Consider the following 121,896-nt stretch of genomic DNA (forward strand, 5'->3'; position numbering starts at 1 on the left):
GTAATTTTCCGGGATTTCTTCTGCAATCCAGATGCCTGCCTCTCAACCATAAAATCACTGAGACGGAAGGCTCCTAAAGAACCTCCAATTCATCCCTTCCCACACATTTCACGACATGGTAACTGATCCTGTTAACAATAAGCAGAAATTCCCTGATGCTGATTTGGTCTTGATTTAATATCCTGTTTTCTTTTGACATGATTTGAATTTTAGCAGTAGAGAGCTGGCATAGTGTAGAGCAGGCATGGGCAAACTTTTGGCCCTCCAGGTGTTTTGGACTTCAACTCCCACAATTCCTAACAGCTTCAGGCCCTTTCCTTTTCTCTCTCAGTTGCTTAAGCTGTCATGATGACATCCTACGTATTGGAAGGATTTGATGGGCACTGACCATGAGTTTTGAAGTAATCGTTCACCTGCATCCAGAGAGCACTGTGGACTCCAAACAATGATGGATATGGACCAAACCTGGCACAAATACTCAATATGTCCAAATTTGAACACTGGTGGAGTTTGGCGAAAATAGACCTTGACATTTGGGAATTGTAGTTGCTGGGATTTATAGTTCACCTACAATCAAAGAGACCCTTGAACTCTACCGACAAAAGAATTGGGCCAAACTTCCCACACAGAACCCCCATGTCCAACAGAAAATGCTGGCGGGATTTGGGTTCCTAAGACCATCAGAAATATGTGTTTTCTGGTGGTCCTTGGTGACCCCTCTGAAACCCCCTTCGTGACCCCCCCCCAGGGTCCCAACCCCTAGGTTAAGAAATGCTGCTTTAGGGTTTCCATATGTCAGAAATGATTTGTAAGCAGACAACAGCAGTTGCAGTTGAGCACAAATCCCGCCACAGAGTTTGGGTTATTGAGCGGCTGAATAAAGCAATATACAGAAACCCAAGAGACACAATTTCCAGGCACTGTTATACCTCTCTGATTCAGTTGCCATGGTTCCATCCTTTTCAATTCTGGGATTTACAGTTTCGGATGAAGAGTTTCTAATGCCCCCCAACTACAAACCCCATGATTCTGTAGGATGTTACCATGACAGTTAAAAATTGGGATCATAATGCTATACTTCGGTGGTGTGAAAGGGTCCCCGTTTCACAGTCATTTCAATACTATTCCAGATATAAGTGTAGTTAAGTTTACATTTGTGGTTCCTTTGGAAAGCTTTCTTTGCAGTTTTTGACTGAATCATTTCTTTTATGGCCGGAATCATTGGGTTGCTGTGAGTTTTCCAGACTGTATGGCCATGTTCCAGAAGCATTCTCTCCTGACGTTCTGCCCGCATCTATGGCATCTAAATTCAGGACAGTAAATAAAGAACAACACCCTGAAAACAGGGACATTAATTCCAGACATGAAACCATAAGGGCCAGCTAACACCTCCCAACAAAGGATTTCCCCCAGCAGGGATCAGCCAGGCTTTTGAAGCTGCAAGGCTTTTCAATGCTAATCAAGGTGATTAATTGAAACATTCAGTTGCCTCAGACAAGTTCTATCTCCCACCTGGACCTTCCACAGATGTATAAACATCACTTGCCTAGTTTCCAACAGACCTCACAACTTCTGAGGATGCCTGCCATAGATGTGAGGGAAACGTCAGGAGAGAATGCTTCAAGAACATGGCCATACAGGCCGGAAAACTCATAGCAACCCAGTGAATCATTTCTGTCAACCTCTGAATTCTCAGGGACATTCTCAGTAGATGAAATATGTGCCTAGTTCATAGGTTGGTTCTTAGCAGGATAAGTGGGGAAACAAAACCCCTTCCTATTAGTCTGAGGAAAGCAAAGGAAATGAATGGCTGGGAAGAGTGTGATGGTGCAACGACACTTAGTGGCCGCATCGGATTCCTGCAGTAAAGTTTACTGTGTGTGATCATTTCTGCTTCTTTTTCTGCTTTTATATCAGTACTGCAGACTACTGCTATCAGAACATAGAGAGTCTCAATGGGTGTAGCTAAAGGAAACCATTTTCACCACAATAGAAATCTTTTTCAGCCTCCCTCCTGAAATTGGGCTTCTGTCTCCAAATTTCTAGCACTGCAGAGAGGAAGAGAATATCAGTCTTATATAGAAATCCTGTCTGCATTCAGTTACCCTCCTTTCTTTGGATGCCTAAACTGTATTTCTAAATGCATTTCTCAACTGGAGTTTTAACTTATTTGTAATGCTAGAAATGCAGTTACTAAGTCCCTTTTTGTTTTTCCGTGTCAGGAGCAACCGGAGTTGCTTCTGGAGTGAGAGAATTGGCCATCTGCAAGGACGTTGCCCAGGGGACGCCCGGATGTTTTGATGTTTTACCATCCTTGTGGGAGGCTTCTCTCATGTCCCCGCATGGAGCTGGAGCTGATAGAGGGAGCTCATCCGTGCTCTCCCTGGGTGGGATTTGAACCTGGCAGCCTTCAGGTCAGCAACCCAACCTTCAAGTCACAAGGCTTTTATCCCCTAGGCTACCGGAGGCCACTAAGTCCCTTTACATGGCCCTATATCCCAGGACCTGATCCCAGATTATCTGATTATCCCAAATTATCTGGCACTGGAGACTCATATAATCCAGTTCAAAGCAGATAACCTGGGATTAGATCCTGGGATATATAGGGCAGTGTAGATCCAGCCTGAAGAAAAATTTCAGTGGGGGCATTAATGTTTGAGAGGGGCAATGTCTTCATTTTGCCTCCCCCTAAAACCCCTGGAAATGTGTTACAGTACATCTATCTTCAATTGATAACCATTGACCGATTTATTATAAGCAAATGTCACCCCCAAAGTGCCCATTCTGACGGATGCGTCTACATCAATAGTTCTCAACCTGTGGGTCCCCAGATGTTTTGGCCTTCAACTCCCAGAATCCTAACAGCTGGTAAACTGGCTGGGATTTCTGGGAGTTGTAGGCCAAAACACTTGGGGACCCACAGGTTGAGAACCACATTGTAAAATTAGTGCAGTTTGACACCACTTTTGACTGCCATGGTTCAATACTATGGAATCCTGAAATATCTAGTTTGGCAAGGCATAGCATTCTTTGGCAGAGAAGACAAAAGGCCTTGTAAAACTACAACTCCCAGAATTCTATAGCAGTAAGCTATGGTGGCCCCGGTTGCGCAGCGGGTTAAACTGCTGAGCTGCTTGCTGAACTTGTTGACCGAAAGATCAGCAGTTCGAATCTGGAGAGCGCGGGTGAGCTCCTGCTATTAGCTCCAGCTTCTGCCAACCTAGCAGCTCAAAAGCATGCAAATGTGAGTAGATCAATAGGTACCGCTTCGGTGGGAAGGTAACAGGCTCCATGCAGTCATGCCAGCTGCATGACCTTGGAGGTGTCTATGGACAATGCCGGCTCTTCAGCTTAGAAATTGAGATGAGCACCAACCCCCAGAGTCGGACACGACTAGAATTAATGTCAGGGGAAAACCTTTACTATTACTAAGCCATGGCAATTAACGTGGTATCAAACTGAATTAATTCTACCATGCAGGTGCACCATGGGTTTTAAAGGTTTGGCATAATTTCCCAGCTTGAGGTAGTAAGAAGAAAAGTATGTCCCTTCTGAAACACAACTCATGTATTTAAAGGTTTTGATGTAGTACAGCCTCTGTGAAGCAATAAATAGAAATCCTAAATCACAATTAAAGTTGAAGCAAACTGGCTGCCTTATGCATAAAACTAGATGCAATCTATGCCCGTTTCAAAAGGTTTACGGCTAGAGAGATTCAGCTAATGACATTATAGCAGAACCAAGAAAGGGAGAAATATTTTTATAGGAAAGATGAAGTACAGGGATTAATACAGCCTCTCCAAGCACCATGGGGAATCAAATAATTGTGAAAGTGAACAAAGGAGTTGAGGGTTATGGTCAACTTCAGGGAGAGCCATAAGATCTGAATCTTGAAAACAGGTTTTACAACCTGAAGTTGTAAACCATGCCTTTGGAGCTGTGGCAAATCAAATAGCACCGGGTTGCTGTGAATTTTCTGGGTTGTATGGCCATGTTCCAAAAGCATTATCTCCTGACGTTTTGCCCGCATCTATGGCATCTAAAATCAGGACAGTAAATAAAGAACAACACCCTGAAAACAGGGAAATTAATTCCAGACATGAAACCATAAGGGCCAGCTAACACCTCCCAACAAAGGATTTCCCTCGGCAGGAATCAGCCAGGCTTTGAAGCTGCAAGGCTTTTCAATGCTAATCAAGGTGATTAGCATTCAGTTGCCTCAGACAAGAGTTCTATCTCCCACCCTGGACCTTCCACAGATGTATAAACCTCACTTGCCTAGTTTCCAACAGACCTCACAACTTCTGAGGATGCCTGCCATAGATGTGAGGGAAACGTCAGGAGAGAATGCTTCAAGAACATGGCCATACGGGCCGGAAAACTCACAGCAACCTAGTGAATCATTTCTATTAACTTCTGTATTCTCAGGGACGTTCTCAGTAGATGAAATATGTGCCTAGTTCATAGGTTGGTTCTTAGCAGAATAAGTGGGGAAAGAAAACCCCTTCCTGACGTTTCACCCACATCTATGATAGGCATCCTCAGAGATTGTGACGTATGTTGGAAACTAGGCAAGTGGGGTTTATATATCTGTAGAATCTCTTTGATGAACTATAAATCTGACCCAGATCCATCATTGTTTGGAATCCACAGTGCTCTCTGGATATAGGTGAACTGCAACTCCAAAACTCAAGGTCAATGCCTACGAAACCCTTCCAGTATTTTCTGTTGGTCATGGGTGTTCTGTGTGCCAAGTTTGGTTCATTTCCATCATTGGTGAAGCTCAGAATGCACTTTGATTGTAGGTTAACTATAAATCCCAGCAACTACAACTCCCAAATGACAAAATCAACCCTCCCCCCCAACCCCACCAGTATTCAAATTTGGGCATATCAGGAATTTGTGCCAAATTTTGTCCAGTGAATGAAAATACATCTTGCAATATCAGATATTTACATTATGATTCAGAACAGTAACAAAATGGAATTGTTGTGAGTCTTCCGGGCTATATGGTCAGGTTGTAGAAGCATTTTCTCCTGACGTTTCGCCCACATCTATGGCAGGCATCCCCAGAGGTTGACAGGTCTACCTCATCCTCTGAGGATGCCTGCCATAGATGTGGGGGAAACATGAGGAGAAAATGCTTCTACAACATGGCCATACAGCCCGGAAGACTCACAACAACCCAGTGATTCTGGCCATTAAAGCCTTTGACAACACATAGCAACAAAATTACAGTTATGAAGTAGCAACGAAAATAATTTTATGGTTGGGGGTCACCACAACACGAGGAACTGTATTAAGCCGTCATGGCATTAGGAAGTTTGAGAACCACCGATCTAGACACTATACTCCTATTGATGCAGCCTAGAATCACATTGCCAGTTCTAGGATACTCACCTAAGAAAATATTATGGAATTCAATGTTGTTTTTGCCTTTCAATTGTTTCCAGCCTAACGCAAACTTATCATGGGACAAGATCTGTTCTGAAAAGGGTTGCCTTTGCTTTCCTCTGAGGAGCATGACCTGCCTAAGATCATCCAGTGCATTTCAATGACCGAGCAATGATTCAAACTCAGAGTACAATGCTCATTGTTCAAACCACTACACCATGCTAGGGTCACAGTTGCAGTAGTTATAAAACACTTCTAGACAAGAGCATAACCCTGCATTATCAATGGCCGTAGAAATTATCCTTTGCTATTTCTAACCCTCTGTATTTGTCCATGCCTCCTTATACATATGGTTTTCAGGCCCCCTCTACACTGCCATATAAAATCCAGATGATCTGCTTTGAACTCTTTTACCCTACAATGTTGCCATTGTGTAAGGCCGCTCTGCGTCCCCTTCAGGGTTGAGAAGGGTGGGGTACAAATGTGGTAAAAAAATAAAAAAATAAACTGGATTATATGGCAGTGTAATCCAGTTAAAAGCAGATAATGTGGATTATCTGATTCAATCATCTTTGGTTATTTTATTTATTTACCATATTTATATCCCGCCCTTCTCACTCAGAAGGGGACTCAGAGCAGCTTACAGAACACATATACAGCAAACATTCAATGCTGATTATACAATTAACATGACAGACAACACAAATGAGGTAACTTCAGTTTTTCCCATGTTATTTCCAGCATCTTGGAAGCTGTGCTCAACTTCGGACATGGGGGGGGGGGGCTGCTATCACGCCACCTTCCATGCCAAGAAGCTTCCTCTCAATCAGTGTCCTTAAGGGCGCCTTATTACCTCCCCACTAAAAGCAGTACCTATTTATCTACTCATGTTTCTGATTTTGACCTGCAAGGTAGGTGGGTGAGCTGGGGCTAACAGCGGGTGCTCACCCCAACCCAGGCTTGAACTGCTGACCTTTCGATCAGCAGGCTCTTTCTGCAGCACAATGGTTTAGCCTGCTGTGCTATACCTGGCCCCATATAATCTGAATTATATGGCAGTGTAGAAGGAGCATCAATTAATCTGCTCCCTTGGGGATTGGTAGATGTCAGATGCATGTTTATGTTTGCTTGAGAGTTACTATTAAAAATAGGCCTAACTTATACTAAACCCCATACTATACCATGCGATATACTCTGTATTGACTTGTGAATTATATTGAAAAGTAGTACTTAAAAGCAAAGTATGCCAAATAAAAGCAAAAGTAACTTTATGTAACAGTTTTACTGTGTTATAAAAGCACAGTAAAATTGTTACATAAAGTTACTTTTGCTTTTATTTCTGAATGGCATATTACTTCTTTGATTTTTTTCCCTACCAGTTGCTTGAGTTCCAGTTAACTTAGAGCCCTTCCACACAGCCATATAATCCAGAATATCAAGGCCGAATAGCCCACAATATCTGCTTTGAAGTGAAATATCTGAGTCAACACTGCCATATAATCCAGTTCAAAGTAGATCATCTGGAATTTATATGGCGGTGCAGAAGGGGCCTAAAAGTCTATTGCATATTTCTTTTTCTTACTCAACCTCGCACACACAAAGCATTGAGTAAAGAAAGACAAGCTAGCTACCAAATTATTATTGGTCAGTATCACTTCTGGATAAATATTTCATAAGATAAGATTACAAAACAAAGGGAGTGGGGAAAGAGCTTAGCCAATGCATGGGCAGAAGATCAAGTTGAGAAGGTACAGTTAAGACTCCTTGCTATAGCATATTAAAGATTAAATAATTTACGATAGCAGGAGCTTTTGTGGACTGTGACCTAAGTGCGTTATTTGAAAAACAAAGGAAACCAAAATCAGTAGCAGGGTGCATGTCAAATGCCTCTGCTAGGAATGTCCTTAGGCAATACGCAGAAAGGAGCAAGAAAATCTATATGGGAATGGCTGTAGGGCAACATTGCATTAACACCTGAGGGCAAAAGCCACAGAAACCATTTGCACCAATTTAGAAGGAGTTGTAAATATTTCAAACTAAGTTACTTCAAAGCTTCAGCATTTCAAAGGCTATGATTTTTAATCACAGAAAGATATATGTTACAAAGATAAACATAGCCATCGACACCCTCGCCTTTATTTATTTTACACCCTGTGGTCAGCCTTTGTTTTCACTGAATTTATACAGCTACCAGTGTAAAAGTATAGCAGAGAAGAGCAAGAGGTTGCACATCATATAAAGTAGAAAGTAGGGATGTAAATCCTCAACTGTATTCTTGAGTGTGAAATTGAAACGCAGCATATTATTTGAGAACACAGAAATGCTGGACCGCTCTAACAACCACCGTGTCAGACTACACAGATAAGCCATTGAAATCCACAAGCATGTGGACAATTTCAACAGAAAGGAGGAAACCATGAAAATGAACAAAATCTGGCTACCAGTATTTTAAAAAACATTCTAAAATCAGGAAAGTAAATAAAGAACAACACTCAGAAAACAGAGGAATTCCAGACATGAAACAATCAGGGCCAGCTAATACCTACTAACAAAGGATTCTCACAGGCAGGAAGCAGGCTATTCAATGCTAATCAAGGTGGCCAATTGCAACATTCACACTTGCCTCAAGCAGACAAGAGTTTCCAACAGACCTCACAACCTCTGAGGATGCCTGCCATAGATGTGGGTGAAACGTCAGGAGATAATGCTTCTGGAACATGACCATACCGCCTGGAAAACTCACAGCAACCCTCTTACAGTTGCTGGAGAAAAAGAGTATTTTTCTGCAGTGTTCTCCCCATATTTGAATGACTTAAAGGAATTATTCGGAGAGGGGAAGTAGGTAAATTTTGTGTCAAAATAACTCCAATTGGAAAATCATTTTCTTCACAGAAAACAGATTTTCTGCACAGACATAAATATGTTTTTTCCCCCGTGCATAATAGTTTTTTCACAACCCATGCTTAAATAACACATAAAAATGCAAAAAAAAAAAAACCCCTCTTGCTGATCTATTACGCTTCCTGGCAAGATACTGTCAGAAATTATGTATTTCAAGAAATAATTCTGAATATTATTTCCATTCCTACTACAAAGGCTGTAAAAAACATTGTGTAGGAGATATTTATGTGCCATGAAGTTACATTTTTTTAAGACAAATATCGGCACATATACATCAGGCACAAATGAATAGTACATGCCATTCAAGTAAATGGGTGGTCTTTGTGGTCTGAGAATGGAGGCCCCTTCCATGCTGCCGCTATATCCCAGGATCTGATCCCAGATTATGTTCCTATCCCAGATTATCTAGCAGTGGAGACTCATATAATCCAGTCTGAAGCAGTAATCTGGGATGAAATCCTGGAATATAGGGCAGTGTAGAAGGGGCCTAAGACAGGGAGAGTCTATCCAGCCCAGAACTATAGATGGTTAGAGTTAAAAGAGACCTCAAGTCTATCTAGTTCAAATTCCTGAAAGACGGTCATCCATCCTTTGTTTACCACCACCAAAGACAATCCATTCCATTGATGAACATTTCTCTCCGTAAAGAAGCTCTTCCTAATGTTTAGGTGGAATCTCTTTTCTTATGATTTGAATCCAGCCAAGCACAATCCTCCAAATCCTTTTCTGCCGTTCTCTAGACCTTCAAGGTCTCCAGCCCACACAAATAAATTGAGGGATGAAAATTCCCTAAATGGAAATTTTCCATGCTGAATGCCTCTAGTAGGCTTGTGAGCAGATTCATTTTAGCTGTTTTCTTTTGGCTAATCCAGCTTGTTCGACTTGGTCAGATGGCCATAACAACAAGGGCACAGCCATCCCATCTTTTGCGTCCATTACAGGACCACGTGGCAGCCGATCATGGCTCCTTCTCCTCCTCTATTTGGCATCACGTGGGAAACCCAGGCTCCCTTGAAGGGGGAAAATGAAAGGATCCCAGAAAGAGTGCTTCCTTAACCTCATTGCTGAAACTCAGGCTCCCTTGAAGGGAAGAAAGGAAAGGGTCCCAGGAATGGAAAGGGGAGCCTTATAAGTTCCTCATTGCCACCAGTGGGCCGGATCTAGCCATATTTTTTGTCTGCAGACCAAAAACGGCTATCTGGCTACCTGCCCGTTTTCAGGAAGCGCGCAGAAACAAATACGGGAGTCTACCGGAATCCAGCCAGCAGAAATGGATTGAGCCAAAATGCGCAAGCCTAGTCTCTAGAAATGGCCCCTCACTTCCTTAAACCCCTCAATAACAACAACAATACCTGAAAATATCACTCCCAAACACTGGACACAATGCCGAATTACTTCTGAATAAGAAAATAAGATAATTTTCTTCAGATTGATAGACCTACGGTATCAGGAAGAAGGGTAAATTTTCCCATTTGTGGTTGTCCACTCTTGTTCTAAGTGCATGCTGGATTTTAAAAAGTTTTTCAAACCTATCACATTGTCATCTGCCATCCTGGGAATTTTACTGAAAACTGGCCCAAGATTAGCATATACCCAAACACATTCTATACACCACGCACACAGCTGTGTAGCAAAGATAAATCTGAGCCATCCTAAAAATCCACCCTTTCAGTATATTTGCAATAATATCCTACCGTTTCAGAGATATTTATCACAGAACCGGTTTGGCTGGTGCAAAGCTGAGAAATACAATATTGACTCTTGCACTCATTTGTTTTATAGTTGGCCTTTGTTTAGTTTCTTTGTTTAGTGCATCTATACTGTTGAATTAATGCAGTTTGACATCATTTTAACTACCATGTCTCAATGCTGTAGAATCAGGGGAGTTGTACTTTTACGAGGTGTTTAGCCTTCTCTGTCAAAGAGCACTGGTGCCTCCCAAATTACAAATCCAATAGCATTGAGAAATGGTTGTTAAAGTGGTGTCAAACTACATTCATTCTACAATGCAGGTGCGCCCTAAACTAGGAATACTTAAAATGATAATCCAAATCTATTTTTTCCAAGCACTGATTCCCAATTCCATCAAAAATTGGAACGATTCTGCATGCAGCAGTTCAAGATTCAATGATTTTTCTCACAAGCATTTAGATTAAAGAGTGTTTCCCAAACCGATTATTATATTGAGGAAATGCAGGTAAATGGGGTGATTAGCAAGATTTAGAAAATGACACAGCTTCCTTTAATGAGATTAACTACAGAGCATACCCCTGGAAGCTATACTAATTCTGACACTAGGTAAGGAAAATATATAAATCACAGCAGGTGTTGGTTATATAATCGGTACTGTGAAATATTCCTCTTTCAGCCAAGGCAGGTGCAGTTGAAGGAAGAGTGACAACCAATATTAAAGGTGGGAATCTATTCATTTGTCTCAATTTTTTTACCCTCTTTCTTAGAAGCCCCCGGTGGTGCAATGGGTTAAACTCTTGTGCTGACAGGACTGCTGACCGAAGGATTGATGGTTCAAATCCAGGGAGTGGGGTGAACTCCTGTCTGTCAGCTCCAGCTTCCCATGCGGTGACATGAGAGAAGCCTCCCACAGGATGAAAACAGCTGGGAGTCTCCTAGGCAACGTCCATGCAGACAGACAATTCTCTCACACCAGAAGCAATTTGCAGTTTCTCAGGTCGCTCCTGACCCCTGTTTCTTACACAGAAATTTCCAGCTTTCACTACTTTCCAGCTTAAGTAGTCTGAAAGCCTCCTCTTTTCTGAGAAGTACAGTTCTCAAGCTTAAAACCTTGGCTCCGACTTAGAATTCAGCATTTTATTGCAGACAAAAACTGTCTGCTACAAAACTTCCCTGCCACAGCCAAAACCACAGAAGGCATACATGTATTGACCTAATAACTATATACTCACAAATGCTAGTGAAGAAGGAGGGTCCCCATGCAGAAGCAAAAAGTACTTTGTGCATAATTGAGAGGCCTCCGTTTGTTCCCTGCATCATTTTGCATTCATACAGTGGACCCTTGGTGTCTGCAGGGTCTCCTTATGGACACCCACAAGTGCTCAAGATTCATTCTATACAATAGCATAGTACAATGATGCCCCTTATATAAAATGGCAAAATCAAAGTATGCTTTTGGATTTTTTATAAGTATTTTCCAGCTGTAGAGGGTTGAATCCATGGATACAGAAACTGTGGGTATGGAGAGCCAACTGTATACCCCAAAAAAATTGGAGGTGCCCTCCGGAGTAACAAATAAAGATAATCCACATGCAAGAAAAGTCCAAATGAAGGGGAAAAGAGAATCATATGTGAACGAAACTGCTTTCCGCTCATACATTTGCATTCAACCAGTCATGTATAAAACTGAGTTTCTGGTAAAGGCATTTCATGGCTTACTTCTTAAAGGCCTCCAGGCTGCCATTCCATTAGGGTTCCTTATCTAAATTGTCAACTAGCATTCACCAGGAGGCAGGAATATACATATGGAAGTTGGAAAATGAAGGCAGTGTAGAAGGGGCCTGGGGCAGAATTCCTTTTGGTAGTGGCAGTACCCTCACAACTCTAGGCTCCATATTCATTCATTTTTTAAACCTTTCTATGTTAGTTAGTTAGTTAGTTTGCTGTTGTTCTAAAAAAGGAGTCCGGCTATATTTTAGGAAATAATCCTGGATCATCTTTCCGGGGTTTGTGTGTGTGTGTGTGTGTGTGTGTGTGTCAGGAGCGACTTGAGAAAATGCAAGTCACTTCTGGTGTGAGGGAATTGGCCATCTGCAAGGACGTTGCCCAGGGGATGCCCAGATGTTTTGATGTTTTTACCTTCCTTGTGGGAGGTTTCTCTCATGTCCCCGCATGGAGCTGGAGCTGATAGAGGGAGCTCATCTGCGCTCTCCCCAGGATGTTTTGATATTTTTACCATCCTTTTGGGAGGCTTCTCTCATGTTCCCACATGGAACTGGAGCTGATAGAGGGAGCTCATCCGCGGTCTCCCCGGGTTGGATTTGAACCGGCAACCTTCAGGTCAGCAACCCAACTTTCAAGTCATCAGCACAAGGGTTTAACCCACTGCGCCGCTGTGGGCTCCTATTTTTTATCTCTTAAAAAGGCTTCTCCAAGGGGAAGAGAACATGTTACCTCCAGGATTTCAATTCCCATCAGCCTCAGTCACCATAGCCAGTAATATCTGTGACAGGAGTTCAGGTCTGGAGAGCTGTAGATGCCTTATTTCTGTTGTAGACAATCATTTTACAATGGGAGTTAGTTCCTGTGTCTTATCTAGCTATCATCTGATCCTATTGTCCCCGAAAAAGTATAGATTCAGCATAATCCACAAATGAATTAAACCATTTAATGAATCCAAATTAATGTTATCAATTTAATCAGTTCAACCCACTAGTGTGGAGGATGAACAAAGGACGGGTGAGGCAAAATGTTAGAACAATAATAAATGAGATAAGAAATGAGATAAGTTTCCCAACAATTTTATTTCATTGTATGTTTGAAGGAGAAAATACTGCTAAAACCTGGCCATACAGCCTGGGAATCACACAACACGCTGATTTTACTTCAGATGGAATATAATCACTCACAAAAGCAATAGTCTGAACTGTTTTCACCAGACTGGTTGGTGCAGAAAAGGCGTCACCTAACAAATATTTTCTGTGGAAAGAAATACGGAATTTCACGGTTCTTTCTCATATGAAACTGGAAAGGGCAAAAAAAAGTGACATCATTCAAATTGATGTAGGGAAAATGAAGTCACACTATTTGGACCAAAATATTTCCTTTCCCCCCTTTGACTTGCCTCCAGATGTTTTGCTACATGTTTTGCTAAGTGTGAGAGATAGCCTAAATCCTAGAGGATTCACACAGCCGTGGAGGTGTAATCTGTAGAAATCAGAGGCTGCTCTTAAAATACTGGGAATCTTGGTTGCTATTTCTTACAAAATTAAGTTTTGCGATGCCGAAATGTACACTTGTTCTTAGCTTCTTCCTTGAACCTTGCTTCAGCATTTCTGAATCCTGTTCTCGGTGGTTCCGCCCTAGAATTGTTAGCATTGAATTCTAGCCTATAGAGGGAGCTTTTGTGAAGGGAATTAACATAGGGTTGTGACTATGGATAAACCAACACACTATTACCTAATAGCAATACCTAAGATAGTTCAGTTGATATATTCATGCTTCTATATATGGAAGCATGTTTTTCAATATCTGGAATTGCACTAAAATCTACTAGATGGAAGGTAAAACCATGTGTCATTGATTATGAAATAAAGATGTCTATATCAATAACTCTTAGATACAGCTTATAACCACTTTTTGCATAGTCACAGTTTTCATAGAATTGGAAGAGACCCCAAAGGGTCATCTAGTCCACCCCATCACTACAAGAACTCACCACCAAAGCACCCCTGGCATTCAAACTGAATTCCTATTATTAATTTTTGGTGGGACGGGGAGAGAAAACAGTATATAAATGAAGTGACTGGTTGAACGTGATCTACAAGTATCTCACTGCTTCTTAAACTGTGGATACCGACACCGAATGGGGTCCCCTTAGCTCAGTGTGGGGGTCTTGAAAAATTTGGCATCAGTAAAGGATTTCTGAATGTTACCCATTTACACAAACCTATTAGCAACAACGTGCAGTGTTTACAGTGGACTTTGTAGAAAATGCTTCAGCCATACTACACAAAAGGGAAAATCAGCCTGATTAGTAAGACTTGCAAATGTGGAATTATAATCAGTATATATTTGATTTTTATACCAATTTTATATACCTATATACCTGGGGTCATGTAACTTTTTCTCAGGCAGAAATGGGTTGTGAGTGGAAAAAGTTTAAGATGCCCTAATCTGTATAAATATAGATTGATATACTAATAGATGCTGAGCCAAACCAGAGCCAGGCAGTTGATGATTAGTATATTATTGGAGATCTCTCATCCAGAGAGTAGTCATATGTTGAAGTGGACTTGATAACAAAATACAACAAACAACAAGGTTTGTGTATGATGTTGTTGGTATTATTTAAGTGTTTATGGTTGTCAGGCCAATTAACTGTAAAAACACCACATTTAGTTTGAACTTGAAAGCTAAGGAAGGTCAACTCTGGTAAGTACTTGGACGGGAGACTGTCAACAAATATCATGTGCTATAGGCTATATTTCAGAAGAAGGGACCTCTGAATATTCCTTGTCTAAGAAAACCCAATGAAATTCATCGGGTTGCCATAAGTCAACAGGTGACTTGAAGAACATATGCATATGTGAATGCCTGTTGTTGTTACATTGTGTGCTAAATAAATTTCAAATAAAGGCTTCATAATTAAGTTTTTAAAAGTATGGAATTCTATGGTGAACATTTTGCTGAAGATGATCTTGCCATCATAAGGTGAGAAGGGGTGAGAGTTGTAGTCCACCGATAACTGGACAATTCCAAGCAGAGAAAACAAGGACATTCGTAGACATCCAGACTCCCAGAAACCACTAGTTCCTCCTTCTGAGACATTGTTGTGTTGTGTGTTGATAGCTACCGCACTCCCCAGCTCTGTGTAGATGCTGAAGTAAGACTGAAGTAAGATCCCCAGGGCTTGGAGCAAAGCCCATAACAAATAAGCTGGCTCCTAACCCAAGGTACTGCAGTGGATTGTCTTTGGCTCTCTCCTGCACAGGATGGCAAGTCCCGTATCTGTTGTCAAAAAACTGACATCCCCCAAAAAGATAGAGTCAATACACATTCCAAAATCATATATGAATGTTATTATATTTTTTTACTCTTTATGAAATTTTGCAATATTGAAACAATAGCATTCCCCCTGCCCGCAATAAACTTCATTTCCGGTAGTTCGGTCAAGAAATTACACATTCCAAAGGGGATTGGTTAAACTTTCACCAATATATCAACTGAGGGAAACTGAAGAAGAAATGCGTGCCCACTAATCCCAGACAAAAAGTCCATCCATAAAAACAAAAAGGACTTTCACCCTGTGCCTTAGAATTATATATCTGTTTTATTCAAAATCATCACATGGTTATAACCCTTTGGGAGCCTCCACATATTAAAAATAACTAAGGTGTGCTGGAGCGGGGGATCACATCTGAACTAATGCAGTCCCGTGCTTGTTTTTTGGAAAAACCTAAATAATATATCATGCTTCTGTGGGTCCCTACGGGGCTTTTCTGGCTCCCCACCTACTATGAGGCAAGTCTATCGGGAGGAGACAATACCAACCAGAAAAGTTAATTCCATCAGATAAAGTTTACAATCTTCCAAAGGAGTCTGAAGATGAGCTGCTGCCAGAAATCAATAATGTATAGATTACATCTATATGCTTTAAATTGAACTGTTCATATCTACATAACAACCCATGGTGTTTTCTGAGGCTCAGCTTTTATGCAAACAGGACTTAATCTCATCATGGACTGTCTTACATATTGCTTCAACACATTTTTCCTATTTGCCCCCTCTTCCAGGGTGGACCTTCCATGTCACTCTGGTTTCAAACTGGCAAATGACAGCGGTTCATTTTTCTTGCCATGGAGGAGACTCCATCCATCTTTGACGTCATGAGGATTACCCAGCCAACAAAGACCCAGATCCTGGCTGGATCAGCTTTTTGACCAATCAGAGGACTTTGAATGGCTGTCAACAAGAATAACTGTCTTGTATTATAATGCATGCCTTATGTCTGATCCTTTTGAGTGCAGACTCTGTATCAGACATCCTTTCAGGCCTGAAAGCAATAAGCATCTGTTTCTGTTGCCTTCAAACCTTTGTGTTGATCTGGTCTTCAAAGTAGCAGGGCATACCAGGCCATATCTCAGCCACATACCCAGTGAGTGGATAATGTAAGGTACATTTTAATGAACTTGGGGGGGGGGGCATTCCCATATACCGTATTCCCATATACTGTGTTTTCTGGGCATATAAGACAACCCCCAACTTTTCCAGTTAAAATATAGTTTGGGACGTACTCACCATATAAGACTATCCCTCTTCCAACACACACCAAATAAAAATTTAAAAAACAGCAGATTTGATTTCAATATGGTAATTTTAATTCAAATGCTTATGACATGCAGGTACTTAGGAAAACTGTCTCCCTGCCTGCCCAGCCCTCCCTGTTTCCAAGACTATCAGAGCGGTAGCACAAACACACCTCTTTCACCCATCTGGCCTGCCCTTGTATCCTATTACCGTACCTCCTGCTCTGCCTCTCAGATCTCGCACATGTGTGCCTGCGCCGCTTCACTGCAGTTCTCAGGAACGAGATCTGAAAGGCAGAGAAGGAAGTACAGTAAGAGGATACAAGGGCGGGCCAGAGGGGTGAAAGAGGTGTGTTTTTCTGGGCACAGCGCCGCTCTATCTCTTTTTTCCATACCCTGGGCGTACCTGACGCCTGCAGCTTACTCTGCCCTTCACTTACTCCTTTCCAGTAAGACACCCCCTCACCTCATCATAGGGACCACGTTAAGTCACTTCTTTCCACGAATCCTGGTGAGTGGATTTTCTTCTACCATACTTGTACAGCGTCACCCTTGCTGCTTTCACTGCATATGGTGGTGATGCAGCCACAGTCTTTTTTTTTTTGTTTTTTGTTTTTTGTAAAATAATCTTTATTGAAATTTTCCATTATCATGTTAAAATACGGGTAAGAAGATATATAAAGAGAAAAAAACAAAAAAAAGAAAGAGAGAAGGAAAAAGAGAAGAAAAGAAGAGAGAGAAAAAAAAGAGGACATACAAAACAAACAAAAGGGTAGTAAAATTTGACTTCCAAGCATCATCATGGAGGTTTTCTTTCCTTTTCTTCTTCATTCTTTTTTTTTTCCTCTTTTCTCTGAAGCTCTTTTTTTCTTCTTTCTTCCGTTCCCGATGGGGGTTCCCTCTCATTTTCTACTTCTTTTATTTCCACTATTAATTTTTATTATTATTATTATTATTATTATTATTATTTTAATTTTATTTTAATGGACCTGTCTTTCTTATATCTCTATTATTATTCTATTATTATTATTATTATTATTATTATTATTATTATTATTATTTAATTCTTTCTTTATATTATTCTTTTTTCCTTTTTCTATTATTATTATTGTTATTATTATTATTTAAATTTTCTTCTAAATATTTTGTTACACTGACCCAGTCTGTTTCCTTTATCGGGTTTCCCTTAATTTTTGATAATAGAAAGGTAAGCCTGTCCATATTTTTTATGTCCTGTATTTTTCCCAACCAATCTTCTTTAGGGATTTCAGTTTTTTTCCACACCCTCGCATAACATATCCTTGCTGCTGTCGTTAATAGAAACAAGAGTTTATCTTTGTTTGCTTCTAGTTTTAATTCATGAATCCCTAATAACCATAATTCCGGTTTCATTGGTAATTTTATCTCTAACAACTTTTCTGTGTCTCCAGTCGTTTTTGAGCTCCCCCCACCATATGCTGCGACTGCAGATTCTCCAGTCCGGCTCGGAAGTTTCAGCACCCGCCCTATAAGGCGACATCTGGAGTATAAGACCACCCTCAACTTTTGAGAATATTTTCCTGGGTTTAAAAGTAGTCTTATATGCAGGAAAATACAGTAATTATCAATCTGTGGTCAAGATATCTGAAAAACCATGTCCACCCATACAATCTATAAGACGTTTAAGATCCTTAGAACAGGCTCTGTTGTGTGTTCCAAAACTACGTTAGGTTGGTGGATACATATAACAGGGCTTTTTATATAGAAGCACTTCAACTATGAAACTTTCAACCCAAGGAAGTTAGAATGACCCCATCTCTTTCAAGCAGGCAAAACAGTTCTCTTCTGTGTTTGAAAGTACTGCTCTCGCTGTTTCAAAACTGGATTTTAGGATTGTTTTAAACAGCATTTAGGGATTTTAGAGAGTATTTTAATGTGTTTTTAAACTAATTTGTCCTTGTATTGTTTTAATGGGTTTCATTTGACCATCACTTTGGAAGCCCTTGCAGGTTGGGATGTGATACAGAAATACTTTACTAGTAATTAAAAATCAATAAATATCCTGTAGGAATATCCTCAGCCAAGCAATCGATGGACACAGATCTTCTTTCTAGGCACTGACTGGCCAAAAGTGATTGCCATTCTCTATCTAAAAGATACAACTGAATCAATGCAACTTAGATAAATGTAGACTTACCAAGCTTCTGTCAATTTAATGGACCCGCAAAGGCTGGTAGGGAAGATTGTGTAAAATTGCAGGCTTTCCACAAATCAGATCACATGGGGGGAGTTTTTAAGCTCAATAGGTTACTCAGCTGCTTGTAAAAAAAATAGCTGGGCTGCACTTTGTCATTATTGATTTTACCATCTAGAAGCAAAAAGCAATAAAAAGAGGATATTTTTGCTATCCTTCAGAAAACTTGTAAAAACTTCTTTTTGCCTTTGTACAAATTGGACCCTTGGGCGCAGCCCTTTTGCTGCTTACATCTGCCAAGTGCATCTGAGGTGTCAAAGCAATAGCTGCTTTCTGATATTTTTCCAACACATGTGCACAGAAAAATATTTAAAAGCCATTGTGTTCACAACCTGGGGTCCTATTTGGATTACCTCCCTAGATCATTGCAGGTGTAATTTTCAGCCAGGCTCTGATATCTTTAGAACTGTGACTCCCACAGGTTGAAGTTACTTACAGACAGTTCATGCTGCACATTATTCTGGGGCATCATAAGAAAAGCACTTTTCAGGACATTCACAAACACCTTTCTGGCTTTACTGTGGACTGCTATCAATTGCATGATTGCTGTTGCTCCAGGGCATAAAACTGGGCTGATGGAAAGATGGAATTGCCACATGCCAATGAAACTGAAGAAAATGAAAATTCCAAATGAGATCTTTAAAAAAGAGCCAGGTGCTCAAAACTGTGTATCTAGCAGAGAACCTACAAAGAACAAACCAAAAAAAGCTAATTTGCTCTAGGTCAGCTTTTCTAAACAATTTTACCTTTGAGGAACCTTTGAAATAATTTTTAGGTCTCAGAAAACCCCTGCATGAAAATGAATGCTGTTGCTGCTCAGAGGCGGTTCAACCACCAGGCCAACTAGGCAGTTGCCTGTGGCGCCATCTTGTTGGGGGCACCATCGAGGCAACTCCTGTCTCCTGTGGCCTGCCTCCGCCGCCGCGCCTCCCTCCGCAAGGAAGGAGCCGACCTTGCCACTTTGGGGAGCAGAGAAGCAGCGCCAGGAAGGCGTTTGGGACTTTGCAGAGCAGAGAAGCCGCCGCATGCCTTCCTGGCAAGGCCTTCCTGGCATTCGGCGGTTTGGGGAGCAGAGAAGCTGTGGCGGTTTGAGGAGCAGAGAAGCAGAGAAGCTGTGCTTCTCTGCTTCCTAAACCACTGAACGCCTTCCTGGCAAGACCTTCCTGGTGAGGCCTCACCAGGAAGGCCTCACCAGGAAGGTGTTCAGGGCTCCCAGTGCCCGCGCTGGGCCTCCCGGTGCCCGCGCTGGGCCTGCCTTTGGGGCCTTCAGAGATTGTGAGGTAAGTGGGGCTTATATATCTGTAAAAGGTCCTATTTGCTTCAAATAGCTGAAAATGTTTGAGAACCCCTGTTTAGAGGTGACAATACAGAGTTTCAGAAGTCTTCCCAGATCCGCTTGCAGATGTCAAAGGGTAAACCTGGTGTTGTAGCCCAGCAACAGTCACAGCAGGCTGATGGACTCACTGATGATTTTGAGTCAGATGAGATTGTGGGTTTTCCTGGGACTCATTCTGATGCAGGCCCTGGGATTCAGTCTCATGCAGAAGACCCTTCTCATTCGGAGCCAGAAAGTGAAACTGCTTTAGACACAGGGCCTGAGAATATAATTGCCTCTGATCCTCCAGGCCTTCAAGGCCATTCACAGGAGTTGGAATCATCCTCTCCAGATAAGGGGTCTAGCAAAGACGAGTTGATGAGAAATTCTCATGGGAACACAACTGGTGACATTGACCTAAGCCAGGAGGCTCACCTGCAAATTCAAGCAGATAGCCAGCTTCATAGGTCAACACGTCTCTCAATATGCCTCCATGGGAAGCGAAAGTTCCAGAGGAGTTGTAATGCTTTCATGTCTATATATTAGGAGCTGCAGGCTCTTTGCTCTTCAATTCAGGCAACTTGACTTTTACAATCAGAAAAGAGCCAAGTTCTTTTCTTGGTTTTGGGATTCAAGTATTCTGGGAGTTTTTCTATGTTCATGCTGTGTATCCTTGTTCAAGTTTGGACTTAAGTTGCTTTTGGATTTTGGACTATTCTTGAACTGTCTTGCCTTTGGATTTGCAAGAAACATTTTATTGCTGGCGTTTTGGATGTTACACCTTCTTTCCTTATTCCTGCTTTTTGCTGTATATATATTTTGTGTGCTTTTTACAATAATCTTTACTCTTGACTCCTGTGTGATGCTCTGGTCATAGGTGGCTTCAGGTCTGGGGTGCGACACTTGGCACCTTTGGCAAACAAGACAGACCATATTAAATTGGTAGGCAAAGTTTTGTCACTTAGGTTCAAATAGTCCAAGTCCCATCTTGGTAATGTAGGACCCATCTACATTACCATATAATACAGATGAACTACATTGAATTGCATTATACTAGTCTACATTTACTATTTAATGCAGTTTGAAACTGCATTCTATGGCAGTGTAGATGGGGTCCTAGTCACGATGACCCTGCCTAAACCAAGGACAGAGGGGTTGAATTCAGACCCTGAAAGAAGCTGAAAGAGCCATGCAATCTCTCCTCAGAAAGAAAATGATAAATTATTAAAGTGTTTGAATGCAATCTGTCTGCTCTTGAATTTTCATGGCACACCAATTTCTCTGGAAAGTGAGTGGAAAAAAGTCTAAATTCTTGCTTTCTACCATGAAATGCTCAGTATTTTTTTTCCAAGCAGAGGACGCAGAAACGCATCTCCCTCTCCACCCCTCAAGTAAAAATGAAGCTGCTTTTTCAAGTTATGAGACATTGCATAATTTTAAGCTTTTCGCATTGCCTTGGCCCCATCTATCATCATACTTGCAAGAGCTCGTCCTAGGAGCTGGGATTACATCACCACGTCGCATGCTGCCAGCTTGGGTGGAACTCTCTGACCTGTCCTGTATAATCCCCTACAGCCCGCAAATGCAACGCAGCACTTCTCTCCCATCCCAGAGGCAGACCGCATACCTCTGAGCCCTCGCTCATGCAAAAGAGTAATAACCCATCTTGGTTTAACAACATTGCCTTCCATAAAGAGGCATGAAGGCTGACTCAGTGCTTTGGGCTTGGCTGCAGCTATTAGTGAGTCCCTGCAGATGTTTATTGCTTCACGCAGCATAAATCAATACAAAGAACCCTTTGGAGGAGACACTCCTATACACACAAAGCAAGATTTCAAAACAGCACCTTTTTTGTAAGTTGGAAAACTACTAGTGTTTTGACTTGAGTAAAATCTGGCTTTCTCAGCACTATGTACAGAATGGCTCTGTGGCTTAATACTTCTGTAGAAATGAATATATGATCTATTGCAGAACTGGATTTGGTGGAGCTGAACAAGAAAGGAAAGAGCCACAAATCTGTGGTTGTCAGGGTCCTCTGTAGGTCCTGCTATGCTCTCTTTGTCCTGCTATGCATGTCCACATATAGCTACTGCGCATATCCACCATACATTACACTGTAAGGTAAAAGTAGTAAAGGTTTCCCCTGACATTAAGTCTAGTCATGCCCAACTCTGGGGGTTGGTGCTCATCTCCATTTATAAGCCAAAGAGCCGGCGTTGTCCATAGACACCTCCTAGGTCATGTGGCCAGCATGACTACATGGAGTGCCATTACCTTCCCGCAGGAGCAGTACCTATTGATCCACTCACATTTGCATGTTTTCGAACTGCTAGATTGGCAGAAGCTGGGCCTAACAGCAGGTGCTCACCCCGCTCCCCTGATTCAAACCGCTGATCTTTCAGTCAGCAAGTTCAGCAGCGCAGTGGTTTAACCCCCTGCACCACCAGGTTACAGTATATATCTGCTCTTCAGTTACATGCTTATATTACACCATATTGTGATTGTATATTAGATGCTACTTGACATAATGCTCCTTGACATAATGCTCATATATGTAATAGAGATGATTGGTAATATCCGAAGGTGCTTGATAGAAAATAATTGCTTGGCTCATACGACCTGAACATCATTAGTTAGGAATGCGGGCCTATCTTGTTTAGACTGAGTTATGGGCCTTATTAGGAAAACAACGTAACTCAAAGGTTTTTCACATCTGAAAGCCAGAGAGAATGGAAACAAGAAGATGTTTTGATTATCTGGCCAACAAAGGAAAGGATCGCAAAAGATATATTGAATACGGTATTTTGACTAATGAAAGACTAATGTGCAAAATGTTTGAATTATATGTACTATAAATGTATTAAGCTAGCAATGCATGGCAGTTCTGACAATAACCGGGATACTTGTTTCTGTTTTTCATAAAGCTTTACAGTCTCAAAGTGAGCTTATTTCCTTAAATGGGGAGAGCCCTATATTACAAGTGGTAGATGTTAGGCATGTCCACTACCTCCAAATATGGAATTCAGATAGGAAAGACGTGGACAATGGACCACTAATCCAATGGTTATATATTACCTCTGACTTTACAAGCAGTATCCCTATTAATACCAGTTGCAAGGAAACACTAGCACAGCATTTCTCAACCTCGGGATCAGGACTCCTGAGGGGGTTAATGAGGGGAATGTCAGAAGGGTCACCAAAGACCAGTATTTTCTATTGGTCATAGGGGTTCTGTGTGGGAAGTTTGGCCCAATTCTATTGTTAGTGGGGTTCAAGGGGTTCTTTGATTGTAAGTGAACTATAAATCTCAGCAACTACAACTCCCAATCTCAAGGTCTATTTTCCCCAAACTCTACCAGTGTTCAAATTTGGGCATATTGAGTATTTGTGCCAAGTTTGGTCCAGATCCATCATTGTTTGAGTACACAGTGCTCTCCGGATGTAGGTGAACTACAACTCCAAAACTTAAAGTCAGTGCCCACCAAACCCTTCCAGTATTTTCTGTTTGTCATGGGAGTTCTGTGTGCCAAGTTTGGGTCAGTTCCATCATTGGTGGAGTTCAGAATGCACTTTAAGTGTTGGTGAACTATATATCCCAGCAACTACAACTCCCAAATGATGAAATCATCCTCCCCCAACCCCACTAGTATTCAAATTTGGGCATATCGGATATTTGTGCCAAATTTGGTCCAGCGAATGAAATGCATCCTGCATATCAGATATTTACATTACGATTCATAACAATAGCAAGATCACAGTTATGAAGTAGCAACAAAAATAATTTTATGGTTGGGGGGTCACCACAACATGAGGAACTGTATTAAGGAGTCGCAGCATTAGGAAGGTTGGGAACCACTGCACTAGCAGGAGGTTCTTCTACTGCCTGCCTGTCCTGTTTATGGGCATCTAGCTGGTGCTAATGCAGCAGAATAGAAATCTTTGGTCCCATCTACATCTGATGTTCTTATATTCTCATGAGCTTTGCCCCAAATCCTAGAAATCAGTTGTCAGAGTAATTGCAGTTGGCTGAGGCACAACAATGATCTCAAGCAGTATAAAAACAGTTCCTTACATCAGCTGGATTCTGTTCAATGGTGGCTTTTAGCAAATCCCTTTCTTCATGCCAAATTGACTTCATGGGACAGTCCAGACCTGAAAATTGAAAAGAAGCTATTTTTATGAAAGATATGATTGGACGGGAATAGAGGGAATTGAAGCTAAGGTTGAGGTGGTTTTTACTGGGTTTTAGTTGTCTGGTTTTAAGTAATAGTCAACCCTCCATATCCATGGATTCTGTGTCCATAGATTCAACCGTCCACAGCTAGAAATGATTCCCTCCCCCGAAACCATTTCAAAAACTAAATCTTGATTTTGCCATTTTATATAAAGGACTCCTTTTTACTACACCATTGTGTATAATGGGATTTCATTCATAGATTTTTTTTTTTGTATTCACTCGAGGTTCTAGAGCCAAATCCAAATGGCTATCAAGGGCCTCGCTCTATATAATGTAATATGCAAAATAGGTAAAGGTTTCCCCTTGACATTAATTCTAGTCAAGTCCAACTTTGGGAGTGGTGCTCATCTCAATTTCTAAGATGTAGACATCTCCTAGGTCATGTAGCCGGAGCACCGTTACCTTCCTGCCTGTGCCACACCTATTTATCTACTCATATTTGCATGTTCAAACTACTAGGTTGGCAGAAGCTGGGGCTAACAACGGGAGCTCACCCTGCTCTGCAGATTTGAACCGCTGGCTCAGTGGTTTAACCCGCTGTGCCACTGCAGCCTGGAGAATATGTATTATAGTCTTCAAAATTATTGCTATTGAATGTCTTGAACTGGTTTAATTGTACACCCTATGAGATTGCAAATATGAGATGGGGGATAAAAATATCATACTAAATAAATAAAAACATGACAGATGCACACGGATGGAACTTTATGTTCTGACACGTTCCTTAAAGGTCTTGAGCTTTTTAGTATCTCCTTCACTCTTATAAATGCTTATCGATTCCTTGCATGAAAGGAAGCAAAAAAGCAAAAGTCACTGTTTATAAATGTGTTCCTGAGCAATAAATATGATATGCAAGATTCAGAAATGAATGGAATAGAGAATCAGACTACTTTCTTGGATTGCTTAACACCTACTACCTTACCCACTGTATCTATAGACATGAATTTGGTGGCTTTTTCAGCAAAAGATAGTAAAGATTTAAATCTTATATTGGCTGGCATTGTAATTCATCTGATGAATCTTTCCAATATAAGATTAGGTTGTGTTAGTTACAGCTTCTTCTTAGGATGAGGTTGCTACTTGTATTTTGAATTTTTAAGATGCCCATATGTTTTTAAACTGTCTTATTTCTTGGCAGTTAACTGCAGATCAGCAAGACTGGAATTGCTTACTGTGGCTAAAAGATTTATGCTGGAATAGTGGAAAAATCAATGCCATCTTCCTCATTATTCAATGCAGATTTTATGGTCCTTTCAGCATTTGAAGTTCTAGTATACAGGGGAGCATTTAATATGAGCATCCTTTGGCAACATTTGAATGCATTTTATTAAAAATTTAAGCACTGCTCTATGCTTAAGTTGATTGTACAGCTTTCTTGATTTTGTGTCTATTTTTCCTCTCTGTATGATTTTTTAATCAAGGAAATAAATGAATAAAGGTGCAAGAAGCGTAGCTGAGATAGAGGTATTTTTTCCCTTCCAGAAGAGATGGCCATACTAAAAGTGCAAAAGAGACTATAGAAAAAAACACAAATCAATCTTGAAGGAACCAAGGACAAGAACTGAAACGAGGTTTAATAAACTGCAGCGGAAATGGTGTGAATGCAACTCCATACATGTTGGAGGGGTGCAAGGTGTGAGAAAGATGAATAGATGGATGGATTCCCTAGCTGGCAAATATTTGCTTCTTAGTGTAGCAAAAACATACAGGCGAACAAGGCTTTGGGATGCAATGTCCTTCACAGAAAGTGCAAGAAAAAAGATCAAACCTCCCTTCCCCCACACAATGCCACTTCAATCCTATTAAGCCCTAGCCTCACTCCATGTGTGAGAGAAAGAGAGATACATCTATTCATCTTTGCTGTAACAGTGCTTTGAGTCCTGAATGTATTGATTATCAACATAGACACAGCAGAAATGTGGCCCAAATTTATCACAATTTCAGCACTTCATCAAACAGCAATGAAATTTGGAGTGTTGATGTAGAGTCACGAAGACGAAACATCAACTGAGAAAGCAAATCCGTAGGTTGTATGGAAATATCTTTAAAATTGAGAGGTAATAATCATAAGAGTATCATTATCACCCTTTGAATCACCCATTGAAAGACCTACCCTCACATTGTAAAGTTTTTTTTTTTAATCGTGTCAGAAGTGACTTGAGAACATACTGCAAGTCACTTCTGGTGTGAGAGAATTGGCTGTCTAGAGAGATGTTGCCCAGGGGATGCCCAGATGTGTTACCATCCTGCTGGGAGGCTTCTCTCATGTCCCCGCTGAGCTGACAGAGGGGAGCTTACCCCGTCTTGCAGATTCTAACCAGCAACCTTCAGGTCAGCATCCCAATCTTTAGGTCAGCAGTCCAGCCGGCACAAGGGTTTAACCTATTGCACCACTGCGGTGCCATATTGTAAAGTGAGGGTAGATCTTTCAAGAAATAATTTAACACTGTCTGTTGGTTCTTCATCAGACCTTTTAAAGTGGGGGGAAAGCCCACCAAGATTACTTTCAAAATGATCATATGAAGACAGTCAAAACTTAGAGAAACATCACAATGAGTTATGAAGCAAATAAATAAAGCTCTCAACCTGTGGGTCCCCAGGTGTTTTGTCCTACAACTTCCACAAATCCCCCTCAAGTTTACCAGCTGTTAGGGTTTCTGAGAGTTGAAGGCCAAAAAGTCTAGGGACCCACAAGTTGAGAAATGTTGGTGTAGAGGCTTGAGTCTTGGACTAGGAAGCAGTGGGTTTGAATTCCAACTGAGCCCTGAAAGTGTACTAGGTGAACCTGGGCAAGTCACACTTTCTCACCTAAAGGGAAACAATAGCTTCTCTCAAACTTACGAGAGCTGTTAACTTGTAGGGCCACTATAAGTCAGAATGGACTCAAAAGCACATAACAAAACACCATACATAAAAATGGCATTCATTTAGACAGTATAGATAGCAGTCACTCCTAACAATGGTCAGGAAGTCTTGATTATGAGTTACAGAGAATGTATTAGACTTTCTTGGTCTCATCTGGTGGAAACGCAGAAGACAGTTTTCTGTGTGATTAATCCCAGGCTTTGGAATTCCCTCCCTTGAGAGGCTAAGATGCTCCCTCGTTGCTGGCCTCCCATTAGCAAGTTAAAACTTTTCAACTGTGACAGGCTTTTAGGAACCAACTGCAAGGGCTTTTAACAGTGTGCAGCTCCATTGATTTTTATCTTTAGTCTTAATGGATCTCTTTTAAATAGTTTTGAATCTTTGAACAGTTTAATTGCATTTTAACTTTTTGTACGGTTTCCCTGGTGTTCTTGTATGCACTTTTATCTGTATTTGTTTTAATTGTTAAATTTCTTCAAGTCTCTCCTTTGGGGAAAAGGCAGATGTACCTTTATGGAGGACAATGAACATTGCTACTACTGGTTGCTTATTATGCAAATACCTTGGTTGTCTGCTTTCCATGCTGTGTCACGCTACAGGTGAACATTAGTTTTCGAGCTCCTTCTGATAACATTCACCCTCATCTATTTATTTGGATCAAAGGCAAGGGGAGGCTTACTATCGTTTTTCTGCATTTACCTTGGTAGGTTGCAGTCACCCTGGGAAAATGGGTGAGATTTGTCTTTGATCTCATCTGGAATACGACAGGGGAGAATAGCACTTTAAGCTAGGATACTGCTGTCCATTTTTAGGAGCTGGGCATCACTAGAGACCATGGGCCTTTCCACACAGCCATATAACCCAGAATATCAAGGCAGAAAATCCCACAATATCTGATTTGAACTGGGTAATCTGAGTCCACAATGCCACATATTCCACTTCAAAGCAGATGTGGGATTTTATTCAGCTGTGTGGAAGGGGCCCATGGTGGTCATGCCTGTTCCTTATGTGAGAAGAAGCTTATGAAGCTGTTGGAAGAAAAAGTATGCAGCAAGAAGGTCTCTCTTCACCATAATCACATAAAGAAAGGGTGGTGATCATGTGGCCCTCCAGATATTTTTGAACTTCAACTCCCAGCTGCCCGAACCTGCATAGCCATTACTGAGAAATGCTTGGAGTTGCAGTTCAGCAACATCTGAAGTGTCACACCATTCCTATCCTTAGTGGACACGTCCTGAACAAAACCAAGCAATAGACAGAAGGACTGTAAACTAATAGTCTGATAGCATTAATGCAGCTGAGAAATGTATAACTCGCCACTGTCCATGGAGACCTCACACTCAGATTACTCTATCCTGAGACAGAGCTTCTGCAAAGAATATTTTCTAGCCCTTAGGAAGTTGTCAACATCAAAACACAAAACAATGAATTCAAATTACAAGAAAGGAGATTCCATCTAAACATCAGCAAAAACATTTCTACAGGTCAAGTGCTGGATTGTTGTAAGTTTTCCGGGTTGTATGGCCATGTTCCAGAAGCACTCTCCTGACATTTTGCCCACATCTATGGTAGGCATCCTCAGAGGTTGTGAGGTCTGTTGGAAACTAGGCAAGTGGGGTTTATATATCTGTGGAATATCCAGAGTGGGGAAAATAATTCTTGTCTACTTGAGGTACATGTGAATGTTGCAAGGTCAAGAGCTGTTCAATAGTGATACTCTTTAAGCAGAGGTTGGGTGGGAATCTTTTAGGAGTATTATAGTTCTACATGGGGTTGGACTAGATACCCTTGTGGTCCCTTCCAACTCTATGATTCTATGAAGCAGAGAAGCAGTTTGAAGAAAATTATATTTAGACAGAGATGAGCTGGGACAAATCACACAGAAAGCAACTTGATAATTCAGAGCCTGGTTTCTTGAGAAACATAATCATCACCAGTGAAGGGCTTTTAGAACATGTGTTTTAAACTTACATACTACATGGCAGCCATTTTTCATGTAGAGGAGGAAAAGAGGAAATGTTGAAAATTATTTTTATAAATATAGCCGGCTGAGGGATTTTCAAAATTTTTCACTCAAGCTACAGTCTTACACGTTTATTCCAATGATACTTCCTGCTGAACAGGCACAGAGAGGGAATTGCGCTGTTTGTTACATATCTTTCCAAAGTGTTGCTCTCAATCATCTCCTGCCATTCTTCAGTATATCAAAAATGTATTCTTAGAACTTGGCACAACAGCAAATCCTAATGCTATCTTGAGGACGTTGGGAGCTGGAGTCTCAAAAAAAGGAAGTTTCGATTTTCCACCAGCATCTTCAACATATCTTTTATGCAAACAAGAGACATCAGGTTCTCAATATGTGTTAATTACTTAGTACTTATCTTAATTGTCTAGTATTTATCCAGGAAATGTGAGGATCAGTCACTTTCATTATAAACTACATTTGAACCACATAGAACAGAATATTATAAAGATGAGAAGAATATGAATAATTATACCAATACTATAAATGTTGGGATAACAGTGGTATCTGTTAAGTGCATAATGCCGTGTTTGGTGAAATTTGGCACACGCTTATCTTAGTGAAACCCATATGATTAGATGGATCAGAGATAGGCTAAAAACCCATACACATGAAAATAGCGCTGAACTATTCAAAGGGATAATTAAATAGCACAATCTGGAATAACCATCTGTTCATGCAAAGATTAAGGACCAAAAGCATCATTACTTAACATTGGTTTCAAACCTTCTGCTGACAAAACAACACCTACTACAAAATGGCTCTGAGCAAGTCACAGTAATCATCCATTTCTTGGATATCACCCCTTGGAGAGATGTTATCCAATATTATCGTGGCTATTTTCCTCTTTCCTACTTCTAAACCTTTTCTGTTTGTTTGATGATCACACTGCCACAGACATGGTTTCATTTCTTCAACAAGCTCAACGGGAGTTTAACACTCTTCTGTCTAGTTTGCCCTCGGCTCTTCAAAAAAAGAAGCACTCAAAAATCTGCCTCAGAAATAAAAAGACAAAGCAACTACAGGGGGCTTCAAGCTTTGCTGTAGAGAAGTTGATTAATCGTTTTTCTACATACCATTTTAATCCTTCCCATGTTTTTCAGGTCTGGAGAGCTAGTTTTGAATGGAGAAATGGCCAAAATTGCCCTTTGTCCCCTCAACCAAAGTGTGGTCTTCTGTTCTTGTAACTGGGAAAGAAGTGTGCACCCAGAGCCCATCCTTAAAATGTCATTAGAAGTTTGCTAATAGTAAGCTAGGATGGTAGTGATGATACAAAAATGCTTTTTAATCTTAAAACCCCGACATATAAGTTTTCCTTACAAAACTACAACTCCCATGATTCCATAACATTGAGCCATGATAAAGTGGTGTCGAACTGCATTAATTCGATCGTTGGTGCACTTTGTTTGATCTCCACACATTCCCTGGGAAGTGATTGGGGGTCAATACATTTTCAGAGACTTTCTGTTATACAGGTTGAGTATTCTTTATCCCAAATATTTCGGATCAGAAGCTTTTCAGATTTTGGATCACCCCTCCAGATTTTGTAATATCTGTATATGATGATACATAAAATGCGGTACTGTATTGGAGATGTTCAGGGAGTCTGTGAACGAATGAGTGGAAGCACCTCAGAAGTTGCTGTTCAGCTCATCCTTCTTTCAGCCCAGGAGGCATCTCACAATCAGCAACGTGAAGAACAGGATCAACAATGTTGCCAAAGAGGAAGAAGATGATGAGGTGGCAGAAGAGTTATGAGGAGCAACAGGAAGCAGCAGTTCAGGAAGGGAGGTTTTGTGCTGGTCCTTGTCAGATCCCTGGCTGCTGGGCACCAATAACCATACACAGAGGACAGTCTCTATCTAATATCTTTATTAAAGAAATATATAAAAGCAATAAAAACAAGTGAAGAATATAGTTCAGAAACAGACCTTTCAAAAGAGGTCAAATATAGTCCAAAAATATATTGTCCAATAAATGATATTAGAGTTCAAAGTTTTAATCCACTTGACCGAAACACACACTCTTGCCAAGCAATAGTGTGGGGAAATGTCAGAGTCTTAGAAGTCCAATGAAGCTTGACAGCAAGGCTGGAAATAAACTTGATTCTTGGCTAGGTCCGTGACTGGAAACAAGGCAAAACATGAAGCGTGGAGCAGGGTCCGTGGTTAAACTGCAAGGCTAGGCAAGGCTCGAAAACTTGATCCGGGAAGCAAGGAACTGGGGTTACGAAGTCCACACACGATCTCTCTCCTGGAGCTGATCAATTGACTCCGCAAAGAATCTCTCACGCCAAACACCTATATTGGGTCTCGTTTTCCCGCCAACAAGTCTCTTTCCCTAGAGAACAAGAAGCGAAACCCAACTCTGTCCAGATGCAAGACTCCTTAGAATTTCCCAAGGGAAGCAGGCCTAATCAGTTTGTTGTTTGGCAGCAATCCTCAAACTCCTCCGTTGGGCCTCTCTAACTCCCCTGTCTCTAGAATAAGATTCCTTCCTGGGAAACGGAGGGGAGTTCTGCCCAAGGCCTGTTTTACTGAATTCTTGAGGGCAAACGTCAACATCCGGCAGGTGAAGAGACTCCAGCTCTTGTTGAACCGGCGAAAACCCCATGTTTTCGTCTTCATCTGTCACAATAGTACTAGGAACAGGACTACAAGGCCCATGAGGCATCACACTATCCCCTCTCCCAAGGCCCCCCTCATTCAGGGCCCCTCTCCGAGAGTCGCGGGGCCGCGGCTTGGAAGGGTAGGCCTGATGGAAGCGGCGGACTAAGTCGGGGGCATGGACCGTGGAAGCGTCTTCCCAGGAGCGTTCTTCGGGGCCAAAACCCACCCAGTCAATGAGATACTGAAGGCGGCGGCGATGGAAGCGAGAATCCAAAATGTCCTGAACCTCGAACTCCTCCTCTCCGTCCACTAGAACAGGGGCGGGGGGCGGCCGGCTCGCGTCGGGGCGAACACCATCCGCCGGAAGGAGCAGAGAACGGTGGAACACCGGATGAATGCGCATGGAGCGCGGAAGTTGGAGTTTGAAAGTCACAGGGTTAAGTTGCGCCACCACTGGGTAGGGACCAATGAAACGGGCATCTAACTTCCGGCAGGTACGGTGGGAGGGCAAAAAACGAGTGGACAACAGAACCCGATCTCCTACCTTGATCTCGGGACCAGGCTGGCGATGGCTGTCAGCGTGGCGTTTGTAGTCCTCCTTGGCTTGATCAAGTTGCTGGTGCAAGAGTTCTTGTACTGCTGTGAGTTCCTGCAGCCAATCCTCCGCTGCAGGGACTTCCGAGGTCTCTATGACAGAAGGAAAGAAACGAGGATGGAAACCATAGTTTGCAAAGAACGGGGTTTCCTTAGTTGAATTCTGGACACCATTGTTGTAAGCAAACTCTGATAGAGGCAATAGTGAAGCCCAATTGTCCTGTTGGTAGTTTACATAACAGCGAAGGTATTGTTCCAAAGTGGCATTGGTGCACTCAGTTTGTCCATCTGTTTGGGGATGGTGAGCTGAAGATAAACGAGAGTCTATGCCCAATAGTTTTTGCAGGGCTTTCCAAAAACGAGAGGTGAATTGAGATCCACGGTCAGTGACCAAACTCTTGGGCAATCCATGTAGTTGAAATACATGCTGAAGGAATAAATCTGCAGTCTCTTTGGCCGTGGGAAGACCTTCGCAGGGAATAAAATGAGCCAACTTGGTGAAAAGGTCCACCACTACTAGAATCTTGGTGAATCCAAGGGAGGGTGGTAGATCAGTGATAAAATCCGCAGAAATTATCTCCCATGGGCGAGAAGGAGTGGGAAGGGGATGCAGTAGCCCTGACGGCTTCTCCCTTCGTGTCTTGGAACGCTGGCATACAGGGCAGGTATTGACATACTTCTCTACATCCTTGCGGATCTTGGGCCACCAGAAATCTCGCAGGATCAAGTGCATGGTTTTAAATAGCCCAAAATGTCCTGCTGGCTTGCTGTCATGACACAGATGAAGTGCCTTTTCTCTGCCGGGGCCTGGAGGGATGTAAACATGATTCCTGTAGCATAGTAGTCTGTTCTTAAGTGAGAATGGAAAACGTAGTCCTTGGCGAATCTGTTCTTGAGCCCAGGCATCTGCCTGTTGACTGGCTCTAATTTCTTGAGTGAAAAGGGATTCTGAGTTAGAGGGAGTTGGCTCAGTTGAAGTGGATTTGATGTTTCCCACTGTGAGCGTGGCAAAGTTTTCAGGTTGCAGCAATCGAGATTCTGAGGTCTCTCTGCGTCCTGCAGAGCATCTGCTTGCTTGGTCTGAGCTGGGGTCACATAATGGATCCGGAAGTCAAAACGTTCAAAGAACAAAGCCCAGCGCTGCTGCCTTTGATTTAACTTTCGTGCGGTCCTTAGATGCTCTAAATTTCGGTGATCAGTGTGAACTTCAATGGGAAATTTGGCCCTTTCTAACCAATGTCTCCAATTTTCAAAAGCTGCCTTTATGGCCAAAAGTTCTTTCTCCCAAATAGTGTAATTTCTCTCTGGGGCTGTTAGTTGACGGGAGTAATAGGCACAAGGATGGAGATGTTCTCCCACTGGTTGCATGAGTACAGCCCCAATTGCCACATCGGAGGCATCAGCCTGCACAACAAAAGGGGTTTTAGGATCAGGGTGCTGTAGAATTGGCTGGGTCGTGAATAGCTGCTTTAGCTGGTGGAACCCTTTCTCTGCTTGTTCCGTCCAGCGGAAAGGCTGTTTCCCTCGGATGCAACTGGTGATTGGGTCAGACCAGCGAGCGAAGTCTGGGATGAATTTGCGGTAGTAGTTGGCAAACCCCAAGAAGCGCTGTACTTCTTTTTTGTTGGTTGGCGCCCACCATTCCAATACTGCTGAAACTTTTGCCGGGTCCATGGAGAGCCCTAGTGGCGAGACGCGGTATCCCAGGAAGTCTACCTCTTGCAAATCAAAGGCGCATTTCTCTAACTTGGCATATAGTCCATGATCCCGCAATCGTTGTAGCACCATTCTGACGTGTTGCTCGTGTTCCGATTGTGATCTAGAAAACACCAAAAAATCATCGAGGTATATGATCAAGAACCGATCTAGATAATCTTGGAAAATATAGTTGACAAAATGCTGGAAAGTTGCGGGGGCTCCGGATAATCCATAATTCATGACTAGGGACTCGAATAATCCGAATTTGGTCTGGAAGGCGGTTTTCCATTCGTCCCCTTCTCTTATGCGAACTAGGTTGTAAGCCCCGCGGAGATCCAGTTTGGTGTAAACCTTGGCCCCTCGGAGTCGGTCCAATAGGTCTGAGATCAATGGCAATGGGTAGCGGTTCCGCTTCGTGATGTTGTTCAGTGCCCGATAGTCCACAACCAAGCGTAGGTCCCCTGACTTCTTTTTCACAAACATCACTGGGGAAGCGGCTGGGGATTGAGAGGGTCTGATGAACCCCTTGCAAAGGTTTGACTCTATAAACTCCCTGAGAGCTTCTTGCTCTGGTTCAGTCAGGGAGTAGAGATGTCCTCGCGGAATTGGGGCCCCCTCCACCAGGTCAATGGCACAGTCATAGGGTCTATGTGGGGGTAGTTTCTCGGCTTCCTTTTCATTGAAAACATCCCAAAAGTCCGAGTATTTCTTGGGCAGGGTGATGATGGGTTCTGCGTCTGTGGCATGGCAGACCTTGGCTACTAGACAATGATTTTGGCAAAACCTTGAGGTGAACTGCAGTTCTCTGTTGGTCCAGGAGATGTTTGGGTCGTGGAGTGTCAGCCAAGGGATACCCAAAATCACGGGGAAATGGGGAACCTCGGTAACGAAGAAGGAGATTTCTTCCATGTGTTCTCTTATCCACATTCTGGTGGGCTCGGTCCATTGGCTTACTGGACCTGTCTTCAGGGGTCGGCCGTCTATGGCTTGCACCACCCGGGCGTTCTTGAAATCATGATATTGTAGTCCCAGAGAGTCAGCATAGTCTCTATCGATGAAGTTGTTTGTTGCCCCTGAGTCTATCATGGCATGGATCATGACGGGTCCTTTTTTCACTGACCACAGCGTGACCACCAGGAGAAATAGGACCCCCGTTTGCGGCTCTTGAGTGGAGTTTTTGACCGGGTTGGTGAGCCCATCTACGCCCAGTCGCTGGCTTCCCCCGCCGGCTTTGTTCCAGCCGCCTCGGCAGCCTCCGCCTCCGCGGAGGACGCCGCCGTCAGACGGGCGGCGGGCTTCTTTTTGACTGGACATTCTCTGGCGAAGTGGCCCCCGTTTCCACAGTACCAACACAGATTCAAATGTTGGCGGCGGGCCTTTTCAGCAACATCTAGCCTGGGGCGCACGTTGCCCAACTGCATCGGCTCCTCCTCGCTTCCCATGGGGCTAGGGGCTGGCGGTGGGTATCTCCATACTGGACGTGGCTGGACACTGGTAGAAGTGGGGGGTTTTACCCCGGCTCTTCCACTCTGGCCTCGGAGCCACTGTTTTTTGTTGGCAAGCAGGACTTCAGCCCGTAAACACTGGTTGATGAGTCTTTCAAGAGTCCCTGGGGGGTCTACCTTAGAGATTTCTTCCTGCATCTCGATGTTGAGGCCCTCGCGAAACTGTCCTCTGAGGGCTATGTCGTTCCAGGTGTTCTGAGCCAGCACCCGGAACTCGGCTATGTACCGGGACAACGGTCTGTCCCCTTGGAAGAGGCGTCGGAGTTTATGGCCGGCCACCTCCTCGTCGTCCTTGATCCCCCAGGTTTTCCTAAGGTGGTTCAAGAATTGTTGCGCGGTGTTTAGATGCGTGGAACCCGCATCGTATAATGCCGTCGCCCAAGTGGCCGCAGGCCCATCTAGGAGACTGAAGATCCACGCCACCTTGACATCTTCTTGGGGAAACTCGGCTTGGCGGGCTTCTAAGTACGCCTGGCACTGGCGACGGAAGACATGAACCTTGGAGGCTTCTCCAGAAAACTTGGTTGGTAGCGCTAAGGCAGGGAGACGGGCTCCACGTTCCTTCAAGCCCCGTATTTCTCCCTCCTGCGTCCGGAGTGTGTCCCGGATCCGATTGAATTCATCTTGGGAAATGGTATAGCTGGGTGGTTGAGCTGGGGCGTCCGCTCCAGTTCCTGTAGACATTCTGACCTTGGGTTAATTGGTGCTTAGGAGGCGGAGTCAAACTGTCAGATCCCTGGCTGCTGGGCACCAATAACCATACACAGAGGCCAGTCTCTATCTAATATCTTTATTAAAGAAATATATAAAAGCAATAAAAACAAGTGAAGAATATAGTTCAGAAACAGACCTTTCAAAAGAGGTCAAATATAGTCCAAAAATATATTGTCCAATAAATGATATTAGAGTTCAAAGTTTTAATCCACTTGACCGAAACACACACTCTTGCCAAGCAATAGTGTGGGGAAATGTCAGAGTCTTAGAAGTCCAATGAAGCTTGACAGCAAGGCTGGAAATAAACTTGATTCTTGGCTAGGTCCGTGACTGGAAACAAGGCAAAACATGAAGCGTGGAGCAGGGTCCGTGGTTAAACTGCAAGGCTAGGCAAGGCTCGAAAACTTGATCCGGGAAGCAAGGAACTGGGGTTACGAAGTCCACACACGATCTCTCTCCTGGAGCTGATCAATTGACTCCGCAAAGAATCTCTCACGCCAAACACCTTTATTGGGTCTCGTTTTCCCGCCAACAAGTCTCTTTCCCTAGAGAACAAGAAGCGAAACCCAACTCTGTCCAGATGCAAGACTCCTTAGAATTTCCCAAGGGAAGCAGACCTAATCAGTTTGTTGTTTGGCAGCAATCCTCAAACTCCTCCATTGGGCCTCTCTAACTCCCCTGTCTCTAGAATAAGATTCCTTCCTGGGAAACGGAGGGGAGTTCTGCCCAAGGCCTGTTTTACTGAATTCTTGAGGGCAAACGTCAACATCCGGCAGGTGAAGAGACTCCAGCTCTTGTTGAACCGGCGAAAACCCCATGTTTTCGTCTTCATCTGTCACAATAGTACTAGGAACAGGACTACAAGGCCCATGAGGCATCACAATCCTCTCCCTCCTCACTCTTCTTGGCCGGGAACCTCTCTTGGACAGGCAGGCAGCATAAAGGAACTCCAGGCTAGATCTCTGTGGAATCAGGTAAGCACTCAAGAAAAACCACCACAGCAACATTGGTGCTTCCTCTCAATGTTCAAGCAGTGGCAGCGATAACAACAAAGTGAAGAACCGTAATTCCTCCTCAGTGTTGGCCAGCTGCAAACTTTGTCCCAACTTCCCTTGCAGAGGCAGGAGCTCTCATGAAGAGAGGTGGGACGGCCTGGTTGGGACTCATTCTCTTTCTTGTTCTCCTCTTCGATGCACTAGCCTTGCATTTTCCTCCTCCTGTGCACAGAAAGAGATATCTGTGTCTTGTGAAAATAAAAGGATGGTGAGTTGGTGGCATTTTTTGAAAGTTTTCCAATTACTGGATAAGAGATGCTCAAATGAAAAGGCTTGCCTGGTTACCAGAAGTAGGTGTGATCTTTGCAAAAAAATATTTTTCATAGAACATAAATTACAGCCAACAACTGATCAGAAGAAAAAACTCAAATTTCAATGCCACTTTGCTGTTTTTTTCTATAACAGATCATGCAGCACATGTATTATCGAATATGCCAATGAAGATGAGAATTCCCATTGGAGAAAGAGGTGTCTGTGTCTCATGTAAATAAAAGGATGATAAGTTGGTGGCACAATTTTCCAATTTCTGGATAAGAGATGCTCAAAAGCTTGCCTGGTTACCAGAAGTAGATGTGATCCTGGCCAAAAAAAAATATTTTTCATGTAACATAAATTACAGTCAACAACTGATCAGAAGAAAAAACCCAAATTTCAATGCCACTTTGCTGTTTTTTTTCTATAGCAGATCATGTGGCACATGCATTATTGAATATGTCAATGAAGATGAGAATTCCCATAGGAGTGACTGACATTAGCCTCCATGTTTTTGTTCTAGCAATGACATGCTTACTGGCAGGTTGTATCCTCCATTCCAAAACTAGCAGGCACACTGGCAGAACAAAAGTATGGAGACTGATAATGCAACTGCAAAAACATGGAAATCATTCTACAAGTTCCCAATGGTGGGAGTTTAAAATGGCAAATATAAAGGATGAGATCATTTTGAATTGAAGGTAGCCTGCAGAGATACAATGACTAGATAACAAGCACAGGTGGCAGTATTATGGTTTGACATATCAGTTGGCAACACAGAAACAATACTTTAAATGCAGCACAGATCAAATGAAAGGCATTCTAGACAACTGCAGTCAAATGAATTAAATTGTACAATCTTCCTGTGCTGATCAACATGTACATACCAGCCATATATGTGAAATTGTCTACATGGAACTCATTTCTATATAGACATTTTCATGGACGAAACAACTCTGGACTTGTGATTAATCTTAGTAAGTTTTCACACATGGGAGAAACATTTAGTTCCCCTTTCTCATTCAACATCTGGAAACAGGCATGCAGACATCAACAGTGAGAAGCTCAAAATAAAAGGTGTCACAATTGTTGAAGTTTCTGTAACATTGCCTGGAATGTCACATCAGGGCTATTACATTTTATATATAGAACCAAATTTTCCACATTATATAGTTTGCAACAACACAGAGAACACCCATTTTATTCTGAGAAGCTGTGGTAGCAAGAAATATCTAACCCTTTAACATCCTCTTAGAAGTACCCCAATAAAACGGTAGCCTTTTAGAATTGGAACTACAGGTTGGAATTTTTTAGCTTCTTTCATCTACCTATATTAAGTTCAAATACAATAATGTAATTTGTAACTAAATCAATCATTTAAAATGCTGCTAAGTGGTTTCTGATTCTGAGATTAATCCAAATGATAATAGGATTGTGTTCTACTGATATAACTCCTTTGCATGTCGTACTCATCTCCCCAGTGCCTGATAAGCTTCTATAAATCCATACAGCAACCCTACATTATCCTTATTACCCACCAATGAGGAAACTGACAGAATTGATTTGCAAAAGGCCACAAAGGAGGTCAGAGCCAGCATTAAGATGACAGAAGGAGGAAAAGGCAACACTATTAATAGCAGGTACTCTTTGACTGGTTTTACACTTCAGCAGATGTGAAATCCAGAACCTTGCATGGATGAGAGACATTTTAGAAGAACAAGCATGCTTTAAAATTCTGGTTTTAAAAGATGTCAAGGTGTTTCAAGATAGCCATGTTTTTCCACAAAGAATCTCAAAGGCGTTTGCTTCTCTAATATTCTCACGACCTTGCAATAAAGTCAAACACTGTATACATCATTCTTGTTGTTATATTGCCCTAAGCATTCCATGAAGAACGAACATTCAATATGTGGACTCAACCCACACTACCTGAAATGACATAATGAATTTGAGCTGGAAAGCATTCAGAGAAAATTGTAGCTTTTGTATATATGTCCTTGCAAGGAAGGTCGCTTGACTCCAGGTGGTGTTCCATCTTCTCAATATAAGACATATGAGAATGCAATATACATCAAAATCCCTTGGAGAGATTTGTTTTTTCCCCTTCCACCAAATGAAGTGATACATCCAATTGTATCCACTGTACGGCTTTCCAGGAAGAAACGGGAGGTAGAGGCTTTTAACCAAGATTCTTTTATAAAGATCTACATTTTTACATAACTTGCTTACTTTCAGACAAATTCCTTGTCATGCAACTTTGGAAGTAAAGGGTAATACACATCAAACCCCCCCCTAATGCTGGACAGATGGGAGCTTTCTTTGAAAAATAAGGGATTATGTGATGGAAATTAAAAATGTCATTCATCCATGATGCTCCATAAACCTATAGACAAATGTAGACTTCACAACTAGAAAATGCCCCAAAGACTCAATGCAGTTCATTTACAAATATACTATTTATAATGAATACATTGATACAGAATGACTTATAAAAAAGCAAGGCAATTTTATAGACATAACAATCAACATTACAATAATTCTGAAAGTACATTTTTGTAGACTGTTTACACACTTTCATTTTCAATCACAAATCAGCGAGGCCTTACTATTAAACAGGCAGAATCCTGCACTGTCCTGTTTAAGACCCAAACACTGAAATAATAAACAGAAAAATCACTTTCTTTGTAGAACGACAAAAAAGCCATCCGATTTTTTTGCAAGTATCATCATTAGTAATTGTTCTACATGTGCCTTTTAAAGTTGGTATGTTGTGCAAATTACTGCCAAGTGTATACCTAATCAAATGCAAGGTTTGACATGCGCATTAAAGATACAATTGAAGTGCAATATTGACTATACAAATGCTCCGCACCATTTAGATTAAGAGTTACAGAGACATTCTTCCTCTGATATCTGAAGAGAACAAAGCTGCTCCAGTGTCCCATCCCGCAAAAACTAATGAAGTCAGAAATGCTATTTTGGAATTTTTCTGCCTTTCTGGCAGAAATTCAATCCCTACAGTTCTTCACAAGATTTGACAAAACAATTTTGGAGAGCGAGATTTCCTCCCAACCTGACATATTGGCAAAGATAACTAAGAAAAATAAAGTCTGAGGCATCAAAATAATAAAATGGCAAGCCTTCAGTAGAAAGCAAATTTAAAAACATTCCCCAAGAAATAGAGACAAAGGTCTTTAAAAGCCAAGGAGTTAGGCTACAGCCTAACTCCTTGCCAACTCTTGTCCCTAAATGTAGTATTTTGACTGACATTAACATCTTCTGAGTAGTATAAGAAGATATCATTTCTCTTCTAAAAGGAGTCACAATGCTAGCTAGATCTTTGTAACGTCTTCGTGTTTTAATCCAATCTTAGGAGGAGGATACTGCATTATTTTATTTATTCCTTACTAAAGTAGAATTAAATCAGTCCTCCTTTACAGCTCAATCTATATGGCTGATTCAATACTGCAAGGAGGATATGTACTGTTAGGATAATGTTTCCTATGAAATTATGTGAACTATATGAACAGAAGTACACACTCCAACAAAGCAAATCAGTAGTGGCACTGCATCATTAGCTAAGTGATATGCATTTCATACCAGTCAAAAGGATTTTACCTCATTGTTTCATAACAGCAATTGGGAAAGTAGTTCCCACTGCAATTACTTCAGAAAGAACTAGCAATGTTTCAAATTAATCTATTGCTTCCTGCATTACACAATCCATATCATTTAACAAAAAAGATAATGCAATAGCTTCCAAATAAACCTGTTGTTTACTAAATACTGGAGGGTATGCACTGACTTCCACCAAAACTCTTAAGACATATTGGGAAAGATTGTCAACGATTCTGCACCCTCACTTAAAAATCAGAAACTAGATTGGTAGAGTCACTGAAGGCATCTATTACAAGAGCAAATCTCCAAAATGATTTCCAAAAATCAGTCCTCTATATCTATGTTCTTCTATCTTGATAGTGTCTCAGTATCACAAATCTATTAATTTCTCTCAGTTCTGTTTAGCAAGCTTCTGTTCAAATTTTAATCTTCATGGCATACCTCCCTTCATATATTTAAGTTGGCATGATCCCATTGAATAAAAGCCATCAATTTGCCAAGGAAAGTACCTAACATTGGGTCACCCAATAATTTTCAATCCAAAGACCCTGTTTTAAAATCAAATGGCAATTATTTACATTATGAAAGAAATTCTTTATAACATTTCAAAGCCCAGAATTCATTGCTACCTTCTTCTAAATCTATTCCCTTTTCATCCTGCAACATGAAACAAAAATGGAAAGGGACTGGGAAACATGGATTCAATGCTTAATGCTAGAATGTATTATGACTTCTGTGCACATATGATGTTGAAGTATATTTGTTGCATTATGGTTTAAAAAAAACACCAGTTATTTCTAAGTGTATCAATGAATAAATAAAACCAGTTTCTAACATGCAGGCATTTTTCTAGAGAGAAACAGTCAGTCATAGAATCCTTGGCAAGATGAACAAATGTATTATTATATTTACAGACAAAACAATCAATTCCACAAACGCAACCCTACTTCATCTACCTTCAGTTCCACAAAGCGGCAGAAGAAGCCAGCTCACTAGATGCAAACTAACCTAATTCAATTCTTTAAAAGTTTCTAAAGAGATTCCTCCAGCGATGCCCAGAACAATTTTCAGTCCATGGCTAAACTCTTGAAAGGGGACAGATAAATCGTTGACTTGAAAAGATTATTCCCATCCTAAAACAAAAATGCATGTGGGCAACACATAAAGACGTATGTACTGAATCAATGGAACAAGTTTCCAGTTTCAGCACAAATTGGGCTTTAACCTTTTGTAACCATCACTACACGCATCTTTGTATTTTCACAATTGAATGTCTAGACAAGTGGGCTTGCATACAGCTGAAACTATACATTTTTATAAACACTGAGAGTGAAATAGTTATTAATAGACTTTGTTTGTAAAAGGTGGTAGAATTTATGGTATGGATTCAGAGTTATATGTGAGGAGCAAAGCCAATAACAAAGCCACAATCACTTCTTCCCATGGCATTCCCCTTAAAATGCTACACTGTTTAGGATTATTGTGGTGGACTGTGGTGCAAGAAGCTAAAGATTGGGCACCCATGACGTATGTGGAAGATGCCTTTATCTATACCTCCTCCTTTCTCCTTATCCCCTCCAACATAGCACAGTCCACCCTATTTAGCAAGACCCCAACTTGGTTCCCAAACTTTGTTCTCTATGTGTTTTGGACGTCAGCTACCAGATTTCCTCACTATTGGATGAGCTGGCTGAAACTTCTGGGAATTGAAGTCCTCAAAAACCTAAAGGACTACCAAGGTCTCGGGACCAATGGTACAGCATTTCCAAGGCCATGAAGTCCACTTCCTCCATCCAGCTCACTTTGGACTCAATAACTCTGAACCCAGTCTAAAAAATCTTTGAAAATCTGATCAAATCTAGAGTCATTTTTACTACTAAGGTTTTATATCTCTATATGCCTTTCTTTTGGAACTTCCTCCTTGCCAGTACAAACATTAATGAAAGCTAGAATTCACCTTAGAGACAGCAGAAGCAAGGGAGTGATTATGGGCTCAGCCCAGAGAAACTCGGGAACATCCAAATCCCACTGAAAATAATGTACAGCAATCTTAAGCACATTAGCTCAGAAGTAGCTGTGCTTAGGAGTGCAGCCTTAAGCACACAAGCAGGAGCTTAGATCTCATTAATATCAATGGAGAGAAAAAAGATGCATGACTATCTATAGATTGTGCCCATTAATCAGATCTTATTGTAAGAACTAAATAAGAATAATTACAAAACCTACAAGAGATGGAAACCTTCCTCTGGCAACTATGATGTAACACTTGTTCAAAAGATGCAGCACTCTTTAAATTCTAATATCCCAGAATCAAACCCATCATAGCAAATTTGACAAAATGAAAACAAATCTGGAATGTAATTGCAATAGAAGCTTCCAAAATGAAACTGAAATGGTACTCCAAGTGTAATAGCAAGTGTCTATTTCACTGCAGCATCATTAGCCCTTTATACAGCCATGAAAATGACACCAATTGTATGTGAACTACTTTACTAGATTTTTTTCCCCTACAGAATGATCAAGTTCTAAATACAAATGAAAAGGTGTCCTTTTTAAACAGACCAGTCTTTAATACTGAGATTGACAGAATGAGGTTAAGAGAATAAATCATGGTACTGAACTGATTACTTTGAAGCAAGTGTCCCAAGCTGAAGGGAAAAGTGCATTTAGTTCAGCAGCAAAACAGCACAGCATGGAGATATTGTGCTAGGACACAGACGGCCCATAAGAATGGAAGGATGTACAAGGCAAGGCAAGATATAAACCAGAATAACATCGTCAATGAACCGTAAATCTTACATATACTGCAGTGTTTCCAAAAAAAGACACATTCATTATTTGTACAAAGACCAGGAAAAACTCTTACAATTGCCTGTTGTATTTTACATCAATGCCACCTTATATATATATATAGATAGATATTCTCATCTATTCGACCTTAACAGAACATACAGCTTTTCAACAAATCTGTCGATTTTAAAATTAGAATGTGTTGTGTGTGCTAAATGCAGCCAATTATAAAACAAATGGTTCTAATATGATATGTTTGTTATTGATACTGACGACTTAAAATGAACTCAAGCTTTTGTCAGAATTAATCTTTTCCTGCTTCCATTTTTCTATTAAAATCAGTCAATTAAAAAGCCCTCGGCATATGCACAAAATTCTAGATATGATTTAAAAAGAGTAAATCAAAAAAGACAATAATCCAGTGATTTACTCTTACTGTAAACAGCATACAAGACCATTCGCTCCAAGTTAAAAGCTCTCAAGAACAAATCACCTCTAAGAATTTTTGTCATTTAAGAATATGAGCTGAGGGAAAACTTCATGTTACCAATATGTTGGGTTTTTTTTTCATAATGAGAAGAGGGCTCTATCTAAAACATTCTGTTCCTGACACTAATCTGCAATTATGTGGCAGTTGAATAAAGTAAACTGGTATTCCCAATTTCCCAGACATCCATTTAGTTCAGCAAATAAAACTTAGACAAGCATTTTTACAATGGAAAAAAACAACCCATAAATGGCTATGTTTCCTCTATGAAACAGAAACACATAAATGTGGTCTTAAATTTGCCTGTTTATATTATTTATGTTTTATATATAATATAATATACACCCTATATATTATATTATATATACACACATACACAATACCAACAATGCTCTTTGCATTTTGTACAGTGTATGGGACAAGCCAACTTCTTTCCAATCCTGGCACCTTGTGGCCTCGATAATACTATATACACAGCGACACTCCCAAGTGTCATTTATATTTTGTACATCAATAGGGCAGATATCCATCAGACCATGGCACGATATGGCCCTTGCATCTTGAGGAACTGGATGATAAAGGAAGGTCCACCTGCAACAATCTGAGCTGGAAGAGTATTGAGTGGGCAGTTCTCAATGCTCATTATAGATAGTTTACTGCAGAGCGCAAGTTCAAAAGGTAGACTGTTTAGATGGGGGTTGTCGTTAAGATACAATTCTTCCAGATTCTCCAGTGTACCTGTGAAAGCCAAACATTGCAATTAGCATTAAAAAAAACAATTAGAAAAGCTGAATGTGACTTTTTAATACAAAGGTAACAAGCTCTTCTGTCAATTGTCAAAGAACAGCAAACCCCTTCTGTCTATGCTATTCAAAGATGACGTGTGAATTCAAGATGCACTTGTGAAGCTTGTTTCCAAAAGGTACCAAATCCATCTGAATAAATATTACAGGAATCAGAAAAAAAACCATGGTAAGGATATGCATTCTATTGCATTTTTCCAAGCCCTGTACTAAAGAGATTTGATACATTTTGATCATTTTTATCTGCAGATAACATTCTGCTCCTGGTCAAGAATGTGCTGCCACATTACTGGTAACTTTTGGAAACAAGCTCCATATTTAACCTACAATTACAGCAGAGCTCTGTGGTTAACACTCAAAGAAAAATCAACCCATACAGGAGCAAACCAATGTGATACCTTTATTTTCAAAATTCTACTTTTAAAGTCTGCATCATGCCAATGATGTTCTAATAGGGAAATCTCTGGAAAAGACTAATCAAACTGGCAGCGTATCCAAAAGTTAGAAAAAACACAGATACTGCCCACATTTAGAACTTTTGGTAACATCATGCGGTGCTGAATACTTAGCAGAGTATTCTATTTGTAACTTCATGGTTATTTTGTTAAGTATTCCCATGAATGTACACAATGTCTTCCACTGGGTTTTTCACTAGGGCAAACTTGTGGATTGCAGTAGACAAACACATCGACTACACCTCTAGAAAGGCTCTCACATCTTACCAATTTCCAATCACATCTTACCAATTTCCTCAGGAAGCTGCGTAAGGAAATTCTCCCCCAGTCCAAGATGCGTCAGATTGATAAGGTGTCCAATTCCTCTAGGAAGGGTACTCAATTGATTATTCGTTAGGATCAGTCTCTGAGGAAGAAATATGTAGATGCAAACATATTTAATTTTTGTAACAAAAATCTTTAAAAACCAAGATGGTTAACTTTATTCAATCACTGGAAATTCAGTGTTCCTTTCTTCCCAAATCATAATCCCTGCTGCCTTTCTAAGAACATATCTAGATGGATGTAGATGTTTGATCCAATTGTAAATGCCTGGGATGTACCATCCAGGATACTGGAAACTAAAGTTTAGTGTGGTGCTCAGGATTCAGTGGAACTCTCAAGCAAAGAATTCTGAGTAACTAGAACAGCAAAACTGGTACCAAACTGCTACAAAACAGTCTGAGATTCTCTGCTTCATAAGGAAGTGATTGGCAGTATATCATCAACCTAACCAAACAAAAAGGACTATTTTTCATATGGCAACGTGTACATTATTTAAGACACAAATGTTTTCTACTGACAAAGGTGATCATATTCACCTGTAGATCTCTAAGGTAAGCTATTTCATTTGGCAAGGACTCCAGCTTGTTTTCCTCCAAATCCAATTCTCTCAGTTTCCTCAGATTTCCAATGCCATGGGGGAGGCTTCTTAGAAGGTTGTTTGACAAGATAAGAACCTGGGGGGGAAAAACACATGTAAAATTTTTAGTCAAACCAGCAATTACCCGATAACATACAATTACCTGTGTATGCTTCACTGAACAAAAGTAGATTCTCACTGCTAGTAAACACACTTAATGTCATATTGATGTTTGCAAACTGATATCATGGAAGAAATTTTTTTCATGATAAAAGGTAAGGAGAAAACACACAACTGTACAAATTTTTTTCAGGTAGTTATAGGAAATGTTATACTTTCACATTACTATCAGCAAGTCCGTATGGACGTTGTCCAGGCCTTGCAAAAAATAAAATAGCTTAATGTTCAGTTTCTCCATTATTTCTGATCTTTTTAATGTCTGACCAGGAAAATGGTGGAAGCCAAAGATGACTGGCCCACTGAGGCAGAATGGTTTCTTTCCCCTGTCCATCTTGATATATCCATGGGTCATTACAAAATCCATAATTTTGTCTGCAAAACCTGGCCTCAACTTACACATGAGGTCAATGTATACATGGGTATATATGGTTATAAAATATATTAGGAAAATCCATACTTGATGGAAGAAGAAATAAATTTGAAAATCACAGTGCTGGTGGCGAAGTGTGTTAAAGCTCTGAGCTACTGAACTTGTAGACCAAAAGGTCCCAGGTTCAAACCCCGGGAGCGGCGTGAGCGGCTGCTGTTAGCTCCAGCTTCTGCCAACCTAGCAGTTCGAAAACATGCCAATGTGTGTAGATCAATAGGTACCGCTCCGGCGGGAAGGTAACGGCGCTCCATGCAGTCATGCCGGCCACATGACCTTGGAGGTGTCTATGGACAACGCCGGCTCTTCAGCTTAGAAATGGAGATGAGCACCAACCCCCAGAATCAGATATGACTGGACTTAACATCAGGGGAAACCTTTACCTTTACCTATGTACCAGAGTATGGGATCAACAACTGTGAAATCTGCTTCTAAGATGCCATACATAAAACAGTGAGGAAGGTTGAGTACACAAAAGTCTGTCATGCTCCAACATGCATTTGACAGTTCTATTAATCCTCTGAAAGATTATGCTAAAAATCAGCAAACATCCTTGACACAATTTGCTTAGTTGGCCTTTTAATGTTTTTCACTCACCTCAAGGGAAACAAGCCCAGACACATCTTCTGGAATCTTGTTGAGTTGGTTTGTAGCTAGGTTGAGTTCGACCATGCTGGTCCATGTCCCGAAGTCCAAGGGAAGGGATGTCAGCTGATTGTCCTGTCGGTGAACATAAAGACTTAGGAAGCTGTTTGAAGAAGCATAGACAACTTAGAGAGGACATTCAATACACATATAAAAGGAAGTTCTCACAAATTATTAATCTGTATAACAATTTTGTTGGCTGCTAAACTTATTTTTAATTTTGCATCCCATTTGACCAGCACTGATGTTTTTGTCCTTGTTTTTATTTTGTCTTAATGTTATTTTAGTTTCTGTTTATTTTTTCCTGTTATTTTAGTTTCTGGGAGCCACGGTGGCACAATGGGTTAAACCTGACTTGAAGGTTGGATTGCTGTCCTGAAGATTGCCGGTTCAAATCCACGAGATGGGGCGAGCTCCCTTCTGTCATCTCTAGCTTGCAGGGACATGAAAGAAGCCTCCTAGCTAACACATCTGGGTGTCCCCCTGGGCAACGTCTCTGTAGACGGCCAATTCTCTCACACCAGAAGCGACATACAGTATGTTCTCAAGTTGCTTCTGATGCAATAAAAAAGTTTCTGTTATTATTACTTTTCTTCTAAAATTTACTTGATTAGTACTTGATTATTTATTACACTGGCCAACATACATTTTAGTGCCTCAAATGTTAGACCTGTATCTGGATATATCTGACCTGCTGATTCCAAAAACAGCACTACTTTTTGCCCATCAGCTCTAGTTTTTAAAATACAGAAGATATGCCATCTGTTGACCCACAGAACTTGGGCAGCTCCTAATCAAAGAAAATCTAGTATAATGCCAAGTTTTTAACCTTGTTTGTGTTTTTCTAAATATATTATAACTGTACCCTCAATTTGCTTCTGACACGATAAATAAATAACCCACAGAAAATCATGAAAACCATATCTAAGCTGATGCGGCCTATCCAATGCAATTTTCTGAATCAGTGCCCCAATTAACCCCAGGAACAGGCCTAAAAACCAAGACACCAAGAAAAATGTGTTGGTCGGTGTTATTGTTGTTATAGTTTGTTCTTGTTATTTTCATCTTATTTTGCCTATCACTTGTAAAAAGATTCCAATTCAGTGTATGATAGCAATAGGCTGTACAATCAATCTAATGGTATAATCTAATAATAGAATTATGACACTGTGGAAACGAATAACCAGAACTAAACATCTCCACAGATGAATATGAGCTATAGTTCATAATGATCAGAATGCAGTTCTTTCATGGACGCTTATAACATAACTCTTAAGCATGTTAAAAGAGGGTGACCATTATGGAACAAGAGAACTAATGCCTAGCCTATGGTTATTACATATCTAGAGTATTAATGTGGTATGAAATCATCTCCATGCAATATCCATCTGGGATATATTGAGTTATGATTACACTGGGTGTAAGTAATGAGCTTTTTGCAAGAAAGGTCAGGGCCCTCGGACTGCAGGGAATGTAAACTTCCTTCCAAATGCACTTCTACCACTGGATAAATAGATTTTGCAAGCACTTAAACTGTAAATAGTGGTTGTTGGCTAAACGCAATTTCCCACCACCAATACCTCATCTCCCACTTGTAAAAGATAAGCATATTTCAGTTTAGTGATCATTGTGGATTTCTTCAAAATAGCTCCCTTGATATCACTGCTGACATCAGACACAATTCCCCCTCCACATAAACCAGCTGGTGGAAGGCGACAGGAAAAAGAAAATCCTTCTATACTGTCATAGGCAAATGGACACTCAGGCATCAAGAAAAGTACAATACAAGGCTACATTTTTTTCCAGAGCACTATGTACATTTTTAATATATATTTAAAAACATATACACATACATTTATGTTGACATTGAGCAACTGACTTTCTTTTATACCTAATGTCCATAGATATAAAAACAAATGTGCTGGGTTTTAAATACATATTACTGCTTATTTAACTAACAATAAATAAAAAATACTAAAATATTTTACATTGTTAATTGTTGTAATAGTACAACCAGTTTAATATGTATCTTAAAATGTATAATTTAATGTGAAAAAGAGTAGGATATACATATGTATTAATTACATTAATAGATAATCTTTTTTGTATGAAACAAGATACATGTGCTATCTTTCTCAACCACTGTTTTAAATCAGAAATTTAAAATACACAGTTTATTTTTAGTCAGAAATTTCCTGAAACACCATGCCCTTCATTATGTCCTCTTGCTTATAAAAATCACAGCTCTATGGGAAAATCCAGAGAATAAAATTCCAAGAACATCCTTTTTTATTAAGGAATGTTAATAGTAAGGGGTCCAAAAGAGCTGCAAATAGACCTGTGACATTTGGACTGCACATTCCATCATCCTTGGCCATTGACCATGTTGTCCTGCACAGATAAAAACTGAAGTTCAATTATAGTTGGAGGGCCACAGACTTCCTATTTCTGCTCTGTAGCAAGATCAAGATTTTCATCAATGTTATACTCTGCCTATCCCAAAGTATTTGAAATTAAATCAAAACCATGTATTATTTGAAGTATTTGTCACAAAATCTGCCCAGGTAGTTCCACTAAAAATCTGGCTGGCGATTAATATTCAGACAAATTTAAAGTGTAATTTTGCATTAAAAAGAACCAGTTCTCTGCAAAAGAAAACTCCTCACTTGTGTAATAAAATTGGCAAAGAGCTCCTTGGATTTAGATCTTCACCAAATGAAAGGAATAATGTGCTGCAACAGAGTTCACCAAGACGCCAAATAAAACAATAATAAAAACTTGCTTTCAGCAATTCAATACTTAATCTCAAGCATGAGCTTGCTTTTTGACCAAAAGGCATTTCTCTGAGAAAGCGCAACCTGAATATTATACTTTTATGGACAAGCCAAACAGTCTGTGCCTCTGACACCACTATTTACAATAGTATTTTCTAGTATGCCAAGGTATCATTTAGCATTTGAACTAGAACAGACCTTCTATTTTTCACACTACCAGTAACAACTGAAACAACTTAATATACTCAAAAGAATTTCAGGATATTATATGATATCTCTCCTTATGGGAGAAAATAGATTTCTGGTTCATGAGGGAGAGGATGAACATATTAGCATTTAGACTCTGAGATTTTGAAATGCTAACTGTTAAACTGGATATCTGTTCTTTGCAGGAGCTTGTAGCAGCTGTGTAGAGGGGAAAGGAGTCAGCTACCAATTCCTGTTAGATGTCAGTGCATGCTCTGGGTTATGTTATGTTATGTTATGTTATGTTATTTATTTATTTGCTACATTTATATGTCGCCCTTCTCACCCCGAAGGGGACTCAGAGCGGCTTACAAATTAAATTTACATACAATATTATATTAATGTAGTACAATACTGGTAATAAATTACTATATTGTACTGTATCAATATATTGTAATATTATTAGTAATATTTTATAATTATATTATATTATATTATTAGTATTATATCGTATTACAATATAATATTATGAATATTATATGTATATACAATATGTTATAATTATATATTATTGTAAATTATATATATAAACACACACACACATATATGTGTGTGTGTGTGTGTGTATATACACATATATATACACATATATATAAAACTAGCATAGCATGTTATTGCGGGGAGGGGCCTCCAGTTGATGCAAAGATATATAAATATCTTTGTTAGATATATATTAGATATTTATTTCAAACCTCAAAGATAAAGTGAAAACATTACATGAATTGTTAAAAGCAATGGCCTGTATTTTATACTGCATTTACAGATTCCATTATTTAGAAGTAGAGAACCAGTATTCACTAACACTGTGTAGTGACAAGCATGGGACTATTGCCATAATTGTAAATGCCCTCCCAAACCTACTTTACCAGGCAGAAGCCACACTGAGGGATGGAAGTTTGTTTTGCTGGCAACTAGGGTGCAGGAGAAGGAGTTTTCCACTTCTTCCTCCTGCCAGTAAGTAAGATCCTGAAAAAAGAATTATGACAGCAATTCTGTTTTTAATTTTTCAACCTTGCTTATTGGAGGAAAAGAGATGGAAATATTCTTCAGCTTTCAGCTTTCACCTTTAAAACCTCAAAATTACCAACTGGAGAAACCTTTTAATGGCATATTTTGACTGTACTTTCATTGAATATGTGAGGTTTTTTAACCATAGCAACCCAGATATAAATCAGCTCCTGGTAAATAACTCACCTTCATGTTCAGCTTGCTCAACACTTTCGCTCTGGAAAATATTCCAAAAGGGATTTTATTGATGCGGTTATGCTCCATATTGAGTGCGTAGATCGTGGAGAATTGCGAGGGACCACCCACTGGATATGATTGAAAACAATTCCTTGCCAGAGTTAGACTAGTCAGATTCACAAGGCTGGATAAAAGACCCTGAGGAAAAGAAAACAAAATCACACATTCAGAGAAGCACTCAATACTCAAATACAACATTTAAATTATTATTTTTTCTGTTGCATGTAACTTGACTTTCACATATTATCAGAAACTTTAGTAGCGTTACTTATAGATTTAAGTTGTTTTTAGTACAAAGAGGACCCCCAAAGCAACATGTAAATGAAGCAGTTAAAACGGTTATAAAACTTCCATAAAACATATATTTTCCTTATTGTTTTTACAACACCAGAATAACTTCTCAACTTTCCTTTCTAACACACCACTACACTGTCTCATGAGGAGAAGCTTGCAGATTGATTTCAATCATGGGTGAACCTATCACTATTCCTTTTCCTGGATGAGGACAGATCAGTAGATTAATAGTAATATACTGTGGTTGAGGAGGGAGGGAGGGACGGAATATAGGAAGATTTGGAAGGCAAATGTTAAAAATGTTAAAGAAAGAGAAGTATTACTGTTATGATTATGATTATAAAATTCAATTTAAAACTTTTTAAAAAGGGACAGATGATTATTATGATCCAAGAACTGTAAAGCAAGTATTATAAGAATGGCTGTCCATGAAAATGATAGAGATGTTCCAGATTATACAGAGTTTTGCCACTATAATGCTGGTAGGACTATTTGAAAAGAGTGATCTTTGTTCTTTTATTTGGCATCAAACCTCAAGTTACTAGTGCTCATCTTCTGTGACCTAAATAGCATGCAATCAAAATACCTTTCTGCTTCCTACTATATGTATCTATTTCCTTTTATCATCGAAGACAGCCTTCTCTATATGCTGACAATGAAAGAAGTACAGGTATCATCAAATAAGTCCTTCTCTTTGGTGGCTCCATTTTTTAAAAATATTCTACCATATGAAATGTATACAACTTCAGTTTTGTACTCTTTTCAGTGCCAGGTGAAATCTATTTTCTCAGACACTTAAAATTCAGTTTTGAAATTAAATTGGCATTTTCCCTACCAAAGCTGTTATGAAGAAGCATTGTCTACTTGCACATGCACTTCTATAACTGCTGATTCACATGTACTTAAAAATAAATGCCTGACATTAACAAAATAAATCAGTGCTCATTGTCATGGCAATTTATTTCCCCAAAGTAATAGCTGAAAGTAAACTGTGAGAAACATGAAAACATAGTCGTAACCTATGTAGTGAGGTAATGTCTAGATAGCTTTGCCGATTATAGTACAGTAACAAACTCAGCATGCTATCAATGGCACTGGGATGTTCTTTCAGAGACGTAACATATACTCTCGCCACCATTTATCATCATATCTTCATATTATAGGAATTCATTTCACTGTTTATCTAATGTTCAATCCAAGTCAATACTACCTCAGCTATGCTATGACATGATTTAAACAACACAGTAAGTTCCGCATTCTAAGATCCATAAGGTGCAGTCACCAAAGTTTAAAACTGAATCACTTGATCAAGTTGATCAAGTCAAGGAAGGACTGAGTTCAACTAGGAAAATGTTCTAGGGAAGGAACAGAGGTGTCTTGCATCTTCAAAAGAAATTCCAGGAAGCAACGGGACATAGCAGCAACCCACCACCACCACCACCACCACCAGGATTCCTTTCCAGACATCTGCACTCACACATGCATGCACTCTGTTCTGTGTGCATCTCCAGCCAGCATAGCCAACAAGCAATGTCATACCATGAGAAAACTATGATAGCCCAAGAAACCTGCATCCAGCTCCAAGTCAGGGAGGAAGGTAGACAAAGGGACAGCTTAGAAGTGAAAGTAGTGGCAGAGTGGAAAGAGGGCAGCAAAGGTGGCGGGAGGGGGAGAGTGAACAGAAGGATGCTGACATACAGATTTTTGGAGCAGTATCACTGCTCTAGAAGACAAATGCAATGGAGATGCAGCAGAGGCAAAATCAATGTGAGATGGAGATTTTTGCAGCAGCAACATGCATGTTGGGGAGGGTTTTTAAAAATTCATGGTTTTTCCACTTTCATAGTGATCCTGTACACCTAACGCATGCAAAAGTTGAAAGCCAACTGCACTTCTTTTCTTCTGCCGCCACAGAGATTTGATCTAATGGACTACACCATTATACTAGCATGTAAGTGGTTCCTTCTCAGCAATAATTATGACTTATATGCATCGCTTGTGAGTAAAGCAATTTTTTAAAAGAGTTTTGCACTTGGAGCCAATGTATCTTACAACAGAGCAATCTGTTTTCCAGTCAGTCTCCTTTGTATGTGTAATTATACTTCAGTGACTTTCATAATGTACTTAGGAGTGGCTTGGCTTTGTTCTTAAAAGCTTTGTTCTTTCTTCCATTAGCAATTTCTTCAAGCAATATTAATTCATTTCCAATCTGTGGCAACACTACTCATTTACATTCAGTTCTGCAGATTTCAGCATTCTCTCAATTCCAGATCACTTTTCTTCATTAAAAGCAAGGCCAATTTCAGTGTAATAGATCAATATATATTAAGTTGAAATCATTATCACATGTAACTGCACAAGAAATTATTCATTGAAAGCATTCTTCAAAACAAAACGAAATATTATTTTCTTTAGGGAAACAGGAAATATCTAGCAGTTTTGAAAATTTAGCATTTTTGTATCATGTCACAATTTGCAGGCAGATGAATATTGAAAAATACCAGCCAAAGCATATTGAATATATATTTTCACACACTGCAGACTTACCAAAGTAGGTCTCTAGATTTAAGTATCCAAATTCACTCTATTAGTTAATCCCTGCATTTACCTGACAACTGGCTAATTTTTCAACAAAGGCTTTCATTAAATAAATCATCACTCAAGCAAAATATAGAAAGAATTATTCATATGAAATAGTCAAATCCTGAAACATGTCAGCATTCATTATGTATATGGACACCAAAAGTCTGTCTCTGTGCCATACACACAAAATCTGTCGCAAGACAACATGACACTCAGTCCTTAAGGAATGGGTTTACATCTATAATGTGCACACCTTTCTTCATGGGAAGCAAAGATTTACTTTTCAATGTTTTTATTTTCATTGATTTTGCAAAAACTCTGTTCAATCAGCATGGCTTCTTACCTCTGGTAAAGCAGAAATAATGTTGTTCTCCAAATTCAGCTCATCGAGTTTACTGCACTGTGCTAGCGACCTGGGTATTGCTGACAGCCGGTTATATCTCAAACCAAGACTTTTCAGACTGGATAGATTTCCTTTTAAAAAGTGATTAAGAGTTACTAAAAATTGGAATAAATGAACTGAATCATATCTACAAATTCTCAACATCTATGTTAACACTGGAAACAGAGAAGAAACACCTTTTCCACAAGGCTATCTCATGAAAGCAGCAGTATATTTTCAAAGGATTTCACAGAGAGGAAAAAACCCACAAATAAATTAAGCATGATCACATTTTAGTATGATTCTTTTCTGCCATAAATTTTTAATTTCCTATCTGTTCTCTAAAGGCATACGTCTTGTGATTCTTTATTTAAAAAACAGTTTGCATTCACTACATTAGACCACTTTACACATTTTAGACTATATGAGAAAAGTTGTGTACCAGAGCAGAGGGGTGAATATTAATAGCTTTCAAAAGCAATGCAATAAAAGAGGGCATAATATCCTCTAAAATGAGCTACATTCCAGGACTTACTAAACCAGGAAAAACTATCTTTCTTAATGCAGGTTGAGCAACTTCCATCCGAAATTCCAAAATCAAAATGCCAGTACAGTTAATCCCCAGGTTACAAACACCCAGCTTGCAAACGACTCATAGTTAAGAATGGGGTGAAACAACAGGAAGTGAGAGAAATCTACCCCTCGGAAGGGAAATTAACTCCTGGAAGAGTTATCATGGGGAAACGGTGTCTCCACCAAAGTTTTATCTTCCATCTTTGTTTCTACAACAAACTAGATTTTTCAACAGCAAGGTGTCACAGGGAAAGAAAATAAGGTGAAATCTTCTGAACAGGAGTTACACTTAAAAATGTACCTATTCCAACTTACATACAAATTCAGTTTAAGAGCAAACCTACAGAACCTATCTTGTTCGTAACTTGGGGACTGCCTGTACTCTAAAATCCAAAACTGACCACATCAGTGGTTGAAACTGTGATACCTTTGCTTTCAAATGATTCGATGTACACAAACCTAGCTTCAAGCATTGCATTCTTTTTTTTAAAAAATGTGTAAAATTACCTTCAGGCTATGTGCATAAGGCACATATGAAATATAAACAAAAGCCATATTCCTAACTGTACCCCAAGAAACATCATTATGTATATATACGAAAATACAAGTATTCCAAATTCCAAAACACTTTTGGTCCCAAGCACTTCAAGTCAGGGGTACTCAACCTATATCATTTTGTTTCTACTGACTATGGTTAGGCAACTGAATATTCAAATAATGTTCTAAAAGCAACCTGTGAATTGTAGAATTATTTATTGGCTAGATCACAAAAGTCCTAAATAGAACATCAAATCCCACAGGAAAGAACTGACAGACAAAAAGTAAGACATCTAAAAGACAAACAACCTCATACAACAACTATTTCAGACTTATGTATCACAATTCTTCAATTCATTGGCAATTTTATTTAATTCCAAATTAAGAGACAACAAATATGTGCTAATTTAACTGCAAAGTCACTGAACATTATTTTGCTATCCTGCTAATAAAATAACAAAGAGAACTTTCTGTCTTGAAGCAAACACATCTGTTACCCTACTGCTATGTCTCAGTTCACCATCTTGAAGGAATATATTTCCTGTCATCATAACTTGGTTCAACATGTATGTTCTTCTAGCTCAACCATCACTTTATTTCCAGGTTTGGCAATTTCTAATCCATAAAAATACAGGTCTGTACAAGCCTTAAATGCAAATCTTCATGTCACTGTCAATGTAATTATTACATATTATATTTATAATCTTATATTATCTGCTTAGACCTGGATTATATGAGGCCCCTCCTACACAGCTGTATAACATCCACACTGAACTGGATTATATGGCAGTGTGGGCTCAAGATAATCCAGTTCAAAGCAGATACTGTGGATTATTTGCCTTGGCATTCTAGGTTATATGGCTGTGTGGAAGGGCCTTGAGTCTACACTGCCATATAATCCAGTTCAAATCAGATAATCTGTATTTTATAGGCAGTGTGGATCAGGCCTAAGTGCACTCTGCCTGTGCCCTGGGCACTATCTTGGCTGAGGGAGTTGCTAGGACATGAAGGGGCGGGGCCTAAAGGCAGCGGGGGGGGGGGGGGGCTAAAAGGCAGCAGAGCCTACCTTTCTAACTGGCAGTTAGGGGGAGAAAGGCTCTTCCTCATCCTCTGTAATTTGGACTATTTTTCTAGGTTTTTTTAATTGAAAGACACACCTTGGATGACTATGTCTTTTGTGGCCAAATTTGGTGTGATTAGGTTCAGTGGTTTTGCTGTTTACTCCATAATAAAGTGCCACATTACATTTTTAAATATATAGTTAGTAGTCTTTCCAGTCTTGAGAACAAAAGGTTTTCACTCCTAACTTAATAATATTCCCAGAATGTTTATGACATAACTATATAAACAAAAAAGGCTGAATGTGGCCATTTTTTGAAGAACAGATTACAAAAAGCCTGAAAGGTCCAAAACACAACAGTTCTACATCTGCATACACATTTGCACGCACTGCATTATATACAAAAAACAAGACTGGAATTTTGTTCAATCCACACAATCAATCTCTAATAAGCAAATATAAGCACTGAGTAGATATATATATATACACAGATATATGTGCATGATGTAAAAAAAACCTATGTATGCAAGAAGTGGAAGGGAACAGTAGCAAGCACTGAAAATTTGCTAGACATTATTCATGAACTGCTTGATTAAAGAAAATATTCTTTAAATGGGAAATTTGGGGTGTAGGTCCAAGACTAGGCAAAAAAACAAGCAGCAAATCTTGAAGCAGCCATCATAAGCCAGAACAAGCAAAACAGGCTAAACTGCTCCTGGAGCCAGAGAACTATTTCATACAGACTGCTGAATTGTGCATAGGCATCTAGCACAGCATGAGTAATCCAGAAATAGACCAGGTACCAAGGTTACAGTGATGCTTGTAACCTTTGTCCAAGACAAGGCTTTGCTCAGAGCGGTTTATTAGATGCATGTATTGTACTTGTGTGGGTTTGTTTTAGAATTACAAGGCTTTACTGGCACAGCTTCTTCTTTATTTTAAGCTTCTCAGAGAAGAAGATTGTAAACCTCCTCTCCATTTTGTAGCAAGCAAGTGAACGAATAATGAAGACTGCAATCCTTGTGCTCAGCGAATTACTATGTACAAACACCCACAGATATTAATAGGATTTAAACTATGCAAGTATATACAAGTTGAAAGTTCAGTCTTTACTTCTTTCAACTCACGACTATGATCTTCAAAAATGGAATAAAAATAGAAAGTTTTGGGATGCTACCTGACCTTTTAAAAATAACACTGACACTAAAAGCATTTGATGAACACCTATAAGAATACCAAACAGCCTAGTAAGCAAGGAGTAATGCCTAGTAAAACATCTACTTTGCTAACTACAGTCTAACTCTATTCAGGACAGGTTCAACATTCTACAATAATGAGGAGTACTAATAAACACTGGGTTTGATGGTTTTGGAGGACAGAGGACTTAGAACCAAGAATTGTTGTCAGCCACAACAGCTCCCTCATGTGCAAACCAGTGACTCTAGTTACCAGACAAACGGTCCTCTGTAGAGAATGGGCATCATATATGTGCTTCAAGGGTTGTCTGTGCAGCTAGCCACTGTTTATTCAGGCAGAGTATTCTGGATACGATGGATGTTACTCTAAACAAACAAAGCAACTCTTATGTCCTTAAAAGGATCATCACTATCTCCATGAATTCTACCAATTGGTGTGATATAAAATATTCTATTCTGAATCTCTTCTCGTTTTCCTCTGGGGAATTTGTATATAATTCATAGAATAGAATCATAGAATCATAGAATAGTAGAGTTGGAAGAGACCACATGGGCCATCTAGTCCAACCCCCTGCTAAGAAGCAGGAAATCGCATTCAAAGCACCCCCGACAGATGGCCATCCAGCCTCCGTTTAAAAGCCTCCAAGGAAGGAGCCTCCACCACAGCCCCGGGGAGAGAGTTCCACTGTCGAACAGCTCTCACAGTGAGGAAGTTCTTCCTGATGTTCAGGTGGAATCTCCTTTCCTGTAGTTTGAAGCCATTGTTCCGTGTCCTAGTCTGCAGGGCAGCAGAAAACAAGCTTGCTCCCTCTTCCCTATGACTTCCCTTCACATATTTGTACATGGCTATCATGTCTCCTCTCAGCCTTCTCTTCTGCAGGCTAAACATGCCCAGCTCTTTAAGCCGCTCCTCATAGGGCTTGTTCTCCAGACCCTTAATCATTTTAGTCGCCCTCCTCTGGACGCTTTCCAGCTTGTCAACATCTCCCTTCAACTGTGGTGCCCAAAATTGGACACAGTATTCCAGGTGTGGTCTGACCAAGGCAGAATAGAGGGGGAGCATAACTTCCCTGGATCTAGACGCTATTCCCCTATTGATGCAGGCCAGAATCCCATTGGCATTTTTAGCAGCCGCATCACATTGTTGGCTCATGTTTAACTTGTTGTCCACGAGGACTCCAAGGTCTTTTTCGCACACACTGCTGTCAAGCCAGGCGTCCCCCATTCTGTATCTTTGATTTCCATTTTTTCTGCCGAAGTGAAGTATCTTGCATTTGTCCCTGTTGAACTTCATTTTGTTAGTTTTGGCCCATCTCTCTAGTCTGTCAAGATCGTTTTGAATTCTGCTCCTGTCTTCTGGAGTGTTAGCTATCCCTCCCAGTTTTGTGTCGTCTGCAAACTTGATGATCGTGCCTTCTAACCCTTCGTCTAAGTCGTTAATAAAGATGTTGAACAGAACCGGGCCCAGGACGGAGCCCTGCGGCACTCCACTTGTCACTTCTTTCCATGATGAAGACGACGCATTGGTGAGCACCCTTTGGGTCCGTTCGCTTAGCCAATTACAGATCCACCTAACCGTAGTTTTGTCTAGCCCACATTTTACTAGTTTGTTTGCCAGAAGGTCGTGGGGGACTTTGTCGAAGGCCTTACTGAAATCCAGGTACGCTACATCCACAGCATTCCCTGTATCGACCCAACTCGTAACTCTATCGAAAAAAGAGATCAGAATAGTCTGGCATGACTTGTTTTTGGTAAATCCGTGTTGACTATTAGCAATGACAGCATTTGTTTCTAAGTGTTCGCAGACCACTTCCTTAATGATCTTTTCCAGAATTTTGCCTGGTATTGATGTGAGGCTGACCGGACGGTAATTGTTTGGGTCGTTCTTTTTTCCCTTCTTGAAGATAGGGACCACATTCGCCCTCCTCCAATCTGCTGGGACTTCTCCCGTTCTCCAAGAACTCTCGAAGATAATTGCCAGTGGTTCTGAAATAACTTCCGCTAGTTCCTTCAGTACTCTTGGGTGTAGCTGATCTGGCCCTGGGGACTTGAATTCGTTTAGAGAGCCCAAGTGTTCCTGGACAACTTGTTTCCCTATTTGGGGTTGGATTTCCCCCAATCCTTCGTCCATTCCGTGTTGCTGAGGTTGAAGATGGCTTTCTTTTTCTGAGAAGACCGAGGCAAAGAAGGCATTAAGTAGTTCTGCCTTTTCCCTGTCCCCTGTCGCCATCACCCCATCTTCTCCTTGCAATGGCCCTATCGCCTCCTTTTTCTTCCTTTTTCTACCAACGTAAGCAAAAAAGCCTTTTTTGTTGTTTTTTATGTCCCTGGCAAGCCTGAGCTCATTTTGCGCTTTAGCCTTGCGAACCTTTTCCCTACAGGTGTTGGCTATACGTTTGAATTCTTCTTTGGTGATTTCTCCCCTTTTCCACTTCTTGTGCATGTCACTTTTGAGCTTTAGCTCAGTTAGAAGTTCTTTGGACATCCATTCTGGCTTCTTTGCACTTGTCTTATTTTTCTTCTTTGTTGGCACTGTTTGCATTTGCGCCTTGAGTATTTCACTTTTGAAAAACTCCCATCCATCCTTAACTCCCTTGTTTTTTAATATCGGCGTCCATGGAATGCCGCTCAGTAATTCCTTCATTTTTTGGAAGTCAGCTCTCTTAAAGTCCAGAATGCGTGAATTCTTATATCAATACCATGTTTCCCAGAAAATAAGACAGTGTCTTATATTAATTTTTGCTCCCAAAGATGTGCTAGGTCTTATTTTCAGGGGATGTCTTATTTTTCCATGAAGAAGAATTCACTTTTATTGTTGAACAAAAAATGAACATTTACTATATACTGTACAGTAATTGCCATCACAAACCAGCATAACCAGACAAACTGTGAATCCTATCCAGAATTTCTTGTTGCCACCATTTTTTCCATGTACAACCATCTATGGTATGTACGTATATTTACCAATCATGTATGCTCTGGTGTCCTGTTTGGCAGGCATGCTTCCAAACAAAAACTTTGCTAGGTCTTACTTTTGGGGGAGACCTTATATTTAGCAATTTAGCAAAACCTCCACTAGGTCTTATTTTCATGGGATGTCTTATTTTCGGGTAAACAGGGTAGACAGCAGAATGAAGCTGTAAACTTATAACTCAAGCACTGATGCTTTGAAAAACAGATACTGACTTCCTGATTTAGAAACATGCAAAGTGATATCTGGAATATAAAAGAAACTGACAGCTGATCATAATTTATCACACTACAGAGATTTGATATTCTCTACTGATCCTATGTTAGGATTAGAAAACTGATTCAGCTGCAGCCATGTAAATTACTCTCAGCAGTACATTAAGAAGATTGGAGTCTTCTTCTCCCCCAAAATACAAACTAAAATGCGAAGAGCTTTGAAGAACAGAATAAACAACAAAATAACACAAGTGAAATTATTTCTAAAATAAATTAAGCAACAATTGCTCATTAAAAGATCAGAACATTCTTATTCACAATTTAACAAATAAACACAAGTTTTTCATCATTTTATTTCTTCATTTCATCATGTCTTCTTTGTCATTAAGAATGCAATTGTTTCAATACACACTAACAAATCTTCTACAAATCTTACTATGGTTAGACATGTTACTTATAATTAGACATACGTCTCAATAGCCCCCTGTGATTTTTTGTCGCCTCCCAAAACTAGTAAAACCTCTCTATGTGTTCCCCGGCTTCTGCAGTTGCCGTTTCCCCAGTAGTATTAGCATCAGAGAAGCATCTCTCTTAATGGAAATCATCAGGGATAAGGGAGATGCCTTCATCTCCGTCCCATTAAAACAATTTCTGTGCTCTCAGATCCTGGCAGGGAGAGAGAGAGAGTATAGGAAAGGGTATGGGTATTGGAAGCCTGTGAGGCTTCTGCTGCAAAGTTGTGCACTGCTACTTTCCACAAAAACATAAGGAACATAACTGATGACTTTGTCACTTTGAATTCCACTAGCCTAAGACACCTTAGTTAGGTTAATAAGTAGGATGTTTATTTAGTCAGCAAAAATTATTCTCAATATCATCTTTTAAACAAAATGAAAGATAAATTACAAAAATTAAAAATGTAAATTCTGAGTCACAAAACAGGGAAGGGGTATATAAACCACCCTGAACTTCAGAGCGGAAGGTGGCATAAAGATATAATAAATCAATGTAAACATTGGGATGTTGTGTGGTTTCCAGGCTATATGTAAACCTTTACTTTTTTTAGGTGAAAAGGAAAAGAGCAAGTTAGAATTATGACTAAACAATAACAGGCCAACCAGAATGAGAAAGTGTGATTCTATAATCATGTAGGACAGATTGCCAAAATTGCAAGCACCATTGCTATATGGGAAATAATGTCGTCATTTTCTTGATACTAATGGAAAAGCAGCAGCAAATGGGGAGCAAAAAGCTGTTCACATGGTAACAGAAGCCTAACCTGCAGTTACAGAGCTCAAACAGTAAGAACATGTATAGAGGCATGAAGTCTAAAAAAGCACACCGTAAAACACTAAAAAATATGTAGCATTCCCAAAGGTTCAGACATACAATTTGAAATACCACTGCTTGCAGAGTTATCATGAAAATGATTGTTGTTGTTGTTTCAAGCCCAGAAGATTTTTTTAAAAATTTAATTACACCTGTACCCACCTATAGAGTCTGGAAGATCCAAGAGTTCATTGTGCTGTAGATCAAGTTTGGTGATCTGTGTGCAATTTCCAATCTCCTTTGGAAGATGTTCAAGCTGATTGTGTGCTACATCCAATGTTATGAGGTTACACAACTCACCTGAAAATACAAGCGGTAGGAAGATATTATCATTTGGACTATCAAATGATGTAAAGGTTCACCTTCAAGACATGTTTGATCTTCAGTGGTGGGCTAATATTACAGGTCTGCCATTCCAATGTTTGTTTGAAATTAATCTGATCAATGAGACTGCGAGTGAATATCAAATCAAGATTTTTATACAACGTAATATTTGTGCCATGTTCAATTCCCGCCCCCCCCCCAAGCTTTCTTACCCTATTCAAACAACAAACATTAAGTGAAAATTGTAAAACTATTGTGGTAACAGAAAAAAGGGTGATAGTTCTACTGTGTCTGAATTCTCCCAGAACAACCTGCATTTTTCATTTCCTACTTTTGCTGTCATCAGCTAAACTAGCTTCTGCTCCACCTACAGCTTTGTAAACCACAAAATGTTAAATCTCATCCAACATGGTATTTTCATTGATAGTTTTTAGAAGATTTTATTACTTAAAACTGTTGCATCAATATATGTCACATGCCTGGGATTTTACTATTGGTTAACTATTCATAATAATAGATTTAGAGATGAAACTTTAAGATTATGCAAATAAGAAAGATCTCAAACAGATATGGTAACTCTTCTTATCTTTGGTCAGGTTTCATGTATGCATTTTTCCTGATGAAAATTATGTAGCTAAGAGACAGTTCTTTGTCACTTCAGTACTAAGAGAAAGAGATTACTATTAATTTTCTTCTGCAACAATTTACTTGAGGGAAATCATGCTAGCAAACATCATATACAGGGCAACCTGTTTCCCCACTATATTAATTATCTTGGTTGGCTCTGCACACAATATTTAAGCAGATTGAAAATTCTAAAATCCTTTACATCGTGATAAATCCTCCACCAGATGACAGATGAAAAGGACAAAGTACTTTCACTAGACTATATGAGAAAAAAGACATTATGAATATTAGCAGTTTTTAAAATGCTTTGATTAGCATTGAAAAGAGTCAGTCCCAATTTTATTGCAAATTATTATTGATAGCACACTAAGAGATAGATCTCCCACTTCTGCCAAAGCTGAGAAAGTCTTTCCTCTCTTCCAATAGAAGGGAAAAGATGTTCCGCATAACATAATAGGAAATGGTAAAACATCACTACAGGTACCAGTGATTAGTAAAACACCAGAATACAATTTTCCTCATTTCCCCCACATACAGCCTTTTATCTTATCTTGTGCTATCTATTTTATGTGGAGCACTGACTAGCAACACTATGCAATGTCTACAATCGTTCTGCCATTGGGTGGAAACCCAAAATGTGGTCCATATATCCCTGGGAAATGGCAATCTATTTTTAAAAATTATTTTTATTGAATATTTCAGATTTTTTTTCACATAAAAAGGGAAAATAGAACAGTCAGGTAAAAAGGAAAAAGGGAAGGGTAAGAGTTATTGTTAGCGGGTTAATTCTTTACAAATATCTAGTATGTCACCAGGGAAGTGGAGGGGAGGGGTTGAGGAAGGGATAATAAGACATTGTATAATACTATAGTTAGGAAATGATAATCTAGAACTCCAAGATCACTTGCTACCTATATCTTAAAATGCCAGATTATTTATATCATCAAAGAAAATTATATAATAGGGAAAAGCAATACACGAGCAACTCTTAAAATGATTTCAATTACAAAAATGAGCTGAATTCCTTCAGACACTCCCATCTGTTGTTTCATATGTTTCATGGTTGATCTGTGACTAACATTTCACATTCTTCTATCCCACTCTTCATCTTTGCTGCTTCAATGAAACGGGTATTTCTTAAAGTATCGTGGAAAACAAACTGCATCTACCTTAATAGCATATCTCAGTAGCAATAGCTGCTGCCAGAACATCACAGTTAAACTGAAGACTAAAACAAGGGGGAAAAACTAGAATGGGGAGGGGGATGTCATTCTGTGGCATCCTCTTGCTCTATTGTGGGTAAATGAAGACTAAAGGGAACTGAAGATTTAAGTAGGGATTTAACCATATGCTGGTACATGGCACAGATAAGCTGTTACCACGAAAACAGCTTATGAAAAAACTCTAGAAGGTCCTGAGTTGTGCTCTGCGTAAACACAGAATAATTCAATTGCTGTGATTCAGAGACCACGAAAAAGAATGAACTACATTTAGTTCTCCACATAGGAGGTGATGCAGTAGGTTAAACCCTTGTGCTGGCAGGACTGATGACTTGAAGGCTGGGTTGCTGACCTGAAGGTTGCCGGTTCGAATTCAACCTGGGGAGAGCGCAGATGAGCTCCCTCTATCAGCTCCAGCTCCATATGGGGACATGACAGAAGCCTTCCACATGGATGGTAAAAACATCAAAACATCCGGGCATCTCCTGGGCAACGTCCTTACAGATGGCCAATTCTTTCACACCAAAAGTGACTTGCAGTTTCTCAAGTCACTCCTGACACACAAAAAAGCCCCCCACATGTGGGGGGTTAGAGGCTCAAGATCCGTGCAAACATGGGGAAAAGGTGACAACAAAACTCACTGTTCTTTACTTGAAAGAACGTTCTCTGTAAGCATGCTTAGGTACTCTAGCACAGCTCTATGGTAAAAGTTGACCACAGGATCAGCTGGCGGATTTAAGAGATTCCTAGAGAGAACATATTAATCAAACCCTTAATTAAATCCATAAATGTGGAGAGCTTCAAGGGTATACTGCAAAGTATACTATGTTAGTATACTGATCCTGATGCAACCACTGTCTTCCACAATAACACAAAGAAATGCACAAATGTTACATTGTCAAGTCCTTTTCTAATACAAACTAAGACAGAAATCACTTGGCCTAATGGCACTCCAATCCAGCCCTTTGATGTTTTACTGTCATCCACCCATCCTCTTCACTCCTTAGGAAAAACCTGGCTTTTCCAGTGTGTGTTTAACAACTGATCATAAGAATAATTTCCTCAGCATTGATATTATCGGGCCTGATGTATTGTTTTTTTCTGCCCATTTGATAATTACTATCCTCGTTTATTGTCACCTCAAATTTCTCCTCTTTAATACAGCCTTTTTATCTACCTCATTAGATTTTAATCATGCACTCTTTGCACTACTGCCCAGCCTTTTATTTTTTTAATCTGCTCTACTGTTTTTACTTGGCGGTTTATTCACCATTATATTGTTGTTAAAATGTTTAGTTTAATTTATGCAATGTTAAATGTCAATGATATCTGTTTTATTATGAATGTATTTTATTTTGTTTATTGTGGAATTTTGGGCTTGGCCCCATGTTAGCTGCCCCGAGTCCCTGCGGGGAGATGGAGGCAGGGTATATAAATAAAGTTGTTGTTGTTGTTGTTGTTGTTATTATTATTATTATTATTATTATTATTAAGATGAGATAACTGTGATCAGAAGCTATTTTCACTTCCTGTTCACTTGAAGATACAAGGCTGTCAACTGGGAAAAGAAACATTTCAGGCGGCATGATGGGAAATGCCAAATTGAAGTCAGCAAGCTCTTGAAAAGTCTCCTAGTATAACTATCTTCACCAAACAGGGAAATCAAGGGTACTCTACAAAAGATCTCTGACTGAGCTGTAGTCGAAAAGCTTGAGCCAGAGTTTCAGTGAAGTAGCTACTGATATTAGCTATACTCCCTATGGTCATACCACTTGAAGTACTAAGGCTGAGAGAGGAGCAATGTCACAATAACAACACAAAGCAGAAAATAAAATCACCCTACTGGAAAATTCAGCTAGAAGAAAAATGCTAAAGATTACTCTTGGAAGAGGTTAACGACTATCATTATAGACTATTGGAAGCCTAAGCAAGAGGACCAAATCAGTTATGGTCTATGTGAGAAACCAAAGTTGTACCAAAGTCTGTGCTACCCTCCAGTCTGCTGAATTCAACATGACCAGAGTTGTGCGTTATGGCTATCAATTTAACTTGCCCTAACTTTCAGACTTATATGATTAATTCTCTGGTAGATGTGGATCCTCTGCTGTAAGCAGAAAAAGTATATCATAATGACTATGATATACATAGAAATTGTATACTATGCAGAAATCTTCTGCTGTGAAATGTGAAGATTGAACTAAGTCTAACGGAGCTAAATCATCACAAAATGATAACAGTATGGGTTTCATTCTAGGCCATTAAGAATGGACTGCTTTCTTCCCCCAGTAAGGTTTTTAAAAACCAAAGGTGACTTGAAAGTAGTCTCAAAACAACAATTTCCAACTGGGCCAGCCAAAGGATCTGTCTGGAGGCATACACTATATAAACTGACATGCTCCAGCTGAAGTTTTTATTGTCACTGGAACGTATTTTGCAGTGCTCACAACAATGGAAATTACTACAGGAGTCACACTCTACTTGCTCATTGTACCAGAGAAAGTCAAAATAGATTAGAAGGAGTTCACCTGCTTGAGTCGACCATTTTTAAAGTGTTAGTGACTTGAGATGCTTTATGTGTTTTGAATCAATCAGCTTGCTGATTACAAGGTTAAGAAAAAAATAAGGATGTTAAAGAGAAGATTGTTGAAAGTTTGATTAATTTCTGAAAGAACACAAGGAACAGATGCTTGTCTTAGCTGTCAATTTGTTCAGAAAACATTTCAATTGTATTGACTTTACCTATGCAGACTTTCACTCTTTGAATTTTTTTACAAGATTTTATTTTACTCTCATGTAGTCTTACTTTCAGAAATCAGTGGACATCATGCAGCTCTACAGAGACTGTCAAACAATCACTGTTTACCCAAACAGAAGTATTTAAATATTACAAATTATAAGAAGACTTGAAAAGTTTTCCAGTATCGACAATTCATAGAATTAGAAAATGGAACTGGATTTTTATTTCAGACACTGATCAAGCTTTTTTTTGGAACTGAACCTAATTCTTATTCTTAAAAATGTTAAATGAGATTTAATCCATATGAGATAGTTTGTAACTTGTGTGTGTGTGTGTGGGGGGGGGGGTGCTCACAGATCCAGAGCTGCTCTTGGGACCTCATCAAACTTGAGCATTTTCCCACTTCAATCCATTTTAAATGTTGTGACTGTCTCCTGCTGAATTCTGGGGCTTATAGTTTAGGGAGGCCCAGGGCTTCTCTAGATAAGAAGTTTAAAGGCCCCTCCCTAAACAACAAGCCCCAGAATTCAGCAAGAAATAGTCACAGCATTTAAAGGGGATTGAAGGGGAAAAAGGCTAAAATGTGATGAGGCCCTTGGAAAGCAAAGCCAGTGCAAACTCAATAGCAGGGAGCATTGTCGACTGCTGCAAGGCAAATCCCAACAAAGAGAAAAAGAAAAACCTAAATAGCAGCTGGGGGAGATTGACTTCTTAGAATTAACTACAGGAAAACCCCAAATAATGAATATCGACTCACAGTTAAGAACAGGGGTGAGACAACAGGTAGTGCGGGAAATCTACCCCCTAGAAATGAAAATTCACCCCTGTAATGTTATCATGAGGAAAATATGTCTCCACTTAAGCTTTATCGCCAATCCTTGTTTCCACAACAAGCCAAATTTTTCAAAATCTAATTATCACAGGGACAGAAAGTGAGGTGAAATCTTCTGAACAGGGGCACAGACAGCAAAACAAACACCACAGTGATGTTTAATCCCTATCCTATCCAAGGCTAAAGAAGATATATTTTGGGCTGGAGTTCTACTTAAAAATGCATATATTAAAAACAGATTCAACGTAAGATCATATTCATAACATGGGGACTGCCTGTATTTACAAGTAACTATTTGTACAACTATTATGAGACCTATCTAGCATTACCATCTTTTCCAGTGAATTTGAAGATGATGATGCTAGATAATTTTGGAAGCAGTAGGAAAACTAGAGAACAGAACACAAGTGGATTGATGAAATCAAGTTATGGCCACGTTTGTAAGAAATGACTAGGGTTTTTAATAAAAAGGAGTCTTGGAAGTGTTTCAGTCTTAGCACTGCCATAAATTAAAGCTAACCCGACAGGAACTAGCAACAACAACAATATTCTTACCTTAAATGTTTGTAACATTTCTACAAATGACTACTGTACATTTGTAAAATATATACTTGCAATTAATTACTTTTACCAATAGGAGAATATAAATGTTATAGCTCTTTGCCCCTCAGTCTTTTTCACGTGTTGTTATATTACAACATGTTAATTCAATTAGCATGATTACTACTTGATGCATATAAAATGTTCCACTATGTAAGGTTCGGTATAAATCCAGTGCCTCCAGAAGTCCCAAAAGTAGTTGAATAGTCTACTTGCAGGTCTGTAGCGAGGGGGGGGGGGGTTCAGGGGTTCAACCCCCCCCCCCCCGAAATTTTTCAAGTTATAAAAAAAATCTCGTTTACTCATGAATTTTAACTGGTTAACCAAATCCCCATGCTAAGTCTATGAGATGCAAAACATTAAGAGTCCCTCCAGGCACTATCTCAAGCAGATATTGACAGGTTTGTAGCAGGGAGGGGTATGTGCTAGGGGTTCAACCCCCCCCCCCCTGAAATTTTCAAAACCCCTCCAGAAATTTTTTTCTGGCTACGGCCCTGTCTACTTGGATATAGTTTCAGTATCGTATCATCTCAGTTCAAAGACAAAGGGTTTCTGCAAGGCTCCATGACTTGTTGGAGATGGTATCTAAACAAACAGCACATGAAAACCAAAGAACAATCAAAACAAGTCTAAAATTATTCAAAAACGCCAATCAGAGTTGGGTTATTAAAAAATATCCCAATCTACAAACATCTCCAGATTACTGTTAAATCCATTATTCCCAAATGGAGAGAATATGGCTAAGATAGAGATAGCCATACAATAAACTCTAGTGACCAGATAAGGACATGAAAAGTAACCAAAAGGTCAACAGTATCTTTGAATGGAACCTCTGAAAAGGTTCACCTTCTAACAGATCAAATTAACTTAAACATACAGCCAAAACAACACATCAAAGCCTAGACCTCAGTCAGAGAAACTGTAGAAAGACTTGAAAGTTACTATTCACCAATGGATGAACCAGTGAATTTTGTTCACTGTCATCCAACTTGACAATTTTGTCAAGAACAATGGAAAAATTGCAGGATCCATGTGTGCAAAACCAACAGAAGCTGACTCAAGAAAAGTCTCAGTTGTAATTGCTACCAAGTACTGAATAGTGGGGTGTATAATTATGTAACCAACAAGTTCCAGTTTGTTTCTGTTTAGTTTTTGTGACACAATAAGAATATTTCACACCTTCACAGTGTTGAGTATCTTGCATGCAGCAGTTGGTTACAAAAATAGTTGATCCATTTTAATTCTAGGTTATTAATTAAAAAAATGAAAAATCAAAGGGGCTAAGGTACAATTAGTGAGAAATCCCTTCTTGAAAATCCAAATACAACTTCTAGCTACTTTTATATTTAGGAGATCTACTTTCACTCAAAGGTGCAGGAAAATATCATGTAATTCACATGATGCTTTTGCGCACTTCATGCTCTGGTGTCGGTATTAAGGCAATCATAAGGTAGCTACTATAACACAGAGCAATAGCTTGGAGCATTCTTTAAAAAAACATGGTACCAATCTATTTTCAAGAAATGAGTTACTTTTCACAAGAACATAACTATCATGATAACTAATTATTCTTTGGACACTGGAATGAAAACTATACCTAATTATTTCTTCATCTTTACGGACTCTTCTCCTTACTACAGTGGTTCACAACCTGTGGGTCCCCAAATGTTTTGGACTTCCACTCCCAGAAATCTTAACAACTGGTAAACTGGCTGGGATTTCTGGAAGTTGTAGGCCAAAACAGCTGGGGACCCACAGGTTGAGAACCACTGCCTTATTAGATGCCTAGAATTGTATCTAAGGTTAACAGTTGAGAAACTGTCACATACAAAATGAAGCCCATTTCATGATTTCTAGAATGAAATATTTGTAGGAAAAATAAATTATTGAAAGTGATTGAAAATCAGTGAAATGAAGAATTGATTAATTTAAATACAAATGGACAAAATGCACAGAACACAATTCAGTCCTGTGGCTTAACAACTAAATAACTATACGTATTTAATTTAATTGTACTTTTTCATAATACATTACTGTTAAAACCAAAATATACAACACTGCCACCAGTGACAGCCAGGAGAATCTAAATACTGATAATGCATTTGCTTTTCAATTATCACCCACACAAAAAATGTAGTACAAGGTTTGAAAAGAAAGTTCTTACCAATTTCTGCAGGTAGTTGCTTGATTTTATTCTCCCGTATACTTAGCATTGTGAGCAATGATAAGTTTTTAATATCCTTTTCCACAGCTGTGATACGATTAAAGCGCAGATAAAGTGTGGTAAGGGAAGTTAGCCTGTATACCACTGGAGGGATTTCTCTGAGTTTGTTATGCCGCAGATCAACCATGCGAAGTTGCTTCAAGTTATCAAGAGAGTCAGGAAGGCTGGTGAGGGAGTTCTCACTCAGGGCCAGTGTCACCAGATTCACAAGACAGCCCACCTCAGGTGGTAGTGACTGCAGTTTGTTTCCATATAAATAAAGTTCTGTTAACTGTGTCAACTCTTTGACTGATGATGGGAGCAGATGTATTGACCTCTTGGCCAAGTCCAAGCGCACTGAATTTTCTTCCCGGCATTTGTTTAGCTCTTTGATCACTTCGGCATTGCTGGATTTTTTACGAGCAGCTTGAGCTGGATTTGGTCGTTTTATTGTATTGTCCACTGAAAAAGCTACCCCTGGCTGTGCACTGCTGGCATCTTTCTTCCCATCTTTGGCTTCTTTCCCTTTGGTCTTAGGCTCTTTCTCTTTACTCTCTTTCCCAAAACCACCAGAGGCCTTTGCTTCTTTCTCCTTTTCTTTTGCTGAAGACACTTTGGAGTCTTTCTCCTTACAATCTTTTTCTTTGCCTAAATTGCTACTCATGGTTCCTTAGTTTAACCAATACTACATAAGATCCAATTTGAACTTTAGTTGATAAAATGCATTCACCACCCCAAAAAAAATCAAATCCTAGAGTGCTTCATTCACTGTTGAAAAGCTTGAAAGACCCTGGCTAAAAGCAGCACATCTGATGGCACAGGGGTTTTCTGCTACATGTTGATTTCAGAGGTACTCTTTCCCAGTTTTCATATCAGAAGAGGCAGTTGTTGGTACTTAGATAATCAGTGGATCTCTAGCTGTAGTAAAGATACAAGAAGCAGATATTAATACATAGCTTATTTTGATATTAATACATAGTTTATTTTTTTCCTACAAACAAAGGATTTGCATTGGAAACATAGAAAGATGTTCCATAAATCTCTCTAGTTCCTATGCAAAATCAACATTTATCTAATTAGGAAAACAATTGTTTGGAATTGGTAATACTCAGTGTAATATTTGATCAAGACTGATGGATATTTAATGATTAGAGAGGATTATCATACCACAAACACCACCCTTCCAAAACAATGAAATCTCCTTTCTCCCATATAAAAAGTACTACTTCATAAGTAGAACGTATAGACATTAACATTAAGACCTACATACCCTAAATGCACCAGATCCCCTCTGATTTTGGAAGCTAAGCGGAGTCAACCCTGGCTAGTACGTGGATGGAACTATCAACAAAAAGTAAGTGCTGTAGAAAGGAGCTGACCGAACCATGTCTAAATACTTCTTTGCTAAGAACCATGAGGTTGCCATAACGTGACAGGCAACTCAAAGGTACATAAACACACTCATGAACATTATTCATTTAGAAACAGGAATAAAGTGAGATGAGAAACTTATCAGGAAATATTTAGATATTACCACTCTATATCCATTAACAATTCAAAAGATTCAATATTTCAAGCGCTGTCAATATTTGCAATCCCTACATTATACACATTCTATCTCCATGTGATGGCAAGTCTGTCATAGAAATGATGGTTTATGGACAGACCAATTTTATCAGGACGTTCCCAGTAAATGTCTTTAGCTAGGACAGATTTCAGCAACCAATGTGTAAATCAACATTCAGATAGCAATCCTTCTTTCTAATCTGCATTATTACACTTCTGGAAATTGGAAACAGTTTGTACACTAGACCACATGGTTCCTCAGCACGTACATGTCTTAGCTCTTTATCACTGTTGTCATAAGAATGTGTGGTGCATTGCAATTCTGCATAATTTGTTAAACCTTGAGAGCCATAAATTGCTATGAGTGATGGTCTTAACTCCCATCTGATAACAACTACATTATAAAAATTTTAGCTCTGAGATATTGGTTGATATGTGAGAAAGCAAGCAAGGGTTAAAAAGTTTTCAAAACCAAATTATACTAATTTCAGTTGAACACATATTCGGGTTAAAGAAAGAGATGTGTTAGAGAATATGAGGAGCAAAACTAATTCATACAATCATATACAGTCATTCATACAATCAAAAAGTCATGCAATTGGAATTTTTCAGTGACACTATGGTTTTTCTACACTACTCCTAATGACATACATTTCCATCTGATCTCCTCCTTAGATTTCTTCTAAAAGAAATGACTCTAAACATTGCAACCTATCTCAGAGAGGAGCTGTTCTAATAATTCCCTTATTATTTTATTGCCTATTTCTATTCAGTTCAATATACATTCTGAAATGTAGTCACCTGAACTTTATACAGTATCCTAAGTGTAGTCACACCTTAGATCTGGCATCATAGAACATGTGTACTATTAGAGCACACAATATAATCTAATCATGTGCAAAATACCAGCATCATATAAACAAAGAATCCACTTCTACAACAGATGAATCAGATTTACAATTTAATCCAGCATTAGTCCTAACTACAAAGGTCCAGAGAAATGAATGGAAATCAATTTTGTTGTGACCAAGACATTTCTTTATTATTTACTTAATTTATATCCTGCCTTTCTCCCCATGGGGACTTAAGGTGGCTAACAATACAACACTTTAGTCATAGTTTTAAAAGCACAATACAAAAACTAAAGAGCAACTAAATAATACAGAGTGGAATAAAATAAAAAACAGATTAAAATATAATAAATGCACTTAAAATAGTCTTTAAAACTCACAATCCCTCTCCCACCTGAATTCCACCCAGCAGCATGCCCCTTATTTTTTCCAAAATGCCTGCTGACAGGAGGTCTTGACATCTCATTCATTTCAGGTGATCTTCTTAATGTTGAATTTAGCTCTTAGATTTAGCTCTTCTTGAAGAGTTCCCAGCAATTTGAGGATAATCAGAACAAATGCACATAATTAAAAACTCTTCCTATATTTTCCAAATGCTTTCCTTATTGTTGGAAACTGAAATAATAATACATTGTTCCTTCCTGCACTCCTACATATAGACTTATTCTACTTCGTAAAATTATTCCAGGACTCCCAAGTATGTATGAATCAAAGTTTTATGCCAATTTATGTTTTAGTATGAAATGATCTAAGTGGTCCCATGACTTTTATTTATCTGCTGAAAGCAAGTTCCTAAGGTTGCATTTAATCCACCAAGGTTTTCTGTTCAACCCATGTAGTAGATATTATAAAGTTGTACTCCACACTTTCCAGGATTGAGGATGGACTGTGAGAAGCCTGTATTGAACAAATACAATACTTAAGCTTCTTCCTATCTGCAAACACAGATATTGTTCAAGCAAATCTGTGATTCCCCCACGCCCCACCAAGAAATCCTAATCCATCTGCAGTGTTCTACTGTTTCTTAAGAGTTACGGAACCACAGAACAGGGAATAATAGTAAGGGAATTGAGATGTGGGGAGGATTTTTAAAAAATCCAAGTAATAACTCTGAAAGCATATTTACAGGTAACCATGCAAAGACATTATCTACAAAACTCATTTTATAACTGACCTTGCTGTTGTAACTCGAGGACAAGTGGAGACTTAGTTATGAAAAAACATAGACCTGTTCATAACGAATGTTTACCATTTTGCGTAACAAACATTTCAAAATTTTAATCCGAAAATCCAATGTGCAGGGATGACACTGTTCTCACAAAAAACATTTGCTATGATTGCTTTTCTAGTCGTCTGAATTTTATACAGTGATTTCCTAAATACTACCTTGAAATTATAATCCAGTACTATATTTAGAATTTCTTAAAAACAAGTCATTGATTAAGGTAAAGGTAAAGGTTTTCCCCTGACATTAAGTCTACTCGTGTCTGACTCTGAGAGTTGGTGCTCTCATCTCCATTTCTAAGCCAAAGAGCCGGTTTTGTGCGTAGATGCCTCCAAGGTTACGTGGCTGGCATGAGCGCCATTACCTTCCTGCTGCAGCAGTACCTATTGATCTACTCACATTTGCATGTTTTCAAACTCCTAGGTTGGCAGAAGCTGGTGCTAACAGCGGGAGCTCACCCCACTCCCCGGATTCGAACCGTCGACCTTTCGGTCAGCAAATTCAGCAGCTCAATAGTTTAACCCACTGCACCACCGTGGGCTCCTCATTGATTAAAGTACTATGATTTCAGTTTCAGGGCAGCCAGGTCTATTGTAGAAAAAAATAAAAATAAAATAGTGCTCTCTACCAGCATGGCTTCCCAGGAGCAGAGAACACATTAACAAAAGGGCACACGATGGGTTTCTGTCACTGTGCAGGGATTCAAACATGGCCTACAGTATAATAAACCAACATTTAAACAACTAAGCTACTCTTAAGTCCCATTAAACTTTCTCAGCAGATAGAACTCAGCAGACAGAATCCTGCTTTCCTAGCCTATCTGCTATAAAATGTCTAATTCAATGCTTTTATTAGAGTCAGTTCTGACTTATAAGTACTGTAAAATGTTGGAACCTTGTATTTTCTGCCTGTAATTGTATACCTGAAAGTCACCAAGTTATATTTATCAGAAAGTACAGATAAATATGAACAAGGAAATGTTTTAGCTCATGTCTGAACAAGAAAAGTAGAGTATCCATATATTAATAGGAAAGAACAAACAGAAGCGGGCACAACAAAAGTGGGCACACCCTTTGTGTCTATATTCTATCTAGAATTCTGTTGTTAATAAAAGATAAATTCTCAAAAAAGAAAAATGATGTAGCGTTTCTATTAATGGCAACGGTTTCTAATTATTAAAACAAGAAATGCCTTCATCTGAGATTAACATATTTTATTATGGCATAAGCTTTTGTGGACAATAGCCTATAATAAATTTTCCAGTATTTAGGATACAAGACCCTTTACTGGTTTTCTTAAACTTAATTCAAAATGCACACCTGTTGCAATTGTCCTGGGAATTGTTTTTATTTTACAATCTCTATTTTGGGAACCAAATGAATAATCTATGCAAAAAATGCTAAAATCCCTCCTTTGTGCATATCAGGCTTTTAAAAAGTGGATTTTAAGTTCAGAAATCCATAGTATTTCTAGAAAGCTACTTCATTCTGTATCACAATCATGTCTGTTATGTAAACATATACTGTAAAAGGAAGAAGAGGTATCACCAGGAATACTGAGGACATGCTCAGGAAATTATGACCAACATCATGTTTTTTGCATATATCTAGCAAGGAAAGGTTATCTCCATGTAAAGAATGAAATAACGCTAAAAGAAATGCAAGGCCACCACTAGAGAATTTTGCATTTAAATTCTTTACCCTAATTGATATTATGTCACAATTTCTGTAACAGTAAAGAAACAGGTGTGAAACCCTTATAGTGTTGACTATAACTTATAGTGTTGGCCATGATCTGAATCCCTGATTGGCCATGAAAACTATTGGGTGGCCTAGATGTGGCTTGCATTAGGGTTTCCATAAGTTAGATATTTCTTGAAAGCCCACAACATGATGGTAATGAAGAAAGAAAACAATAACACTATGTAACATGATTTTTGTTCCTGGGTTATAAATGTAATTTCCTAATTGATTCTATCATAAAATCATGGAAAAAGTTTATTCAACTGCAAAATTTTTGTTTTTGCGGGACATCCTGCAGCAATAATTTTTCAATAAATATCTCATCGAGTCTCAACCAATTCAATATAGTGTGTGGCAGCCACAAAAACAAAGTTTCTGGAGTATAACAACTACTTTCAAAGTAAGTACCGCAGGAATAATACTTTCACACTAAGAACAGAAAAAATTTCATATTATGTTACACAGTATAATAGTTGGAACGTAGTTGCAGAAAACCTACCACTCTGGCAAGACACAATAAACCATGGTGTAGTCTATTGAAATCTAGATGTAAGAATCCGTATGTGTGTACAAAATAAGCTACAGTTTCAACCTATGGTTTGATAGCTTGTGAGCTCCAGCTTGTTTAAACTCTGGCATCTGAATCCAGAACCCTCACTTGTTACACCAAAGATTGCCTTGGAGCAGAGGTAGTTGGCAATAACATTACTACTATTTTGAACAAATCAGAGATCATGGGATGGCCTTACATCTTGAGGCTCAGTAAACAAAAGAGAAATGTGGTTTCCATGTGAAGATTCAATAGCAAACTGACATCCCCACCAGTCCTGCCTGACACAAGAAGGTTTTGGTATAGTTATCACCGACTTGGGGATGGCACAATCTGGCTAGCAAAAATTTCCCGGACTATGGAAATGCTTACCCCAAAATCCTGCTCCCAGTAAGAAATTTGTGAACCGGAGAAGGGGGGCTTGGGAGTAATATCTGGTTTAACCATCACAACAAGCCATTCTCCCACTACACCCAGCCATCATGGCCAACTGCTGCAATTGGTGGGCTGGGATAGGAGCTGCAGGTAAACACATCTAGAGGGTGACGGATGGTGCAGGCTGAAACTTGTTTTAAATTGTCTACAAGTTTGAGATAAAAATCTGCGTCCTCGTCTAAACACAGTATTTAGACATATTTTAAACAGAATAATCTGAAGCACTGCACTGGAGACCTCTTCCACAGCTGTTCAATGTTCATCCTTTAGGCCAAAATAGCTCATATTGCTTAAAAATATTATTGCTGACTTTTAGGAAAAGCACATTTTACACAGCACATCTTTTTTTTCACTTGGCCTTTGGTACTGTTAATTATTTTTGTAGTAGTGAATGCATTTTGGCTTGACCACTATAATCTCCAAGTGAGCTTTTAGACTTTTTAATCTACTTTTATTGGTGCTATACACCATTTTCAGCCTCAAAAGGTGGTATAGAAAGGTTTTTAATAAAGTTAAGACAAAATAAATGGTGCCATGAGAAACTCAGTTATATCCAAAGATCTTGTTCAGAGTGTAGCTGAGGGCTTAAAAATCTTTTCACAACAGATTCTTCTACGACTGTTACAATGTATCACATTTTAAGAGAGAATAAACGTGTTCAGTGACATTTCTACTGTGGAGAAGGAGGAAAAGTAAGTCCTCTAACCATATGCCAGTTAGATATTTCATTCTTCGAAATATTTAAGACATCCAAAAATACAAAAACCATATAATATAAAAGTCATATGCTTCTGAATTACGAAAATGTTCCATAGGTTTATCAAGTAAAAACTGGACGCATAAATCTAAAATCACTTTATCATCTGCTATACATAATATAGTTTTGAATATTTTCAGGTTTCTAAATTAATCGGGACAGAAACCACACAGAAAATATCAGAAATGTATTAATAATTCTTAGTTAAAAAATAATTTGAACTCACAGATATACACTAACATCTTTGTACTTCTCTTCGTATTTATAATTAATATGTCACGGAGAAATTTTAAATGTCCTGACAAAAACAACAGTCACTGCCTCGACATATTTTCCACTTTAAATGGGGGGGAAATGAGATAAGCCATTGCTTTAAAAAACTTTATGAAATTCATGGAATTACCCTAGGTTGGAAAGTGACTTGAAAGCACTTACACACACATTTTTGTTAACACTATTCATATGTAGTCAGAAATCTAGCGAGTGGAATTTCATGATGCGCTCAAATTCAATTTTATACCACAAACAGAACAGAGCATATGACTTTATTAAAATTACTTGCACAGATAAGCAGGCATTTTTTCTAATTGTAGGCAGCTAAAAACTGTGTTTCTGAAATCCTCCCTACATAATCTGAAAAGCTCCCAAAAGTAGTGGTCACCATCCCAGAATTAGGCAGGAACACGGAAATGTACTCTGAATTTAGTCATCTCCTTCTACTGCCTAAGAGGAAGGAGAAGCTAACATAAACTCTAACTAGGCGTTTCTCCCTCTCCAACACATAACTATGTTAGTAGTATTGCAGCAGAGCACAAGAAGGTGACTAGGCCTCATCCCAAGGGTATAATACAACTTTTATGCCCACAGTATATTTAACTGATTACAATATAATAATCATATTCAAACCTCAAAAATCAGTTTTCTTTTTTTTAACTTACTTTACCGGGTAATTTGACATTTATATGGCACTACATTAAGCATTACATTTTACATTACATTACATCAAGCATTACATTTTCTCAGTATTCTTTCCAGTGACCTAGTTAGATCACTCAATATGGTTGCTGTTGTTGTGTGCCTTCAAGTACAGTAGAGTCTCACTTATCCAAGCTAAATGGGCCAGCAGAACCTTGGATAAGCGAATATCTTGCATAATAAGGAGAGATTAAGGAAAAGCCTATTAAACATCAAATTAGGTTATGATTTTACAAATTAAGCACCAAAACATCATGTTATACAACAAATTTGACAGGAAAAAGTAGTTCAATATGCAGTAATGTTATGTTGTAATTACTATATTTACGAATTTAGCACCAAAATATCACGATATATTGAAAACATTGACTACAAAAATGCATTGGATAATCCAGAACCTTGGATAAGTGAGTCTTGTATAAGTGAGACTCTACTGTAGTTTCCTATTTATGGTGACCCTAAGGTCACCATAAATAAATTGCTATCAAAGTGCTACGACTGTGTATAGTGTGATGAGACCTAAAGCACCTTCTTTTTAAACTACTAAAACTGAAAACTTTGTTTCAGGTATGGCATATTACATTCATATAATCAGAAACCAAAATAAATAGTTCTGCTCTCCTGGGATTTTCTTTTGCTCCTAATATTTAAACACAGGCAATATCTAAAAATGAATGAAAGTAAACATAGCACAAAGCTCACAGTGATGGAACAGTGAGTTAGCGTTCAAATTTCACAGAAAACTTTCTCAAACTGTGGATAGGATGATGTTGCTAGCCCGCAAAAAGAATGGAAGGCAACTTCTGAAGTCAAAACTGTTTATTTCAATATGTTTTGTATTTCATCCTCATCAGTGGCTTTCTTAATTTTTCTTCTCTTTGAGTGGTCTATTGAAAATGTATTGTCAACAATAACATTTTTTAAATTTTTTAAATAAATCCTTTTTTAAATGTTCCAAGATTCTTTCAAGTGTAGAGTAGCTAACATATAGAGTAGCTAACATATATTATAAGTGTTGAGTGGCTAACATATATTTGCAGTACAAATATATGCAAACAATATTTTGAAATCAGCTTTTTAAAATTGGCTACTATTTGGACTAAATACAAACCTCAACAAGATGATACTTTTATTTCGTGTCAAAAGCATTGCATAACAAACAAGTCCAAAAGTGATAAAATAAAGGAATCACAAACAGCTAAATAGTTTTAGACCAAAAGTGGGCAACAGTGACCGCATTGTCCATGGCTTTGAACAACTCCTCCTCCGTGCATGAGGCAGGGCATTGTGGGCAAGCATACATATGCGGAGTTGTTTGTTCTGCTCCACAGTCACACAAGGTGGAGGATTCCTCCAGGTAGTGCCATCTTGCCAGGTTGTCTTTTGATCTGCCCACTCCGCTTCTCAGTCTGTTCAGGGACTTCCAAGTTGCCCATTCTTGGTTTGCCCCTGGAGGAAGACCCTCATGGGGAGCCATCCAGTTGGAATTGCCTGGTTTAGCTGCCCAGGGGGACACCCTTGCTGTTGCTGGAGGAACATCAAGAGGAGTGGTGGTTCTCATGAAGCTTTTCCTTGATTTGAGTCTGGTGGGAGGAGGCTGATAGTCATGCAGTGGGTGGCTTTCATGATATTCAACCTTATTTCTCTCACCGTTAGCAGCAACTTCCCGTCGCATGTCAGGAGGGGCAATGCCAGCAAACTTGTAGAGTTTATCAACAGGTGTAGGTTTAAGGCATCCTGTGATGATTCTGCATGTTTCGTTCAGTGCTATGTCCACCTGCTTCGCATGGGCAGACTTGTGCCAGACAGGATAGGCGTACTCAGCAGTTGAGAAAGACAAGGCCAGAGCTGATGTTCTTATTACTTGTGGGTCTGCACCCCATGCGCTGCCAGTAAGTTTCCACAGGATGTTGTTGCGTGCAGCTACTTGGTGTGCTTGGTGTTCATGCAGTGTTTCCTATATGTTAGTGTTCAATCTAAGGTGACACCAAGGTACAGTAGAGTCTCACTTATACAAGACTCGCTTATCCAACGTTCTGGATTATCCAACGCATTTTTGTAGTCAATGTTTTCAATATATCGTGATATTTTGATGCTAAATTCGTAAATACAGTAATTACTACATAGCATTATTGCATACTGAACTACTTTTACTGTCAAATTTGTTGTATAACATGATGTTTTCGTGCTTAATTTGTAAAATGATAACCTAATTTAATGTTTAATAGGCTTTTCCTTAATCTCTCCTTATTATCCAACATATTCGCTATCCAACGTTCTACCAGCCCGTTTATGTTGGATAAGTGAGACTCTACTGTATTTAGGATGGAAGCAGTGTTCGAGCTCTTGGCCTTCCCAAGTAACTTTCAGTTTCCTGTTGGCTTCACGGTTACGTACGTGGAAAGCACACACTTGTGTCTTGGCAGGGTTAGGCTTCAGGTGGTTCTCTTTGTAGTAGCTGGAGAGATCTTTCAAGGCATTAGTGAGTTGGTTTTCAACTGTTTCAAAATCTTTTGCTTGTGTTGTTATGCCTAGGTTATCAGCATATATAAAACTCTTTGTGAGTGGTGGTTGTGGCTGATCGTTCGTGAAGATGTTAAATAAGGTCGGGGCAAGAACGCTGCCTTGGAGTAAACCATTCTTTTGCCTCCTCCATCTACTTTTCCTGCCCTGAAACTCCACATAGAAGCTGTGGTTTTCCAGGAGGGTCTGGACAGTTTTTGTAAAGTCAAAGTCCCGGGTGATATGGTAGACTTTCTGCAGCATTTTTCTATGTTGCATTGTGTCATAGGCTGCCGTAAGGTCCAAAAAAACTGTTCCCGTGATGCAGCCTTTCTCGTAGCCTTCCTCGATGTGCTCAGTCAGATGGAGAATTTGACCTGTACAGTTTTTCCCTGGTCTGAAACCTGCTTGTTGTGCAATAAGCTTAGGTTTGATGGCAGGTCCTAATCGATTTAATAGCATCCTCTCATAGACTTTATATAGATGACATAAGAGGGAGATTGGTCGGTAGTTCCTGGCATTGGAGGCATCTTTACCAGGTTTTAAAATGGCAATGATCTTAGTTTTCCTCCATGCTCTGGGTATCTGTTTGTGTGCCAAGCATTGATTGTAGAATTTCAAAAGCCAGTTTTCAGCTTTGGGGCCCAAGTGTTTGATTTGCTCCATCATCAGGTCATCTAGGCCAGATGATACTGAAGAACCCATAATGATTCCAATGCTTTCCACTAACCCCCCCCCCCCCCCACTATATAAATGATAAAATATGGAATAAGAACTTGAAAACTTCTCTTTTTAGATTTAGAAATAAAAGCATTAGAAGGTCCATTAGAAGGTCCAATGTGTTCAAGTCTACCATCTAATTGTAATGCAAGATCTGAAACAAGGAGATTTTAAAGGATCTTCAGAAAGGATACTTGCTACAATAATTAGCAAGTCAGAATAGAATGGAGAGTTGCCAGGGAAGCAAAAGATCCATCTGTATGGAAAAAAAACTACATTATACTGCTGGCAACCAATGTTAAAGAAAATGAACAAGACCTGAACAAACAACTAAATATAGCTGTTGGAGATTGACTGTACCAGGAATGGGCTACAGGGAAAATTGGGGGGACGGGACAGAGAAGGCTGTACCAGCAGGCCAAAAGTATCATATTCCCTACCCATATATATTCACCACCAAAAGCCTCCAAGCTCACAATGGCTGGAAAACAAATTACATTCCCCCAGACTCCAAAGTCATATCCTGATAAGATCCCAAAAGCCAATATAGGCTAAAAAATATCCCAGAATGTAAATTGGAAGTGATATCACTTCCAGTTTTGATTTCAGTCTTATTTGGCCTTTCAAAAAACTTCTCAGCAGTTTTCAAACTATTGGGGGGGGGGGGGCTAAGCCATTCTATTTCTGCCCTCCATTTGACTCATTTGAGGATCTGGGGTGAAATCAGTGTACAAATTCTCTTCAATTAGGGAGGTCAGAAGACCTCTGCGGTTCATAGGCTGCACTTTTGAGCACCATATACTTTTCAATTAATAGTACCATCAGAAGAAGACTCACTGAATAGTACTCATGCATATGAACAGGGTGTTCACCTGTAACTGTGATCATTCTGCAAACTCACACACGTGGGGTTATCAACTAGCATATTGTTCAAAACCTTCTGAGATACTATACAAACATTTCAATAGTAGCGCTGCCTAACCCCCTACCCCCCCTACCCCCAACAGTATGCTTCCTGCCAAAACCCTCAATTCCTTGGATGCTAAAGCAAGGATCTAAGGACTGACAGAACACAACAAAGGGAGAATAGGTGGGGCTGTGTAAGTTTACAGATGAACGCTTAAAGAACCACAGTTCCAGGTAAGCAACCTGTTCTGCTTCATTGTCTCTGTGACTCACACAAATGGGAGATTAGCCACATAGGGAATGCTATGCCACACAGAAGTAAAACACTGCACACAAATGCAGCCTCTGTCGGGAGACACGGTGCTCAGCATGTAAGTTTAATGTCCAAGGTTGGTACTTCATAGCAGCTCTACAAATGTCATGCAGTGGTATATCTCTTTAAAAAAAAAACGCCTTCATCACCATCATAATGAATGCTCATTCGGACAGGAAGCTACTTTCTTGTAAGTCTGTAAATCAGGTGACTAGTAGCCACAACCCAACTGGATAGTTTTGAGACAAGACAGGTAGCCCTTCTCATTGTACAACTAGTGCACAAAGAGTTGCAATGATTTCCAGAAAGAGATCCATGTTTGATGTAAAAGGACAACACATCCAAACAGTGAAGAGCACTTTTCAAATCTACAGGTACTGTAACTACAGTAGAGTTCCGGTTATTCGACATAAACAGGTGGGCCGAATGTCGAATAACCATATCTGACGGATAATAGGGAGGCCCTATTATCCAGCAAGCCAGTTGAAGGAAGCGCCCCGTGAGCGTTGCTAGGTAGATAGCAAGCTACCTAGCAACGCGCACGGGCGCCTCCCAAGGGGCCTGGGAGTCAGATAAAACGGAGTGTTGGTTAACCGGAAGTCAGTTAACCGGAACTCTACGATATATGAATTAGAAAAAAAACTTCCTTCCCATTTCATCCAACTTTTTCCTCTTTGTTTACTGGAATGTAACTTTTGTGACGTTTTAAAATGCACAGTATCCATAGTTATGAAATTCAGCTTGGCGTGGTACACCAGCCATTCAGAACTAGTCTCCACAATTTTATGCAACTGCATTTTTTTCATGTAGACCAAATCAAGGAAAGATTTGTTCATAACTTCTTCATCACCTCCACAAGGTAAGGCAAAAGTGGAAGAAAAACCAGAGATGGAGCTTGACTCTGTACGTGGTTTCTGATTGTAGAACTTGAAAACTGGGAGACCAGACCAGGTGAAGCATATGATCCACAAAAGTTCTATCCTGCAATTGTAATAAAAAAACAATGCATTCCATAGGCACAGATAACCCCATCTGTGTGGGTCCCAAAGGACCATGAAGAAGCCACTGATTCTATGGTTCCATTATAGTTGGGAGTAGCAACGGGATTTAAGTCTCTGTAGCCTTTGTTCTATCATACAAATATTCTTTCTCCAATATAGGCAAAATACAAAAAGTATGTTACTCAAACCCTTCTTTTTGGAGCTACATAAATTCAGTGCTACATCCAAAACTTCCAAATTTTTCAGTGCTCCCAAATTAGTAGACCGCTCATGATGTTCAAAACCATGCACATACTAGGAATTATATATATGTAATGTTCATTTTACTATGGAGTAAACAACAAAGCCACTGAACCCAATTACACAAAATTTGGCCACAAAAGACATAGTCATCAAAAATATGTCTTTCCATAAAAAAACCCTAGAAAAATAGTCAAAATTACAGAGGATGAGGAAGAGTGTTTCTCCCTTTAACTGCCAGTTAGAAAAGTAGGCTCTGCTGCCTTTAGCCCCCCACCCACCCCCGCTGCCTTTAGGCCCCGCCCCCTTTGTGTCCTAGCAACTCCCTCTGCCAAGATGGCGCCAAGGGCACAGGCAGTTAGGCCTCTTTGACACAGCCTATAAAATTCAGATTATCTGATTTGAACTGGATCATATGGCAGTATAGACTCAAGGCCCTTTCACACAGCTATATTACCCAGAATGCCATGGCAGGATAATCCACAGTATCTCCTTTGAACTGGATTATCTAGAGTTCACAATGCCATATAATCCAGTTCAGTGTGGATTTTATACAGCTGTGTAGGAGGGGCCTCATATAATCCAGTTCTAAGCAGATAATATAAGATTATAAATATAATATGTAATAATTATGTGGTATAATAATACAGAACAATATAATCTCTAAAACCAGGACAGTAAATAACAAGCAACACTCTGAAAGCAGGGAATTTGGGAATTCCAGAAAGGAAACTATCAGGGCCAGCTTACATCTCCCAACGAAGGATTCCCCCAGGCAGGAAGCAGACAGGCTTTGAAGCTGCAAGGCCATTAAATGCTAATCAAGGTGCCTAATTGCAGCATTCATACCTGCCACACAAAAACAATTAATTGCTATTCAAACGGGCCAACCAAGGATTCCGCAAGGTAGAAAGCGGCCAGGCTTGCAAGCAGCAAGGCTATTCGGTGCTTTTCAACCAGGCCAACCAAGATTTCCCCTAGATGGAAAACCCCCAGGCTTTGAAGCCATGAGGCTACTCCATCCCATTCAACCTGGCCTAGCAAGGATGCCCTATATAGAAAGCGGCTAGGCTTTTAAGCTGCAAGACTATTCAGTGAAATTCAGTCTGGCCAAACAATGATTCCCCTACAAAGGAAGTAGCCAGGCTCTGTGATCGAGGGTGCTACTCCAGCTACTCTAGAAAACAGCCAGGCTTTGAGGCTGCAAGGCTATTCACTGCTATTCCACCTGGCTAACAAATGATTCCTGTAAGTCACAGCAACTCGTGGCCGGGCAAAGCTAGTACATTATAATTCACCAAATAGCACAGAGGACATCATTACACAATCTCCGAGACAGCCACAATTGTGTAGCAGTTTTGATTGTTAAACTCTGGGAAACCAAGTTTGGAATCTCTCCTTAGCCACAGAAAGCCAGTAAGTGACCTTCAACGGGCACTTGGTAACAGGAAGGTAACAGCAAACCTTCTATGATGAAATCTTGCCAAGAAAACCCTTGCCATAAATTCACCTGAAGGAACATAAAGAACTGCATGTTAGCTCTCACCCCTCTGAAGGCAGACCGATCTCACATACTTTTGCCTCAGGCCCCATGGGTGCTCCCACAAACCTTACATTTATGTTACCAGAGATTCAGTGGCAAGAAAGGCTCGATGGGTCTGAAAGGGATGAGGTGTGGGCAAACCAGGGGAGACTTTGGATGTGAAGGAGCCAAAACCTTCCATTCCCCAAATGAAACCATTAAGCCCCAAACAAAGAAAGGCGTTGACTCCAGTCTGAACTCATGTCAAAAATATCCCTTTGCTTGCGATCGAAAGGAAACAGTTCAACATAAAAACAAAACCAAATGAGGAAGTATAACATAAACCACACAGAACCTCCTTCTTTTCCTTCCTGTTAGCAGGACCTGCTGTCTATGCTATGCTGGATTGCTCTGAGAAAGAGTGAAGAAGGTATAAAGAAAGGTCTGCAGTAGAAAGTTGCCTTATCACATTTTGGAAAATGAAGTATTTTACAGTAATGCTACAGAATTTTCCCAACATTTTAAATACTAAATAGTCTATAAAGCACAGGGTGGACCAAAGTATACACAAGAAAGTCATTTTACTAATTTTTTTAAAATAAATGTGTCCCATTTTGCATCCTTACATCCTGAATGCAGAAACAAATGCAATCTAGTTCAAAAAATCTATTCATTTTCAGCCTGCAATATGCTCTGTGGAAGAAAAATATGCAAAGAAAATGATAGAATTCTAAAATGTAAATAACCTATTGATTAAAAGGTGTATGCATATAAATAAGGGGCACAAAATATGTACAAACCTCGGTGTTGGAGGAGTATGCAATAGAAGCAGAACCAAAAAAGATTTAAGATGAAAATCAAAGATCCTCAATGAACACAAGATTTCCAAATGTGTACTTCTTGGCCAAAACGTTTCATTATAGGATTTTTGCTTCACATTCGTATCAATTTTCTGTAACTTTTGACCTAAATCTCATATGCTTGTCTAAGTCCAGAAGAATTTGGGGGCCCTTGCTTTACAGCTTTATTAGTAGTTGAAGCGCTACCTGTTTAAAAAAATGTCTTTGCTAAACATTTCTGAACATTGGTGTGTGGTCACTAGTTATATGTAACTTTAAGTTGATTAAAAAAAAGGTAAAGGTTTCCCCTGACGTTAAGTCCAGTCATGTCTGACTCTGGGGGTTGGTGCTCATCTCCATTTCTAAGCCGAAGAGCCGGCATTGTCCGTAGACACCTCCAAAGTCATGTGGCCAGCATGACTGCGTGGAGAGCCGTTACCTTCCCGCCGGAGCGGTACCTATTGATCTACTCACATTGGCATGTTTTCGAACTGCTAGGTTGGCAGGAGCTGGAGCTAACAGCGGCCGCTCCTGCCGCTCCCGAGGTTTGAACCTGGAACCTTTCGGTCTGCAAGTTCAGCAGCTCAGCGTTTTAACACACTTCACCACCGGGGCTTTAAGTTGATACTTGACAGTTATTTGCAATGTTGCATGTATGTATTGGCTAAACCAAACTACATATTACATTTGAGGTTCACCGTAAACTTTAAAATTATGTTTGAGAAAAGACAGGATGGATTAAAGAAAACAAACATGACAAAGCAATGAGTACCAGATCACAGAGAATGAGAAAAACCAGTGGACAAGGAAACACAGAGAACACAGAACATCTAAGAAATAGACACTGTCTAACTAATATAAACACAATTATTAAACGGTACTTCACTGAAATGTTCCAAGCAGCTTGAAGAAGCAAAATAACATGTAGTTCCAATAAAGCCTTTTTTATATTATACGTTAACACAATATCTCTCTTATTACTTGAACAGCAGAAATCCTGAAGCCCTCATTTTATGAAAACTTTAAAAAAAATAAACCTAACTTACGTTTTTAACTTATCAAAATTCATTTTTAGGCTCACCTTTTTGCTGGCAATTGTGTGTGAGTGTGTGTGTCTGCTATTATGATCTACATATAAAGAAAAGGGAAATTAAGAATAATAGAGGAACCAAGAAACAACATTCTAAACTGGCTAATGAAGATAGAAGAATTTGGAAGATTGGCGGGGTTTAAAATAAATAAAAAGAAAACAACCATACTAACTGAAAACATGTCCAAAAAGAAACAAGAAGAACTATAGGAAATATCAGGTTTATGAGTATTCTTCTAAGATAAAATATTTGGGATTCTTGATTACAGCAAAGAATGCACAATTACTAAAAAAAAAATTATGAATCAAAATGGAAAGAAATAAAGAATTAGAAAATTGGAAAAATCTGAAATTATCACTAATAGAAAGAATTGTGATAATTAAAATGAATTTACTACCCAAAATACTCCTTATCTGTTCCAGACTTCACCGATAATTCGGAACTTAAATATTTTTAAAGAATGGAATAAAAACATACTGAAATTTATCTAGCAAGGCAAAAAAGCCAGAATCAAATTCATTAATATGACATACAAAAAACAGAGGAGGTTTTGGTCTCCCAGACCTCAAACTCTACTACGAAGCATGTAGCTTCTCATGGATTAAGGATTGGATATCTCTGAAAAAAGAAACAAAGCTGACTTTGGAAGGCTCACGCCACTCCCAGGATTCGAACCATTGACCTTTCGGTCAGCAGTTCTGCCGGCACAAAGATTTAACCAATTACGCCACCGGGGGCTCCTAGCTCTCCCTCGTTGCTCACCCCGAACAACCAAAATGTAATTTATTCTGTCTTCTATCTAAACCAGGATCCTCCAGGCGTGTGAATTACAATTCCAAAAAATTCCTAACACCTTTTAGTTATTGCTGTCTTAGCTGATGAGCATTGAGTATTCAAAACATCTGTAGATTACCAGCATGGGGAAACCTTTCTCAAGTTGATGTTCACTTCAAATTTGATTTGAAGCATTATTCCTTGAAACATTAGACAAAAAATTAATCTGGGGGATACTGTGACGTGACAAAAAGCAAACATTCTTTGTTTAGGTCAATTCATGTAAAAGAAAAACTGATAGCAAACGAGTAACTCTTTATTGCTAATGTGGGCTGAAAAATACCATCTGCTGCAATTAGACTTGCTTCTCCTATTTTGCAATAAGAACATTTTAATTTCTTGGTACTAATTTTTGATTTGGCATCCAGTGCAAAGAGGCTTATTCAAACCAAGCACATTAATTAAATCTAGACCTAGCTGAATGTCAATCATAAATATCAGAACAAAGTAGGGAACCTCCTGTTCCATGCTTTTGCAAATTATTTCACACTTGGTCTTAATCATGTAGTCAAGTGGTATGGTATATCACTTTAGAGATTGTTCACACATGCATGACCAAAAACGTATGGGAAACAGCTGAGAACACAAATCTAATTCCTGCTACATGTGTTAAGAGTCATCACGGATAGGCTTAGTGCCTATCCAAAAGGTTGTCCTCCATGCACACTTTTACTTTCCCATGTAGGAATGAATTATTACTATGCTCAAGGCAATGTGCTGCTTCTGAACGATAAATAGGCTGCACTTTGCACACATAGGGAGGCCAGTGGGATATTCTCTGTAACAGTATTGAGAGCAGTAGCTATAATGCTAGTGGTAGATCAACACATTCTTTGGGATCGAATGGCTGTCCAATTCACTCAAGTTGTTCTCAACTTCACAGCAATTCCTGTAAAATGAATGCATTACCATCTAAAATTATTTGCACCCTTTAATTACAGGCTCTTAGGGAAGGTCTGAAAACTCTTTTTCTTCTTTACCTTTTTCTTCAGTTGTGTGTAATAGACTGTGTGTGGTTTTAGCTGCCTTTATCTACTGAGGTTGAATTGTGATCTGTATTATTAAATATTATTTAATGTTCATTTATTGTTATTGTTACTTCTTTCAATAAGCTGTTTTGAGAGGTGTGCTCCCTTTAAAAGCAGTCTATAAATATTTTAACCAAAAAAAATACTATGTGAAAAACCCTGCACTTTCTATAGTATTACCTGCTATGTTATTTAAATCTGGTTATGCTGCCCATAGCTGGACAGGAAAGCAAATAAAGTATTGTCTAAGAGACACTTTAGATCTCAGTGCTGTATATACTATACAAAGTTTTTAAAGCAATTGAGAACAACATATTGAACAAATGCTCACAAATGAAGTCTAAAGTATTAGATTGCACCACACACTAGGCAACCATCTGTACAGTGTTCCCTCACTTATCGCAGGGGTTCCGTTCCAGGACCTACCGCAATAAGTGGAAATCTGCAAAGTAGGGACACTATTTTAATTTTAATATTTATACATTATTTTACATTGTTATGTGGCCTTTCTCCCCCTTGCAAGCCCCGGGGAGCTAGTGAAACCTTCCCTACCAGCACCGGCTGGGCCCTTGCTTCCCTCCAGCCAGGAAAGAAGGAACACTGCTCCAGCCGGATGAGTGAGCGAGGGAGAGTGGGTGAGAGAGTGAAGGCTGGCGGCAGCAGCAAAAGCCTGGAAGAGGTAGCCAGGGCCGGCTTCTGCCTCTGTTCCAGCTGGGCCACGCTGGGAAACGTGGAGGACTAGGAAGAGGGGGCGGAGCTGTGAACCATGAAAATGAACACAATCCGGTTCCAAGTCTTTAAAAGCTCTAAAATCAGAACAGTAAATAAAGGACAACAATCTGAAAACAAGGGAATTCCAGACATGAAACAATCAGGGCCAGCTAACACCTCCCAACGAAAGATTCCCCCAGGGAGGAAGCAGCCAGGCTTTGAAGTTGAAAGGCCATTACATGCTAATCATTCTGGCTAATTGCAGCATTAATACTTGCCTCCAACAGACAAAGGAACAACCAGAAATATTGTATATTCACAAGCTTTAGGAAATAACATATACTAACTACCACCAATTCCTCAATACTTTGTTTCCCATACCACCACACTTTGTCATAGCAATGCGTGGCTGGGCACAGCTAGTTCTTTATATCTTCTGCTAGTATTGCTTCTTTTTATTTCAATAGAGCTGTAGGAGAAGGCACAGCACTAGTAAGGCCTGAATTTATGCTAGAAAAAAATGCATTAGCCTTCTTTCTTCTATCAAAGTGTACCGCCAACTATTGCTTCCTGCACCACTTCTGTCATAGTTTGCTTCTTATGCTGTGAAGTAGGACCTTAACAAACTGGCAGAATCATTGTTATGTAGCTCACTATGCCATTATTACTGCCATTATTCAGCACAAATAGTTTTCAAAAGATTAAATTTGGGTGTTCATTTTTTCCCAGTAATAAAGGAATTTGTGTTCTAAATACTATTTTAAGATGACGAGAGCCTGTTGATGTAAACAAATTAAATTTCAAGGTAAAGCTGAAAATGCCACATCCATGTTTTGTAGAACAGTTGGAAACAGTTGCAATTCAACATACATTTGAGAAACATCTTAATGATTGCAAACATCTTAAAGTTCAATTTGTCAATTGTTTACCCCCAAAAAAATCAACTAAATGGAACTCACTCAGTTCAAATTTAAACAGGACTGTAGTCTTAGCCTTTTGTGTACTGATTGTAGCTAGGTAAAGGTAAAGGTTTCCTCTGACGTTAAGTCCAGTCATGTCTGACTCTGGGGGTTGGTGCTCATCTCCATTTCTAAGCTGAAGAGCCGGCGTTGTCCGTAGACATCTCCAAGGTCATGTGGCCGGCATGACTGCATGGAGAGCCGTTACCTTCCTGCCGGAGCGGTACCTATTGATCTACTCACATTGGCATGTTTTCGAACTGCTAGGTTGGCAGGAGCTGGAGCTAACAGCGGCCGCTCACGCTGCTCCTGGGGTTTGAACCTGGGACCTTTCGGTCTCTAGCTCAGTGCTTTAACGCACTTCACCACCGGGGCTCCTGATTGTAACTAGTTGAGATCATTTTACATTATCATAATATCCCAAATTAAAATTTGAAAACCAGATGTCTATAACTGTAGTAAAAGCTACCAGCAGGTCCAGTAAACATACATGCTGCTGCTAACCAATTTGTTTTACAGATTGCAAAACGCAATTCAGAGATTTTCCTATATAGTAGAGTTCCGGTTATCTGACTTGAACGGGCAGGCCGAATGTTGGATAACCGGATCTGTTGGATAATAGGGAGGCACGGTTTAGGGAAGCTCGTGCGTGTTGTTGCCTAGCAACATGCTCCGGGTTTCTCTGAGGGCCAGGCCCTTACTGGAGGGAGGAAACTCTTTCCTCCAGCAAGGGCCTGACCTTCGGAAATGTGGAGCGTGCCCCGGGTTTCTCTGAGGGCCAGGCCCTTGCTGGAGGGAGGAAACTCTTTCCTCCAGCAAGGGCCTGGCCTTTGGGAAACCCAGGGCGCGCTCCGCGTTTCTTGGAGGGACAGGCCATTGCTGGAGGGAGGAAACTCTTTCCTCCAGCAAGGGCCTGGTTGAGGGAAACCCGGGACGTGTTGCTGACCTTCCATGGCTGCTGTTGCTGCATCTGCCATCCCCTCCTCCACCGGCTCCTCCTTCGCATCCTCCTGGGGCAGCCCAGGGAAGAGAGAAAAGTCCTCCTCTCTCTCCCGAGCTCCCTCCGGCTCAGCAGGGCTCCCTTTCTCGGGCTGCCCTAGGAGGAGGCGCAGAGGAGGGGGAGGCAGGCGCAGCAGTAGAGGCAGCCATGAGCGAGCGCTGCGGCAGCAGGGAGAATGCAAGGCGCCGCCAAGCCCCTGGTGGCGACTCGGATAATACGGAGTGTCAGATAAGCAGAAGATGGATAACCGGAACTCTACTGTATTTCCACTATGACAAGCCTTTCAGTACACACAGCCTGTCTATGTATGCAGTACTATAGTTTTACATTATTCTGGTTTCTGCTCCCCACAATGTCCTATATTAAAAAAAAAACTCACATTTAACTTCTTGAGTCATGTTTATGAATATCTAGAAGGCAAAAGGCTACAATATAAATATAGCACACAACACATTGGAACAAGTTTTAACACATTCTGTGTGTCACCTTTAAAGGTATTAATGTTATCCAGTATATAATCATTTCCAAGAATTGTGACAGAACACTAGGTTAGACATATTGCATTGTTTTGGACCTCACAAGAAAGGATTTAACACCCCTTCCTTCTTATATGAAAAACTCGAATGCTAATGGTATCCTGATGTCAATGCAAATGAAAGTGAATGTGAGAAAAGGCACTCATGATGGTATCAAATCCTAACCCATGAAAGACTACGAAAAGTAAAAGCTAGGACCTTGAACTGTGAACCCATGAAAGACTATGAAAAGTAAAAGCTAGCACCTTGAACTGTGTTCAGCAGTAAGCATAGATCTCTTAGCACTGTTTCTTCCTTTTTGTCCTACTAAGTGATGAATTCTGAACTATACTTCAGTAGTTTCCAAACATATGGCCATGTTTAGTTTATTACAATTGTTAATTTCATATATTCCCACAGCTGTCATAAGCATCTCAGCTGGTGAAAGAAGCCTAATTTCAGAGAGACCACCACATCACAATTCAGATATCAGAACAATGTATAAATAGTGTTAGTAAGTAAATTAGTGTTAGTAAGGTAAAAATACAGCTAAAATCACACCAACAATGTAGAAAAAAGCACAGTTTCTCTTTCAAATCCCAGAAAAAAATATTAACCTTTGTGTGGACGTAGAAGACTCTCAGACAGTGAAGCTCATCTTTAGGGATAGCGTAATTTTATCTAAATAACCCAATCAATTTCTTACTGAGTGGACAAGACACCTACTTTCAATGCCAGCACTGTTGGAGGTGAATTCATGTGCAAATATACTATTTTCTTGGTGTAAAAATTCCTGTTTGTTGGGGGACAGGCTAAACTGTATTACACTATTTGATTTTAGTGTACCAGTTCACATCCCTTCTTGGAAAGGTTCCCCCTATTCCTGCAACATGTGTTTCAACTGATTCCAGCATGAAACAGAAAAAAAGTCTAATAACAATGGAGCTCCTACTTGGGTTAAAAGGGGTGGAAAAGTGAGGGTGTTGCAGTGGGAAGAATCAGGAGATGTTACTATTTACACACGATGGCTCCCATGGGGGGAGAGATCTTTATCAGCCAGAACACATCCGCTAAAAATGTGGCCAGGGAATAAGGGAAGACAAGACTCTGCTGACAAAACAGAATGTCACCACATGAGATGAACAAAAATGTGTGAGGGATTATGGGTCAGCAAAATACATACCAACCCAATTCAAAAATGAATATAGAAACTAATTTAAATGCATAATTCTCTCTGACAAAAGAAAATATGCTTCTGATGCAGTTATAGTGCTGGAATAGTTACCAACAGTTTTGGATATTTGTGTATATCATGTGAATGGAAAATGTAAAGTTTCAATTTACTGGCTCTCATCTGATCTCTTACCAACTTTAAAGCATTAGTTCTGCACTTCCACAACATCAGCTGATTTCAGTGAGAATGAAAAATAATTGGTTAGCTAGTATAATCTGGTCAAATAACAACAAAGCAGAGATAAGTATACAAGGAAAGCTGGAGTGGCACACAGGGATAAGACGACCATTATAGTGTAGTGGTTTGAGTACTAGGCTATAGCTCTGGAAACCAGGGTTTGAATTCCAGTTTAGCCATAGAAACCAATAAACTGAATTTGGGCAAATTATACTCTCTCAGCCTAAGAGGAAGACAAAGTCCCTCTCAACAAATCTTGTCAAGAAAACCCTAGGTTAGGGTAACTATAAATTGGAAACAATTTAAAGGCGCAGATCTTCCCTCCCCCTTTTGCCCTGACCACCTCCAGTCTCATCCATTGCTGCTGTAGCCATTGCAACTGCCCTCTCTTTGGCTGATGAGGCTCTGCATTCATACTTCCACTCTAGCACCATCTCCCATTCTAGTGGTGGCACATTCTCCTCCTTCAGTTCTTGAGTTTCTGAGTTTTGAAAAAAGCCAATTTTCACAAATTGCGAGATACAATGAACTAGGGTTGGCAATTCTACAACTCATTTAGATATAATTTTAGATGGTCCAAGATATAATAAAAAGAAAAAGGAAAATGTGCAGTCCCGTTTTACTTTTTCAAAACACAAGATAAAATTAGAACTAGCTCACTGATTCAAAGTAAACCAGAATTATCCAAGCAGTTAATACCACAAATCCTCAAACATTTGCACAAGTAGGCATAATTAAGGCCAATGAGAGTCTATAAACCTGAAAGAAAGTGCCTTTGCTGTGAACATAATGTTCACCCCACTTATGACTCAATTGCTGTTTGTGCTGGACATTAAGTAAGCCTAAGGTAAAATTTTGTGTCTAAAATATGAGGCAAACAACACACAGTAAAACTAGCAACTCTACTTCTGTCTTCATTTAGTTTCATATTCTAAAAGAAACAGATAAAAAAACTCACATTGAAAAACCCTGATTATCAAAGATAATGTGAGTTTGCAAGACAGATTCTTAATATTCTATACTGATCTCACAATTACATTGTTTTAATACTGGTACTCTCTGGTAACTTTTATGTGGCCTTGTTTGGATAGTGACTTTTAAGCATTCTCTGCTTTTATATAAATGTTTCTAAACTGTGTGTATGCAAAATAACCTGTCTCTCCAGTGTAATTCCTCTCACTAAAAAGAAGGACTATCTATAGCAGAAGTGAACCTTTATAAGGGCCTTCTCAGTGGTAGCCTATGGAACTCCCTTCCCCAGTGAAATTAGATCGGCCCCCTCCCTCCTGGCCTTCAGGAAAAAAAACTTTAAAAATCACTTTGGGATCAATAATGAGAGCAGTGCAGTAGTAGACTATAAATTAATTTAATGACACCACAGACTAACCCTGGAATATGACCTGGATTATGTGATTTCAATTCTTGTTTTAATGTTATGTTTTGATTGGTTGGTTTTAATGTTTTTGTTTATTCATTCATGAATGTATACATGGGGCATTGAATTGCTGCCTTTGTAAGTCTCCTTCGGGGTTGAGAAAGGCAGGATACAAGTATGGTAAATAAATCAATTATACATTTATGTTACTTTTCACTGAAAACAGGCATGTATGAGTATACAGGCAGTCCCCGAATTACAAACATCCAACTTACAAATGATTCATTGTTAAGAACGAAAGTGAGACAAAAAGAAAGTGAGAGAAATCTACCCCTCGGAAGGGGAAATCCACTCCTGAAAGTTATCATGGGGAAAAAGTGTCTCCACTGAAGCTTTCTCACCAATCCTTGTTTCCATAACAAGCCAAATTTTTCAAAATCAAATTATCCAATTATTAATTATAAAAGCAGTAGTTCTCAACCAGTGGATCCCCAGGTGTTTTGATCTAGAACTCCCAGAAATCCCAGCCAGTTTATCAGCTGTTAAGATTTCTGGGAATTGAAGGCCAAAACATCTGGGGACCCACAGGTTGAGAACCACTGACCTAGAGAATCCTAGGGAAAATATATCAATCAAATCCACAAATAATCAAATCTGCAAAAGTCAAACCTGCAAATGTTGGACAGGACGCTTGGAAGTAGTGTCCTGCATAGTCCCCTTTTAATGAAACACCGCCAGCTATAGTAATATCCCAATACATAGATAACATATTTTATCACCAAAAGGTATAGCAATCATGAACTCAACTGTTCAGCATGCATTATTTTGTAAGCAATTATAGTAAATACTTCAAAATGTCCTCACATCATATAAAGGACACTATATCTCCAGGATATGTGATCTACTATGGAAAGAACTGGAGTTGGCAAATGACAACTACCAGGCTAACTATTTCTAGGTGCAAAGATTACTTCAGGCGCAGACTGCAGACAGGGTATCAGCAGATTTACTTCTTGGGAGGAGAGCAATGACCAACCTCGATAAAATAGTGAAGAGTAGAGACATCACACTGGCAAAGAAGATCCGCATAGTTAAAGGAATGGTATTCCCCGTAGTAACCTATGGATGTGCGAGCTGGACCACAAGGAAGGCTGAGCGAAGGGAGAGAGATGCTTTTGAACTCTGATGTTAAGAGGAAAATTCTGAGAGTGCCTTGGACCGCAAGAAGATCCAACCAGTCCATACTCCAGAAAATAAATCCTGACTACTTACTGGAGGGAAGGATATTAGAGGCAAAGATGAAGTACTTTGGCCACATCATGAGAAGACAGGAAAGCTTGGAGAAGATAATGATGCTGGGAAAAATGGAAGGAAAAAGGAAGAGGGGCCAACCAAGGGCAAGATAGATAGATGGTATCTTTGAAGTGATTGGCTTGACCTTGAAGGAGCTGAGGGTGGGCATGGGCTGGTCCATGAGGTCATGAAAAGTCAGAAGCGACTGAACGAACAAACAACAAAGGCTTACTCAGGCTGCCAACTGACTTTTGCCACAATGTAAAATAAATTAATGTTTCTTAGATGGCTACAGTATAGTATTCCTTAGAAACTACTCCAAACACTATTAGTTTCCTAGTTTCCTACTCAGAAAGCACACCGATGGATATCACTAAAAGTCTACATGCTGAGAAACTGCTATTAACTGCTTGCAAAATCATAAGAATCGGCATACATGATCACACACCTATGTACAGGCAATTTCTTGCACAGGAGACCTTCCTCAAACTGAAGCACTTTCTGTTATGATTTGTCATACTTTAAACAGTTGATCTGGGTGATTTAAGAGTATTTAGGGCCAATTTTTTAAAGAGATCTTGCACAACAGATGCAAGAGTAATCACCATGTTTGGTGCTGTCTGGGAAAATTATAGCAGGGATTTGAGGCTGTTCTAGCTCTGGAACTCCCTACCAAGGAATGCTGAGGCAGCCTCCTCCCTGTTATCCTTCTAACAATAAGCAATATCCCTTTTACCAAGAGGCAATAATTTCAGTTGCTGTGGAAGGGGATTTTAATGGAAAGGTGCTGTGGTTTTGCTACGATTGCATTTTTAGTTCAATTGTATTTTAATTACTGTGTAGCTTTCTATACTTTCTGTGAAAAGACATGCCCGTGTCTTGAAATGTTAGTTAAAAAATCAGCCCCCAAAACATGGATTGACATATTTATATGTCAGTGTGACCACTGCACCGTAACCCCTGTCAAAAAAGGGCCACCCCCTTCTCGGAGTAGAATGAGGAAAGGCAAGAGTTTAGACCCTATCTACTCCCTCTGTGTTACATCACTTCTGGTTGTTTTTAATGTCTCAATGGCGACCAAGAACTGGTGCTATCCCCTCTCAATGGAATTATCCTGGACTTATCCATGGGTCATATCAAAATCCACAATTTTGGCCTAAAATCTGCACTCAACTTATACATGAAATTAACTTATATACACACAGTCCCCAAGTCACTAACATTCAATTTACAAATGACTCCTAGTTAAGAACGGGGATAAGACAAGAGGAAGTGAGAAAAAATCTACCCCTAGGGAGGGAAATTCACTCCTGAAAGAGTTATCATGGGGAAGAGGTATTTGAACTGAAACGTTATCACCAATCCTTGTTTTTACAACCAGATATTTTTTTCTAAACTCGATTATCACAGGGACAGAAAGTGAGGTGAAATCTTATGAAAAGGGCCATAGGAAAAAAAACAAATATTACAGGAGTATTAGCCGTTCCTTACTATCCAAGGCATATATGTATGTGTGCGTGCGTGCATATGTATATATGTATGTATGTATATGGCTTAAATTACACTTTAAATGTACCTGTTCTGACTTACAAACAAATTCAGATTAAGAACAAATCTACAGAACCTATCTTTTTCGTAACTTGATGACTGCTTGTGTATGAGTATATATATTTTTCCAATGGGGGGAGTAGACAAAATCATAAGCAATTACATAACCCTACTATATGACAAAATGAAACCCTTCTTCTGCAGTTTATGCCTCTATTCCTCAAAGGAAATATCTACATGTATGATGCTTTGCTTCCAGGAAGAAATCCCTATGGGTAATTTAGAACTACTTTTGGTTCCCACTGATAACATGGGGGGAAAACATATACCTATATGACTAGTCTAGATAACTGAAACACATCAAAATAAGACACACATGTCCCAAATAGTAACAAAACATTAAGGATTGTTTGCCTGTGTTGTGTAGGGTAAAATCAGTTTCACAAATATCATCCCCATCCCTCAATAAGCTTTCACTTAAACTAAATGTTTATCTTTATCTTGCCACTACTTGATTTTTTTTATTTAGCACAAACTTCTGCTTAACTGTTTCACTGATAAACAGAAAAGGAATCAAACACAAATCTTATCCTGTTTCACAAAAATATTTTTCCAAATATTTGATGATCACCTTGAAAGGAAAAAAGTGAATGAAACCATGCAAAATAAGTCATACTATCAAACTTTCTTAAAGTATAAAACATTGTATAAAACCCTCTGTACGTGAAAATGATATATCTAAACAAAAAATAGTTAATGTCTACGATTAACACAGAACTGCTTATAACCAATACAATATTTACATGAGAAGATTACTGGAAAAACACATACTAATAATGTTATGCAGAGAAGAGGTTTTTATGATGGAAAGTTCCTCTGTTTCAAGCCAATTTTCATACTAGAGGTGTGTCTGTTGGAAAAAGGATTGTGGGCAGTACACAGACATGAAACAATGTAACCCCAAACACTTACCATCCTAATAAAATGTCAGTGTAAGCAGAAAATGAAATATAACTAAAGCAGTCACAGCAATTTGAACTATAACACAAAGACAATTGATTGAGTCTTCACATATTTGAGCACTTTCCAACAAAAACCCAACTGAAGTATTCACAGAAATCCTCTTACCAGGGAAAAGCAAGGGGCTGGTGCACACAGCTAGATTACTCCTGCTGATGGTAAGAGCAGCTAGGAATACCATGGAGCTTTACTTTATTATTTAGTCGGGCTACATGAATGTGGGAAAGACTGCAGCTATTCAGGTCTTTTTTTCTTCCAGCACTCAACACAGCAGCAGCACAAGCCTTATTGCTTCCATAGAATCATAATTGGAAGAGACCTCATGGGCCATCCAGTCCAACCCCCTGTCAAGAAGCAGGAAAATGTATTCAAAGCATCCCTGACAGATGGCCGTCCAGCCTCTGCTTAAAAGCCTTGAAAAAAGGAGCCTCCACCACACTCTGGGGCAGAGCGTTCCACTGCCAAACAGCTTTGGGGGCGGGGTGCAAAACTGCCAAACTTTGGAACAGGTTTGAAAGGGATTCCAAATTTGAGGGGGGGGGGGGGTGTTAACAAAGCTATTCATACATGAACTAACCTGGACACAGAATATTATTTGAGCACACAGAAATGCTGGATCACTCCGACAACCATCATGTCAGGCTAAACAAAGAAGCCACTGAAATCCACAAGCTTATGGACAATTTCAACAGAAAGGAGGAAACCATGAAAATGAACAAAATCTGGTTACCAGTGTTTTAAAAAACTATACTCAAGACAGTAAATAAAGAACACCACTCAGTAACTGGGGATTTCCAAACAGCAAATGATCAAGTGCTAGTTAACACCTCTCAAACAAAGAATGCTTCCAGGCAACAACACTGATTGACTTTGCAGCTACAAGGCTACTCAATGCCAATCAAGCTTGCCAACTGCAACATTTACACTTGCTTCAAAGAGACAAAGGGGTGTCAAAGGCTTTCATGGCCAGAATCATTAGGTTGCTCTGAGTTTTCTGGGTTGTATGGCCATATTCCAGAAGTATTCTCTCCTGATGTTTCACCCACATCTAGGGCAGGAGTCCTCAGAGGTTGTGAAGCTTTCCCCTGTGTTTGGAAAGTGCAGAAATTGAAATTGGTGGTGGGTGTCTAACAACCATGCCATGCTGGAATCAGGTGGCCCAGGAAAACGGGATGGCTGTCACTTCCTGCCCTCTTCCACCCCGTTGCTACCATCTAAAAGGAGGGGGAAAGCACCTACCTGCTCCTCCACGATTTTTCTTTCTGATTCCGTGCCATGTGACTGACAAAAGAACCTGGGAGCGGGTAGCTCACTCTTTCCAGATTCCCTTACCAGTCACATGGCACAGAACAAGGAATAGAATGCCTTTCTTCTACTTTTTAGCTGGCAGCAATGGGGTAGGGTAGAGACTGAAATTCAGACCCCTGCCCAGTGGTACCAAACTGGCTTTGGCATGGCTGGGCAGTAAGAATGCCCTCTCACAGTCAAGGTGCCTCAGGGTGTCCCTGTAAGGCCTCAATGCAGGACAGAACAAATATTTTGCACGCTAGTTCCATCCCAGACAAAGAAACTATTCAAATAATGAAAATCTGAGAAATCAGCATTCTACCATTTTAATCCATAATCTAACCCAAATGTAATGTTGTAACAGGACACTTGATAGCAGACTGAGTAGTGAAGGACTGAGCTCATACGTCACTTCTTTTCTATGTTCTCATGGTCTCACCCAAATCGACAGAGAACAAAAAGACAATACTGATGTATAGAAGAAACTGTGATGCAAACTATCAAAAGAACAGTTAACAAGAAAAGGAAGTCTTAATTTGCCATCTACTTTATATAACCAGGAAATGAAAAATGAGAAATCTGATCCTATGTTCACTGTTGAAACAGAATACTGCAGCATCTGCACTATCCCACACTCATTTCAAACACTTCTTGGAAGACTTTTCTCTTCTACCAGTCTTTTTCAGCACTCTAATTTGGAACCAAACTACAATGCTTGTCTTACTATCAATTCTTGGCCATATATTACAATACAAACCACCACATACATTGATATAATTTCTTATAACATCAACAATCAAATTCTAATCAGAAAATTAATCAAAAGAAACTACAAGAAGTACACACAGAAAACTAGGAGACATCCATAAATCAAAGACTATTGCAAAATGTATTCATCTGTGCATAGAAGACTTGTCTGCTACACCTAAATAAGAACCAGATTTTAATGTCACACAGATACCTAAGACAGTTGATAGTTGAATGCCTATCCCTCCGTGCATCGTGACATTTGTAATCTGAAGCAAACTACCATTCACCAACCTTCCATCACCATTATGACACAAAGACATCATTTTCTATGCACATAAACTAATAGGAGCACATAGTATTATATCCTCAATTTAAACCACGTGTCTGTATTTTCATTCTGTAATACTCCAAGCACAATACACTTACCCTTCATCTCCTAAACTGCTATCAACCTGTGTAAATGACCATAGCCAGTCCACTTCACTTGTTAAATCCAGAAAAACCAACAGCCCAACAAAGCCAATTAACATGTGATGATTATCACAAACCAAAATGAATCCAGCTTCCATCTGTTAGATAATCTTCCTGATTTATTGAAACATAGATTAATCCATTATCAAATCTAAATATTTAAACCCATGTCAGCAGTAACAAACCTTAAAAAATGTAGCCTATTTAAAATATGACCATAAATGTAAGAAATGTCACAAAATGTCCTTGATAAACACTGGGCAACAGTCCAGAGATCAGGAAGGCATTTATTCCTAAAATATGGCTGACAGTATAACATAACTTTAAATATGACCAACACGATTGAAATTACATTAAATAAAAATACATATATCAAAGCAAAACACAAAATGCAGTTCTTCCTGTAGAAAATTACTGACAATCTATATCAACTACAAAAAGAAAAAGAAAAAAGAAACATTCACAACTAAGCAATTTTATGGCTACAAATGATAGAATACAGGACACAATCAAAACCCAGTCACAATTATGATACATCTGTGGAAAGATATATTTTCAATCATAAGCAGTTATTTTAAACAACTACTTCAGTTTCCATTCAAAACTATATTTTAAAATTTATTTAATAAAATATTGAGTTGATAGGAGTTTTAATCTTTTCAAAGATTTAAAATATTTGCATTATTTTTAATAAAATACCTGAAATGAGCAAGTCTGAAATCGTTTTTTAAAAAACTATGTTGGACCATATGCTTAATGGACAGTGGGCCCTTGATATCCACTAGGGCAGTGGTTCTCAAACTATGAATCTCCAGATGTTTTGGCCTACAACTCCCAGAAATCCCAGCCAGTTTACCAGCTGTTAGGATTTCTGAGAATCGAAAGCCAAAACATCTGGGGACCCACAGGTTGAGAACCACTGCACTAGGGTTTGGTTTCAGGTTTCCCATAGATACCAAGATCTATGGAAGCTGAAGTCACATTATATACAATGGCATAATAAACTGGCATATAAAATGGCAAAACCAATGTTTGCTATATGGATTTCTTGTGGGCATATTTTAAAGCTGTGGATAGTTGAATCCATGGATACAGAATGTGTAGATATGGAGGATCAACTGCATATGAAAACACATGAAAACAAATATCAGGTGACTGAAATTATAATCCAAAAGCAATACACAGATATCAAATTCTTTACATTTTATCTGAAAAACAAATATTTCAATACAGGTCCAACAGAATTGATAAAATAATTACAGCAACACTATGCATATCTTTGAAAGGGAGAATTATTCAGACACATTTGCTATTAAAATGCAACTACTGCTCTCAAACAAAATATTCAAGTCACCTAAAGATTCAAGTCTTTACATAACTTATTTTCCTTCCATCCTCACGAGAAAGACAATATGCCCTTCTCAACTTCCTTAACTAGCATAATCTTAACAAGACATTTATTTTGAACAAAGTATTTTCCCAATCATATTTTTTTCCAACAAAGAGACCTGCTAACCTCAATCCAATATAGCTTGCTGAAATTCAGCAGCAAAGAAGTGGCCACTAAAAATGTTTACCAGAAATCTGTTTTGTTCTATCAATTGCACTCTATCTGTAGAAATAATGCATTTGACATCCCTTTAACTATAGTGCTCTCTGCTACGGAATCACGGGAGTTATAGTTTGGTGCAGCGACAGCACTCTCTGTCAGAGAAGGCTAAAGGCCTTGTAAAACTACCAATCTCACTAAAATGGTGTCAAACTAAATTAACTGAATAGTGCAGATGCACCCTTTCTCTGCCTTTCACATATACTCCAACGAGATGGCGAATGCCAAGAGTGGATCTACACCAAGCATGGGCAAACTTCGACACTCCAGGTGTTTTGGACTTCAATTGTGGGAGTCGAAGTCCAAAACACCTGGAGGGACAAAAATTGCCCATGCCTTATCTACACAATCAAAGGACTGCACTCAACAATAATGGTTCCATGTTATGGAATCTTAAGTGTTGCAGTTTGGTGTGGCACCAAGCACTCTTTGGCAAAAAAAAGTTGATAGACTTTGTAAAATTACAACCTTCACGATACTACAGCACTGAGCTACAACAATTCAAGTGGTGTCAAGCCCCATTAATTCCACAGTGCAGATGTACATTTCGTGCCACCTGATTTCACTGGGGGAATGAATCAAATCCATGTTTGGCCCCACTGAAGAAGCTGTCTGTGGCAGTGCTCCGTGTTCCAAAAGGGTGTGGGTGCTTTTTGTGATCCAGACGCTTCCTGTTCCTCCTCCTCCTCCTCCCCTTCCCCTCTCTCTCTCTTCTTTCCTTTTCTGCAGGTTCTCCGCCTGGTGCTCTCCTAGGCCCAACCTCCTCCAGGCTTTGCAGCAATACCACCAAGCACAGCCTTCTCTCAAATGCTCTGGGACACATACACACCCACATGCACTGTGTTTCCCTTCTTTGCAGGAGGCGAAGGCGTCATTTGTACAATTGGAATCCCTCTCTGAAAAAGAGGGCGGAACCGTGTCATCTCCACCCCTCTTCCTCCTTTGAATCCTCCCTCCCCCAATTTCTTCTTGGTCCTGTATAGCTGATATTTCCCTTCCCAAGCCACCCATGCAATCCCTCTCTGAGGGAGGAATCAAACATTCCCTATTTCTGTTCCTTTCCCCCCTCTACACAGCTCATTTCCCCCTCTACATCCCATAGACTTATCTTATACCTTTAGACCCCACTTCCACTCTCTAGAACCCCACTTCCACCTGTAGAACCCAAATGTTCCCCTCTAGACCCTTTAGACACCCTCTAAAGCAGGCATGGGCAAATTTCGGCCCTCCAGGTGATTTGGACCTCAGTCCCATAATTCTTGACAGCCTATTGGTTGTTAGGAATTATGGGACTGAGGTCCAAATCACCTGAAGGGCCAAAATTTGCTCATGCCTGCTCTAAACACACACTTCTTTTCTCTCTCCCCCCCCCCCCTCTATATATACACACATATACATATATGCATGTGTGTGTACACTCTGAGGCCACAGAGTGAAGAGGGGGCAGCCAGGAAGACACAGCTCCATCGTGTCTTCCAGCAGTTGGGAGTGAGTCCTGGAACTGAAGGAATGACAAGCAGCTATTATCTGAATTTAAGCTATTTGGCCAGGAATAGAAAATAATAGCACAGGATCATATGTTTTGACAAATGGTAGATTTGTGTGAAGCCCAAAGGAGTGGATCAATGACAAATCGGATAAAGGAATAAAGATTAAAGGTGTATATGTGCACGCACGCACACAAACACATATGTAAAGGTGAAGGTATCCCCTTGACATTAAGTCTAGTCAGGTCCAACTCTGGGGGATGGTGCTCATCTCAATTTCTAAGCCGAAGAGCCGGCGTTGTCCGTAGACGCCTCCTAGGTCATGTGGATGGCATGACTGCATGGAGTGCCGAAGCAGTATCTATTGATCTACTCTCATTTGCATGTTTTCGAACTGCTAGATTAGTAGAAGATGGGGCTAACAACGGGAGCTCACCTTGTCCCACAGATTTGAACCACTGACCTTCTGGTCAGCAAGTTCTGCAGCTTAGTGGTTTAACCCGCTACGCCACTGCACCTATATATCTATGGGGCAGACATTTACTACCTCTGTTCCATTTACCCCTTCTAGAACCGCTACAGATATTTCTAGAACCCCATATTTAATGGTTTTAAATATGTATGTTATATTTGTAAATAAGGATTTGTTTCTGTCAGTTTTAGAGAGGCAGGTTGCTTTCTATGTTCTTATTGTACTGTTGGCCGCTTTGAGTTTCGCCTTTGGGCAGGAGAAAAGCCGGGTAAAAATCGACTCAGATAAATAATAGAATCCCATTTCTCTTTATCCAGTTCCCTCCTTTGGACCCATTCTCTCCAGACACGCCAGAGCAGGCATGGACAAGCTTTGGTCCTTCGGCGCTTAAGCGGCTGAGGGGGGAAAGGAAGGGGCCTAAGGCTGTTAGGAATGGTGGGAGTTGAAGTCCAAAACACCTGGAGGGCCCAACTTGGCCCATGCCTAGTCTACATCTCTCCAGCCCCCCCCCCCTTTTAGGCCCCCCTTTTCCCCCTCCAGACCCCTCCAATCTCCTCCTCTTTTTCTCCACCCTTCCATGTTGATCTTGAGGTGAAATGGCGCCCCTCCAGGACCCCCTTTCCCGCCTCCCTGGGTCCTTCCCTACCTCTCCGGCTCCCTTCAGCTCCTCCGACCTCTGCTTTCCCTCCCTTTCCCTTCCCTCTTTCTCCGCCTCCTTCCCTCCCCCACTAGCCCTTTCTTCCTTACCGTCCGCCATCGCCTCCTCCTCCTGCTTGTTCCTTCGCTCTTTCGCTCCTGCCGGCCACCGTCACCGCGGAACCCGTCACGGGACTCGCCGCCCACAAGGCCTCCGCCGTGACCATAGAGACGCCGGAGGGAGGGCAGGTGGAGCGGCGCCTCCTGGACGCCGCCATCTTGGCTGCGGGCACGCCGTGGGGGCGGACTCCTTTGTTGCTACGGGCAACAGGCAGGCGCGGTGGAAAGACCAGGAAGGAGAGAAGGCCTGAAAGCGTGTGTTCTTTGGATAGGGACATTCTTATTGTAGCATTAATGCCTTGCAAAACTTCAACTCCCAGGACTCCGTAGCATTGGGCCATGGCAGTTTTAAGTCAGTAACCTCAGCCTTGGGTTGCTGTGGGTTTTGCAGGCTGTATGGCCATGTTCCAGAAGCATTCTCTCCTGACGTTTCGCCCACATCCATGGCAGGCATCCTCAGAGGATGACCTGAAGGCTGCCAGGTCCGAATCCCACCCGGGGAGAGCGCGGATGAGCTCCCTCTATCAGCTCCAGCTCCATGCGGGGACATGAGAGAAGCCTCCCACAGGGATGGTAAAAACATCCGAGCGTCCCCTGGGTAACGTCCTTGCAGACGGCCAATTCTCTCACTCCAGAAGCAACTCAAGTTGCTCCTGACACGGAAAAAAAAATCCTTAGAGGTTGTGAGGTCTGTTGGAAACTAGGCAAGTGGGGTTTATATATCTGTGGAAGGTCCAGAGTGGGAGAAAGAACTCTTGTCTGTTGGAGGCAAGTGTGAATGTTGCAATTGGCCACCTTGATTAGCATTTGAGTAGCCTTGCAGCTTCAAAGCCTGGCTGCTTCCTGCCTGGGGGAATCCTTTGTTGGGAGGTGTCAGCTGGCCCTGATTGTTTCTTGTCTGGAATTCCCCTGTTTTCAAGGTGGTGTTCTTTACTTACTGTCCTGATTTTAGAATTATTTAATACTTGTAGTCAGATTTTGTTAATTTCCTTTCTGTTGAAATTGTCCACATGCTTGTGGGTTTCAGTGGCTTTTCTGTGTAGTCTGGCATGATAGTTGTTAGAATGGTCCAGCATTTCTGTGTTCTCAAATAATATGCTGTTTCCAGGTAAGTTCATGATGTGCTCTGCTATGGTTGACTCCTCTGGTTGAGTTAGTCTGCAGTGCCTTTCATGTTCCTTGATTTGTGTCTGGGCAATGCTGCGTTTGGTGGTCCCTATGTAGACTTGTCCACAGCTGCATAGTATACAATAGACCCCTGCAGAGGTGAGAGGATTCCTTTTGTCCTTTACTGAACCTAACATTTGTTGGATTTTCTTAGCCTTGCTCAGAATACACGAGTGTTCTTCGAAATGTTTCCTCACGTTTTAATACTCAATTAAGAATTTCAAAAACAAATGAAATCACTCTTCTACCTAGTCACCTTCCTTTGCATTTTTCCCCAACATCACAGCAACTTTTTGGTGTTAAAAAATGGTTTTCAGTTAAGAGTATTAGCCACTGATGCACCTGCTACACAATCAAAGCACTCCCAACAGAGGGCCATCCAGCCTTGGTTTCTATCTTTATAGCCTAAAAGTTGAGGTTTGTTGCAAAATGATAGCATTTCAAAAAATTACCAATCAAGAAAGCAGTAATTTTTGTTGATTATATTTGAAAGGTGTGTCATTTCAGCATCTGGAAAAAATTATGGGTTCAGGGGCCGAATGAGACACAGACGGATTGGAGACAAAATCAGAAGGTTTACTCTCAATGGCCAGAGAGGATGTCGGCAGAGAAAGCACTCCAAAGAGCTGACACACCCCAACTGTGAATACAGGGCATATTTATTGTATTTTGACAGCTATTCAGGTCTACCACGCTGGATCGTGATTGGCTCTGAAACTGTCTATTATTATTATTATTATTATTATTATTACTATTATTATTATTGAGTTAGTCCAGCTAAACAGTGGGACAACGCCGGCTCTTCGTCTTAGAAATGGAGATGAGCACCAACCCCCAGAGTCGGTCACGACTGGACTTAACGTCAGGGGAAAACCTTTACCTTTACTATTACAGAGCAAAATCGGAAAGTCAAAATGCATGTCCTCATAGAGCTGGATGTCCCCATAGAGGTGTGCCTGAACTAATAATTTAGGGTCAGCTTATCAATTTCAGCTCTTGCTGGATCTTTCCATCTCTTGGCATAGATAATTCTTGCCACCATAATAATGTATAATCTTAGTCTTCCGTGTTTTCTATCAAGCTGGTCATCTAAAATCCCCAACAAGTAGAACTCTGGTTTCGGCATAAATTTGACCTTAATGGTTTCTTTAACTAACAAATGTATTTAAGACCTATATTTCTGGGCCTTTTTGCATGACCATCACATATTATAAAATGTCCCAACATTTTTCTCATACTTGCTAGAACTACCTTTATGCATCTTAGATACCATCTCAGAAATATTTATTTCTGGTCATTAGGTAAAGGCTGTCCCCTGACATTAAGTCTAGTCATGCCCGACTCCGGGGGTTAGTGCTCATCTCAATTTCTAAGCCAAAGAGCCGGCATTATCCATAGATATCTCCAAGGTCATGTGGCTGGCATGACTGCATGGAGCGCTGTTACCTTCCCACCGGAGCAGTACCTATTGATCTCACATTTGCATGTTTTCGAACTGTTAGGTTGGCAGAAGCTGGGGCTAATAGCTGGAGCTTACCCCACTCCCCGGATTCGAACCACCGACCTGTCAGTCGGCAAGTACAGCAGCTCAGTGGTTAAATCCACTGGGCCACCAGGGCTTCTGGTCATTACTCAATGTAAATTTCACCACACTCTTATACTAAACTGCAAGGTCAGCCAGCTTGACAGATAGACTAGTCACAGGACACAGACAGGACCCATTACTACTAACTGTTCCCAACAAAAATATAAAAGTGCAGAAACCTTTTGAAGAGCCCTTGTATATTTATTTAGGGGCCAGATAAAGCAGGAAGGTAAGCCTTCTCCCGGATGTTAGAGTTGAAAGCATCAATCCTAATGCATGCTCACGGTCCCTTCTTACGCATGTTTAACCCATTCTTAATATGTGAGATTCATTGCCAGGATGTTTATGATGGGCACAAGCATTGGTGACATTTTCATAGGGGTTTAATAGGAGGCCTTTCTTTAGCTGGCTCTACTACACTGAAGAATTATTGCAATTTGAGGCCACTTTAACTTCCATGGCTCAATGCTATTGAATTGTGGATAGTTTGGCAAAGCACCAAGCACTCTTTGGCTAAGAAGGCTAAAGACCTTGTAAAACCACAGCTCCCATGATTCCATAGCACAGAGCCATTACAGTTAAAGTGATGTCAAAGTGCATTAATTTTATCTTTAGTCTATAGATGTCCCATGAACAGCATCCAAGGAAGGAAAAATATCATATCAGGAACCACAAGGGGTCAGGCTTTCATAAATACAGGATCCTGTGTGTACCCTAAATACTATCTTTTTAAGTTAGGTCCCATTTCATTTACAAGGGATATAAAATTGAAGACTTCCTCAATGAAGACGAGAAAACAAAAAGAAGGGCTCAACATTTCCCTAAAATCTTTGAAAAGTGGGCACATTGATCCGTTAGAAATCCACTTGAGCAAAATCACTGATTCCTTTTTTCATTAAGAAAAGAATATGTATGAATGATTTAATATTTTAAAATGTGTCTCTTTAATATATCGCCCATTATTCTTTCCCATTGTTTTTTTAAAACAATTATACAGGAATAAGTAAGCAAGTAAGTAGTCAAGTAAGATTGAGAAGCGAACTGGAGAGGCCATTTGGCAAACGAAATAAAAAGGATAACATTTGCTGTATTGGTTGCAAAAATCTATCATGCAGATGGTGAGTATGAAAACTGTACATTTTGTACATAATTCACCAACTGAACACCTGGTTTTGTAGAAGTCAGTGAATGTTTGGTACAATAAATGAAGTGTACATCCGCTCCTCTCAAATAAATAGGCATTTAGACACAATATAAAAGAGGACAGATTATGCAATAAACCAACATGTCTTAGACAATACTACCATGAAGTTGTTATTTTACTGCCGAGTAAACAGTTTTATGTTTCCCTCCATAAATGTTTGTTGTACTACACAAATCAATTCATGATGTATCAACAATGCTTATACAAGAGAATCAGGACATTTTTCTACCTACTGAGATAGATAAAATCAGAGTTATGTTCTTGCCATGATTATGTAATAGATCTGCTTCCCAAAAATATTTGGGACCTTCCACACAGCCATTTAACCCAGACTACCAAGGCAGAAAATCCATAATATCTACTTTGAACTGGGTTATCTGAGTCCACATATATTGGTCCATATATTCCAATTCAAGGCAGATAATGTGGGATTTTATTCAGCTGTGTGGAAGAAGCCTTTCTTGTCATTATAAATATTCTTCCTCTTCTGCACTAATTTACAAATATACATGGTTGCCAATTAAGTGGAGGGGGTTGCAGTACTGTACACATACTGTACCTCAAAATAAGGGTGCCTCTACACTACAGAAATAATGCATATTGACCCCACTTTTAACTACCATGGTTCAATGCTATTGGAATCTGGACAGTTGTAGTTTGGTGAGATGGCAGCACGCTTTGACAAAGAAGGCTAACGGCCTTGAAAGACTACAGATCCTAGGATTCCATAGTGTTGAGCCATAGCAGCTCAAGTGGGGTGAAACTACATTAATTTTACAATGTAGAAGCATCGTTAAGTCTCATCCAATTGTGAAGTAATAAGGGTTCACTTCATTTGTGGTGTAACTATGTACAATTTAGATATGTTTAGAATTGCAAGGGTGTCCTTTCACTAAATGGTGAAGGAATAGGACATGTGCTTTTTAAGTGTGGTTTCATATTTTTGCCACATGTTCCAGTACTCAAGCAACAATAGACACATCTGCCCTGAAATTGGCAAAGAAGGAAGCAATTTCACTATGCAGATTATATGTGAAGCCCTCGAACCGGTTCAAGGCCTGGATGATGCTTATGTGCACTGGATAAGCTGGCCGCAAACTGGTGCCAGGACCCACAGTATTGGGATCATTTTCACATCCTCCCACTGAAATGAGCATGTGCAGATGGCCGGGGTGCCCGTCCCTTAACCAGTTTCACCATGCGATGTGGTTTACATTTAAACCAGTGGTTCCCAACTTTTTTTTTTACCAGGGACCACTTTGACTGGAGACCGTTCTTCAACATTAGTACCAAAAGGGTTACGAATCAGTTTTTGGTCAACTTTAGATTCGGTTTGGTTATTTGTGGTGCTGATTCAGAAAATTGCATTGGATAGACCACATCAGCTCTAGTTTCTGATACAGAACATTTGTCATCCAGTAGTTGTCATCTGGTTGCCTACAGGAAACCATATTCAATCGTCTGGAGCTTTTATTTTTTTAATTTTTTTTGTGTCAGGAGCAACCGGAGTTGCTTCTGGAGTGAGAGAATTGGCCGTCTGCAAGGACGTTGCCCAGGGGACGCCTGGATGTTTTGATGTTTTTACCATCCTTGTGGGAGGCTTCTCTCATGTCCCCGCATGGAGCTGGAGCTGATAGAGGGAGCTCATCCACACTCTCCCCAGGTGGGATTCGAACCTGGCAGCTTTCAGGTCAGCAACCCAACCTTCAAGTCACTTAGTCCACTACGCCATCTGGGGGCATCTGGAGCTGATGTGGTCTATCAAATGAAAATTTCTGAATCAGCACCACAAATAACCCCAGAAACAGGCCTAAAAACAAAGACACCAGGAAAAAAATATTTGGTTGGGCTATGTTATTATCTGTAGTAGTAACTGTGAGTCGTGGACCATGTTTCACTTCTTGCTGACCACTGGTGGTCCACAGGCCGCAGGTTGAGAAACACTGATTTAGATGCACTGATGTGCATTACAAACTCCGTTTTGGAGTATCCCCAACTTTGTTTATCCTGTTTTAAAGCTCTTCATGTGTATTGGTGTGGATGTTTGTGGCATGCATAAGTAGCTGTCAAGCTACTTTCAAATTGCATTAAGTGGTCAGTGTGAATATATTCAATGAGTTGGGCGGGAACAGAGTGGAAAGCAGCAGAGAGAGGATGCAAGGACTTCAAAGTGGAGAAATGGAGGACTTGGAGAATCATGGACAGATTAAAAGAGTTATGTAGATCAAGTCAGAAGTGGGTGATCATTGTAGTTGAAGACATAAGCTGACTAGGGCTGAAGCAAAACCAATTTCCTCTGTGGAAACTACAAATTGCTATTCCCATGTTAACTGTGTGGAAGAGATTTGGCCCTGCTGCTACTTGTGAAAGGATGGATTTGAGATGGACCTATTATCCATTACATTTGGTTTACTTTTCTTCAGTCTTCAGTATAGATTGATATTGATACAGGAGAATATGAGTACTGATACAGGAGAGTGTTTTTCTGATGCAATTCTGCACTCATGATACTACTCAGTTGGCTCAATAAAAGCAAAGCAGAAGTTTCCACATTCACGATAATTTTTACACTACTGAAAATTATGAATGTGACACAAATGTGCTGCTTTTTGAGCGGTGTAAATACAATTCCTTAATCCATTCTGAGCAACAGGAATCTTTTCAGCAACCAAGGAGTTAACATTCTCATTCTATGAATTATTCACACAGCAATGCTACTCCTTAAATACACATTTTTTATCAGGAATTCAAAGTTTTCACACATACACACTGAGTGGCTTTTCCAGAAACAAAGCACTACTTTATCAGTGATACATTCCATGTCCTACAAATATGCTGGCGTTCTCCAGTGTTTTATCTAGTGTTCATGTAGCAGCAATGATAACAGGCATGCAGGGACCATGACCGAAGGATACTGCATTTTAAAAGTGCTTTCTGTAAATCGCATTCAAACTAGATGTGGGAATCTTGCAATCCTCAAAATGTTTACTGAACTGTTTACTCACAGCTAGTTTAGTGAGGAATGCTGAAGGTTGAAGTTCAACAGCATCTGGAAGGTCACAAAAGTCCCAAGCATTTTAGTGCTGCTGTTTGATATAATAGTAGATAGGTATCAATCTGGTCAAACGTACCTGGACTAGCAGCACAGCAGAAAGGAATGCTTTCTTGGGAACATATAGACTTAAAATTAATGGCATATCCTAAGTCTCCCAGAAGTAAGCCGTGTGGCCCCTCTTGTATCCAAGAGCTAAACTTGCTGTAGTTTCCTAAATATCTGGTATATAACATGACACAGGTATACTAATTATTTCTAATGTCTGTCCAACTGCATAGTAACATTGCAATCTGAAGGAACTATGTAGGATTGTGTAGTTTAATTGGGACTTTGGCCCAATCTGTTTTGACCATTTAATGTAGTTCAGAGTTAGTTTCAAACTGTGGTGACCAAACAACAAACTTCCACAGAAGCATGTAAAAGAAAACCCTTAATTCACACCTGTGCTCTGTCATTTGTGTAATCACCATCTGGGCCTCAAACTGGTTCCAGGATTTCTTATTTATTTATCTGCACAACGAGGCACTGCTTTCTTCAATACCAGTTTGAAACTGCATTAAATAGACACTACTGATGGTCCTTTGTCACCTTTAACCAGATACCCTGGAATACTTGGTCAAATGTATCTACAAAAGCTCATGGTTCTTCACATGATTTGTATGTTTGTAGAAGAATAATGCCATTGTGTAAAACAAAATTAGGAATGGGTTTTAAGGTTAGAAAAACTGAACACAATGGATGCCTATGTACTAAGTAGGGAATTTTTGCAAACACATGGAGTTCTGTGCTTTGGCAAATTTTCAGTGAATTATCCAAACCATAATTGCTGCTGCAGGAACCAAATGAAGCAAATATGGAAATCGGCATGAGATTGCTAAACTGGTGTACTTTGTACACGTTAAAAGCCATGGAAGTTAACAGAACTTTAATTTGTCATAGGAAGGAAGTATGCAGCTGCAACGGATCTGAAGAAGAAAAAGATCTGTGAACTGATAAAATTGCTCAAGTCCTGCTCTGCTCAATGCCCTTACAGTGAATACTTTCCATGTGCCTCCATAATTTACGCCATGCTACAGATGGCTGAAGCCTTCATATTTAGAGAGAAAGAAAGAAAATGCCTCTCCAAGTTTGATATTTAAAATGCCTAATTCTATTAATCTGACACGCACACCTTGTCACTAACACTTACTTATATCAGGGGTACTTTGTTTCTGCCTAAAATCAGATTCCTAATCAACATATGAACGTTTTTTTTCAGTTTGTCTCTTTGCACTTTATATCTGAGGATATGGACACCCCATTTCTCCAAGTAAGAAATGTTTTAGAATCCAGTCTATTTCACTTGGAAAGAAGTGATCGTAATCAGCCTTCACTTCACAGTTACCAATTACTATTTTTCTCAAAGAATAACAGTTTTGCATATAGACAGGTTTAATGTGAGAGTACACTTTGGAATGAACAAGGGAATGGCAGACTTTTTTCGGATTTAATTCTCACATAATCAGAATTTACTGAATTGCTTTCTCAAACATCTGTTGCAGCCAACCTGGTATTTTCCAGATGTTTGGACTACAACCTTCATCAGCACCAGCTAGAACCTGAAATTGTGGTAGTTGTAAATTGGCAAAGACTAATAAACGAGATGTCCATCTGAATTAGTTTTCCAAACTACAATGCATATTAGGGTATGGAAGATGTATGTCACTCCTCCAGTCTCATTTTCCCTCATTGCCAGTATGGCAGATGAGGAAGGAAGAACATCATTGGCTCAAACTGATATCAGAGAAAGAGGCTCTGATTCATAGAATCACAGAGTTGGAAAAGACCACAAAAATTATCCAATCCAGCCCCCTGCCATACATGAACACACAGTCAAAGCATCCCCGACAGATGGCCAGTCTCTGCTTTAAAACCTCCGGAGAAGGAGACCCCACCATGCTCCAAGGCAACATATTCCACTGTCGCACAGCTCTTTGTGCTGGGGAGTTCTTCCAGGAAAAGATATTCCTTCAGGTGGCATTTCTTTTCCTGAAATTTGAATCCATTGCTCTGTGTCTTAGTCTCCAGAGCAGCAGAAAACAAGCTCATCAACATGACATCCTTTCAAATATTTAAATATGGTTATCATGTCCCCGCTCAGCCTTCTTTTCTCCAAGGTAAACATACCCAGCTCCCTAAGGCACTCCTCATAGGGCTTGGCTTCCAAACCTTTTGATCATTTTGGTTGCTTTTCTCTGGACATGTTCCAGATTGTCAATATCCCTTTTGAATTGTGGTGCCCAATATTGGACACAGAATAACAGCTGAGGTCTGACCAAAGCAGAATAGAGGGGCACCATGATTTCCCTCAATAATATACTCCTATTGACAGCCTAGAATCACATTGCTTTTTAAAACTGCTACATCACACAACATGTTCAGCTATTGATCTGCTGTTTTTAGGCCACATATGTTCCTTGCACATTCATTGTGCATTAATTTCTGCTGGGTGAGTACAGTCAGTAGAGACACCACATCTATGTGGGAAGCAAGCCTATATGCCAGCATTTCTCAACCTGGGGGTCAGGACCCCTGGGAGGGATCGCGAGGGGAGGGGGTGTAAGAGAGATTGCCAAAGACCATCAGAAAACACATATTTCTGATGATCTTAGGAATCCCTTTGGCAGAGAAGGCTGGATGTAGTTGAACTACAACTCCAAAACTCAGGGTCAATGCCCACCAAACCCTTCCAGTATTTTGAGTTGGTCATGGGAGTTCTATGTGCCAAGTTTGGTTCAATTCAATCGTTGGTGGAGTTCAGAATGCTCTTTGAGTATAGGTGAACTATAAATTCCAACAACTACAACTTCCAAAGGACAAAATCAACCCCCCTCCCCCAAGCCCACCAGTATTCAAATTTTGGTGTACAGTGTTCCCTCACTTATCGCTGGGGTTAGGTTCCAGGGCCACCCGCAATAAGTGAAAATCCACAAAGTAGGGACGCTATATTTATTTTAATATTTATACATTATTTTAGTAGTTATACACTATTTTAAGTTTTTATCAACCAATCATGTGTTGATAAATCGCCTCCTTCTCCTCCCGTTGCCGCTTGGGCTCCTTTTCTCTCCCTTCCTCCCTTCCTTAGTCTGCAAATTATAATTTTTATGAAATTTAATAGTATTTTAGAGCTTATTGAAAAACCGCAAAACAGCGAATCCGCAAAAAGTGAGCCACGAAGTAGTGAGGGAACACTGTAACAGGTATTTGTGTGAAATTTGGTCCAGATCCATAGTTGTTTGGGTTCACAATGCTCTTTGGAGGTAAGTGAACGACACCTTCCCTAAATCACTTGTCAGTTCCTCCCAAATCCCTCCAGTATTTTCTGTTGGTCATGAGGTTTATGTGTGGGAAGTTTGGCCCAATTCTATCAGTGGGGTTCAAGGGGCTCCTTGTAGGTGAACTATAAATCCCAGCAACTTCAAGTCCCGAATGTCAAGGTCTATTTTCACCAAACTCCACCAGTGTTCACATTTGGGCATATAGAGGATTTGTCCCAGGTTTGGTCCAGATCCATCATTGTTTGATCCATCAGTGCTCTCTGGATGTAAGTGAACTACAACTCCAGAACTCAAAATCAATGCCCATCAATCCCTTCCAGTATTTTCTGCTGGTCATGGGAGTTGTGTGTGCCAAGTTTGATTCAACTTCATTGTTGGTGGAGTTCAGAATGCTCTTTGATTGTAGGTGAACTATAAATCCCAGCAACTACAACTCCCAAGTGACAAAATCATCCCCCCAACCCCCCCCCCCCCCCCAGTATTCAAATTTGGGTGTATTGGGTATTTATGCCAACATTGGTCCAGTGAATGAAAATACATCCTGCATATCAGATATTTACATTATGATTCATAACAGTAGCAAAATTACAGTTATGAAGTAGCAACGTGAAAAAATGGTTGGGGGTCACCACAACATGAGGAACTGTATTAAGGGGTCACGGCATTAGGATGGTTGAGAACCACTGCTATATGCTTTCACAGCATGTAGATTCTAGACAAAATAAATTGTCAACCTAAGAATAAGCCCAAACTTTATTTTTATGTTTTTAGTTGCTGGGAAAATTCCAATGAATGAGTGCTCATGGGCATCCTAGGAAGATACGATCTCCTGTTGTATAATCAAAACATTGTTTTCTCTGTGCGAAAAGGAAGTTTCAGAAAGTCTGTACCAGTATAGCCACAGCAACATATGACCAGAGGATTTTTCAACCTCACAAGAAATGGGTGTTGGCACGGCATGTTTAATTTTTCTTGTGACACCCAACTTAAAACTTATTCGGCATGAACTGCACAAAGACAGGAAACAAAGCTTAGCCTCACCCTTCGCCTAGAGTGCTGGCATTTGTCATTTCCAGGCAAACATTTTTAGTAAAAATTCATTTTCTTTGACTTAATATCCTAATAGTAACAAACAAAACAAGAACGCAGGTGGCAGCCAGTTTGGACATGAGATAGCTTTCACAGCCCTCAGAAAACATGAAGTGCTATTAAAAGGCAGCAATTCAATTATTTTATTCATTATACGTGTACTGTGAAATACGAGACATTCAGATATTCCCTTCTTAAGCATTAAAATCCCTTGAGGCACTGTGGTGATTAAGGACCATATAACTTAATTTAGTAAGAACTGCAGAACAATTGTTCTATAGGAAAAAATGGCAAAGTACTAACTAAAGAACACATTACTCATGATAAACTTCTTAAATCCTCATCTCCTTCTCTCCCCGCTGCTGATGAAGTTGGATGATGGGCCAAGTTATAATCAAAGTCATAAATGATAAAACAACAGAAGACTGGAAATAAAACTATTTTTCTCTGCAGTTACTTTGTTGATTTTTTGTGTGTGTCAGGAGTGACTTGAGAAACTGCTAGTCAGTTCTGGTGTGAGAGAATTGGCCGTCTGCAAGGACGTTGCCCAGGGGACGCCAGATGTTTGATGTTTTACCATCCTTGTGAGAAGCTTCTCTCATGTCCCCGGATGGGGAGCTGGAGCTGACAGAGGGAGCTCACCCACTCTTGTGATTCGAACCGCTGATCTGATGTTGATTTTGGACATTTATAAAACAATTTGAAAGATCTTACTAGATCTACAAAGGATAGAAAGAAGAGGGCTCATCAAACTACAGCCTCTAGGATTCTAGACCATTGAGCCATGACAGTTCAAGTGATGTCAAACTGCATTCATTCCACAGTGCAGACATACCCATGGTCTCATTATATAGACAGCAGCAGCAACAGCACAGTCCTATATATCAATTCAAAAGCACAAGCTTTTGTTTTCTAGAGTCTTCCCTGCAAGGAAGTGTGTAGTCCACTGCAATGTTAGACTATAAAGCAAATGAGCACAAGAACATGCTATATGTGACTTAGAACCATTGTCATAATGCATTTCTGTGGAGTATATTCATTCCATCTTTAGTTCACGTGAACCCAAGTTAGTCCAATTAGGAAAAAGACACCTAATTTTCAAGTTTGATTCATGTTAACTTAATTCAATGGCAAACCTGCTCCTCAAAAGGAGCAAAATAGACAACAAAATACAGTGTTCCCGCACTTATCGCAGGGGTTAGGTTCCAGGACCACCCGCAATAAGTGAAAATCCGTGAAGTATGGATGCTATATTTATTTAATATTTATACATTATTTAGTAGTTATACACTATTTTAAGTCTTTATCAACCAATTGTGTGTTGATAAATTGCCTCCTCCTCCCGTTGCCGCTTGGGCTCCTTTTCTCTCCCTTTTTCTTCTCCTTCTTCGAGCTGTAAATGGTAATTTTTTAATTTATAATAGTGTTTTAGAGTTTATTGAAAAACCACAAAACAGCAAATCCGCGAAAAGTGAACTGCGAAGTAATGAGGGAACACTGTAAATGTATGGAATCCAAGGGTGCATTTGCATAGTAGAATTAATGTAGTTTGATATCACTTTAACCGCCATGGCTCAATGTTATGGAATCAAAAGAGTTGTAGTTTGATGAGATACCAGTATTCATTGGCAGAGAAGACTAAAGACATTGTGAAATTACAATTCCCATAATTCAATTGCAGTGAACAGTAATATTTGAAGTGGCATCAAACTGCATTAATTCAGCAATTTAGATACACCCTTAGCCAACATTTTGGGTGTGTCGAGGAAAATGCAATAAAGAATCTTCTGCCACTTTTAAGACCCAATAGATTTATTGTGACATGAGTTTTCATGGATTAGAGACCAGTTCAGCAAATGCTGGAAGTGTTACTGTGGTCTATAAAATGAATTTGATTCCAACTTGGCTCACTAAAAGCAGCCACTAAAATAGTTTTTTTTTCTCTCTCAAGCAGATGAACTTGTTTCCTTCTTTGATCAACTGTAGACTTCCAAAGAAACAACAATTTGTGATAAGATGTTTAGGAACTTGCACAGAAAGAGGTTAATGAGGTTAGAAAGGAATACTAAAAGCTTCTTACCTGTGAAACCTGCCCAGCCAAGTCTACCCACACCTTTGTTGGAGAAAGATATACCTCCATGACCCTGGTCCTGAACGGAGCCATGTCAGTCTCCCCCTCCTTCTCTTAGCCAAGAATGATGCAACACAGGTATACACAAAGGATCAAACAAAGTAACTTTTGAGCCCAAGGCAGAGAAAGATAAAGATATTAGATCTGAACTCTGGAATGTCCCTCCGGCATGGCAAAATGCCTCTCTCTGGGATCTTCAGTAGGGCAGTTTATGTGTTAGCAGGACTGTTTGTACTCTCTTTAAATCTGCAGCAACCCTTCTTTCAAAAAGAAATCAAATCAATCCCAGCAGTGCAGGGTACAGAACACGCAGAAACATTTTTACTATGTGTTTCAAGAGGACTGTGGCTCACAAAGCTAAGGACTGTACAACCAACATTCAAAAAGTATAGTAAAATCAACAGTATGTGCAAAGCACACAACCTTCCTCTGTGCCAAACTTGCAAAAAACCCCAAAAAGAACCTGTAGTCTGAGTTAACCAGCACCCATGAGGATTGGTTGATGGCAAATAAATGTAGTTTCTGGTAACCTGAGAGTTAAAGCAGGACTAACTATAGAGTTGGAAGAAACCACATGGGCCATCCAGTCCAACCCCCTGCCATGCAGGAAAAGCACAATGAAAGCACCCCTGACAGATGGCCATCCACCATCTGTTTAAAAGCCTCCAAAAAAGGAGTTTCCACCAGACTCTGAGGCAGAGTGTTCCACTGCTGAACAGTTCTCATTTCCTGTAATTTGAACCCATCGCTCTGAGGGCCTTTCCACACAGCCCTATATCCCAGAATATCAAGGCAGAAAATCCCACAATATCTGCTTTGAACTGGTTTATCTGAGTCCACACTGCCATATATTCCTGTTCAAAGCAGAAAATGTGGGATTTTCTGCCTTGATATTCTGGGATATAGGGCTGTGTGGAAGGGCCCAGCGAAACCTG

General features: G+C 39.8%; 1 protein-coding gene and 1 long non-coding RNA gene across 3 annotated transcripts; one reads left to right on the forward strand and one right to left on the reverse strand.

Annotated features, from left to right (window-relative positions):
- Positions 1-39,832: 39,832 nt before the first annotated feature.
- Positions 39,833-107,546, reverse strand: shoc2 (SHOC2 leucine rich repeat scaffold protein). Of its 2 annotated transcripts, none has more exons than XM_062976264.1 (9): positions 107,402-107,546; positions 71,611-72,567; positions 63,269-63,406; positions 55,187-55,317; positions 51,916-52,104; positions 47,654-47,776; positions 46,409-46,546; positions 45,837-45,954; positions 39,833-45,028 (listed from the first exon to the last, which is right to left on the reverse strand). In XM_062976264.1, the coding sequence occupies exons 2-9, from the start codon at positions 72,311-72,313 to the stop codon at positions 44,820-44,822; spliced, it is 1,749 nt and encodes a 582-aa protein (XP_062832334.1). In that variant the 5' UTR covers positions 72,314-72,567; positions 107,402-107,546; the 3' UTR covers positions 39,833-44,819. The 2 variants fall into 2 exon arrangements, with proteins under 2 accessions (XP_062832334.1, XP_062832335.1); XM_062976265.1 differs by lacking the exon at positions 107,402-107,546 and adding an exon at positions 107,301-107,364.
- Positions 107,547-107,601: 55 nt separating this feature from the next.
- LOC134297771 (uncharacterized) lies at positions 107,602-116,456 on the forward strand. The gene is made up of 3 exons (XR_010004640.1): positions 107,602-107,665; positions 111,160-111,280; positions 115,361-116,456. It is a non-coding gene; the product is annotated as an uncharacterized LOC134297771 (long non-coding RNA).
- Positions 116,457-121,896: the final 5,440 nt, after the last annotated feature.

Source organism: Anolis carolinensis, chromosome 3, assembly GCF_035594765.1.
Source record: "Anolis carolinensis isolate JA03-04 chromosome 3, rAnoCar3.1.pri, whole genome shotgun sequence".
Lineage (NCBI taxonomy): Eukaryota > Metazoa > Chordata > Lepidosauria > Squamata > Dactyloidae > Anolis > Anolis carolinensis.

Bases quoted from the DNA above. Each gene is read 5' to 3' on its own strand.
- shoc2 (XM_062976264.1), bottom strand. From the start codon at position 72,313: ATGAGTAGCAATTTAGGCAAAGAAAAAGATTGTAAGGAGAAAGACTCC. The intron at 63,407-71,610 runs GTAAGAACTTTC...TTGTATTTTCAG, and splicing joins GCAACTACCTGCAGAAATTG to GTGAGTTGTGTAACCTCATA. The intron at 47,777-51,915 runs GTGAGTTATTTA...GTTCACCGACAG, and splicing joins TGAGCAAGCTGAACATGAAG to GACAATCAGCTGACATCCCT.